The sequence below is a fragment of the Delphinus delphis genome, chromosome 9, assembly GCF_949987515.2.
Source record: "Delphinus delphis chromosome 9, mDelDel1.2, whole genome shotgun sequence".
In the NCBI taxonomy this organism is placed as follows: Eukaryota; Metazoa; Chordata; class Mammalia; order Artiodactyla; family Delphinidae; genus Delphinus; species Delphinus delphis.
Genome location: NC_082691.1, coordinates 32,604,673 through 32,743,690, shown reverse-complemented (window position 1 = coordinate 32,743,690; position 139,018 = coordinate 32,604,673). Strand labels below are relative to the sequence as shown.

Sequence of the window (139,018 nt, the reverse complement as noted above, 5' to 3'; positions counted from 1 at the left end):
TTATTTTGGGTGTTGTTATTTAAGCCACAGTACATCCAAATAAGTGTAGTTTAGAAGAAAACATGATTATAAGGGGCTTCTACACTTTGTAAGGAGTATATTTTAATAGAGTCCTCTGTAATAGCTTCCTTTATCTTGGCTATCAACTCTCATGAACGTTTTCTAGCCAAGAGTACCAACTGCACAAATATAGGGTAAGACAAGATCTCCTGCTTTAGTTTGGCAATTTGAATATCTCACAATGAAAATGATCCAAGTTTTATAAATGGAAGAAAAAATAAAAAGATGCCAGATTCTTCCATTTAGCTCCATTATTGAAAAAAATGATTCTACCTCTCATTACTAGTGATTAGGTGATAATCAAGTCACACTTGGGGATGAATTTTCTGGGGAAAGTAGAAGCTTATCACAGACAAAAATTAAGAAATCTTTTAATTCACTTATTTTTCAAATCTAAAATGACCAAAGAACCTCTGTAATATATTCAGAGGGATTTCTCTCCCGAAAGTATGGTCTATATATTCTTCTGATAATAACAGTCTCATCCATTTCTTACATGCTTCCCATGTGCAGATATAGTGCTAAGTGCTTTACAAATCCTGTATGTCACATAATCCTTCCCAAAAGTGAGCTGGCGGCAAGGTGGGGGGTTGTCATAATTTCTCTCATTCTACAGATGAGGAAAGTAAAGTCTAGAGAAGTTAAGTAACTTGCAGCTGGTAAGAGCCATAGCTGGTTTTAGCTGCATTCAAATGCAGGTCTCTTTGACTCCAAATACCTTCTATTAAATGCTACTTTCCTGCCTTTCTCGGAGCGCTAATTGTCTCATCAACTCTGTTCACTAAATCAGGCCTACTTCTCAGCAGATTAGAGAACATGTGATGCCCTGTTATATCCACAGCTCACCAGCCAGCTGGCCTCTGTTGTCACCTGTGAGGCTTACAATCCAGTCCTTCTGAATGGTGTTGGTCAGTGCTGTGCTGGCCAGGTTCGCCAGGGTGCTGTGCTGGCCAGGTTCGCCAGCTGTGAAGCAGACCACTGAAGGAAGGAGGGTAAACGGAGTTTGGAACCCAGGGATAGACTTTCTCAGCCCATTGTAATACACACAGTTACTTATCTGACAGTTTGAAGAGCATCTAAATGAACCCAAAGACTTTTGAGAGAAAGAGGTTCAATGCAGGTTTGAAGCCAAATGTTGTTGTATTTATTCTCAGCGTTTTCTTCTTCCCACCCCAGTAGCACCAGATCCGGTGCTAATCTGTACCTTGCAAACAGAGACTCTGCTGTTCTATTGCCTTCATGACTGTGAGATTTAGACTCTGACTAACAAATTAGGGGTAAGGAGAACACTGGTGAAAGATTAGCCAGATCCCAGATCAGTGAGCAGGGCCATCCAGAGATGACTCACTGAAGGGCATTCTGGTCTTGCCTGTGACATTCACTCTCACAGCACAGGGGGGAGATGGCAGACACTCACAGTGAACCAGCCTTGCCATACTTGCTCCAGCTCCCTTCTGTATGAGAACACAAGCATCAGGACCGCACAGCCGGTGGTGATAGAGGCATTCTGAGTGAAGAGCAAGACATGGCCAACTGCAAAGGGAAACAATATTTATTCTTGGTTTTAAGAGACAGGTTACAATTACATCATCGTTTAATGCAGAGTGACTGCAGTTGACCAAACCCCTGTGCCAACCAGGGTTATCATTCCCATCAGCAATCATAGGCTGAGTAGGAAGCAAAGAGCAGGCCTGTGTGCTCACTAAAGGCAAAGCCTTTACAACCAGAAGAAGAAGAAGAAAAAAAAGCTGGGTTTTGCAAGCAAATGAAAACATGCTTTGAGAGTAAGATGATATGAAAAGCAGGATATTAGATAAATCAAAGCACTTACATTTTTCTACTGATATATCACACTCTTCTTTAATTTGTGACTGAAGTTATCAACATGGCCTAAGGACCAACAGTCCAGATTTTAAATAAGTTAGCCTTTTCAGTGCTGTGCTTTCAGAGAATGCCTTGTCAAACCTCCTAGGTGAAATGAAAACAATCAGGCTGACTGGTAATCAAAAGACTTGGAAAAACTTGGGAAATCCTACATTCTGCTTGGGTAAAGGAAGGTTAAAGAGATATTAGAGGGAAAAGCTAAAAATGGATTGACATTTGAACAAATAAGTCTCCAGATAGTAATTCCCAGTTTAGACAGATTACTTGGTATAAAAGTTATCTTTTACACATAGAAATTGTCTTTAATAGAAATTACATGAGTATATTATACATAGGTAATACCAGAGTATTAAAATGAAACATGTTTTTAGGAATTTAATATTAAAAATCTGTGATGGATAAATATCTAAAAACTACAATAAAATATTTTAAATATAGTACCAGAGAATGACAGAAAGCTGGATACCGCTTTTTCTAGTTTTTAAAACTTATGCCCTGTCATTATTAAGTTCATATCTGTATTTTATTTCACTAAGTAAACCAAAAAAGCTAGTGAGGTCATAATTTACCATATCATTATATATGTATTACCTTTTTTTCTTGGTTTCCTGTTGATCCAATCACCAATTAATACCCTAAATATTAATACAGATCCAGCTACCACTAAGCCAAACACTGCTGTTAGTAGAAGATTGTATCCATATAATTTTATCAGGACCACAGATATGGCAAAGTGCCACATTCAGTCTCCCTGCAAGGCAGTAGAAGCAAAGCATGTTTTAATCATTGACCTAAAAGATGGAACAAAGTTAAAATCCAGAAAGATGCATTTCTCTCAAATGACATGTAATATGCAGAATTTAAAACCAGAATGTCCACAGTTACACTTTTATGTAGTACAAGTATAACTTTTTTTTTTTTTTTTTTTTTTTTTGCGGTAGGCGGGCCTCTCACTGTTGTGGCCTCTCCCGTTGCGGAGCACAGGCCCCGGACGCGCAGGCTCGGCGGCCATGGCTCACGGGCCCAGCCACTCCGCGGCATGTGGGATCTTCCTGGACCGGGGCACGAACCCGTGTCCCCTGCAACGGCAGGCGGACTCTCAACCACTGCGCCACCAGGGAAGCCCATAATTTTTAATGCAATACAATTATACTTTAAAAAACTGAACAGAATGTTATTTTAAAATCTTAAAACACCAAAAAGTCAAGAAGCCCAGGAGAGAATGTCAGATGAACACTTGGAGAACATGAGAAGCCCAAGAATTAAGCCTAGGCTACCCTGAAGTATCTGCTGATTCAGAAGAAACAACTGTGAAACAGAACTGCAGTTTTAGCAGCCTCAGAAAGTCAGAAGATGGAAGTCTATGCTCACCAAAGACAAAGATAAAAATAGTTCTTACTTTAGGCTGAGCTATAACTCCACCCTTAGGGTAAGTCAGAGTAAACTACAAGTAAGCTAACCATTGCATGGACTTGTAGTCCAGCTTTACCTCATCTGATGACCCAGAAAACCTCAAGCCTTGAGCTTGAATTAAAATGGCTACTGCTCACTATGCATCTGGGAGAAGCATTAAAATCCTCTCTAAAAGAAAATACTATCATCTTAGGCTTCAAAATACTTCTACAATAATTTTATTTTTATTTATTTATTTTTGGGTATGTTTAATATTTATTATAATAATTTTAAAACACAATGCCCAGCACACAGTCAAAGATAACCAGTCATATAAGGAAATGAAACACTATGAGCAAAATCTACAATAAATAACATACAATAGAAACAGACCTATTGAGACTTCAGATATTTAAATTACCAGACACAGGCTGTAAAATAATAATGCTTACTCTATTTAAAGAAATAAATGCCAATTCTGACAATCTGAGCAGGGAATTGGAAACTGTAAAAAATGATGTGGTCAGTTTGAAAAAGAACTAAAGAGAAATTCTAGGACTGAAAAATATAGCAATAGAAATTAAAATTCAATTGATTGTTTCAATAGGAGGTTATAATTAAAGAAAAATTAGTTAACTGTAGATATGTATGAAGAAAAACCCACAATAAAACACAGAAAGACAAACTGAGGGAAACATGGTAGGAACAAAAATGAAAAAGGAGAAAAAGAAACATATAACAGGCCAGACAAATAGAAAACACAAAATAACATGGTAGATTTAGCGTAAATATATCATAAGCTACCAATAAGTATAAATAAACTAAATGTTCAAATTAGAGGATAAAGAGTGACAAATTGGATTCAAAAATACAGCTAGATGCTATTTACAAGAGACACATTAAAACAAAAGACTAAGAAAGATTGAAGAAAATGACAGATAATTAACCGAAAAGAATCCATGTCACTGAATTGATACAAAAGTAGGCTTTAAGGCAAAAAAAGATTACTGGAAATAAAGAGAATCATTTCATAATGATAAAGGCTTAATTGATCAGGAAGATATAAAAATTCCAATTTTGTATGTACCTAATAACAAGGGCTCAAAATATATGACTCAAAAATCTGTAGAGTTAAAAGAAGAAATAGATAATCATTGTGGGAGATTTTAACTCACCATCTCCCTCTTGGTAATTGATAGAATAAACAAAAAATATAAATATATAGTAAGAATATACACTTATATATATCTTATATGTTATATATGTGTGTGTGTTCTACGTAAAGGTTACATAAAAAACAGTGTACTTGACAACTTTAGAATACACTTGCTTTTTAAGCACATGAAACATCTGTACAAATCAACAAAATGACCAGATAATGGATCTTAGAGCAAATCTTATTTTCAAAATACTGAACCATACAGAGAATGTTCTCTGACCTCAAGGCAATTAAGCTAAAATCAATAAGAAAGAAAATCAGAAATTCCTCATATGTTTGTAAATTAAGAAATTCGTTTCTAAATAATCCACAGGTCAAGCTGGCAATCAGAAAGGACATTATAAAATATTTCAAACAGAGTATATCAACTTGTCAGATGCTATTGATATACTGTTTAAAGAGAAATTTGTAGTTTAAAATGCATATATTAGAAAAGAAAGGCTGAGTTTAATGAGCTAAGTATCTATATTAAAAAGTTAGAAAAGGAACAGCAAATCAAACCCAAAGAAAATAGAAGAAAAGCAATAATAAAGGTAAGAGAAGAAATCAATGAACTAGGAAAATGAACATACAATAGAAAAGCTTAATAAAGCCAAAATCTGGCTCTTTGGAAAACTAATAAAATAAACTGTGGTTTATTATGCAATGAAATACTACACAGCAATAAAAAGTAGCAACCCAGGGCTGTTTGCAAAAACATGGGATTACATACATAATGTTGAGCAAAAGAAGCAAGATAAAATAGAATATATACGGTAGAACTTCATTTATGGAAAGTTCAAACTAAACTTGAAATTAACTCAACTATATCATTTAGGGATGCCTACATCAGTGGTGAAACTATAAACAAAAGCAAGGAAGTAGGGCTTCCCTGGTGGCGCAGTGGTTGAGAATCTGCCTGCCAATGCAGGGAATATGGGTTCGAGCCCTGGTCTGGGAAGATCCCACATACCGCGGAGCAACTGCGCCCGTGAGCCACAACTACTGAGCCTGCGCGTCTGGAGTTTGTGCTCCGCAACAGAGAGGCCGCGATAGTGAGAGGCCCGCGCACCGTGATGAAGAGTGGCCCCCACTCGCCACAACTAGAGAAAGCCCTCGCACAGAAATGAAGACCCAACACAGCCAAAAATAAAAATAAATTAATTAATTAAAAAAAAAAATAACAAAAGCAAGGAAGTAAATGCCAGAAAAGTGGGGCTCCTGGCTACTTCCCTTTGTGAGGAAGGGGTATAATTGAGAAGGACCCTATGAGGGACTTCTTGGGTGCTGGCTACATCCTAGCTTTTGACTTGAGTGGTGGTTTCATGTATTCACTTTGTGTTTGTTATAATTGTTCCATATATATATGGATATATATACATGATGCACTTTCCTCTATTTGTGCTAGAGTTTGTAATTCAAAACATTTTTTAACAAAAATATACACACATTTTGCATCAGTTATTTCGAGACATTCTAATTGTCTATTACAGTTCTCCTAACCATTCAAAATATATTAATTTCATTTTGATTCATCTTACCTGTATTGATAAGGCACAGCTTACATAAATCAAAAATCTTGGACTGATGAGGTAGGTCAAAGTTGCTCCTAAAACACATATTTCCAAATGATAAACATTATGAAATAGTAAAAAAAAAAATTATATATATGTATATTTTTTTACTATTTCGTAATGTTTATCATTTGGAAATATGTGTTTATATTTCTTTAAAGCAAATTTTGCCTGTTAACTCAGAGAAAGTGAAATCCTGTTTGGCATGGGTTTGCTTTCAGACACTAGCCTGGTGCGAAATAAAAACACAGGCAACAGAAAAGCACATGGTTTTGTTCAACAAGTGAGAGGATTCTCAGGGCTTCTGCTTTGTTTTCCTTTGATTTATTTGCCATTGAGTGACCACTAGGGAAATATTTAACCATATCCCTTTTCTCGCATCTAGAGATGGAGTCAGAGAAGTAAGCAAGCCATTGCACTGAGATATGTGCTTTAAAGGAAGTAGCCCAGAGCGTGATGAAGAACATAGAAATGGCAGCCACTCAACCTGGGAAGGCAGAGCAGGGACTTCAAGGGGACGTTACCCCTCAGCAAAATCTGAGGGCCAAGAGGGAGTCACTAGGAAGGAGGTTTGAGGGTGGAGCTAGCTTTCTAGGTCAGGAGAACCATGGGTTCGAAGGTCTGGAGAAAAGAGAAAGCAAACTGCAAACAAGAAAATCCAGAGGCTGGGGTGTAAAGTACCAAGTCAGAGAGAGTAGGAAGTGGGGAGGATGAAGCAAGTGCAGGGGAGATCCCTTCTTTCCAGAAAGAATAGGAAAGAGAGGCCGATCATTAAAGCCACTGGGCTCCTCTGTGGATGCCCAGCTGCAGGGGCCTCATCTCTGCAGGGGCCTTTCAAACACACCTACTACACCTGCTGAGCTGTGGGTCTGTCTCAGCTCTTCACCCAGGAACCCTCTCCTGCTTCCCTCCTGCCCATCTTGACCATCATTCTTTATTCTCACCTTTCTGACACCCTCACCAAAATAGCACCTGATCCCCATCTGTGCCAGCTACTGATGTCCCAGTCTTTCTGGTCTCTCGCTGCAACCTCCAGTGTGTCTTCCTCATTTTAGAGAGCCCTGTTAAAGCCCTTTTCATCAGCTCCCACCACCCTCCACCTACCTGCATTGCTATAACTTCTATACAGGCTACCACCAATTTAAACAACCCTCCGCCAGAATAGCCCTGATATAGTAACAAGAATTCCTTGCTTCCTTCCTTCCGTCCTTCCTTCCTTCCTCCCTTCCTCCCTCCCTCCGTTCCATCCCTCCTTCCTGCCAGCCCTCTTTTATGTATTCACACATTCAAAACTTAATGAGCATCTACTATCTTTCAGGTATTCTGCCAGGCACTAGAGATAAAGTGGTAAAAAAATGTTAGGGTTCTCACTCTTCTGTTATCCAGGGATAACAAACAACAGACAATGACTTATAACCTAGTGTGATGAGTTTCCTGTTAGACGGGGGTGGGTATCACCCAGTCACTCCACAAGCCAGTCATGGAGGAACTATGGCAGGTCACTTAGGAGGCTTTCTGGAACCCAAAGGGCAACAGAAGGCACTGAGGAAGGCTGTCAAAGTTGGACATACCATCTCCTGACACAGGAGCACCACCCAGCCACGCAGCTCAGTGCTGGAAAACTAGTGCCTTGGGTCCTTCACATGCGCAGATATCACCAACCCTGTGGCCTTTCCCCAGGTGCACCTCCACTCTTCACCACCTCAGCAATGCCTGAGGCATCAGCACTTTGCTATCCACATCACAGCCCAGCAATGGACAAATCTTCCAGTGACGGTTACTGCACTGAAGAGCAGGGTCTTTGGCTGGTAGCCCAGTCTGCTCTAGGCCGGCCCTGCTGGCCCCCAGCTACTAGCAAGAATTTGTTGCGAGCTGGCCCCTCACATCAGGAATTCTCTGGATTGTTATTCGATCTTCCATCTGGCCCAGTGAGAGGAGAGGTTCTGGCCGGGGGTACATTACTCGCCATTGGCTGATCTCCCTTCAAATACGTTATCACTAAACATAAGCGGGGCCTTAGGCTGCCCACCCTCACACTGTGTTTTTCTCGTCCATTTACTTTCCTACTTTCCTGATTTCTCTTCTCTCTTGGAACATTTCCCACCCTCACTCTGCGCTGATAGCCTGTTTGCTAAGCCACTAAAGATATAAAAGCAGTAGAAGAGGACTTCCTTCACTTCCCACCATTACACCTTCCCACCTGCCCACACCTGTGGCTCCACCTTTACCTCCTGTTTCTATGGGCGCCCAGCAAAGCCACTCCTCACCACACCTCTCTCTCCCATCCTCCAGGACATTGATCCTTTTTTTTTTTTAAGTGATGTGCCCTTACTATATTTAAGTTAAAGAGAAATGTTTCAGACTTCCCTGGTGGCACGGTGGTTAAGAATCCGCCTGCCAATTTAGGGGACCCAGGTTCAATCGCTGGTCCAGGAAGATCCCACATGCCACGGAGCAGCTAAGCCCGTGTGCCACAACTACTAAGCCTACGCTCTAGAGCCCGCGAGCCACAATTACTGAGCCCGCATGCTGCAACTACTGAAGCCTGTGCACTTAGAGCTCCACAAGAGAAGCCACTGCAGTGAGAAGCTCGCGCACCACAACCAAGAGTAGCCCCCGCTCGCCACAACTAGAGAAAGCCTGTGCACAGCAATGAAGACGCAGTGCAGCCAAAAATAAATAAATAAGAATGCAAAAAAAGAGAGAAATGTTTCATATAAAACACTGGAGAGAATCACTGAAATATTTATCCTAAGCGTTAAATCTAAGTTTGGAGGTAGAATAGTCACGTGGCTTCTATCAGCAATGGGACGTCTCCCAGGGGTCACCGCAGGGAGACAGGCAAGCCATAGGCTACAGTGCAGCCCCAATAAGATACTTGAGTCAGGGACCCTGGGTGGGGGGGATGGGGTTGGTGCTGGTTGACATAGTAGAGAAAAGGGGGCTCTTGGGCCTGCTCCAGGCCAGCCATGTCACAGAGCCCTGGTGTAGCAGTCAGTGTCACAGTCAGCCACATCCAGAAGGTACCCAGAAACAGGGGACAGCCAGCCATGATATACCTGAGCACAATGCCAGCCATTAACACCAAATGCTAAATCATCAGACAAATGTGCCATTGTGGTCTTGAGGGACATCCGGACACGCAAAGACCTTCTGGCCCAGGCCAGGCAAGGCTACGTCTGCCTCCCAAGGACACATGACTACAGCTCCCAGTGATGGTTAGGTGGCTATTATTGGTCTGGGGATTCATTTTAATCCATCTACAATGAGTGTGCAGCATTCTTTCTAAAAGAAAGCCTACTTTGGGGCCAAGGGCTAGGGAAGAGGACAGGAGGGAACTCTAGTTAGGACTATTACTTGCTCTGATCAGGACTTCCATTTAAACAGCCCAGATGTCGAGATTATCTTATATTGGCCTCACACAGGTTGGGGAGAAAGTAGAAGTTAGAACAGTTGCTGAAAGCTTCTGGTTTTCTCTTTATTAAGTCTGATGACTCAGACTGAATTGGGGCTTTTTGCAATAGGCAAGCACATCCTTCTTACACAAATGAGAGAACATGTAACTCACCTATCACAAATCCTTGCAAAGAGAGGACACTAGATCAACTGTGGCTAAAAATAGGATGAGCGGTAGTATATATTCTATCCTGCTGCCTCATGTCCATCACAATGAGGACAAGCTTTAAAAGCAAACTGTATATTGAAATGTATTATAAAACTTGAAAGTGAAACAAAAGATAGATTTCAAGGCTGGTTAGAGTTTCTATTTCACTGGACTAAAGAGACCCTGTCCAGGATGACAAGAAAGCTAAAGTCTCTTTTGGGCACCATTTACTTTCCTGTTAAACAGCAACAGGATATAGTGAAGAATGAATTTTGGTTCTACTTTCATTTAAAATCATTTCTGTTACCTAGTAAAGCAGAACCATATCCTCTCTAGAGAAAAAGAGCATATGTTTAACAAATGGGAAATAGCTGCCATTTCCCCTTTTTCTGTTAACAGAACGTCAATCTTGCTCTGGGAGACAGTGCATCCCTAGCCCCAGGGGATAAATCACAACTGATGTAAGTCACTTATTGTGATGGCATTTCCCAGACCCCCTGTAGCTAGGATTGGCCTCTGACTGTTCTAGCCACTGAGGTGGAAGGAGAAGTCTCCTAGGGGCTTCTGGGAAAGAGTTTGCTTTTTTTTCTTTTTTTGCCAACATCTTTTTTTTTTTTTTAAATTATACACATACTAACAGGCGTGAGATGATATCTCTTTGTGGGTTTTTTTTTTTTGAAGTATAGTTGATTTACAATATTTCAGGTATACAGCAAACTGATTCAGCTACATATATATATATGTATGTATATATATATTCTTTTTCAGATTCTTTTCCATTATAGCTTATTATAAGATACTGAATATAGTTCCCTGTGCTACTCAGTAGGTCCTTGCTGTTTATCTACCTTCTATTTAGTAGTGTGTATCTGTTTATTTCAAATTCCAAATTTATCCCTCCCCCCAGCCCCAAGATTTTGCTTTCTGATAAAAGAATCAAGTGCAAGAGGAGAGCTTGCTTTTGCTCTTCCTCACCCACCGCTTTGCCTTTGACTGTGGCTGTGATGCCTAGAGCTGTAGCAGCAGTCTCGCAGTCATAAACTGACACTGTCAGAAGCCAGTGGGCTGAGGGCGACAAGGCAGATGGGAAGAACAGCCGGGGCCTTGAAGGCATCACTCAATTGCTAAAACAACCCTGACTGGATAACTTGTACACTTCTTGTTTAGTAAGTAATGAAGGTTCTTTGAGATTCAGACCTTGCCAGTTGAGTTTTCTTTTGCTTGCAGCCAGAAACATTTCCAACTGATACACAGACCTCTAATGACTGGTTCAATGACTGCCCATATACCCAGTATCGAAATTTCACTATTGCTAATATGTACCATATTTGTTTTATCTCTGTGTGTATGTGTATTTTCAACATATGTTGAAATTAAGTTGTCGATATCATAACTTACCCCTTCAGCACCTATCTCCTAAAAGTAAGCACATTTCCCTTCATGACTACAAGGCCATTCTCTCTCCTAAAAATATTACTAATTCTCTGATAGTATCTGAGAGCTAGTCCATATTCAGTTTCCTTTATTATCCCTCAAACATCTTTTTGTAGTTGGCAAAAATTTCCATTTAAATGGTACAAATGGGACTTGGGGTTTTGTTTTACTTTTTCTTCTTCTTTGAATCAAAAAGAAGATCGGGCCTTCCCTCGTGGCGCAGTGGTTAACAATCTGCCTGCCAATGCAGGGGACCCACATTCAAGCCCTGGTCCAGGAAGATACCACATGCCGCAGAGCAACTAAGCCCATGTGCCACAACTACTGAAGCCTGTGCACCTAGAGTCTGTGCTCTGCAACAAGAAACAATGAGAAGCCCGCGCACCGCAACGAAGCATAGCCCCTGCTCATCTCAACTAGAGAAAGCCCGCGTGCAGCAACGAAGACCCAACGCAGCCAAAAATAAATAATTAATTTTTTAAAAAGATTAATTTAAAAAATATATATAAAAAATAAATTAAAAAAAAGAAAAAGAAAGATTCATCACCCCCTCCTCCTGCCACGACAGTTTCATTCTTCAGCCCATGATGGCTTCTGAGCTCAGGAGAGCCTGGCAAGACTTGAATAAAGCTTTGGAATTAAGACTGTAACAAATCACCTCAGCCATACATCCTTCAAAAGCGTTGTAAGAATTCCCATTTGGAAGCTTATTTGGGCTTGGGTTCCTGGTTCCTAATGTTCTTATCGATCAGACTTTGAGGCAAAGGACTATGGACACGAGTGTGGAGTCAAGCTCTCTGTGCGGCAGGCTGCTCTGATTTGGGGACCTAACTTTATTCCCCCTCCCCAAAGGACCCTCCACATCCCACTCCACAATTTACATGTTAACGGTGGGACAAAATGAACAGGGGATGGCATTTTTTACCCCCAGTTGTAGTAATTACAATACTAATTGTGTATTTGAACTACTCAACACCCTTTATAGTCGACACTCCTTATAAACATAATTAGGAAAAAATTCAGATGCACCCACACTCTGAGAGAGATGGGTAAACAAAGCTAATTGTTTTGTGACATGTAAATTAATGAAATCAACAGTGGTTTTTGCAGAACATTGTTGCGTAAAGGACAAATGTTGCTTGATTATCTTTGTTTATTTTTTTTAACCTCCAATTTTACTTAATTAAAACCATTATGGGAGATTGGTTCAAGATGGCAGAGTAGAAGGACGTGCACTCACTCCCTCTTGCGAGAGCACCGGAATCACAACTAATTGCTGAACAATCATCAACAGGAAGACACTGGAACTCACCAAATAAGGTACCCTACATCCAAAGACAAAAGAGAAGCCACAATGAGATGGTAAGAGGGGCACAATCACAATAAAATCAAATCCCATAATTGTTGGGTGGGTGATTCACAAACTGGAGAACACTTATACCACAGTAGTCCACCCACTAGAGTGAAGGTTCTGAGTCCCACATCAGGCTTCCTGGGGGAGCCTGGGGGTCCGGCAATGGGAGGAGGAATTCCTAGAGAATCAGACTTTGAAGGCTAGTGGGATTTGATTGCAGAACTTCGACAGGACTGGGGGAAACAGAGACTCCACTCTTGGAGGGCACACGCAAAGTAGTGTGTGCATCGGGACCCAGGGGAAGAAACAGTGACTCCATAGGACACTGAACTAGACCTACCTGCTAGTGTTGGAGGGTCCCCTGCAGAGGTGGGGGGTGGCTGTGGCTCACTGTGAGGAAAAGGACACTGGCAGCAAAAGTTCTGGGAAGTACTCCTTGTTGTGAGTAACTCCCAAGTCTGCCATTAGCCTCACCAAAGAGCCCAGGTAGGCTCCAGTGCTGGGTAGTCTCAGGTCAAACAACCAACAGGGAGGGAACCCAGCCCCACCCATAAGCAGTCAAGCAGATTAAAGTTTTACTGAGCTCTGCCCACCAGAGCAACACCCAGCTCTACCTAGCACCAGTCCCTTGCATCAGGAAACTTGCACAAGCCTCTTAGATAGCCTCATCCACCAGAGGGCAGACAGCAGAAGCAAGAAGAACTACAGTCCTGCAGCCTGTGGAACAAAAACCACATTCACAGAAAGATAGACAAGATGAAAAGGCAGAGGGCTATGTACCAGATAAAGGAACAAGGTAAAACCAGAAAAACAACTAAATGAAGCGGAGAGAAGCAACCTTCCAGAAAAAGAATTCAGAATAATGATAGTGAAGATGATCCAGGACCTCAGAAAAAGAATGGAGGCAAAGATCGAGAAGATGCAAAAAATGTTTAACAAAGACCTAGAAGAATTAAGGAACAAACAAACAGAGATGAACAATACAATAAATGAAATGAAAAATACAATAGAAGGAATCAATAGCACAATAACTGGGGCAGAAGAACAGATAAGTGACCTGGAAGGCAGAATGGTGGAATTCACAGCCATGGAATAGAATAAAGAAAAAAGAATGAAAAGAAATGTAGACAGCTTAAGAGACCTCTGGAACAACATTAAACACAACAACATTCGCATTATAGGGGTCCCAGAAGGAGAAGAGAGAGAGAAAGGACCCTAGAAAATATTTGAAGAGATTAGAGTCGAAAACTTCCCTAACATGGGAAAGGAAATAGCCACCCAAGCCCAGGAAGCGCAGAGAGTCCCAGGCAGGATAAACCCAAGGAGAAACACACTGAGACACATAGTAATCAAATTGACAAAAATTAAAGACAAAGAAAAACTATTGAAAGCAACAAGGGAAAAACGACAAATAACATACAAGGGAACTCCCATAAGGTTAACAGCTGATTTCTCAGCTGAAACTCTACAAGCCAGAAGGGAGTGGCATGATATATTTAAAGTGATGAAAGGGAAGAACCCACAACCAAGATTACTCTACCGGCAAGGATTTCGTTCAGATTCGACGGAGAAATCAAAAGCTTTACAGAGAAGCAAAAGCTAAGAGAATTCAGCACCACCGAACCAGCTCTACAACAAATGCTAAAGGAACTTCTCTAAGTGGGAAACACAAGAGAAGAAAAGCACATACCAAAAGAAACCCATAACAATTAAGAAAATGGTCATAGGAACATACATATCGATAATTACCTTAAACGTGAATGGATTAAATGCTCCAACCAAAAGATACAGGTTCGCTGAATGGATACAAAAACAAGACCCATATATATGCTGTCTACAAGACACCCACTTCAGACCTAGGGACACATACAGACTGAAAGTGAGGGGATGGAAAAAGATATTCCATGCAAATGGAAGTCAAAAAGAAAGCTGGAGTAGCAATACTCATATCAGATAAAATAGACTTTAAAATAAAGAATGTTACAAGAGACAAGTAAGGTCACTACATAATGGTCAAGCGATCAATCCAAAAAGAAGATATAACAATTATAAATATATATACACCCAACATAGGAGCACCTCAATACATAAGGCAACTGCTAACAGCTATAAAAGAGGAAATCGACAGTAACACAATAATAGTGGGGGACTTTAACACCTTACTTACACCAATGGACAAATTATCCAAAATGAAAATTAATAAGGAAACACAAGCTTTAAATGACACAATAGACCAGCTAGATTTAATTGATATTTATAGGACATTCCATCCAAAAACAGCAGATTACACTTTCTTCTCAAGTGCACATAGAATGTTCTCCAGGGTAGATCACATCTTGGGTCACAAATCAAACTTCAGTAAATTTAAGAAAATTGAAATCATATCAAGCATCTTTTCTGACCACAATGCTATAAGATTATAAATGAATTACAGGGAAAAAAACATCACAAACACATGGAGGCTAAACAATACGTTACTAAATAACCAAGAGATCACTGAAGAAATCAAAGAGGAAATGAAAAACTACCTAGAGACAAATTACAATGAAAACACGAAGATCCAAAACCTATGGGAGGCAGCAAAAGCAGTTCTAAGAGGGAAGTTCATAGCAACACAAGCCTACCTCAAGAAACAAGAAAAATCTCAAATAAACAATCTAAACTTACACCTAAAGGAACCAGAGAAAGAAGAACAAACAAAACCCAAAGTTAGCAGAAGGAAAGAAATCATAAAGATCAGAGCAGAAATAAATGAAATACAAACAAAGAAAACAATAAAACTAAAAGCTGGTTCTCTGAGAAGATAAACAAAATTGATAAACCATTAGCCAGACTCATTAAGAAAAAGAGGGAGAGGACTCAAATCAATAAAATTAGAAACGAAAAAGGAGAAGTTGCAACAGACACCACAGAGTACAAACCATCCTGAGAGACTACTACAAGCAACTCTATGCCAATAAATTGGACAGCCTGGAAGAAACGGACAAATTCTTAGAAAGGTATAACCTTCCGAGACTGAGCCAGGAAGAAATAGAAAATATGAACAGACAAATCACAAGTAATGAAATTACAACTGTGATTAAAAATCTTCCAACAAAAAAAAGTCCAGGACCAAATGGCTTCACAGGTGAATTCTATCAAACATTTAGAGAAAACCTAACACTGATCCTTCTCAAATTCTTCCAAAAGATTGCAGAGGAAGGAACACTCCCAGACTCATTCTATGAGGCCACCATCACCTGATACCAAAATCAGACAAAGATACTACAAAAACGGAAAATTACAGACCAGTATCACTGATGAATATAGATGCAAAAATCCTCAAAACTACTAACAAACAGAATCCAACAACACATTAAAAGGATCATACACCATGATCAAGTGGGATTTATCCCAGGGATGCAAGGATTCTTCAATATACGCAAATCAATCAATGTGATACACCATATTAACAAATTGAAGAAGAAAAACCATACGATCATCTCAATAGATGCAGAAAAAGCTTTTGACAAAATTCAACACCCATTTATGATAAAAACTCTCCAGAAAGTGGGCATAGAGGGAACCAGCCTCAACATAATAAAGGCCATATATGACAAACCCACAGCAAACATCATTCTCAATGGTGAAAAACTGAAAGCATTTCCTCTAAGATCAGGAACAAGACAAGGATATCCACTCTCGCCACTATTATTCAACATAGTTTTGGAAGTCCTAGCCATGGCAATCAGAGAAGTAAAAGAAATAAAAAGAATACAAATTGGAAAAAAAAGTAAAACTGTCACTGTTTGCAGATGACATGATATTATACATGGAGAAAGACACCACCAGAAAACTACTAGAGCTAATCAATGGATTTGGTAAAGTTGCAGGATACAAAATCAATGCCCAGAAACCTCTTGCATTCCTATACACTAATGATGAAAAATCTGAAAGAGAAATTAAGGAAACACTCCCATTTACCATTGCAACAAAAAGAATAAAATACCTAGGAATAAACCTACTTAGGGAGACAAAAGACCTGTATGCAGAAAACTATAAGACACTGATGAAAGAAATTAAAGATGATACCAAGAGATGGAGAGATATACCATGTTCTTGGATTGGAAGAATCAACATTGTGAAAATGACTATACTATCCAAAGCAATCTACAGATTCAATGCAATCCCTATCAAATTACCAATGGCATTTTTTACAGAACTAGAACAAAAAAATCTTAAAATTTGTATGGAGACATAAAAGACCCCAAATAGCCAAAGCAGTCTTGAAGGAAAAAAAAAGGAGCTGGAGGAATCAGACTCCCTGACTTCAGACTATACTACAAAGCTACAGTAATCAAGACAATATGGTACTGGCACAAAAACAGAAATATAGATCAATGGAACAGGATAGGAAACCCAGAGATAAACCCACACACCTATGGTCAACTAATCTATGACAAAGGAGGCAAGGATATACAGTGGAGAAAAGACAGTCTCTTCAGTAAGTGGTGCTGGGAGAACTGGACAGCTACATGTAAAAGAACGAAATTAGAACACTCCCTAACACCACACACAAAAAGAAACTCAAAATGGATTCGAGACCTAAATGTAAGACCGGACACTATAAAACTCTTAGAGGAAAACATAGGAAGAACACTCTTTGACATAAATCACAGCAAGATCTTTTTTGATCCACCTCCTAGAGTAATGGAAATAAAAATAAACAAATGGGACCTAACGATACTTAAAAGCTTTTGCGCAGCAAAGGAAACCATAAACAAGACGAAAAGACAACCCTCAGAATGGGAGAAAATATTTGCAAATGAATCAACGGACAAAGGATGAATCTCCAAAATATATAAACAGCTCATGCTGCTCAATATTAAAAAGATAAACAACCCAGTCAAAAAATGGGCAGAAGACCTAAATAGACATTTCTCCAAAGAATACATACAGTTGGCCAAGAAGCACATGAAAAAGCTGCTCAACATCACTAATTTTTAGAGAAATGCAAGTGAGAACTACAGTGACGTATCACTTCACACCAGTTAGAATGGTCATCATGAGAAAATCTACAAACAACAAATGCTGGAGAAGGTGTGGAGAAAAGGGAACCCTCTTGCACTGTTGGTGGGAATGTAAATTGATACAACCACTACGGAGAACAGTATGGAGGTTTGTTAAAAAACTAAAAATAGAATTATCATATGACCCAGCAATCCCACTACTGGGCATATACCCAGAGGAAACTGTAATTCAAATACACACATGCACCCCGATGTTCATTGCAGCACTATTTACAATAGCCAGGTCATGGAAGCAACCTAAATGCCCATCGACAGACAAATGGATAAAGAAGATGTGGTACATATATACAATGGACTATTACTCAGCCATAAAAAGGAATGAAATTGGGTCTTTTGTAGAGATGTGGATGGATCTAGAGACTGTCATACAGAGTGAAGTAAGCCAGAAAGAGAAAAACAAATATCATATACTAACGCATATATATGGAACCTAGAAAAATGGTACAGATGAACCGGTTTGCAGGGCAGAAATAGAGACACAGATGTAGAGAACAAACATATGGACACCAAGGGGGGAAAGTGGTCAGTGGAGGCATGGTGGTGGTGGTGGTGTGATGAATTGGGAGACTGGAATTGACATATATACACTAATATGTATAAAATGGATAACTAATAAGAACCTGCTGTATATATATTTTTAAAAAGCCATTATGCTCAGAAGAACTTGACAGCTTCATATCGCTGATGTCAATGCGGCAGTATTGCCTCCGCAGGGGCAATGTGCCCCCTTTCTCAAGTAGAGCTTAGTAGAATATGTGTAACTGGAGACTTACCTAAACGACTCTTCTCTCTCTTCATCTGCCTGGTGCTTGCGGTTCTAGTCCCTTTCTCCTCATTTCCAGAATTTTCGGTGTCATTTAATTCTCCCAGATTACTACATGTTGGGAGAAAACGATTTCAAATAATGAAAAATATATTTTAACTGGTCATAAAGTGGTAGAAGTCAATGTGTTTTAACTTAATTCCATTGGATTCCTCAAAAACCATTAATATTTCATTCATTTTAACTGCAGAAAGTTAATTGTATAATCTGTTAGAAGGGCCTTATTGCATATGAATAAAGTCATAGCAATTGCTTGTGAAAGTTAGAGGTTTATTATTAATGCTCAAAACCCATTATTCTGGGGGAAACATTCAGCCAGCTCTAATCAGAGACTCACAAACTTATCGCACCCAAAAAATGGTTAAAGATATGTTTTGACTAAATTATCTGTGTCACCATTCAACCCAGGAACAATGGTGTAAGTAATTTCTCCCTCTTTAACATGTTATTTTTCCAACTTTTTCAAAAGGGCACATTTCTTAAGCTTGAAATAACTAATGCAAGTCATAAATAAAAAGTTTTGTTATGTTTTCACAAACATATCCCCAAGAAACAAACGCTTGCTTCTGCTAATTACTATTTTACCTCTAAAAGGAGTGAAAGCAAGGAATTTCTAAAATTTTAACATTCTGCTTACCGAACATAGGCAACAGGAAGGTTTGGATGCCCCCACTGGACTCCCAGAGACCGTGTAGAAAGGATGAATCACAAAGCAGTGCCGTGAACAGCTTGGGAACCACATCTGGGCTTTGCTACCATGGGCCGCTTTGTGCAGAAAGTGTCAGACATGCAAATGTTTCCTGTGGGCTGTGGAAAGAGAGGCCAGCAGTTTCTGCCACCTGTGACCTCCCAGCACAGTGTGCTCTGACAAAGCCCTTCTGGGGCTGTAGGGTGCTGCACCTTGCCTCTCCTGCCTCAGCCTGGGCAAGGACAAGAGATGTCCAAAACATCCCTGTCGTAGAAAAACCTAGGACACACGCAGGAACATTCGTTAAGATTCTTTTTTGTTTGGATTTCTTTTGTTTTGTTTTGATTTTGGGTTTTTTTTTGGGGGGGGGGGTTGGCCACACCACATGTCTTACGGGATCTTAGTTCCCTGACCAGAGACGGAACCTGTGCCGCTGCAGTGGAAGTGTGGAGTCCTAACCACTGGACCGCCAAGGAATTCCATCGTTAAGATTCTTAAAGAAGAAAGTTTGATTTTGTGCTTGGAAATATATCAGAAATCACTTAGAGGCAAACAAGAGCTGGCCCTCTGCAGAGTTGAGCAGCCACCCGTCTCCAGATGCCTCCATGCTTAAAGTGCTCTCTTGGGGCTGGGGCTTTCCAGACCTTTCCAGGCAAGGCTGCCCAGCATCTTTCTCTTTCTCCCTCCAGGTTTTGAACCAGTGATGCTCACCTGTGGTGTCTCATTCTCTCGGCAAACCGTGCTGGCTGGGCCCTGCACACATGAATCCTAGGAAAGGTTAATGGCAAGCCCAAGTTTGGGGATGGTCCTCTTGGATTGACTGACCCTCTTTCCAAGAGCGATGCCAACTTAACCAAAAAGATTCCATTTATAATGGGAATTTCAGGACTCAGTATTTTTTCTTGGGTTGAGGAGGGTGGGATCAGGGATGCTTCTTGTTCTTTGGTTCAGAATGGGTAACATTTAGTAGCAGCTGTGGCCCAGCAAAACCTCTTTTTTGTTATTTCTGTCCCAAGAACTTAGAGCAGGGTTCCCCAACCCCTGGACCATGGACCCGTACCTGTGCGCAGCCTTTTAGGAACCGGGCGGCACAGCAGGAGGTGAGCGGCGGGCCAGCGAGCGAAGCTTCACCTGCCGCTCCCCATCGCTCCCCATCGCTCGCATCACCACCTGAACCATCCCCCACCCCCCCACCCCCATCCATGGAAAACCTGTCTTCCACGAAACCGGTCCCTGGTGCCAAAAAGGTTGGGGACCTCTACCTTAGAGCACTGAGTACAAAATCCTTCAGATCCTCCTGATTCACTTCAGTAATGACCTGTAATACTTCTCTCAGACAGGCTCAGATTCTTGGGACCATCTCCCTGTTTAGTCCATACATCTTGTTTGCAGTGACTGGCAGAGAGTTAGTTGAGAAATCTATGATAACAAAGCTTTTACTGTATAAATGTTCTACCAAAGAAAACCAAAAAGATATCATAAAGCATTCAATCTGACACATTCCAGATAAATTATTCAAATTTTGCTGCAAATGCTTCAGCCTAAAATAAATGGCTTTGTGTGCAGAACTGTGTATCATACCGCACATTTGTCAGAACTCCTTCCCCTTCCAAAAGTGCTGTTGCCCTGGTAACTGGGGAGCTTGGCAGAGCTAAGAGATCCTACTGGCGGCAGTGGTAACATAAACCCCATGAGGGCAGGGTTCACGTCCGTTATATTCACCGCCCCCTCTCAGGTCCCAGATACAGGGCCAGGCACAGAGAGGGCACTCGAGACATGAGCCCACTTGCTGTATTTACAAGTGTAAGAATATGGCAATAGCATCAGGCCCTGAGCTTGTAGGGCAAAGAATAAAAAGGACAGGTCACCACTTCATCTTTCGTGTATGCATGTGTGACATCACATGGATGAAAAACGAGCAGGAGGAGTTGTTCTTTTCAAAAGGAAAATATTCACAAAATATATGGAAATAGTAACAGAACTTTGAGACCATAGGTGGCTTCCCTGAGCAAGATTTGGCAGGAATCAAAAAAGCCAATTTAGCGCTCTAGGCAGAAACTTGATGGTACTTGGGAATGCGAGGAGAATTTTACGGTACCTCATCAAGTGGCATAAACACACACACACACACACACACACATTACAGATGTATATATACACATGAATAAACATACATAGTATATACATAAGTATATGTTTGTGTATTTCTATCAAAGATCCCTGTGCTCTACCTCAAACTTTCCATGATGAAATGAGATACTTTGGTCATCAACAGAGAAATAATAAAATAATTCCCAAAGTTTGGGGAGAAGGGGAGGCTGGGGAGAAAACTGTTCCATATTTAGCATAAGACGACCAGCTTCCTAAAAAGTATCTTTCTCTACATAAACTACAAAAATCATTTCAAAATTTACCACTTTATGCTTTCCACACCTTTAACAAAACTGACATATCCAACGTCAATATTGGAAGAGAAAAGGGATTATTTACTCACCCCCAGAGGAGCAGACTTTCTCTCTTTTAAAAGATGTTTCTACTTGGTGGTGGTTTAAGTAAGAGGAACGGGTAAGTGGGAATCATAGGGAGATGGGGTTTTACTCTCCAAAGGAGAATATTTTCCCCTCACCGTACATTGCCAGTAGAATGACGCACTTGATTTAGTGGCCCAGCGGCAACTGAACCCTTAAAGGCTCAAAGGAGTTCAAGGAAGAAGCGATGGGGAACCAGATTAGACAGAAGGTCTCTCCAAAAACATACACATTCCATTTAGACCAGTTGTATTTTCCAACCCGAAGCACTCTTCCTACAGACTCTGGCGGTCAGCGTCCTTCCAAGCACAGGAAATGCTGACATCTGTGCGCAAGCACATCTGCAGGAGTCACACTGCCTGGGCTCAGACCCAGGCTCCACCCACCAGCCATGTGGCTGCAGTCAGGGTCACTGATTTCTTCAAGCCTCCGTTTCTCAGCTCTAACACGGGCATAACAATAGTATTTACCTCACAAAGTGGTTAGGAAGATGAAACAAGGATGACAATGCATGAAGGGTCTTAGGAGAGGGTCTGGGATGAAGTTAGTGCTCAAAAAACACAGCTATTGTCATTCTGATTGGCAGTATTGCATATCCAGTTATTATTATTATCAGGAACAGCAACATTGTTATACTCAAGGAGTTTGGTCTCACTGAAGGTGAAAGTGTGAAATGGTGATCAATATGAGGGAGAAGGTGTAACAGAACCAAAACCTGGGTCAGCTGGCCCACGCATGCAGTAAAGTCAATCTACTGACACCAGGTTGTGGTGAAGGAAAGGGCAGTGTTTATCACAGGGCGCCAAGCAAGGAGTCCAGGTAGCAAGTGCTCAAAAAGCCCGAACTCCACCCGAAGGCTTTCAGGGAAAGGTTTTTAAAGACAGGGAGAGGGAGAGGGTTGCAGGGTGCGTGATCAGCTCATGGACATTCTTCTGATTGGTTGGTGGTGAGGTAATGGGGAGTCAACACCATCAACCTTCTGGTTCCAACCAGTCTTGGCTCTTTGTGCTTGTGGGCAGCGTGCAGTTAATTTCTTCCACCTGGTGGGGGTTTCAGTATCTGCAAAACAGCTCAAAGGATTTGGCTCAGAATATCATCTATAGTCTTTGAGGAGGAACTAAAGGTCCTCGACTTTGTTTAATGGCTAAATTATTATTTTGTCTTGAGTGTTTTCCTTTGCTTCTGCATTTTCTCACTTCTTTAATTAAATATATTCTTTGGAACTCTGGGAAGGCCTAGGAGGCTAAAGTTTTTCTACAAACAAGAGGCAGGTAGAGGACATGTGCCGGGGCGGGGGCGGGGGTGGGGTGGGGGTGGTGTCTGGCTGTCCCAAGGAGGCCCCATAGGGTTCTGCTGAGTTATAAAGGCAACAAGTAATTTGGGGGAAGATAAAAATTAAACCCACAAACACACTCTCACTCCTTTCCCTCTGTGCCAGACTGTCAGCCCCTACAGCTTTGAGATTAATCTAGGTATTGCCCTGAGATTAAGGTAACAAGCTGAGTTCCTCCATGCATGATCCATAGTGACAGAAACAAAGCCATCAGAGTGACACAGAGCACAACAAAAAGGTAGTTTTACTCTTTTAAACTAATTCTTAAATAATTAATGCATAAGTAGATTCTCCTCATAAAAATACAAACAATACAGATAAGGACAAACTCTCCCTTGACCACTATCCCCAATTCTAGAGCCCTCCCCAGAGGTAAGCACTGTTATCAGGGTGGAATGCATCCTCAGACTTTGTCCATAGAAAATGTACACTATTCATTTTGGTTCACATAAATGGACTCTCTGTACTATTGATATTTGGCAACTGCTGTTTTAATTCATGAGTGTCTGGAATGTTGCCATATTTGTATATATAAACAGTTCTACCTTATTCATCCTTTTCAATGTGTGTCTATTCCCAGTAACTGAGTGGATAGCTTTCACAGGGCTGACGAGATTCCATCCCTTGCCCCCTTCTGTCTTTTGCAGAAGCAGTTACCTCGTGGGAGGAAATGTCACTGGCTTGAGAGTTTGGAGATGTGTTCTTCGGTTCTACCACTTCTGACTAGAAGTAGACCTAGAGAACTCAGTTCCCTTATCTATTAAACAAGAGAACTGGATCACACAGTTCTGATACAGCTACAATAATCCATGTTTTGGGTATTGAAACAGAAAAGCTGTTCCTCAGAATGAGGAACGTTGTGGGAGTGGGCAAAAGCTGATGATTTCTAAAGACGTTCTTCCTGCAAAGAGGTGAATGCTTTCCACAAAGTTCAGCCCACTTACAAACTAGAGTCTGGTTTACCTCATTCTTTTAATGTTCGCAAACTATTCAATAGTATGTGGGCTTTATTTGAAAATCACGAGAGTCGAGATATTTTTGAGTAGCCACAGACACAGAAATCCTTCTGGTGGAATTTAGTTGAAAATATTTGCATCTGGGCTGTTTACTGGGTAGGGAATTAGGATGTTATAGGGCAGATTTGGATGAAAGCTAAAAGGGAGAGATTTCAGTGCCCTAAAAAGGTTCATTCAATTGAATGAACACCCACTGTGTCCAGTGGTGAGGACACTAAAATAAAAACCAAGACCGTTAGATTTTGTACTTCCAAAATCTTCGCCATTGTCTGTTCTCTACCCAAAAGATGTCTGTATACTGGAGTAGTTCTCTTGTTCCCAGTCCATTACCCAGGTACTTTGCTACTGGAGATTTCAGTCCATTACCCAGGTACTTTGCTACTGGAGATTTCAGACGAAACCTTGAAGAACTATTTGTCAGCATGGCTTTTTAACAAGCTTCCCTTCAACCCCACCATTAATGTTTTAATCAGTAAAAGAGAGAGAGGGGGTTGACAGTAACATTTTCATGGCTCTTATTTATTACTCTTTATTATCTTATCAGGAATATATTTAAAATTACCATTACTGACACCAAAAAGAAATATTCTTTCACCAGAAAACAGGGAACTATTATGCTGTGGATGAGCAGTGATAAAATTTGGAGTGTGTGGGGAGGTTGAATGTGAAGTTTGCCATATGGGATGAGGGGGAGGGGAAGACCCCAGCAAACCATCACCTACCTTCTTTCCTTTACAAACCATCACCTACTTTCTTTCCTTTACCCTCTGAACTGCAGTAGGTGGCAAAGACTTGGGGAGTCCATAGCATGACTGCCCACACCCCCTGTTGCTGAGCCCTCAGGAAAGCTAGGTTCTGCCCCTTTGTCCCACACCACCACATTCTGTCGGACCAGTTCACACCCCCAACCACATTCCCACTCCCTAAATGTAGTCCCAGGGCTCCAAGGTTGAGGGGCTCCAGAACTGATTTCTTATTTCCCTCCCAGGATCAGCCTTGTCTATGGAGTTAGAGATACAAGCTCAGAACATCTCAACCCCAGCTGGCTCTCCAGTTGACTAAAGAGGTCAATTCTTAGCCTCCAGTGCTTAGACTCCCTGCCTGCCTGCGTCCAACACAGTTATGGTAAAGTGGGTATTGGAAAACCCTAGTTTTCTTTCATAGAGTGTTGAACATAAATCCATGAAAGGCTAAGCAAGTCTTCCCCTTCCCCTTCCTCCAGCCTTTCTACATGAATCACAACATTTTAGACCCTACAGAAATCAGGACTAGTGGTCCTAAGAACAAATGTAAGGTAGTCCCGTTGGCTTTTTTGCAGCCCCCTTTTCCCTTGTGGTGACTTTCCTCTGTGCCTTCCCACTGCCCCTGATGCCAAGGGTCCTGATTCTAGGGCTCCCCACAGCAGGAGAACCTTCTCAGTTTCACCACTTATCACAGTGCCCCTTGCCGGGGTCCTTGTTCATGGTCTAGACCACAAAGAAAAGGATGGGGTAAACACATGCAACCTCATCTCTGAGCCCTGGAACCAGATGCCTGCCCTATACCTCCCAAGGAAGTGACTCTGTTTAAGAGGGTCCCTGGAGGCAACTATGTTTTTAAAATTTTGTTTTTAATGATAGATCTCAAGTACTATCAGGTCAAAGGAGGTTGGAGTTTTTCAAGTGATAAGTTTTTTCTGAAGCACCCCAAATCTCCCCACATTACCCTGCTAATACCATTATTCTATGAGTTTCTTTAATATCTCTTTTCATTCTCAACATTTGAGGGCTGAAATCAGGGAATGAAATTGCCATATGCCTCCAATTCAGTAAAATAGAACAGACTACAAGCTATAAGTTATCTTATATGTAAACTGAACACAAGTTAAATTATCAGTAAATTAAAATTGGATTATATGGGCACTTTGGCAAAAACACTTGGGACTTTAAAAAAGCAGACATTAAAACTACTATATCTGTGTTAGGCTGAAATTCTCAAAAATATCCCATGGAGATTGTTTATGTACACATACACTCCTTTTCTTTGTTTCTTTTTCTTTTTCTTTCTTTTTTTCATTCAACAAACTTTTATTGAATGCTTACCCTAATCTAGGACCATTCCAGGCACTGGGGATACAGCCTTGAACAAGAAAGCCCACTTCCTGCTCTCAGGTTGCTGGCATTATCTTTGAAGAGAGAGAAAGAATAGGTGATCAAGTAAACAAGATGATTTCATATGGTGATGAGTGTCTCCAGACAAATAAAGCAGGTTACTATGATGGAGTGCCTGGGCAAGGGGCCTTTTTTGTTTTTGTTTTTTGGTTTTTTAGGGATATAAAAGATTTTAATAAATGGAGAGTTATACTATTTTTGGATTATAAAATTCAATTTGTAAGCATGCCAGTTCTCCTCACATTTATAATTTTAATGGTTTGCATCCGGGACCCCTCCTTTGTACACACTCTCCACCCCTCCACTTGGGCCTAGGCAGCCGGTGCAGGACCACACTCCACAAGGAGGCATCATCTGGCAGCTCGGCCTCTGCCACTCTGCTGTGGAGGCGCCCTCCTCCCATCCCACTGGTTCCCACAGTCCCTGTCAGGCTGCTGCTCTGAGGGTCATCCTCTTTTCCAGGTGGCCCATGCATTCCTTTTCTGATGAATCATGCCATATATACTAATTTGATGTCAGAAAAAGCTTGGACTAGAATCTTGAAACTTCCCTTTTAAGTGAAAATATTTGAATTCTCAAAAACTTTGTTCTCAATTTCATTTTAGATAAAGAGATTAAAATGCACATGTATATTGTATATGGGTGCGAATTTAATAAAGTAATTTCCTTAGAATTATAATTCGTTTCCATTGTGACTAAGAGCCTTCTAGGTGTGGTGGAAAGATGAATATGTGAAATTGAACAGAAGGTCTAACATTCTTTCTTCCTCATTTTCATTCATTTGCAACCCTTTCCGGGAGCAGGCTCTGGAAAGGGTAGCTCTATTAGAGGCGTTTACATGTAAATGCTAGCTTGCCAAGATGTCTCCAGAGGTACTGGGACCAGCAAGTCAACAACAACAAGTGCTGAAACTCACCAGCTCATTCCTCTGGGAGCCCAGACCCCTGAATCCCGCAGGCACGACGGCCATCTCAAGTTAACGGCCTTTCTTCCATCCTTATCCCTACCTGTGAACTGCTTCCCCTTCCTTTTTGTCTTAATCACTATGTGAATTTCAGGCATTCTTACCATTTTCTTTGTTCTCACATAAGCCTTATTTTGCCCCCAACATTGAGGCAAACAACCCTGAAAAGTTCTGGAAGCATCATTTCCACATTGTAAGTTATCATATCATCATATTTCATCTGCTGAAATCCATTGATCACTACTTAGCTAGTCATTATGATTTAATTTTCCACCCTGCAGAGCTCTTTTGCACACTGCTATTTCTCTAAACAATAACACACAGGATATGGTGTAGGGCAAAGGTAGAACCAAACACCGGCAAGACAGAGAGGCTGTTTTTATTATTGTGATTTCCTTACGTTGAACACACTGTGATATCCAGCTAGCCGAGCTCTGCGGTTAATATTATATTCGAAATGAGAAAAGATTCCAAGTTCTTCCAAATTTGCATTCTCAAAGCCTGTCTTCTTGAATTTCTACATTTTAAAAACAATCTTCTGACAACTAAGATCGTACTTAAATCGGCTTTGCAAATTCCAGCAAGAAACTGAGTCCACATCACCTGAGGATCTATTCTGTCGACTTCCCTTGCTTCCCCCTAGCCAAAAAGATAAACCATTAAAAATTTTTATATAATTACTTTCAAACTATTTTAAGGATTCAACATACAGCTAGCTAGGCTCCCTGGGAGTTATGGTACAGAAGGAGAAAGTGACAAAAGGATACAATACCAAGAGCTGGAAGAGGAAAATTTCTCAGTTGAATATTATGCCTGTAAAGCAAAGGAACATAGCAAGCATTAGCGGGCAGACTGCAGTTCTGGTTCAGCGGTATGGTTCATGTGGCAGCACTCCTTTATAGAAGATGGTTGTCCAGAGAGTCCTGAACAAGTGTGTATTCATTTGACTAGATTATGAACAAAAGTCAAACATAAAATTTAAAATGTGATCAAAGAAAGCTTGCAGCCACTCCCCCAAGAATATGGTCATGAAAGTAGCCAAATTTGAGAAACACTGTGCTAAATGATTTTCTTTCTCCTTTCTTTTTCTCTACTCTATGAAAACTTGACCCTTATTTGGAAGTTTGTTCTAGAATTGCAAGATGAAGTTCATTTCCTTCTGCAGTCTCTAGTGTGAATGGATAATTTATTTCCTAATTAAGAAGTACCCATAGATGACACAGTGATTTTCTCAAGATCTTAAGGAATGATATTAAATGCAAAATACACCAATTTATTCGTTTGTTCCCTGCCATTATAAATGAACAAACTAACCCTGAATTAATTTGTTCAAAATGACCCCTACAGAGCTATTTTAAGGTCCCATAGTTCAAGGTTGTATGAATTCCTTTCATATGAAAATTAAGTAGCAAGGTGAAAGCAAGTAACCATCTGGCATAACTCTGTAGCCCAGGAAGAGAAGTGGGCTTTGGAGCCAGTTTACCTGCATACTCCTGACTTGAAGTCTCTGAACATGTCTGTACCTTAGCTCTGCCTTTTGAACAATTCTCTTCGGTTATTGCATAGATTAAAAAAAAAAAAAAAAATTCTACTGAGCATTTCCTGGCAGAAAGGAGAAGAAAGGCCTTTCTCATTCCCATCTCCCATCCTAAGCTTCTCTGCCATCTGTATTTTTTTTTCCTTCCCAAAGCAGAGTCTACTCTTACAGTCTGGGAGTTCAAAGTACAAATCTACCATTTGTTAGCTCGGAACATTAGGCAAATGACTTAACTTCTCGACACCACATGTATTCAACAAATATTGAGTCAGTATGTGCCAAGCCATTTCCAAAGGGGTGAGGAAGACAAAGCCCTAACTCACTAAGCTCCCATTATTATCAAAGGAGAAATAATAAACAGATGGATAAAGAGGCATTTGATAATGTCAGGTGGCACTAAGTGCTGTGTAGAAAAGTAAGGCATGGTGAAGGGAAGAGGGAGGAAGGGAAGTTATTTTAGATAGAGCCATCCGGAAGGGCTGTCTGGGGTGTGAGGTTGGATCAGAGACTAAGGGAAACCATAAATAAAACCATAATAAGATACCATTTCACACGTACTAGAATGGCTGGAAGAACAAAAACAGACAATAACAAGTATTGGTAAGGAGGTAAAGAAATTGCAACCCTCATGGACTACTGGAGGGTGTATAAAAGTGCAGCCACTATGGAAAAGAGTTTGGTGATTTCTCAAAAGATTAAACATAGAGTTACCATACAACCCAAAAATACCACTCTGCTATGGTCTGAATGTTTGTGTCCTCTCCTTCCCCAATTCACATGTTGAAACTTTAATGCCCATTGTGATGGTATTAGAAGGGGGAGCCTTTGGGAGGTTATTAGGTCATGAGGGTGGAGCCCTCGTGAATGAGATTAATGTTCTTATAAAAGAGAGCCCACAGAGCTCCCCAGCCCCTTCCATCATGTGAGGACACAAAGGGAAGTCTGAGACCCTGAAGAGGGTCCTCACCTGACCATGCCAGTGCACTGACCTCAGACTTTCAGCCTCCAGTACGGTAGGAAATAAACTTCTGTTTTTTACAAATTACCCAATCTGTAGTATTTTGTTATAGCAACGCAAACAGACTGACACACTCCAAGGCGTATACTCAAGAGAAATGAAAACATATGTCCACATAAAAATTTGTACACAGATGTTCATATCAGCTTTATTTGTAATATCCCCAATCTGGAAACAACCCAAATGTCTATCAACAGGTGAATGGATAAACACATTGTGGTATATCCATGCACTGGAATACTATTTAGCTATCTTAACTACAAAAAGGACAAACTATTGATTCACACCATAACATGGATAAATCTCAAAGTAATTATGCTGAATGAAAGATGCCAGGCCAAAAAAAAAAAGTATTACTTTATGATCCCATTTATATAATACTAGAAAACGGAAAAACTAATATTTAGTGACAGAAAGCAGATCATTGATTGCCTAAGAATGCAATTGGAGGGAAGAATAGGTTCTAAAGAGGCACAAGAAAATTTTAGTTTTCTTTTAAGGAAAAGAAAAAGTATGACATCATAGCAACAATATTTAAGCTTATATACGGATGGAATAATGTGAATGCAGAGGAATTGATTAAAATACGAAATATGATTTGGCTAAACCTCCTTTTTTTTTTTTGCGGTACGCAGGCCTCTCACTGCTGTGGCCTCTCCCGTTGCGGAGCCTAGGCTCCGGACGCACAGGCTCAGCCGCCATGGCTCACGGGCCCAGCCGCTCCACGGCATGTGGGATCTTCCCAGACCGGGGCACGAACCCATGTCCCCTGCATCAGCAGGCGGACTCCCAATCACGGCGTCACCAGGGAAGCCCCATAAACCTTTTAAAAAAGATAAATATCTGGACTGAAAAAAAATCCAACGAATCTGATGCTTTCAAGGAGCATCTTAAACACCAAAATACATAGAAGAGCCAAAAAAAAAAAAAAAAAGGCAGAAAATTTTATTGTTCCAGAGGTTTCTAGTACTAAGAAATAAAAAGAAACATCAACTGGGTTCCCACTTTAGTTTGAGAAAAAACTAACTAGCAAGCCAAGAGAAAGTAAGGAAAGGGAAATAATAAAATTAAGAGTAAACATACGCTAAGGAGAAGAAAAAATAAAATTAATAACACCAATAGTTGATTCTGCAAAACAAAATTTTTAAATGAAAAAGCTATTAGCACAAATAATGGAATGGGAAAAAGAAAATACAAATTACTAGAATTAACTGATGCATAACAGATATTTGTTGAAGAACAAATGAAAAAAGAATAGAGAAAACAAATATAAAAGAGTTCAAAACAGAACTATAATTTAGATGTGTAATATACATAAAGTGAACATGGCAAAATATTAACAATTGTTAATTCTGCAAATCAACATTTCTGTTATATTTGAAATTTTTTAGTTTAAAAGCTTGGAAGAAAAATTAGGGGAGTATGATTTTCTTCTATTCTAACAAATTTTATTACGACCTAGAAGGAGACAGCTATAACAATACTAAAAATATAATATTAAAACTGATAAAACAAAAGCAAGAAAATAAATATTGATAATATAGTAAGACCAATAAGATATAAATGTAAAAATTATAGAATCCTAGAGAAAACTTAGTAATTGAAACTTTAAAAGAATTTGTCTTTGGGACCCCATAGCGCTTATTGCTGGACTGCAGAGTAAAATAGGGCATATTCATCATGCTTTCAAGAGGAAAAGGGAATAATCCACATCTTAAAAGAAAATCTTTTGTATAAGTCACCATCTTTAATTTCTTCTCAAAAGAATTAAACAATACCTTTGAAGAAAATTTGCCAAAAAGGAAAAAAGTAATATAATCTCATGTCTTTATTTTATATAATTCTTTCTAATCTTTTCCCAGATGTAGATATATATTTTACATGGCATTATATATTCTGATTTTTCACACAGGATATCAAATATGTTTCATTTCTACATGTTACTTAATAAAAATTAGTTGTGGAGAATTTCTTTAACATGACTAATAATTTCACCGCCTAATAGAAGAAATTTATTCATGGGGAAATTAAACTCTAATAGAGTTTAATATACATTTATGAAGTATATATACAAATATACATTTGTACATATGTACAAATATATGTACAAATATATGTACAAATATACATTTATACATTTATGAAGACATATACCTTGTTTCTGCCTGAGAAGACTTAAGTAAAATATTAACATGGTCACTAAGTTAGATGAAATTAAATACTAGTTAACAGTCTCCAGCCCACTCTCTTGATAAATTAATAGCAATATTTGGAAAGGTTAGTGAACAAGACTCTCATACAGTGCCTTTGTTATTATTTGATTTTGATGATGATGACGATTAATAGTAGTAGTAGCAATAGCAATATCATCATCATAATCTTAATGCTGCCACTGCTTTTTCCAGAATGACATTGATACTCACTGACTCAGATCAATTAGTATTCCCATCTCCACTGACTCCTTATTCAGGAAGAGGAAGTTCACATACCAGTATAAACAAAGAAGCAGCATGGGGCAGGAATAAATCAAGAGGAGGGATGGGAGATTTTTTAATACATCAGAATCTGATACATTAACTCTGAAAGTGCAGTTGACCCTTGAACAACGTGTAGGTTGAGGCGCTAACCCCTGCTAAGTTGAAAATCCAAGTATAATTTTACAGTCCACCTCATGTATCTGTGGTTCCACATCCACAGGTTCAACCAACTTCAGATCATGTAGTACTGTAGTAGATATTTATTGAAAAAAATCTTCATGTAAGTGGACCCATGTTGTTCAAGGGTCAACTGTAATTCCAAATAAACATTGAACACTATTTTAAAATCTAGAAAAAAATGTACTGGCATATTTATCTCAGCTACAGAATGATATATGACAAGATGGAGGCCATTTTCAGATACATATAAAATACAAAACTTTTGTAACTATATAAAATATTAAAAGAAAAGCAACCAAAGTGAGAAATATGTAATAAGCTATAAAAGTTTACTACCCAAATTATCAAACAATTTTAAAGGTATAAGATTAGTGCCTTATTCTACTTGATTTATAGTTAACATCGACAAACTATTTACACATGGAGACGTGCAGACATCAAATTACCAAAATGAAAAATGCACAGCCTTGCTGGCCTTATTTAATAAGATAATGGACATTCTGGGGCACTATTAAAATTTTTAAATAAAACTCAAGATTGGAAGCACTGGTTGGTGGAAGTTGGTTGGAGGGCAGGGAGAGTAATGCATAGATGTAATGCATAACTTAACAGCAGTGCAAATTTTTTTCATTGTTCAGAAAATCTGCTTAGCAATGAGCCATAAAAGAATTAATGTCTTTAAAATGGTAATTCCACTTAGGGGACTATACAAGAAATAATTTGAACCAGTATGTTCAAAGTATTGATACTACCCCAGACAAATCATTTAACTGGTCGTGGTTTTGTTGCTCTAACTATGTGTGATGGTTGCGCTAAAGCAATGGTTCTCACATTCTGCGTGCAAGTAAATCACCTGACAAAGGCTGGTTCAAGCTCCCAACAAAGAAGAAGATGTTTGGACTTCCCTGGTGGCACAGTGGTTAAGAATCCGCCTGTCAATGCAGGCGACACAGGATCAAGCCCTGGTCCCGGAAGATCCCACGTGCTGTGGAGCAACTAAGCCCGTGCACCACAACTACTAAGCCTGCCCTCTAGAGCATGCAAGCCACAACTACTGAGCCTGCATGCTGCAACTACTGAAGCCGGCGCGCCTAGAGCCTATGCTCCGCAATGAGTAGCTCACGCACCAGAGTGAAGAGTAGCCCCCGCTGCGGCAACTAGAGAAAGCCCATGCACAGCCATGATGACCCAACGCAGCCAAAAATGAATAAATAAATAAATAGAAAAAGATGTTTAGGCGAGGTGAGGAAATTTTCCTTTTCTCCTTACTCAGTTCAGGTAAGATATGTCAGGATTTTTTAAAAGTAATTTTTATTAGAGTATAGTTGCTTTACAATGTTGTGTTAGTTTCTACTGTACAGCAAAATGAATCAGCTATGCATATACATATATCCCCTCTTTTTTGGATTTCCTTCCCATTTAGGTCACCACAGTGCATTAAGTACGGTTCCTTGTTCTACACAGTTGGATTTTAAAAAATAAACTTTTATTATGAAACACATGTTAAAAGTAACAAAAACGTATCATCACCTAGTGACATAGTCAGTGACTGGCTGAGACTGGCACATTACCTTAGTCCCTCCAGGTATCCTCAGTACAGAATCCCTCAGCCCTTCCATCTCAACCCTTGAATCTAGGAGATCTGTTGGAACAGGAAATTCCAAAACTATTTGAAAAACATTTATTGAGGGCTTTCTAGGTGTCAGACACTTCACTGAAACAAATGTTTTCCTGGAGCTACTCTAAACAGATCATCATAAGGAAATAATTGTGTGTAAAACATTCTGAAAGACATGAGGTAGATCCAGATGGACATGCCTGTTAAAATGCAGCTTTCTGTGCTCCACATGCCTTACCTAATGAACCAGAATCTCTGTTGATGAGGCTGATATATCTGCCCAGAAAATTCTCATGCAGGCAGTCTGAGGGCTACCATTAAGATAAAAAGTGGACTTAATGGAGTTTTAAGATCTTTCTTGCTCCCAAAGTTTCTGAGTTTATAATTCTGTTTTTAATAATTTAAAACTCTAAAAATTGTAAACTTTAATAATTTAAAATAGCCTAAATGATGAAAAATAGGGAAATGAGTAAGGCATTAGTAGTGTACAATGGAGTAGCAGAAAGGTCCATTTGACAAATTTCTTTTGGAGGATTTGGTTTTCTTAACTTTATTAGATAACAAGACCCTTGACAACCATGGTTTCCTTTTTGCTGTGACTTCCATCGTGTGCTCAATTTAAGTAGCTTTTCTTGGTTAGATATTCTGGTGAGGCACTGTTGTGAAATACATACTCCAATGCTCCAGCACACAGACAAAACTTGGCTCTTCTTTTTCTTATGATTTTGGTTTTATCACAGCCTATTGTGGTCCTCCTGGCAGGATGTGGAAGGAAGTAATGATAAAAACCACATTCCCTAAATATGCTGGTTAATTCCATGCATGTCCTTGATGTATGTCTTCTGTTAATGATTTTTATTCCTTCTTCATCTGTCACCCTATCAGTGATTCTCTATCCTGCCACTAGCCACCTTTCCAGCCTCTAAATCATTTTGTACTCCAGCCAGAATGGAATCTTCATGCCTTGGGTAGTAAAGAATTGACCTTACCCAAAGAGAGGTCTGGTTTTTGCCCTAAGCTCTTGGGAGGTGATCTCTAAGCTGTTGGAATGCCGCGCCTGATAGGAGTGTCTTTGTTTACCTGGGGGCCTTGGACCACACTGTATAGTCTAACAATGTGATTTTTGGTGGGAGCTTCAGGCAATGCATTATGAGGTTGATTTCCAGAGGGACTAGAGACTAGAAGTTAGCCGTGCAAGTGGTCAAACATATCTACAGGACTGAGCCCTAGTAAAATCACCATATACCAAGGCCAAAGTGAGCTTCCCTGGTTGGCAATACTCCATGCGTGTTGTCCCACATCATCACTGGGAGAATTTAGTGCTATCCAGGACTCCACTGGGAGAGGACAACTGAAAATTCCACACATGGAATTCTCCTGGACTCTGCCCCATGCAATTCTTCTACTGTCTGAAGTTAATCCGTTTCCTCTTGCTGTAATAAACTATAACCACGAGTTGAACAGCTTCTAGTGAGTTCTGTAAGTCTCTCTAATGAATCACTGAACCTATGAGTGGTCTGGAAACTCCTTAACTTTGCATGCCTGTACCGCTCTGAACACACTGAGGTCTCTAATTCTTCCCAGCCTTTCCTCCCACACTTCCCTCTATCTAATATTCCCTTCCCCATTACCCTCATCTTCCCTACTTATCTGGCAAAATCTTGTTCTTATATTCAGAATAATTAAATGGCATCTCTTTTGTTGAGTCCTCACCACATCAATCTTTCCCACAAAATTAGTCATCCCCCACCCCATGCTCATCGTGCTCCCATAGATCGACCAGGACCCCAAGCACAAATAACCATGTCTTTCTCATCTCTGCATTACCAGTACACAGCAGAGTGCCTGGTACATAGCAGGTCTTTAGTACATGTGTATGGATTGAATGAGCTACATATGGACATAAGTATTTGAAACAGGGGGAAAAAAACAGACTAGAAAATATGCACAAATAAAGTACAACTCAGTGAAAAATACGTAAGGCCATTAATAAGCATAAGTGAGAAATGTCAAATAAAGTCTATTTAACATTTACTATTGAGGGACTTCCCTGGTAGCATAGTGGTTAAAAATCTGCTGGCCAATGCAAGGGACACAGGTTCGAGCCCTGGTCCGGGAAGATCCCACATGCCACGGAGCAACTAAGCCTGTGCATCACAACTACTGAGCCTGTGTGCCACAACTACTGAAGCCTGCGTGCTTAGAGCCCGTGCTCTGCAACAAGAGAAGCCACCACAATGAGAAGCCCGTGCACTGCAACGAAGAGTAGCCCCCGCTCTCTGCAACTAGAGAAAGCTTTCGCATAGCAATGAAGACCCAACACAGCCAAAAATTAATTAACTAATTTTAAAAATTTTACTATTATCTTCATCGCCCTGAAAAGGCTAGTTTTCTTTTAGTATGCAAAATGAGGGTGGGACTGCTATGATAAAAATTATTTAACAAAGAAGCACATATATAATTGCAGGCTTAGGAGCTCTAAAATATGAAGTGTAAAATGTTACAAAAATGGATACATTTTCATATTTTAAATTCATAAGCAGATTTGTTTTAGCAATCAAATTACTTTGGGAAATAAAATATATCATTACATTTTCCTGTTGCTTTCCTGGCCAACTAATTTTAGCTAACTTCTAGTGAGTTACTATAACAAAATATTTCGGGAATATGCTTATTCTCTCTAAAGTATGTTCACTCAGAAAATATCTGCAAAAATCCACAGAAATTATGTTGCTCTCATTATTTCACGTTAGTGTTTATGTTTTATTATGTTAAAGTAGCTACTCAGGGCTTACCTGTTTAGACGTCTACATTTTGAGTACTTGGGTTTTAGTTTAACCAAAGCCTACACCTGATAAAATTTCATAGAAAGGCTAAAATAGTAACCATGTAAAGTGCTCATTTAAATGGGTTTGGGCTTCAGGAACAGAGAGGAAGAATTTCATGACCTTTTGGCTTTTTAGGATAGCATCAGGGGACAATTACTGGAACTGGATCCTAGTGGTTGCCATCAATTTGGTGGCTGCTTAGAGACTCTTAACCCTAGAAGGTATCAGGTGAACAGGGTCCTTGTAAATGAGAGCAGCAGTATGTAGATTGGTTTGTTTTGTTTTTGTTTTTGTTTTCCTCCTTGGCTCACTTGTTAATTTTTAATCACAACCAATTGCCCTGGTACTAGAGCTCTGACTGGTTTTGTTTTTACACCAGATAATCTTTGATAATCAGTCTTGATGTTTGGAAAGAACACTTCAGCAATGTCTTTGGCAGCAAGATAATTTGCCCCTAAAATAGGCCCTAGAGAGAAATTATGTACTGTTTTCATATCTACATTGAAGTTCAACATTTTTGAAATGTTTCTAATCCTAGTATTATATCTTTGAAGTGTATTCTAACTAAATAGCCCCAACTTAGCAAAGCAAGATATCCATCCTTTTTTCAAAAGAAAAAAACAGTGGCATAAGAAAAGACAAATGTATTTAAACATTGGGTGGTGATTTTATCATAAAAGTATAGGGACTGGCTTCATAGGAGAGTACAGAACATTTATAAGTTGATGGCAATGTTGCTGGCATTTTGCCATCTAAACTTAAGCGAAGGTTCCACTTCTGGGATGGTAGCATGAGGAGTTCTGAGGACCTACTCCCCAGTATACAAGCATAGCTGGTAAAAACTATTTAAACAAACAACCAGTTAAAGTCTCTGGAAATTGCCCTAAGTGCCTAGAGCAAGTGAAGAAATATTTGTTTAAGAAAATCTACTAAAACTCAGAAAAAACAGAGAAAGTACATAGAACTTGAGTTAGGACACTCTCCCTCCCTTACACCTCCCAGATTAGCTTAACGGAAGCTCCATTCTAAGTGGATATGGCCAAGAATATGGGGGCTCCTCTTTCCTAAGTTCCCAGTCAAAGGTTAACTTATCTTACCGGGAGGACAGACCTCTAGCATTTCTCATCTCCTCCAACTCCAAGTCCAAGAGGAAAACTTCCTGGAGAGTGCAGCCAAGAGGCTGGGGCCTCCATTCCACCACTCAGCACACATCTATAGCAGAGAGACTCTACCCCAGATATGGCAAGCCAAGAACACTGGGACGCCAATTACCCTTGTTCCAGCTCACTCAAAAGGCAGTGATTCCATGCCAGGACAGGCAAGTCAAGATCACAGGTCACTGCCCCACTCAGCACTCAGAGTAATGCTTCAGAGATTTTCTTCTAGGGAGAGAAGTAATTCATATGGAAAGAGAGCTCCAAAGTTTTCCCCAAAGTAACTGACTTTATTTGAAAAAAGTGTGCAGGAAAGTTCAAGCCTAGGTGCTCTAGGAAACAACAGCTCTCTTAATTAAGAGCAATAGTTAAACCACTGGCCAGCTAGTTCATCAGAGAGAATTAAGGAAAATGATGGCTAAGAAGGGTAGCCCTGGGGTCAGGAAAAAAAATCTGGCCTCAAAAACTGCTCCTGCCTGAATTTAAGTGGATCAGACTGAAGAACGATTGATACCCAGGGCATTGTTGAAAACAATAGAGGAATTATGCAGTAACTCATGGAGCCTAACAGTTGGATGTGATATCAAGTAAGGCTGACAGCTTAACAGAGACCAGGGAAAAGACAGTCAAAGAAAGCCCTGTTAAAACCACTGTCATCCCAACGTGACCGTGTGCACGTCGAGGCAGTGCCTTCCAAGAATTGATACCACACAGTGGGAGAAAACAGACTTCACTAAAGTAATTTAGCCAAGTTTCACACACACACCCAAATAACAACAAAAATAAGCCCCAGAGGAAGGGGAAGAGAATCGGTATTCATAGTACAACGTTCAAAATTCTTCAGGATAAAAGCAAATAAACCCAGATGAAACTTTGCATGCACATGAGAAAAACAAAGAGTGTATTGCAGTAAAAATGCATGTTTCTTCTTCTTTTTTCTCTGATTTGCAAAGCAATTATATAAAACAGTATGCAGGTATGTAATTGTGTTTGGCTTATCACATACAGAAATGTAATATATTTTGCAATAACAGTACAAAGGAGGTGGGTTGGGTCATAGTATTGGAGTAAAGAAATGACACCAGATGGTAAATCAAACCAACAGGAACTAATGAAGAATACCAAAATGGTAAACAAAAAGTTAAAAGTAACAAATGCTACACATAGATACTTTCTCTCCTTCCTTTTCTCAGCTTCTTTAATAGACATACAATTATAAATAATTATAACAATGTATTCTTGGGTTTGTAGCATATAAAGATTTAGTATGTATAACAATAATAGTACAAAAGAAGGGGGAAGGAGGAATGAAGTCACATTTCTATATCTCAATGGAATTAAGTTGGTATAAATCTGAAACTGATTTTGATATGTTAATATGTACACAGTGAGTTCTGGAGCAACCACTCAGAAAAACTCAAAGCCTATAGTGAAAAAAATAAGTAAGTAAGTTAAAATATTATGCTGGAAATGTTCACTTAATGGAAAAGAAAGCAGCAAAGGAGGAACAGAGAAATAAAAAAAGTCATGAGACATGGAAAACAAAAAATAAAATGACAAATCCAACTATATCACTAATAACATTAATGTGAATGATTAAACAACCTAGTCAAAAGGCAGAGATTGTCAGACTGGATAAAGTACAAGATTCAACTATATATCACCTACAGGATACACACTTTAGATTCAAAGACACGAGTAGGTTAAAGGTAAAAGTATGAGAAAATGTGTATCTTGTAGATAGCAACCATAAGAAAGCTGAAGTGGCTACATTAATATCAGATAAAACAGACTTTAAAACAAACAAAAAATACTAGAGAGACTTCCGGGAAGATGGCGGAAGTGTAAGACGCGGAGATCACCTTCCTCCCCACAGATACACCAGAAATACATCTACAGGTGGAACAACTCCTACAGAACACCTACTGAACGCTGGCAGAAGACCTCAGACCTCCCAAAAGGCAAGAAACCCCCCACGTACCTGGTTAGGGCAAAAGAAAAAAAATAAACAGAGACAACAGGATAGGGACGGGTCCTGCACCAGCGGGAGGGAGCTGTGAAGGAGGAAAAGTGTCCACACATTAGGAAGCCCCTCCGCGGGCGGAGACTGCGGGTGGAGGAGGGGGGAAGCTTCGGAGCCCCGGAGGGGAGCACAGCAACAGGGGTGCGGAGGGCAAAGTGGAGAGATTCCAGCACAGAGGATCAGGGCCGACCGGCACTCACCAGCCGAGAGGCTTGTCTGCTCACCCGCCGGGGCGGGCGGGACTGGGAGCTGAGGCTCCGGCTTCAGTCGGAGCGCCGGGAGAGGACTGGGGTTGGCTGTGTGAACACAGCCTGCAGCGCGTTAGTGCACCGCGGCTAGCCGGGAGGGAGTCCGGGGAAAAGTCTGGACCTGCCAAAGAGGCAAGAGACTTTTTCTTCCCTCTTTATTTCCTGGTGCGCGAGGAGAGGGGATTAAGAACGCCGCTTAAAGGAGCTCCAGAGACGGGCGCGAGCCGCGGCTAAAAGTGCGGACCCCAGAGACAGACATGAGACGCTAAGGCCGCTGCTGCCGCCACCAAGAAGCCTGTGTGCGAACACAGGTCACTATCCACACCCCCCTTCCGGGGAGCCTGTGCAGCCCGCCACTGCCAGGGTCCCGGGATCCAGGGACAACCCCCCCAGGAGAACTCACGGCGCGCCTCAAGCTGGTGCAACGTCACGCTGGCCTCTGCCGCTGCAGGCTCGCCCTGCACTCCATGTCCCTCCCTCCCTCCTCCCGGGCTGAGTGAGCCAGAGCCTCCGAATCAGCGGCTCCTTTAACCCCGTCCTGTCTGAGCAAAGAACAGACGCCCTCCAGCGACCTACACGCACAGGCGGGGCCAAATCCAAAGCTGAGCCCCTGGGAGCTGTGAGAACAAAGAAGAGAAAGGGGAATCTCTCCCAGCAGCCTCAGAAGCAGCGGATTAAAGCTCCACAATCAACTTGATGAACATGCATCTGTGGAATACATGAATAGACAATGAATCATCCCAAATTAAGGAGCCGTATGGATGAAAGGCTCTTGGTGCTGCAGCCAGGAGTTAGTGCTGTGCCTCTGAGGTGCGAGAGCCAACTTCAGGACACTGGTCCACAAGAGGCCTCCCAGTTGCACATAATATCAAATGGCTAAAATCTCCCAGAGATCTCCATCTCAACGCCAGCACCCAGCTTCACTCAACGACCAGCAAGCTACAGTGCTGGACATCCTATGCCAAACAACTAGCAAGACAGGAACACAACTCCACCCATTAGCAGAGAGGCTGCCCAAAATCATAATAAGTCGACAGACACCCCAAAACACACCACCAGACGTGGACCTGCCCACCAGAAAGACAAGATCCAGCCTCATCCACCAGAACACAGGCACTAGTCCCCTCCACCAGGAAGCCTACACAACCCACTGAACCAAACTTAGCCACTGGGGACAGACACTAAAAGCGACAGGAACTACGAACCTTCAGCCTGCAAAAAGGAGACCCCAAACACAGTAAGATAAGCAAAATGAAAAGACAGAAAAACACACAGCAGATGAAGGAGCAAGATAAAAACCCACCAGACCTAACAAATGAAGAGGAAATAGGCAGTCTACCTGAAAAAGAATTCAGAATAATGATAGTAAAGATGATCCAAAATTGTGGAAATAGAATAGACAAAATGCAAGAAACATTTAACAAGGACCTAGAAGAACTAAAGATGAAACAAACAATGATGAACAACACAATAAATGAAATGAAAAATACTCTAGATGGGATCAATAGCAGAATAACTGAGGCAGAAGAACGGATAAGTGACCTGGAAGATAAAATAGTGGAAATAACTAATGCAGAGCAGAATAAAGAAAAAAGAATGAAAAGAACTGAGAACAGTCTCAGAGACCTCTGGGACAACATTAAACGCACCAACATTTGAATTATAGGGGTTCCAGAAGAAGAAGAGAAAAAGAAAGGGACTGAGAAAATATTTGAAGAGATTATAGTTGAAAACTTCCCTAATATGGGAAATGAAATAGTTAATCAAGTCCAGGAAGCACAGAGAGTCCCATACAGGATAAATCCAAGGAGAAATACGCCAAGACACATATTAATCAAACTGTCAAATACAAAGAAAGCATATTAAAAGCAGCAAGGGAAAAACAACAAATAACACACAAGGGAATCCCCATAAGGTTAACAGCTGATCTTTCAGCAGAAACTCTGCAAGCCAGAAGGGAGTGGCAGGACATATTTCAAGTGATGAAGGAGAAAAACCTGCAACCAAGATTACTTTACCCAGCAAGGATCTCATTCAGATTTGATGGAGAAATTAAAACCTTTACAGACAAGCAAAAGCTGAGAGAGTTCAGCACCACCAAACCAGCTCTACAACAACTGCTAAAGGAACTTCTCTAGGCAAGAAACACAAAAGAAGGAAAAGACCTACAATAACGAACCCAAAACAATTAAGAAAATGGGAATGGGAACATACATATCGATAATTACCTTAAATGTAAATGGACTAAATGCTCCCACCAAAAGACACAGATTGGCTGAATGGATACAAAAACAAGACACATATATTTGCTGTCTACAAGAGACTCACTTCAGACCTAGAGACACATACAGACTGAAAGTAAGGGGATGGAAAAAGGTATTTCATGCAAATGGAAACCAAAACAAAGCTGGAGTAGCAATTCTTGTATCAGACAAAATAGACTTTAAAATAAAGACTATTAGAAGAGACAAAGAAGGACACTACATCATGATCAAGGGATCGATCCAAGAAGAGATATAACAATTGTAAATATTTATGCACCCAACATAGGAGCATCTCAATACATAAGGCAAATACTAACAGCCATAAAAGGGGAAATCGACAGTAACATATTCATAGTAGGGGACTTTAACACCCCACTTTCACCAATGGACAGATCATCCAAAATGAAAATAAATAAGGAAACACAAGCTTTAAATGATACATTAAACAAGATGGACTTAATTGATATTTATAGGACATTCCATCCAAAAACAACAGAATACACATTTTTCTCAAGTGCTCATGGAACATTCTCCAGGATAGATCATATCTTGGGTCACAAATCAAGCCTTGGTAAATTTAAGAAAATTGAAATTGTATCAAGTATCTTTTCCGACCACAACGCTATGAGACTAGATAGCAATTACAGGAAAAGATCTGTAAAAAATACAAACACATGGAGGCTAAACAATACACTACTTAATAAGTAAGTGATCACTGAAGAAATCAAAGAGGAAATCAAAAAATACCTAGAAACAAATGACAATGGAGACACGACGACTCAAAATCTATGGGATGCAGCAAAAGCAGTTCTAAGAGGGAAGTTTATAGCAAAACAATCCTACCTTAAGAAACAGGAAACATCTCGAATAAACAACCTAACCTTGCACCTAAAGCAATTAGAGAAAGAAGAACAAAAGAACCCCAAAGCTAGCAGAAGGAAAGAAATCATAAAAATCAGATCAGAAATAAATGAAAAAGAAATGAAGGAAACAATAGCAAAGATCAATAAAACTAAAAGCTGGTTCTTTGAAAGGATAAACAAAATTGATAAACCATTAGCCAGACTCATCAAGAAAAAAAGGGAGAAAACTGAAATCAATAGAATTAGAAATGAAAAAGGAGAAGTAACAACTGACACTGCAGAAATACAAAAGATCATGAGAGATTACTACAAGCAACTCTATGCCAGTAAAATGGACAACCTGGAAGAAATGGACAAATTCTTAGAAAGGCACAACCTGCCAAGACTGAATCAGGAAGAAATAGAAAATATGAACAGACCAATCACAAGCACTGAAATTGAAACTGTGATTAAAAATCTTCCAACAAGCAAAAGCCCAGGACCAGATGGCTTCACAGGCGAATTCTATCAAACATTTAGAGAAGAGCTAACACCTATATTTCTCAAACTCTTCCAAAATATAGCAGAGGGAGGAACATTCCCCAGCTCATTCTACGAGGCCACCATCAACCTGATACCAAAACCAGACAAGGATGTCACAAAGAAAGAAATCTACAGGCCAATATCACTGATGAACATAGATGCAAAAATCCTCAACAAAATACTAGCAAACAGAATCCAACAACACATTAAACGGATCATACACCATGATCAAGTGGGGTTTATTCCAGGAATGCAAGGATTCTTCAATATACGCAAATCAATCAACGTGATACACCATATTAACAAATTGAAGGAGAAAAACCATATGATCATCTCAATAGATGCAGAGAAAGCTTTTGACAAAATTCAACACCCATTTATGATAAAAACCCTGCAGAAAGTAGGCATAGAGGGAACTTTCCTAAACATAATAAAGGCCATATATGACAAACCCACAGCCAACATCGTCCTCAATGGTGAAAAACTGAAAGCATTTCCACTAAGATCAGGAACAAGACAAGGTTGCCCACTCTCACCACTCTTATTCAACATAGTTTTGGAAGTTTTAGCCACAGCAATCAGAGAAGAAAAGGAAATAAAAGGAATCCAAATCAGAAAAGAAGAAGTAAAGCTGTCACTCTTTGCAGATGACGTGATACTATACATAGAGAATCCTGAAGATGCTACCAGAAAACTACTAGAGCTAATCAATGAATTTGGTAAAGTAGCAGGATACAAAATTAATGCACAGAAATCTCTGGCATTCCTATACACTAAGGATGAAAAATCTGAAAGTGAAATCAAGAAAACACTCCCATTTACCATTGCAACAAAAAGAATAAAATATCTAGGAATCAACCTACCTAAGGAGACAAAAGACCTGTATGCAGAAAATTATAAGACACTGATGAAAGAAATTAAAGATGATAGAAATAGATGGAGAGATATACCATGTTCTTGGATTGGAAGAATCAACATTGTGAAAATGACTCTACTACCCAAAGCAATCTACAGATTCAATGCAATCCCTATCAAACTACCACTGGCATTTTTCACAGAACTAGAACAAAAAATTTCACAATTTGTATGGAAACACAAAAGACCCCGAATAGCCAAAGCAATCTTGAGAACGAAAAACAGAGCTGGAGGAATCAGGTTTCCTGACTTCAGACTATACTACAAAGCTACAGTAATCAAGACAGCATGGTACTGGCACAAAAACAGAAATATAGATCAATGGAACAGGATATAAAGCCCAGAGATAAACCCACGCACATATGGTCACCTTATCTTTGATAAAGGAGGCAGGAATGTACAGTGGAGAAAGGACAGCCTCTTCCATAAGTGGTGCTGGGAAAACTGGACAGTTACATGTAAAAGTATGAGATTAGATCACTCCCTAACACCATACACAAAAATAAGCTCAAAATGGATTAAAGACCTAAATGTAAGGCCAGAAACTATCAAACTCTTAGAGGAAAACATAGGCAGGACACTCTATGATATAAATCACAGCAAGGTCCTTTTTGACCCACCTCCTAGAGAAATGGAAATAAAAACAAAAATAAACAAATGGGACCTAATGAAACTTAAAAGCTTTTGCGCAGCAAAGGAAACCATAAACAAGACCAAAAGACAACCTTCAGAATGGGAGAAAATATTTGCAAATGAAGCAACTGACAAAGGATTAACCTCCAAAATTTATAAGTAGCTCATGCAGCTTAATAACAAAAAAACAAACAACCCAATCCAAAAATGGGCAGAAGACCTAAATAGACATTTCTCCAAAGAAGATATACAGACTGCCAACAATCACATGAAAGAATGCTCAACATCACTAATCATTAGAGAAATGCAAATCAGAACTACAATGAGATGTCATCTCACACCGCTCAGAATGGCCATCATCAAAAAAATCTAGAAACAATAAATGCTGGAGAGGGTGTGGAGAAAAGGGAACCCTCTTACACTGTTGGTGGGAATGTAAATTGATACAGCCACTGTGGAGAACAGTATGGAGGTTCCTTAAAAAACTACAAACAGAACTACCATATGACCCAGCAATCCCACTACTGGGCATATACCCTGAGAAAACCATAATTCAAAAAGAGTCATGTACCAAAATGTTCATTGCAGCTCTGTTTACAATAGCCCGGAGATGGAAACAACCTAAGTGTCCATCATCAGATGAATGGATAAAGAATATGTGGCACATATATACAATGGAATATTACTCAGCCATAAAAAGAAATGAAATTGAGCTATTTGTAATGAGGTGGATAGACCTAGAGTCTGTCATACAGAGTGAAGTAAGTCAGAAAGAGAGAGACAAATACCGTATGCTAACACATATATATGGAATTTAAGAAAAAAAATGTCATGAAAAACCTAGGGGTGAAACAGGAATAAAGACACAGACTTACTAGAGAATGGACTTGAGGCTATGGGGAGGGGGAAGGGTAAACTGTGACAAAGCGAGAGAGAGGCATGGACATATATACACTACCAAACGTAAGGTAGATAGCTAGTGGGAAGCAGCCGCATAGCACAGGAAGATCAGCTCAGTGCTTTGTGACCGCCTGGAGGGGTAGGATAGGGAGGGTAGGAGGGAGGGAGACGCAAGCGGGAAGAGATATGGGAACATATGTATATATATAACTGATTCATTTTGTTGTGAAGCTGAAACTAACATACCATTGTAAAGCAATTATACTCCAATAAAGATGTAAAAAAAAAATACTAGAGATAAACAGGGACACTTTATAATAATAAGAGGATCAACCCATCAGGAAGCTATAACAATTATAAACATATATGCACATGATAACAGAACTCCCAAAATAGGTGAAGCAAAAACTAACAGAATTGAAAGAAGAAATATACAGTTCAACAATAATAGTTGAAGACTTCAACATCCCACTTTCAATAATGGATGGAACAGCTGGCAGCAGATCAACAAAAAAATAGAAGACTTACACAATACTACACTTAAATTTGACTTAACACATATCTGTAAAATACTTCACCCAACAACAGTAGAAAATGCTTTCTTCTCAGGTGCACATGGAATAATCTCAAGGATAGGTCTTATGTTAGTGCATAAAACAAGCATAACATATTTGTTAATAACATAACAAATCCTATAGAAAGAATACTAGAGCTTTAACAAGTGGGCTTTACTCCAGGAACGCAATGTTGTTTTAACATTCAAAAATAAATTAATGTAATACACCATATTAATAGAATAAAGGACAAAAACTACATAATCATCTCATTAAATGTAGAAAAAGCATTTGACAGGGTGAAGGGGAATGGAGGAGATGTTGGTCGAAACACACATAATTTCACTTAAGCAAGATAAACAAGTCCTCAAGATCTACTGTACAGCATTGTGCATACAGTTGACAGTATTGTATACTTAAAAATTCATTAATAGGGTTGATCTTATGTGAAACATTCTTATATTTTAGAAAAAGACGGAGGAAGGAAACTTTTAGAAGTGATGGTTACGTTTTTGGCATTGTATATGGTGTCAGTTTCATGAGTATACATTTAACTTCAAAATCATCAAGATGTATACATTAAATATGTACAGGAGTTTTGTATGTTAATCATACCTCAGTAAATAAATAAGAAAGAATGTCCATGTCCCCCTCAGAAAAAGATAGAAAAAGCATTCGATAAAACCCAGTACATTTTCATGATAAAAAACACTCAACAAACTATGAATATTCTCAATCTGATAAAGAGTATGTATTAAAATCCCACAACTAGCATCAAAATAATGAAATACTGAAATTCAGAATGTGACCTTATTTACAAATAGGGTCTTTGCAGATGTAGTTAGTTAAGATGTCATATTGGATCAGGGTGGGCCCTAAATCTAATGTCCTTAAAAGAAGGTCATATGGGACTTCCCTGGTGGCGCAGTGGTTGGGAATCCGCCTGCCAATGCAGGGGACACGGGTTCGAGCCCTGGTCCGGGAAGATCCTACATGCCGCAGAGCAGCTAGGCCCGTGCGCCACAACTACTGAAGCCCCCCGCACGCCTAGAGCCCGTGCTCCGCAGCAAGAGAGGCCACCGCGGTGAGAAGCCCGCATACCCCGACAAAGAGCAGCCCCTGCTCGCCGCAGCTAGAGAAAGCCCGCGTGCCGCGATGAAGACCCAACGCAGCCAAAAATAAATAAATTAATTTTAAAAAAAGGTCATATGAAGATACACAGGGAAGAAGACTATATGATGACAGAGCCAGAGATTGAAGTAATGCAGCTAGAAGACAAGAAATGCCAAGGACTGCTTAGAGCCACCAGAAGTTTGGTGGAAGCAAGGAATGAGTCTCCTCTAGAGCATTCAAAGAGAGCATGGCCCTCCCAACATCTTAATTTCAGAACTTCATCCTCCAGAACTGTGAAAGAATAAACTTCTGCTGTTTTAAGCCACGCAATTTGTGATAATTTGTTAGAGTAGCCCTGAGGAACTAAAACAGATTTTGGTACCAGAAAGTGGGGTGCTGTCACAACAAATATCTAAAATTGTGGAAATGGCTTTGGAATTAAGTAATAGGTAGAGGCTGGAACAGTCTTGATGTACATGATTTTAAAAAAGCCTAGACTACCCAATCAAAAAGTGGGCAGAAGACCTAAATAGACATTTCTACAAAGAAGACATACAGATGGCCAATAGGAACATGAAAAGATGCTCAACACTGCTAATTATTAGAGAAATGCATATCAAAACTACAATGAAGTATCACTTCACACCAGTCAGAATGGCCATCATCAAAAAGTCTATAAATAATAAATGCTGGAGAGGGTGTAAAGAAAAGGGAACCCTCCTACGCTGTTGGTGGGGACGTAAATTGGGGCAGCCCCTATGGAGAACAGTATGGCGGTTCCTTAAAAAATTAAAAATAGAATTACCACATGACCAGCAATCCCACTCCTGGGCATATATCCGGAAAAGTCGAAAACTCTAATTCGAAAAGATACATGCATCCCAATGTTCATAGCAGCACTATTTACAATAGCCATGACAGGGAAGTGATCGAAGTGTCCATCAACAGAGGAATGGATAAAGAAGATGTGGTATACATATACACTGGAAATTACTCAGCCATAAAAAAGAGTGAAATAATGCCATCTGCGGCAACACGGATGGACCTAGAGATTATCATACTAAGTGAAGTAAGTCAGACAAAGACAAGTATCATATGATATCACTTATATGTGGAATCCAAAAAGTGATACAAATGAACTTATTTACAAAACAGAAAGAGATTCACAGAAATAGAAAACAAATTTATATTTACCAAAGGGGAAAGCGGGGGGAGGGATAAATTAGTAATTTGGGATTAACACACTACGATATATAAAATAGATAAACAACAAGGACCTACTCTGTAGCACAGGGAACTATATTCAATATCTTGTAATAACCTATAATAGAAAAGAATCTGAAAAAGAATATATATGTGTGTGTATATATATATACACATATATATAAAACTGAATCACTTTGCTGTACACCTGAAACATTGTAAATCAACTATACTTCAATTTTAAAAATTATTTTTTAAAAAAGAAAAGCCTAGATTGCCATCAGAGGGAATGCAATCCTGCTGACACGTTCATTTTGAACTCCAGAACTGTAAGACAATAAATTTCTATTGTTGTAAACCATATAATTGTGGTAAATTGTTACAGCAGCTCTATGAAATTAATACAACCTTGAATTGCTAGGATAAATTCTTGTTGATCTGCCTCATGGCTATATCCATTATCAAAAATGGGGTATTGAAGGCTCCAAGTATTATTGAGCTATCCATTTCTCCCTTCGATTCTGACAATTTTTGCTTCATATATTTTGGGGCTCTGTTGTTAGTGTGTGTTTATAATTGTTATATCTTCATGATGGATTGACCCTTCTATCATTATAAAATGCCTCTCTTTATCTCTAGTTACATTTTTTGTTTGTTTTAAAGTCTAATGATTTGATATTAGTATAACCATTCTGGCTGTCTTATGGTTGCTCTTTGCATAGTGCATCTTGGATCCTTTTATTTTTGATGTATGTGTGTCTGAATCTAAAGCATTTCTGATCTTTTTAACAAATCCAGTCTAACAATCTCTTTTTGATTGTTTAATCCATTCTCTAATCTGCTTAAATATATATACTGAGTTCTTAATTTCAGGTTTTGCATTTTTCAGTTCTAGAATTTTGAATAAAAAAGATTCTAGTTCTTATTAAATTCTCAACCTCGATTCATTAATCAGAGCTTTTTTTTTTTTTTTTTTTTTTGCGGTACGCGGGCCTCTCACTGTTGTGGCCTTTCCCGTTGCAGAGCACAGGCTCCGGACGCGCAGGCTCAGCGGCCATGGCTCATGGGCCTAGCCACTCCGCGGCATGTGGGATCTTCCCGGACCGGGGCACGAACCCGTGTTCCCTGCATCGGCAGGCGGACTCTCAACCACTGTGCCACCAGGGAAGCCCAATCAGGGCTGTTTTTAAATCCATATCAGATAACACTAATAACTGGGTCATCTGTGGATCTGCTTTTAATGTCTTTTTCCTCATGGTTCTACTCTTTGGTATTCTTCATAATTTTTGACTTAATGCTAGATATTGTATATGATACACCGTGCTGTCTCTGGAATGTTATTTTCATACAGGGAGGGATCACCCCATTCCCTGGTAGGAAGATAAGAGTGGTGGCAAGCAGATCACATTAATCCAATCTATAATTCAGTGGATGTGAAACTAGGTTATAATTTTTATAAGCTTTACTTTCTCCTGTTCCAATTTTTGTTTCTTACCTACAATGATGACATAGATAGATAGATAGATAGATAGATAGATAGATAGATAGATAGATAGATAGAAAAGACAGACAAATAGATATCTTTGCTTTGGCTTTCAGGTTTCTGCCTTTTTTTTTTTTTTTTAATCTTTCAGTTCTGATCAGTCCCAGAATTCAGCAAATACTCAAGGGGAAAAGCAGCAGAGTATCAGGCTCACTTCTCTGAAACTTTCTGCCTTATTGAAAACCTTAGGTCTTTCAAGTGTTGGATGGCTTGATGAACCTAAGCTTTTTGTCTTTCTAGTTCCTTGGAGTTGCTATAATTTGTTTGCTTCTCTGATTCTTAGCAGAAATTCTCTTCCTGGGCCTTCTACCCAGATTTGTGTCCCAAACTGGCAAATTCTATAAAGGAAAAAGTAGCTGCACAAGATTTGCTCACAAGTTCTCTGGTTACCTTCTGTGTTGAGAGCCCACAAGAAAACCCTCAAATTCAGTGATTTAGTAGAACGACTCACAGGACTCAGCATACAGTCATACTCATGGCTATGATGTATTACAGCAAAACAACGCAAAGCAATATCAACCAAGGGAAAAAGTGCATGGGGTGAAATCCATAGGAAACCAGGCACAAGCTTCCAAAAATTTTCCCCTGTGGAATCACACAAGATGTGCTTAATTCCACCAGTATTGAATTGTGACAACTTATGTGATATGTTATCTGCCAGGGACACTCTTTAGAGATCTACTGCCCAGGGTTTGTATTAGAAGCTGTTCATATAGGCACCTTCTGCCTAGCATGTATCATAATTACAGACGCCCAGAGGAAAGCAGATGTTCAGCATAAACCATGTTGTTTGTATAATCAGTTTATATATAGTAAACTACCTTATCAATTGGGAAATGGTGGGAACATTCCTGTAATCCAAATTCCCAGGTGCCAGCCAAAGGCCAACATTGCAAGCAGGGCTTTCTAAGGATAGTATGTCAGGCCTGCTCTGTAAACTCTTCTCTGCACACCTTCTTTCTGGGATTTTGGCTCTTGGAGTCCTGTTTGCTTAAAAGTTCTTCAATGGTTCCAAACAGAGGTTTTAAATTATTTTATCCAATGTCACTAGTTGTCCTCAGTGAGGGCTGCTCTGCTGTAGTAGTGTCTGGTTATTTCTTCTTCTCTGCTGAACATTTAATTTGAAAAATTATGGAACGTGAAACTTGAGATGTTTTTTCTTTCCTCAACAGAGTATTTGTTTGTTTGTTACCAGGCACCTAAGGGATTACTTCAATTCAATTTCAGGAATTGAGATGATTTGATGCTGCACTAAATTCCCCATGAATTTGGAGGGTGGGGGAGTGTACGTTCAACTCACTTTTCCTTCACTGGTGGAGCTTTTTGGGACCCCAAACGAAAGCATGGGAGTTTTCTAAGTCCCTCCCCATGAGATGGCATGCACTAGTATCCAATTTTTGTCCTCCTAGCCTTCTGGGGGTAGTAAAAGCACTGCTCATCCCCTTAAGCACTTCTTCTAGAATCAGCCGATACCTCCAGGTAAGAAGTGGCCGCAATGCTGGGCTTGCCTCTCTAGATTTTCGTATTTTAAAAAGAATTCGTTCAGATTATCTAGATGTCCATGGAAATCTTGATGTTATTACCCAGTCTGCCATTAATGGAAGTGGAATTCCCCCTCTACCTTGCTTCTTACACTATAAAGCAAGTTCCTTAGATGCAATATTTTGAGGAAAATCATGATGGTCAATAGGGCACTTAGTGTTGCACACAGAAGCATGACAGACAGGGAAGGCAAATCTAAATCCAGATTAACAGTGTCTACTCTATGAACAAATAGCTGCTTCTCCATGACAAAAGAGATTTGATATAATTGGTCTGCCACTAGGCAACTATTTGGTTGCCCTAGGGCATGAAATCTTAGGGTTTGTCACTCCTGCCGGCAGACTGAGCTCTTAGCAGTGGCAGTAATAAGGGTAGCCTTGACAAAAGGAGGGCCATATTGTTTGTCTGTTATTTTATACGTTTTAAAAAAAATAAATTTTTTCATTTTTGGCTGCACTGGGTCTTCGTTGCTGCGCACAGGCTTTCTCTAGTTACAGCGAGTGAGGGGTACTCTTTGTTGCGGTGTGCGGGCTTCTCATTGCGGTGGCTTCTCTTGTTGCGGAGCACAGGTTCTCAGCATGTGGGTTTCAGTAGTTGTGGCACGTGGGCTCAGTAGTTGCGGCTCACGGGCTTAGTTGCTCCGCGGCATGTGGGATCTTACCAGACCAGGGATTGAACCCGTGTCCCCTGCATTGGCAGGTGGATTCTTTTTTTTTTTTAACATCTTTATTGAAGTGTAATTGCTTTACAATTGTGTGTTAGTTTCTGCTTTATAACAAAGTGAATCAGCTATACATATATCTCCATATCTCCTCTCTCTTGCGTCTCCCTCCCACCCTCCCTATCCCACCCCTCTAGGTGGCCACAAAACACTAAGCTGATCTCCCTGTGCTATATGGCTGGCAGGCGGGTTCTTAACCACTGCGCCACCAGGGAAGTCCCAGGAGCGCCACATTGTTGAAGTCCATGTATAGCCCTTCTGCTTCCAGTATTGCCACTTTGTTCATTAGCTGATTGAACAAGGACTGGGATATGAAAGAAAGATCTACTGACATCCTCAGAATCACCCTGACCATTTGAGTACTTAGCATCTCCTTCAAATGGGGTCTTTATTTAGTATTTATGTAGAGAACAATTATTCTTACAATCTGAGCCCATTTTGAGAAGTCCAACCATATATTTAGTGCCTGAATTTTATCACTCATCCTCCAACCTTGTTACTTCCATGTCCTCTACCACCTGGCCAACTATGACTCATAAAATGGGGCAGATCTGTACCTTGGGATATCTTTACCTTCTGTGCAGAGCAGACAAGAAATACTGCTCAGATTTATTCTCACTGTAAAGAGTTCCTCTCCTAAGTGTCCTCCACCACCACTGCTGAGTGGGGTTGTAGTGCTACAGTTTACCTCTAACCACTTGCTTGTATAACACAGCTCAATTTTTTCCTGCTTGGCAAACTGTAATATTCTCTCCTATTATAAGTATAGTTCATGGGTTTGCTTGCTTGCTTGTTTTCTCCTTTCAAACATACCTTGCCTCATTAAATTCAACTTGGTGGATGTAAATGAATATTGAAATGAGATTCCACACTAGAGTAGAATTAGAATAGAAGAGGAAGTGGTGACATGTTGTTCCAGAGGGTTATATTTCAAGCAATTTGGAGAAGAAAATGTTAGTAAAAATTATATAGCACAGGGGGCAAGACAGAAGTAGAAGCATCTTGGCTAAGTGAAGAGAACACAAGTTTTAAGATAAATGCACTATAGGCCTTCACTAGGTAGTAATGGACCTGGGATACAAAAGTTAAACATACTTGTAGCTTCTATAAAAGGAAACAAGTGAAGCAAGAAGTGAAAATTTGTAGTGTTTAAGTCTTTCCTACTTTATTTGCTAAAGAGTCTAGATATCACTTATGTGCGCCACAGAAATATTGAAGAGAATATGATAGAAAAAGAAAGTCAAACATAAGCCCAGAAAAATCTTCATGTTATTCATTAAAGTAAAAAGAAACATGATGTATCATAATTTACTTCTCAAAAAACTTTTATGTTGATACTCGTTAAAGAACCAAAGTGGTAAAGTTTTACAACCTTCACCTTCATCTCTGTACTGATGTACATTAGAGAATCAAATGAGTTTCACAGATATCTTTTGAATGGAAGAGGAGCAACACAGTGTTCCTAGTTGCCACTCATTTCCTGGATTGGATTTACATTCTATCTAGTAAAACAAATCTTTATTCACTATCATGTATTAGGTATTATACTAAACTCCCACAGGGCAATGGTCTAGTGCGGGAGACAGACATGTGAAAAGATAATCACAGTACAATGTGATGAGGATTATTATATTACAGCACTTTACAAGTATAAATCCAGTGTGATAAGGGTCAAGAAGCTTCAGAAGAAATCTCTGAGACCTTCTGTAGAACCCTAAGAAGTCATTAATGATGTATCAATATGCTGTATTTATAGTATTGACTTACAATCTTTGAATGCGGAGAGATAAACAGACTTGAAACTATCAAGTTTCAAACTATCAAGTTTGAAACTATCAAACTATGGCTTAGATAAAACTGTAGGCCCTCTATGTCAATATGAGATAGTTGTTCATTCCAGTAAACCTTTGCCCAGGAAAGATAAGATGGTAAACAAAACAAAACAAAACAAAAGACAAACAGGAACAATCTCTAATTTTTTGTTTGCATAAGGAAGTTCCTATAGGATGGAAACAATGACCTGCTGACCTGGGCAAACAGCTAGCTTATCAAACAACAGTTTACTTATCAAGATTCTTCAAGGTCCTTATTTGCTGTGTCCACCAATCCTAAACCATTTCTTAACTTTGCCAAATCCAATCAGTTCCCTGTCTTGACAGACATGTCTTAAACCATTTGGGCACAGGTCTCAAAACTCAACAAATAGCTAATTTTCTAGTTCTGAGAGACAGGTAAGCATATCAAGGTGGTGCACTGTCTTACTGTAGTTAACTTTTAGTACTTAATTTTGCTTTATTAGCAGGTCATCAGATGATATTTGAGAGAGTTAAACAACAGCAAAGGTTTTTTTTTAAGGATTGCTTATTTAATTGGCATGTACTATAGAGTAGAATCATTTTTGTGTGTCAGGTCAATTTACCTTTCACCAACAGGTCTATGTTGATGATGTTAGTCAATGTTAATTGGCTTTATCTTAGGGAGAGCCTCATTTAGAACACAAGATCTGGTCAAGAAATTTGTCCTTTCTGAAACAATGTTAAGTGTCCATCAATAGATGAATGGATAAAGAAAATGTGGTACCACACACACACGAATATTATACAGCCATAAAAAAGAAGAAAATCTTGCCGTTTGTGATAACATGGATGGACGTTGGGGGGCATTATGCTAAGTGAAATAAGTCAGAGGCAGGGGTGGAAAGGTGAGCAAAATAGGTGAAGGGAGTCAAAAGGTACAAACTTTCAGTCATAAAATACGTAAGTCATGAGGATGTAATGTACAGCATGATCACTACAGTTAATAATACTGTATTGCTTATCTGAAAATGGCTAAGAGAGTAAATCTTAAAAGTTCTCATCACAAAAGAAAAAACATTTTGTAACTCTGTATGGTGATGGATATTAACTAGACTTACTGTGGTGATCATTTTGCAATATATGCAAATATTGAACCATTATGTTGTACATCTGAAACTAATATAACGTTATGTGTCAACTATACCTCAATTTAACAATTAATTTTAAAACACATTTGTCTTTCCTAACTACAAACCACTACCAGAGACATAAAGATAACCAATTCATTGCTGTCAGCTACTAAACCAAATGTTAAGTTTGTATAAGAATCAAATGAGAAACTTGTTAGAAATAAAGGTTTCCATGCTTCACTCAGTGATTCTGATTTAGAGGGATCAGCACAAGGCCTAGGAATCTCTATTTTAAAAAGCACCATTTTTTCCCTAATGCAGGCTGTCTTTAGATCATACTTAGAGAAATAATGCTTTCCTCCCCGCATACCAGCAAATATACATGTGCTGAACATATGTACATATATGAATATGTAAACATATATAAACACATATACACTCGTATTAAATGTTCTACCCAAGTCTTATAAAAATGGGATTGCTCTATGACATGTTTTTTTCAGGGAACATTCTATTAAATAATCTCTCTGAATCACCACATACACATCTGCGTTGTTTTCCACAGCTACATCATATTCCACTATATGTGTGCACCATAACTTATCCAGTCCTCTATTAACGGTCATTTAGATTGTTGCTTTTTTTTTTTTTTTTTTTTTGCTATTGCAAGCAATGCTGCAATGAATACCTTTATACCTTATGCTAAAATTTCTGTAAAATATAGAGAGTGGAATAAACATGGAAGAGCAGGATTCTGCTAGGTCACAAGGTGTATGCACTTTAAAGTTTGATAGATCCTGCTGAACTGCTCATCAATTTAGTTGTACCAATTTAAGTCCTGCCAATGGCCTCTTAAACTAATGATTTCCCCACACCTGTACTAATACTAGTATCAATCTTTTTAATCCTTATCTATCTGACAGGTAAAAAAATAAACAAAATCTTAATTATATTTTACTATGCTTTTAATATCAGAATAACTAGCATTCAGTTTACCACTGAAACACAATTACCTAAAGCTCTACAAAACGTATCATAATTTATTTTTGGAAAAATTTTATTTTGACCTTAAAACTTAACTCTGTCACCTATAAGACAGATGGAATGAGTGAATATCAAACACATGTCTGTTATGTAGTATTCACTTAGTATCTTCTTTTACCAAGTGATAGAAAAGTGAGAGTCACAGGACCTATGTTTAAGCTCTAGCTTTCCACCCAGCAGCTAAGTGACCTTGGGCAAGTCACCTGCCCTTTTGAGAGCTTCAGTTTCCTCTTTTGTAAAATGGAAATTCTAATCATTTTATAGGACTCTTTTGAAGATTAAATGAGATCATAATTTTAACTACAAATATTAGCTATCTACCACCACAATAACAATGCAAGGGAAATTACCAAGTGACTAGAATTATTTGTAAAAGCCTTTCTTAATAATTATAAAATAATTATATGCTGGTATTACAGATTCTATGAACTGAATCAACTATTTATTGGGATTGCTAAAGTCACTAGAAGAGTTTGTATTCCATAGGGCTAACATACTGCCTACAAAATCGCTTCTCTTGTTTTCTATGATTGCTCCTCTAATAGCAGTCAGAAAATATTTCCTAAATTACTTACTTCCTTAGATGAAATGGAATTATCCAAATATATAATCAACTATACAACAGGATTTTTTTTCAAGCTTCTAAGAGGGTTTTGTTTCTAAGCACACACAGTAATCCTATTCAAGTAATGTCATGGAAATTTCCTAGAGTCAGTAAATGAAATTTTAAAATTTTACCGTAATACAATATGTTGGAGACCTTATCCTTGATTCTTTCCCCAAACTAACGTCAACCTAACTCACACATTCATTGAATGTCTCAATATCTACCATGTACAAAATCCTATGCTAGGAACTAGGGGCATATAGTCTCTGCACTCAAGAGATAAAGACCCATATGAAAGATAAAAGGGCAAAGCACTGTTATCTAAATTTGCCTGTACTTCTGGTATGACAAATAATCAGTCACTGGTACATGACCCATGGAGCTCATCTTCTTTTGGATGGATACTAATGAACTTGTCACACTTCTCATCCATAGCCATGTAAAATGTAAAGCCAGGAATGAGATGTCACTGTCCTATGGCTTACTCCCCAAAGCTCTCAATGGCTCAACTCACCTAAGTCTTCCTCCTTTAATTTCTTCCTTCACATCATGACTTTTGCAAAATTTTATGACGATTTTTTAATTAGTAAAGTGATCTGGAAAAAATATTTTTTCAGTTTTTATTTCATGAAAACAAGAGGCAACACTGCTCTATAAAGTATTGCATATGGAGAACATTTACACAAATATACAAAACTTCAAAAAACTAAACTCCAGTTTATTTCCATAGCCTTAAAAAGGTAGAGAGCACATAAAAATATCCGAAGTCGTAATTTATTCTTTAGGAATGTAAACTCTAGGAACACGATTAGAAACAAGTCAATTTACTATGAAAAGATTAGTATCACTACGTGATTAGAAATAAAGATAAGAGGTACACAATAAACTCCACATAAGAGAAAATAACAGTATGTGAAATAGGACCTTCAGTTTACTAGTAGAAACTTCATATCAAGACATAAGTACTCTAGAACTCTACTATTAAAAAACACAAAAGCATCTTCTAAAACGTTCACTGGTAATCTCTGTAGGTATGCACAAGTTACAAAATACAGAAGACAACATATTTCTGTTCTCTGATGAAGAATTTAACAATATTAAATATAAATGTGAATAACTCAAAGTATTGAGTATAATTTTACTAAGCAATTAATCTAAAAGTATAAATTCATGCTAATTAAAGGACTAGAGAGTTTATTTTTTATCCAAAGATTGGGAAGACACTATTATACATTAACTTCTATCTACAATGATTAATTTAAGTACCCATCAAATTATTCTTTTTTTAAATGGCTTTTTAAAAAATATTTTTTCAGGGGCTTCCCTAGTGGCTCAGTGGTTGAGAGTCCACCTGCCGATGCAGGGGACATGGGTTCGTGCCCCAGTCCGGGAGGATCCCACATGTCACGGAGCAGCTGGGCCCGTGAGCCATGGCCGCTGAGCCTGCGTGTCCGGAGCCTGTGCTCCACAACAGGAGAGGCCACAACAGTGAGAGGCCCGCATACCGCAAAAAAAAAAAAAAAATTTCAGTTACCTTATTTAACAGATATATTTCCTTGATGTGCTTCCCTTTAATAAAGTGTAGACTTATTGTGCCTATAGACTCAAACGTTAAATAGCCTTACTTTAATATCTGCTGAAAATTAGGTCTCAGGGTGTATTTTTCTTTACAATTTAAAGGTTTCAACACTTTAATTTTATTCTTCCAAAACAGACAAAATCCCTTAAAAATGGGATCATTTTTCATCCATTTTGGTTTAAAAATTTTATTTCCCTTTATTTTAACTTTTTATCTTTAAAAGTTAATAACTTTTATAATTATTATTGAATAATGTTTGCTAAGTAGTTACTTCATAATTGACAAGAGCAATGAAATATTGCTTTTTCTAAACACACTGAAATCATTTAAGGACTGAGAATTTCTACTCTTCAAATCTACAGAGCTGCCTTTAAAAGTTCCATGGTGGTATAATAAGGGATTCCAGGGTGCTCACCTGCCCTGGGACACTCCCCTGAAGTCTTTGTCTCTCTCTCCACTTGGATTCTAAAACGGAAAAGCTGGCACCCAGCTTCACTAGAATATCCCAGGTAGTCGGATATCTGAAGAGTGAGAGGTTGGGTAATTTCAAGAATCTTTTAGAGGTTTAAAATGTGGAATGGGACTACAATGTCTGCACAGATCCTCTGAGCTATGAGGTGCGAGGCCCCAGTTTTGTGCAGAATCCTTCTTGTGGTAAAAGGTATTACTCTGGATATACACAAGGTCTGTGACCAAATGGTCACATCAGCATCTTCATAAGAAAATGACCTACAAAAGCCACTCCAACTTTCAAATTTGGAAAAGTGAGTGGGACAAGAAGAGCAGCGATAATTATCATTGTTACCACAGTTAGCATTACCCAGTATTAATAACTGCTATAAAAATTTTCAAATGTATAATCTTTATTTGAAATAGTATCAAAGGTACTACTAAAGAATTTGACTGTTACCATAACTCCACATTCTAGAAAATCAACTGGGACAAATTACTTGGAGCAAAAATTCAGAATCACTCCTTTGAGTAAGCCTTCAGGGTTTTTAAAAGAAAAAACACATGCAGATTTGTTGTGCATTGTGTAAAAGGGTGGTACCCCTTTCATACTTAAAATTGTAGGCATCTACAGCTCTGATTCCATTTTCAAATAACAGAAGAATATAAAATGTTAACATTTTTATTGTAAAAATAAATGAGATTCATTAAAAATTTAGAATTAGGGGACTTAAGTCAGTTGACACTTAAAAAATTAATTAGCTTTAAAAACAATGAAGATTATAATGATCTAGTATCCAACATATTTGATCTAGGGTTGTGAGAACACTGAGAATTCTAAATATTAGATAAGTGATTTGTTTGCACTTTGATACTGTCTTCTCAAACTTTAATGTACATAATAATCACCTGAGATCTTATTAAAAGGCAGATTATGATTCAGTAGATCTAAGGTGGCTCTGAAATTCTGCATTTTTAACAAGATGGCAGGTAATGCCAATGTTCCTTACTGGTCCTCAGACCACAATGATTTATAATAGCAATGATCTAGAATAGTAACAAAATGAGGTTCCATTACAACAGCTGAACATTAAAATCTGATCTCTTATTTGTGCCAGCTAATGTTTCCTCAAACTTATTCTATAATGTTTCCTAAGCACCTTAACTTGCCTCCAATGCCAATCTTTTAAATTAGTTCTTAAGACTATTATTAATATTGTTAGTAGCTATGCCTAGGGGAAATTCTTTGTTAAAGAATTACAAAAAGACAATAGGAAATTCACAGTAATTGTACACAGGATTTAAATTGTAGACAGGATTTCTATTAAATTAATACTTTATCAACTTTCACTGTCTGGTTGCTTTGCTTTTTTTTGTTTTTTCCTACAATGTATGCCAATAGATCTTATTCCATTTCTATCAGTGGCACTAAAAAAATCAAATTCACTTACATTAAAAACCATATTTTATTCAGGGTTACTGAATAAAAACTAGTTCATGCTTTTTGAAGAATTGGATTTAAAACGATAGCCAAAGCAGTTATGGTCAAAACTGCATTCATAGTGAAAATGCTTTAGCAGTCTTCAAGACATAACAAATTTTTCACATATTTGAGCTCTGCATAAGCAGGTACAAGAGGAAAACTAGCATTTTCTCTGTGTGACCACAGCTAAAGACTGTGAATAAGGAAACTACTGTGTACTAACCATTAACAAGGGGACAGCTCCCTACATCTTCCTCCCCAGTCAACTTAGTCTCTCATCCTCAACCCTGCTTTCTCTCTCTTACCCTAGATTATTACTTAAGTATACTTGATTTATAAGGAACCTCAACCATAGCTGAAATGACCACCACTAGCAAACATTAAATTTTTACATCCATCTGGATGTCACCTGACTCTCTATAGCTACATACAAGTTTGTTTAGCTTCTGCCATATTGCCTTTTTATTTTTATTTTTTGGTTGGGAGCAACAACATTCATTATTCTATCATAACAAGAACATTTCAAATAGGCCTGTTCACAAAACAAGAAACACATTTAATATTTTCCATACTTAAAATTTTAAATTTAAGAACACAAACATATATAACCCTAAATTAGTTAATATATAAATGTCCTTTGTCCATATTTCACTATTTTTATTTTCTTTCAATGATATTTTATAGATGAAAAATTTACCTAATTTCCTTCATTTGTAGACAAACAATTCAATATGGTAAACACTGGTATCTTGAGAGATGGGTTGCAAAATTCAGTCATTTCCAGGAAGTCTTCAATGATGTGTGCTCTGAATTGTGGGAATCCAAGCTAAGTAGGTTTTCCGAAGTCCAGCAGCAGGGTAAGTCAGTTTTATGGCCTATTACATCTTAGGAACTGAAAGGGATCTTCACCTGCTAAATCCAGATCAAACACTTCAAAGCAACACATCTACTAGCAATCTGATTTCTGATATAAAAATGTTCCAAAGATAACAATGGAAACCCCTCTTCCCATCCCCTGGAATCATATCATATTTTAGGTTACGGAGTTACCAGGCATTTTCCAGTGCTTTATATAAACTGTTCTACTAATCTTAAAGACGATCTGGTTACAAACATTTTTAGCAGGCACTTTTCATACACGTCATTTTTGTTTTTCACATGCCTGTTTTTCAGACTGGCTCGCTAAACAGCCAGCTGTAGAATTCCTGGAGTTGTACAGCAGCCTCATCCTTGAAAACACTGTTCTCATGCAAGGAGATTCCCTTTTACACTGAAGGCCAAACACACAGCTACCAAAATAGGAGTTATTAAAGAAAAAGACTCATAACCTCTCATGAGCTGTGACCAATCTGATCAGACAACCTGCCAAAATGTATTGTCACACTGACAATCTTACGGCAACAGAAACAAATAAGAAGGTAAGAAAAGAAAAAAAAGACTCAAGCCAAGGGGAAAACACACAACCAAGAAATAACAAAACCATATTTCAACTTACTGCAACCTAGACATTATTCCCTTCATAAAGTCAAGGTAGCCTTCAGAATTTAAGATATCAGGGCTCCTGTCAGGAACAGGGATGAAAGACGACCCTGGGAACCTTCATGAAGAAGCAAAGTCGTATTTTCTGATTCACTGGTTACGTGAGAAAACTCTTACAAATTAATCTGTGGACAAAGTAATGCTAATACTAGGAGGTCTCTGCTGACCTGTTTGATGCTTCATTGGAAGTTCAGTCCTTTCAGAAACGTAAATAAGCGTTTCTTCTTGCAGACTACAAGCAGAAAACCTATTGGTATCTGTCCCAGTCCCACAGCCAACAGCAGATGATGGGTTATATGGGACTGTGACACCACTAACTTGTTCAAAGGATTTACTGAATACGGTCGCAGCGGTCTTAGCCAAACCATGACTATTAGGTTTAGGCAGAGATTGGCTGGTTGTTAATGTAAGTCTCTTCAAGGAGAGAAGCTCGAGATTCTCACTTTGGGCTCTCTGGGTTTGTTTTCGAGCAAAGTGATCTTTGCAAGACTCCCCTGCAGTTTCTTTTTCTTTTCCTCCAGTTTTGTTTCCTCCTGACCGTCTCTGAGTCTTTCCTACACTTCCCTTGTTACTACAATTTTGACTATTGTTTGATAAACCCAACTGGCTAGTACTAGACGCAGCCCTGGAATAAAATCCCTCGTCAACTTCAGATATCTCCATCAGTTCTTCTTGACCTGTTAATTCTGTATTTCCTAAACAAAGAAATAACAAATATTAATTAACATTAAGCATTTTACGTAATTGTTTTTTCATGATTCATACCAAATCAAGTATACTTTAAATACATTAAATTTTAGCAAAATATGTAAAGCAACAGATTATAGACCAAAATCAAAGGATAATCAAAACATTCTATAAAATGTCAACAATAGTTCATTATAATTAAATAAGAGTAATTTAGAGTGTATTAAACGAAAAGCATGCCATAAACCACACCCCACTGTGTTTTTAGAAAAAGTTCTCTTACTATTCATGCAAAAGATCAGAAACAATTAGGAAAAATACCACACAGTAAAACTAGAGGTAAACTCTCCCCCAGTAGCAAAGCAGTGTAAAATCAAAGACCATACCAAGGAACTTTTTAAAAAATAGTATTAAAATATTTCAAAGATTTTTTTTAAAGGTTGCACTACACATTCTAGATTATTTTACTAAGAGAAAAATATACAGACCATAAGTATCACAAGCTCAAACTTGTTAAAATTCTTTATACATTCTCCTTCATATCAAAGATGGCAAAAATACAAAGATAAAAAAGTAATTTTAGATCTCAAAACATAAGCAGAAAATTATTTTGGAAGCAATTTTCTGCCTCATTTTCATAACTGTTTACTCAGAGAGCAGAGCTACGACCATTCCAAAGAGCATTAAGAGTCATTGAGAAACTGTGGTACATAATTCATGCATTTTGATTAGGTGACATGCAAAATTTTTGTGACTGTGCAACTGTTGCTTAAAACATGCAGCAGTGACCCTTTGCCATGAGATACCTTGGAGTGCAGCTATAAAGTGCTCTGCTAAAACTGCACTCTGCCAGGTGAGTTTATTCCATCCTCCATCATTTTTCTTACAGATTTTTGCCTCCTGATCTCTGGCAAGCCTTTGCTCTCAGTTCTAGGATCTGTGGTTGTTTCCTGTACACCCTGTATATGCTGAGCATCAATCTCTCCTAGTGTTCTGCCTTTTTCCCCATTCCCGGTCCTCTCTCCGGCCACATTTGTGACACTAATCTCAGGAATGACAAGGATGCCCAATTCAGTAGTATCATTATTGTTGTCAGGTTGCTCTAGAATTGAAGATGATAAGACAAAATGATGGCTGAAAACAAAACAAAATAAAAATGCGAAACAAGAAAAGCGAAAAGATCCAAAACAAAAATTGAACGAGTGAATGTTAGGTGTTAAGCCAAATATTTGCACTGTAGAAATTACCATAATTCACCATACTCTGACAGCACTGGAGACAATGGGGTCATGTTCTTTAATTTCAAATGACAATGACAAAACTCAGAGCATCAATTAATGTTCTGTATTTTTTCACACACATATTTGATGTGGACTATGAAACAGAAATTTTTTTATAGTTTAAAATAGAATTTCTATTATTTTTAAGATAATATTGTGACCACTTGAACTTATGTCAAGCTTTAGGCAAATTTTCAAGGATTTATAGCCAAAACTTTAGCTCTTCTTAACATGAGGAACCAAGCCACTTAGGAATTCCCCTTGCACAATTTTTTTATTAGATTACACTGAGACTGCCTTAATAAACCATGATACTGGAAAAATGCTTATGCACTTATATCATGATTAGTAATGTTACAGGTATAGTTTTTGTTTCACACACCAATCATCTTGTATATTAGTAAATATTAATGTGGCTGTGACATAATTAAACAGTCTATTCCTTCAGACTCATACTAATTCCATAAATTTAGGCTAATTTGTAACCGTTCATTACTAAACTGGAGAAAAATAAAAATGGATTTGGAAAAACAAATTGGCTATTGGTCCTTTATTCTGAAAATGGTCATTTGGAATCGAAACAAAGGAATGAAACTCCTAACGAGTTAATACTTGTAGACATTTTATTGTGTCTCAAATCACAAAGCCATGGTTTATTTAAAGTTGTCAAGGAAATATCCATAACAGATGGGAAAAAATAACATGAATATGTCTACCATGGACCAGTAATGAAAGTGAAAGTTCAAAACACCATAAGACTATGTAAAACAGTATATACTCTTTTAAAATGTAGAACACAAATCTGTGTGAGGGACATTACCCACTATTTTCAAATATTTTTCATTTCAAGGTCTCCTGAATGGTGCTACAACATGTGAACAGGCAAAACACTGGCGGCCAGAACCATATATTCCTGTGGGCGCCCACTTTGCTGTGCATCTTTAAGTACTACGAATGCCTGGCTCTCACCCTAGACATTCTGATTTAAATAGTATGAGGTATGACCTGGGCACTGGGATTTTTAAAACTTCCCACATGACCAATGTGCAGCAAAGTTTAGAACCACTGCTCTATTCTGATTCTTTCAAATTTTGAAAACTGAAAATGAAAGTTATTATGGATGCCCTGGGTACTCCACACCCAGCAGCAATATGCACCTCCAAAGGTCCTCAAAGCTTCATATTGCCCTGCGCTGGTAGGCCAATGCGCTGGTTAATTAATTTCCCAATTAGCTAGCGCTTCATAAACTTTTTTTTTTTTAATTGGGGTATAGTTGCTTTACAATGTTGTGTTAGTTTCTGCTGTACAACAAAGTGAATCAGCTCTATGTATACATATATTCCTTCTCTCTTGTACCTCCCCCCCACCACACACCCCCCATCCCACCCACCTAGGTCAAAACAGAGCACTGAGCGGAGCTCCCTGCACTATACATCAGGTTCCCAGTAGCTATCTGTTTTACACATGGCAGTGTGTATATGTCAATCTCAATCCCCCAGTTCATCCCATACCCTCTCCCCCACCGCATGTCCACACGTCCATTCTCTACATCTGTGTCTCTATTCCTGCCTTGCAAATAGGTTCATCTGTACCATTTTTCTAGATTCCACATATATGCATTAATATACAATATTTGTTTTTCTCTGACTTACTTCACTCTGTACGACAGACTCTAGGTCCATCCACGTCTTTTGACTGAATACACTCTAAATGAAATTTTTATTTCCTAGACAGACCAAAGCACGTTGGTGAGGTAGTATGACATTGCTACTTCTGCTTCCCTAATAGACGTTTAATGAGACTAAGAAGTTCCAAACAAGCCCATTCCCCATTGCTAATAGTTGTCTTCAATGTGAGGGCAAGTGACACAACATTGTAAAGCAACTATACTCCAACAAAAATTAATTTAAAAAAAACAAAATCAAAGTAAGGGCAAGTAAAATCTAACTGAGGTAAATGCCAGAGGCCACTGCAACTGAGAGTAAAATCAGCATGTCACTGTTGGTGACAACCAAGAATTGTCCATTTACGCTGTAGAAGCAGTTTCACAAAAGATCTATTAATGGGATCATTAGTGCAAAATCATTATAAACTGTTGAAATTATCCAGACATAACAAAGCCAATGATTACTAAAATTTAACAAAATTTTAAAAGATAAGCATAAGTAGCCTAACAGAATAGAAAACAATCTACTACATTGATTGGCACTAAATAGTTTTCTTGAGAGTGTTCACATATATTATTCAATTATATTCTTAGAATAATGTGTTGGTGCACCTCTGAAGCAGGCAATTTGACTCCCATTTACAGACAAGGAAACTGAAGTTCAGAAAGAGTTAAAACAACTCTTGTATGGGGGATCTAAACAGTATAACATACTATAAATTCTAACTCTTCAATTCATTAAAGTCAATTTGAGTTAAATATTCTCTGATAGAGATTTTTCCATTACATTTAACTTACTTGCTTAGATTCCTGGCCATTTTCATAGAAAGCAAATAAATTACTTGGCTGAACACAGAGCAAGAGCAAATAAATCTCTAAGAAAACCTAAGTAAGTCATAACTCTCAAGGTTAATTTATTTTTTTAATTGGGTTTATTTTTTAAAAGATGTCAATGAAAATTAAAATGGTGCTGCAACGTGAAAATTTAGAATTTTGCAGGAAAAACTAGAAAATGACAAGAATATTATATAAAATAGCAATAGGCAATTGGATTGCTAATCACATTCACTGGGATAATGGTAAAGATCTGCAACCCAAGAAAAAATAACATTAATTTTTTTTAATCATGAAATTAACTGGCATGTGGAAAAACAAGATATGTTTTCCACAAGCAAAAATCTTTAATTCATTTATGTATGTTATCACTCAAAAATGGTAAAAATCACAAAACTTTTAAACTGCTTATTAAAGTAAATTCATAGAAAGAAAAACATGTAATTCTGCACAGAGCTAGAAAGAAAAGAAATATAATTCTCAGGAAAATTACAGGATAAAGAAAGATAATTACATAGCAAACATCTGTTATGTTATCTTGCTCCCTATTATTTCTCCAACTTCTTCCCCTATATAATTCTGTGACCCAATCCCCCTACACACAACTTCTTATTGGTCTTACTATTCTCTAGGCCTGGAATGCCCTTCCCCACATAGCTACGTGGCTCACCTCCTTACTTCCTTCAGGTCTTTTCTCAAAACCTTCTCAGTGAAGTCTTCCCTGATCATCCCATCAAGTTTCAATATTCCCCATATTTCATATGCCCTCTTCCCTACTTTGTTTCTTTTTCTATTCCATTATGTCACTCATGAAACTCTTTATCCTAGCTTTAGCTTCTATTTTTTCACAGCTGCCCTACTTACTAAAAGTGACAATTTAAATAAAGGAGCAATTTATTATTCACAGAATTTACACAACTCTGTACTCAGACTGATTCATAAGTCTAAAGGAATCTGGAAAAAAAAAAAAAGACAATCAAGGTGAATCCAAAAAAACAACAAAAAAAGAAAGGAACCTGGTTATGACCTAAGACACTTGCAAATTCATTTGCAAAATCAATAAAATAAGCTGACATTAAAAAAAATTAATCTGTATCATACAATTTTGACATTAATTATGAAAAGTATTTTAGAGTAGACCCCAGAAGAAAGTCATACGTATTCCTTTACAATTTATAAGATATATTTTAAATGTCATAAAATACCTGAACAATTTCATATTACCCAGTTTGATGTTTACAATTCATTCTATTCAACGGAAGACAAATGTTTTCTATATTCATTAAGCTATTCATTGCAGTGTTATCCATAATAGCAAAAAGTTAGAAACAAATTATTTAGCATATTAAGGAAATGGTTAAGTAAATGCTGGAATATAAACTCAAGGTGGTGTTATGTAGCCATTAAAATAATGGGACTTACTAGAAGAACTTGGGAAAATGTTTGACAGTGTTAACTCAACAAAAGCACAGTATGTAAAAAAAAATTAATTAGAGCGTAACTATGAAAAATACATATACGTATGGAAAAAAAACTGTAAAATGGTAATTGTTTAAGTACCGGGATTATAAGTGAATATTCCTCTACCCAGTTTACTACCATGTTGTTGCACTGTTTTTCAATAAAATAAGGAAAAAAGAAGCAAATTGCTCAGTCTATATTATAAATTTATCATTTATTCACTTATTCATGCATTCAACTATTTCTTGAGCACCTATTACGTGCTAGACATTGTTTTAGACTCTGGGGATACAATGGCCAACCAGACAGACAAAGACACTGCCCTCACAGAACTTACATTGTAGTATGGGAATTAAGTAAACAAGGGAATTTTAGATAGTGGAAAATGCAATGAAGAAAAGAATAATGGGAAAGAGTAAGCAGGGTAGTGGGGAGAAAGTCTACTTTCGATGGGTGGTCTGGGAAGACCTCTTTGAGGAAAGGATATTTGAACTGAGATCTGAATGATGAAAAAGCACTGGCTACACAACAATGTGGAGGAAGAGAGTTCAAGCTGGCACTTATTAATAATTCAAATCTCAGCTCAAATATCCCCAATTCCTAGTACAAAGACCCTAAGGCAGAAATGGCTTAGAACGTTGAAGGGTTAGAAGGAAAGATGAGAGTGGTCTTCAAATGAGGTCACAGTGGTAGGTAAGACATCACCAGGGCCACCTATGCCATAGTACAGAGCTCAGACTTTGTTCTGATTGCAATGGGCAGCCATTGACAAGTACACAGATAAATTATTTGGGTACTTTATTAGCATTCTTTATCAACAGAAGTCATATCTGTATAACACAAGATATTGAGCACGAAGTATGTCCTGGGTTAGAAAGAACAGCACTGTAACAGTCCACAGCCTGGGCCAGTAATTTGCAAGGCAGATTAGAGTGAAGTAAAGCTGCCATAGAAACACAGAATAAGGTCCTGGCAGTTAAGGGGCTGCACTCTGAGCAAGAACATGAATTACTAAGATTTAGTAATATTAATCCTGAAGCCAGAAGCAGAATTTCCAGGTAAGAAAAGAGCAGCCTGGGTCACAAAGAAAAAACACAGTCTGGACAAGAACAATTTATTTACGGACACACTGGTTAGGAAATATTACCAGATTCCTTAAGTAAGAACAGGCAAGTCTTTAACTTGTGTATATACTAAATGACACAATGCCCCTTATCGAGGTAAATTCAATTACTTGCAATAACTTTTCATCTTTATTAATCTCAAGTATAAAAAAAAATCTCTTTGAGAACTGCCAACACTGCTGCTGGATCAGGTGAATCCTCCATGATTAAAGATCCTCATGACCAGAGAGTCCAAAAACTGGTAAGCAACATCTACTAAAAAACTATCTATAAAAGCTTATTTCTTCCTCCGTGTGCATTGTACAACAAATGCTCCTTAAAAGGTTGGGGGAAGGGTAAAGCTCAATAATAAATAACAATAAATAATAAGTTCCTTAACTACAGCCAGAATTATATAAGGCATCCTTAGTAAAAAAAAAAAAAAAAATGTAGAACACAGTCATTTACAAACAACCGTTTTTGCCTCATAAAACAAATAATTTTAACTATCTTGCTTCTCTGTAAAGAAAATTACTTTATTTTATCTAGAAATAAACTAAGATTTTTTGTTTGCTTCTAAAGTTGGCCAGAATTCTTAAGACTACTGTCTTCCTCTTTAAGCCTTATGTTCACATGTGTCAATTGTATTTTAGCTCTCTGGTCAATATGTCCTTTTTCTTTGTGTCACCCAATATTTTCTAATATATTATTTTGTCTTCCATGAGTAAAAGGTCAATATCAAAAATGTCAGTTAAAATTCATGCAATGCTAAGTTTGGTCAGAAGGAAATGCTTATTTTTGGTTCTAATGTTTTTTTATCATCTATATTGGGAAAAGAAAATTTGTTCCTCTAACAGCATTTTAGAATCTAAAAATAATGGAGCTTCTCAAAATGATTTTTTCTAAATTTCTTTAAAAAGTTTAAACAACTTTTAAAATAAAAACATAAGCATTATAAATTTCTAATTGTACATGTAGAATTCCAATAGCCAATTCTTTAAAGTTTGCTACTTTTGAGTTTAAAATTACCATTTCTTCATTTTTCAAAATGCTTTTATAACTATCAGCAATTTTGTTTTTCCTCAAATGCTTTACTTATAAAGTCATAAAATCTGATTAACAAAATAAATGTTCCGTGTCAAGATTTATGGCATTTACCTTCTGCAGTATCTAGAAAGACTAGCTTAAATGTTTTGAAATTTTTACAAATAATCTTTTTTTAATATTTAACTAAAATATACCTCTTATAATTATTCCAATTTGCTCAACAGTTAGAAAGTTATTAATGTTCTATTTATCAATATATTATATGATAGAAATTATTAACATTTTCTAAATCAATATCCATTTTTTTAAATAATCAGTTTTAAATAAACTATTTTCCAACATGAATTGCATCTTTTTATTGTTCCATTTCTTATCTCATCTAATAAGTTAGTCCTAGATCACTGGGCAAACTGAAACAAGTCACATTTTTTGTCATTTTTTAAAAATATAATCACAGGTATCTTTGAATTTTATTATAATCGTTTAAATTTATTTAACTACCTTGGCATCCTTTAAATAGGAACTTAATGCTGAAAATGCAACAAACAGCTGTAACAACATGAAACTTCACTTTCTTTAGATTCACTCTATGTAAACTATATTTTGTTTCATTTTTCACTTAAACATTCCATATAATTAATTAAATACTCTAAAATTCTCAGGGTACTGATTTGGTAGTACTAAGTTAGAAGACTTAACAATATATATAGTACTTATTTTCCATTCTTTTTCACTGCTTAAAACTCTGTACTCTTGGATCTCCTAAGTCAAAATAATGATATGCAATATTATAAAAATAAACCATTTAACATATTCCAGGACCAAAAGCAGGGCAAAATTCAAAGAATCTAGATTACAAATATTGCTTTTATTGTTACACCTACCTGTTGCAAACAGTTGTAACCGTACATAAATGAGAATATAAGTTCAATCTATTCTATTTACCTGTCAATTTGGGATTGAGACAACAAGTATTAAAACAACTTTCTAAAAAATCCTGACTGTAATGGTGTTATACATGTCAGATAATAAGGTACTATACCTCAGGGCTTTAGAAATTACAAAAAAATCATTAAACTGATCATTACTATTATATCACATATGTATACTTTTTTGTTTGATATAACACTCCAACTAAACATGTTTGTCTCAAATTGAGGAAAGCCAATGAAAGGGTTGATCAATCACAGGATGATCTGAATAGCAAGCTGGCTAAAAAAAGCTTATCAAGAATACAATTATTGAGCAGTTAATAAAACAAAGTAAATAGTTTTAAATTAATAAAAGTCAGCCTTTACAGAGTGCTTTAAAGCATACCAAAATGCTTTTCACTGACTTGTCTCATTATCTCACAAATACACAAGTGGAAAAAAGGTGGGCAGTAATAAAGAATTAGGATTTCACTAGATAAGACTTTTATCAGATAACTAGTTGGCAAAAATTATAAGCACTCATTATTTGCAACAATAACTTAATTAGAGGACTTTCATGGAATGGGTATTTCAACAACCATTTTAAAAGAAAGGAGGAAAGTTGTTACATTGTTCCAAGTATAGATAATTTTTTAAAAAGTGGAAGAGTGAGTCATAATGGTGGCGGTGGTGAGGAAAGAGACAAAGAAAAAAAATAGCAATTAAATTTGCTCTGGGAGAGGAGAAGGAATGGAAAACTACAAGGAAATAAATAAGTATAGATTGTATAATAGAATCTTGTAGAGAATCATTCAGGGATTTAAGAAAAAGGGCTCTCATAGCTGAAATGGTAGATAATGAAAATAGCTTTAGAAGCAACATTTAAGAATAACTATAGAACAGAAGCATAATTATAAAGAAATACCTTCTGTTTTCCTTTTAGTTCTGTTTATTTTTTAAACGTAATAAATATTTAAGAAAATAAAACTGCATTTTTATTATTAATTTAAAAAATTGATTATTTCACGTTTTATCTTATTTTTCTTATTGGAATTTTCATTTTGATTCTTGTGACGGTCATAATCTACTCACATTCTTCTCTTACCTTACTTAATGATTTTTAAAATCTTTATTCAATTATTATCTTTCTCTAATTGCATTTTACTTTCAAATTATGACTTCTAAATAGCCCTCAATCTGTAGGTGGCTCAAAAATCTAGATTTAAAAAATACACACTAAGTGAAACACAATATGCTTAAAATAATTAACAAATCTATATAAACAAATCTATATAAATATATATAAAGCTATTAATTCTGAAAATATGACCCTTGAAAGTCAAAAGCAGCAACTCTACATTGTAATTTTACTTTCCAAACATATGTATTGACATGGAATTATGAATTCATTAAACCTTTCTCAAAAATTTATACACAAAGTTTAAAAAGTCTGAAAACACAACATTAAGTTAAGCCATGCCAGTACAATATTAAAATAATTAAGTGAAAAGTGGGGAAAATCAGGCAAACACACTAGTTCTCAAACATGTCTCTCCAAAACAATACTTCAGCTGAAACCAGCCTTTCTTTAAAAATCACCCTATTTAGTCACTGTCTGATCAGAATTAAAATTACAGGGCCTTGCGACATCTCCCTGGCTTGGGATGTTGATAGTCAGGGCGGATAAAGCATGCTGACAGAGGGCAGTGGTCAGAGGGTATATGGGAACTCTGTACTTTCCACTCAATTTTGTTGTGAGCCTAAAACTGCTCTTAAAAATAAAGTCTATTAATAATAATAATTTAAAAATTGAACAGTCCAAAATATAATTCTAGAAATTTGGGTTGTTATTTAACAATAATAAGATGATGGCAAGGGATATATGTTCTGAAATGTGTGGAAATGCTAAAGCTAAAGTAATTTTTTACCTTCCAAAAGGACATTTTCCATTAAAATATAAACTATAGATAAATTCTTAACTTTAAGAAAAGAATGGCAGATCTGTGAAGCTTCAGAGAATCCTGAAATATTGATACATTCTAAAAGAGCTCAGAAAAAAATTTTTGAATGCAAATGATTAAAATTGTTCCAAATTAATTTTCGAAAGACTAAACCATGAATTGGTTTTGGCTGTAAAGACAAAGAGATTTTTTCTGTTACAAATAATAAAAAGAATACATGTGATTAACTGCTCCAATTTAATGTATTTGTTTGCGTGTGCAATTTCTGGTGACTCAGATGTGCAAACACACTAATGGCTTAATTATCTACATTCCTTAATGAAAAAGGGAGATGGAAAGAAAAAAAGAAAGTTCTGCTTGGCTGCTTCTGTGGGACAACCTCATTTACTCCTGCCCCTCTTCTCCCCAGCTAGGATGGAAAATGGAGAAAAAAGGAGAGAGGCAATAAATAAAGACATAAATATGGAAGCAACCTAAATGTCCATCGACGAATGAACAAGGAAAATGTGGTATATATACAATGGAATATTATTTATCCATAAAAGAAGGAACTCCTGTCACTTGTAGCAACATGGATGGACCTTGAGGGCATTATGCTAAGAAATAAGTCAGACAGAGAAAGACAAATACCATATGAGATTCCTTATATGTGGAATCTAAAAAAACTCCTAGATACAGAGATCAGAGGTGGGAAGTGGGAGTGGGTGAAATGGGTGAAAGTGATTAACAGGTACAAACTTCCAGTTATAAAAACATAAGTCTTGGGGATGTAATGTACAGCATGGTGACTATAGTTAATAATAAGACTGTATGGTGTATTTGAAAGTTGCTTAGAGAGAAGATCTTACAAGTTTTCATCATGAGGGGAAAAAAGGGTAACTATGTGTGGAAATGCATGTTAACTAGACTTATTGTGATCACATTTCACAATATATCCATATATTGAATCATTATGTTGTAGACCTGAAACTAACGTTATATGTCAATTATATCTCAATTTTTTAAAAAGACACAAATAAAAGAAAAAGAGAAGAAAAAGGGAAGAGATCCAAGAAAAGAAAAAAAAAAAGGGCCAATTGCTTTCTTCTTTCCCAGCACTAGCAATAACAAGGAAAAAGACAAGGAGTAGAAAAAAAAAGAGTATTCCTTAAAGTTCATGTTTCTTGTCCCTTCTCCTTCCCCAACCCTCATCATCACTGCCTTAAAGTTGCATATTCCATATTCCTACCGTATGATACAGTTCAGGGTCTGGGAAGAAATCCCTCCTCCTGGGAGGGTTGGTGTGGAAAGGGAATGGTAGGGATAGAGGTGGAACACGAAACACATTTAGCATTCCATGAAACAAAGAAACTCTAAATGTGTTTTCACACAGTCATAAACTAAGCTTACATGCTACAGTGCTGTGCTTCAGAAACATTATAAGATGATAAGGTTTTTGTGGATCACCCTGGAATCCACATGCCCTTTAACATAGTTTCTGCAAAAATTAGTGTATAAATAAAATTGTTATAATATATATATATAATTCACATGTGAATGTAATATAATAAACATAATTTATATAAACAAATATAATTTAAAAATCCATTTACAACTTGAGAATGATCTATATATTTAAAAACTATAGTAAAGCTACCTATCTTCCCCACAAGAAGCCAGTGTCAGCTAGAGCCCAGGACAATGATAAGGTGTTCAAATAGGAATCAGGACCATGGAGATGAAAAACAGAAAAGCTTTCAATTCAGCAACACAGGGTAACAATGAAAAATACTGCTCTAGGAAGGAAAGCCAAGACTACTCTAAAAAGGGAGAATGCAACCTACCTGTAGAGATAAATAAGGACCCTGGACTAGGAATATTTTAGAGTCCACTGGATAAAGAGAATTCACACTGCAGAAGAGTGGTAAACAAGACTTAGCTACATTCTACATGCGCCTGACTTGCTTTTCACAGTTCATTCTCTTTAAATCCTCATCCTTGACTTTTTTTTTATCATAAACAGGAGTTGCCCAAGTGTTAAGAGTTGTTAAGATTGAATAAGTGTAGGGAGACAGGTGACAAGTAAGGTTAAGGCTGTAGTCTTAAGACACGGTGCCAACCCTTCAAGTGGTAGCCAATATAAAATCTGGAAGATATGTAAGAATCTAGTATATACAATATATTGAAGTAGTCTTTTCTTGTTTTGGTAATTTACTGCTATACAATATTTCTGGAAAATTATTTCTATTTTATTGCACAGTACACATCTTATTCCATTAAATGCACTTATGGACACATACACAAATCTTCTTTCACACATACATATGTGCAAATACAATTAAACTTCAATATTTCACATTTTTAACTGCAGGACCTATATTTTTCCCCTAGTTCCCAATATGTCCACCTAAATAGAAAGAAGGGTAAGTGAAAAAGGAATTAAAATTCATTCTTGCATTTCCTGTAGTGGTAATTTTGGAGCAATTATGGCCACAACAGATGCATACGATCTGGGTCATTGCCTCTGTGTATATTTTCACTTGCTAATGCTTAAACAGAAAACGGATCTCTAGGGGAACATGGTGATATCTAATTAAATGACTTTCTACCTGTAATCTAGTCCCAAACTGTAGCATAATTTTCACTGAAGAAACTGATGTATGTTTAGACGCTGACTATATGTCTTAAACAGTAGCATAATTTGCCTTGATAATGGCAAATATTTACCACCTCTTTTGTGCCTTCCTAAAGGACTTTCGAGAATTGGTCACATTACTTTAAAAAAGGAAAAGATTGAAAATGATCATTGGTTAAGCTGGAAAATTTCATCATCATTTTTTTTTGGACATACTGTCTCCTAGATTCCCTGAGTAGAAACAATGGCAGCTGTTCTCATCATCAACTTTCTATTTTGTAGTGAATAATCTCACTCTTCTCACTTTTGCATTTTCACTATAGATATCATAGAGACAACTGGAACTATCAAATATACCAAAAGGAGCTACCATTTTCATTGCAGTTTGTAGCAAGGAGAAAACAGACAATCGATTTTGTTTTACTCCAATATATATGTTTGCTTGGAGCAAAGAAATGGCTTTTTGCTTCCCATTCTATGGTTAACGTCTAGGAAAGTGATAGTAATCTCCTTACACTGATTCTTGCCCACTACAACAACTTCTAGGTAGGAGGCGAGTTATAAAAAGAATAAGAAATTAAATAAAAAATAATAAGTTATAAGAGAACGGAGAGAGATGGAAAGCATTAAGAAGGCCATGGTAAATAAAATTCACTTCCAGTAGAATTTTTAAATAATAAAATGAAGCAGTCAAAAAGGGATACTAAAACAAACAATCTTACAAGAAAATTAACTTCTAGAAAATAGAAATGCCTAGAGTTGTATCAATACCATGGGATTCTTTACCAAGATGTCCAGAAGAAAATGTTAAAGTCCCTATTGGTTGTTCCATTTCAATATGCAAGTTTACCTGCTAAAAAGTTGAAAAATCAGAAACATTAAGGAATATTTGCAAATAGTTGTGAATAGAAACCCAAAATGTATTAATAATTGAAAAATGCATTTCCTACTCTCCTACTGTGTTGAAATAAAATTTAAGAGCCAATACAATGTTTAAATAAATTTTCATCCGTATATGTAACACAAGGGGCTCTGTGTTCTTATTGCCTGCCATCATTCATGGATAAGAAATGAAAAGTTAAAGGTGATCCAACAGCTCTTTATTCCATGCCACTATGATATTATTTACCAAATTTAGAAGTTACAGCACCTTAAGTACAGAGAAGAAGGGGACAGCAATAACAATCCTCTAATTTGAGGAGTGTTTTATTTCTTACCATGTCTTTTCCACCTATGACCTCTTATTGACATGCTGGTTACTGCATTTCTCGATATTCTAGAGGAAGTTGGTGTGATTTCAACTTGAATACACCTTGTACCCTCCTTACTAGATTTCATGGCACCATGAGGCAATGAAGCCTGTATTGCATTGGCAACCTAAAAAGGAAAAATATAGTTCAAGATTGGCATTAAACAGATGTATTATTATACCCTTAGATAAAACAAGATGTTAAATTCTTTTTTCAATTTGTTTATTGAAGTAGAGCTGATTGACAATGTTGTGTCAACCTCTGCTGTGCAGCAAACTCGCTCAGTTATCCACAGACAGATACATTCTTTATTTATAGTCTCTTCCATTATGGTTTATCCCAGGATATTGAGTATAGTTCCCTGTGTAAGACATTAGGACCATGTTGTTTATCCCAAGATGCTAAATTTTAACAGATTTTTAAAAAGAATAATTCCTTCAAGATCTTTCATAAGATCCTCTAAAATGAGGAGTAAGAACGCAGAAGGAAACATGGTTAAAAATATATGTGATGAAATTTAAAATTCCAAAATACTAAACTATATTTCCAAATGCCTAATGCTAATTAATAAATGCAGCTTGAGCATGTTAATGAGAATATTCTTAGAAGTGAAAATGACTATTCATATCAGGCTAAGACGTTAGCCTAATGAAATTTTCAAATTATATATACCTTTTTCGAGTAACAAATTTTTCCACTATAACAGGAACATGAATCACTGAGTACTGATAATGTATTAATGCACTACAAATGGCTACTTCTCAATTTATAGTTCTAAATTGAGAAATTTTAAATTACAAAATTTACATAAATAAGTGAGACACCTACCAGCAATGGCTCTGGATATAATTCTAGCTGGGCTCTGTATATAATATCATCCAATGCTTTTTGAGCTAGATCCCATTCTCCATTATAACTATAAAATTAAATGAAGTATAATTACTTTAAATTAATTCTATATAACTGAACAAGATATAATGAGAAATTGTTTATCTTTAATAAAGAAAATAATAGATCGTATTAGCACATTGCTTAGCATTCCACCCTCATTAAATATATATTTCTAAATCTTTGAATTCCTTTCAACTGTATCTGAAAGCCTATTAATAGCAAAGAAAATTTTACAGATGTAATTTCTTCTCTAAAGAACATGTCTATTTATAGAACAGATAGCCAAAAAGCTAGGCAATCTCAAAGCACTTTACGCTTTCAAAACAAGTCAGAGCATAATAAATTATATACCTTAGAATAATGTTCAGAACACTGTATGGTCAAACTACTCTGTAACTCCCATGGTTTTTAACGAAAATCTACAACTACTGTGGCTTGCAGCATCCTAAGTAGTTACTTCTTTGCATTCACATAGTCATTTAGAAGTGTACGTGACATATGCTGCAAATATCACAGAGATATTGGGAAAAAAGTGCATGTGTATATTAGTTTTCAAAGATATGGCCAAACTCTTCCTAAAAATTGGCTAAATGATGGAACGGACAGAGAAATAACCACTTGCTCATCTGACAACAAAATAAAGAAGTGTGAATTACATCAAGCATGCAAGTGAGGCCTAAAAAATGGAAGCAGCATTGCTCTCACCCTAAAAACAAGATAAAGCCAGGTAATCTACAAAATCATAACTTCTCATGAATCCAACAAGGAGCTAAGGTCACAGGGCAACCAAGTAGCCCGAAACCCAATGGCAGCCAGGTGCCCCTGAAGAGAGTGAGGCCACAATGCAGGTGGGTAAAAAGAATTCAGCTAAACTTTTCAACAAATTTCTAAAAGCCAGGTGTGGGCCAGTACAAAAACTCTGGAAGCAGATACAAGGGGACGTCACACCCACTCATAAGCTCTTCTCCACAAACCACCTTTAGGCACTCATAAGAAAAACTAAGCACAGGGCGGGGGACCAGAGAAAGCTGCTCTTGGTAGTGCAGGCCTGAAGGAGAAGAGTGGCCACCAGAGCAGGAAAGACACCAGACAGATCCAGCCAGACACTTTCAGTGGAACAAAAGTTTAAAGCCTTTGGGGAAAGAGCAGAAAAACCCTTTCACCCCGAGGGCGGAGGTGAAGACCAACTCACTCTCGCTGTGAGGGAGAGAAAAAGAAAAAAAGCCTCTGCATGTAGGGGAGGATCAGGAAATCATCCTATGCTGAGAAGAAGGAAGGCCAGAGGTCTCCTACCACTGGAGGAGGGGCAGGACCACTGAGGAACTCCCACCCAGATAAGCAGGGACATAGGGCCTGCTTAGAACTGAGGCTAGACCTAGACGAGGACAACAGAAAACACCACTTCTCCTCCCTCCCACCCCCAACCAGGCTAGTACACATCTAGAAACATGGAGCAGCACTCTACTGCTGGAGGAGGGGCAAGAACATGGAGAGAGACCCTCTCTGAGGTACAGACACACTCGGAAAGCTAAAAGCTGAGGACGGAGCAAGAGTATTGAGGAAAAACCCTCCAGCAATAAGTAGCAGGTAACATAAAAGGAATTTGGAGTAGGTGGTGCAATATAGGTAATCATAGCAGCAACGAATCCAGTCCCAGCTCACTCCTGCCTACAAAAACTCTACTAGCATCCTAGAAAAGAGGCATATCCATTTCCAGGCATAAATAATATTTATCTCAATCTTTACTGTCCTACCCATGAACAAAATAATGATCAATCAAATATTACAAAGCACACAAAAAGCAAGAAGAAAACAACCCACTATCAAGAGACAAAAACCAACCAAACCAAATTCAGAGATGACTCAGATGTTGTACTTACCTGGGAAATTAAAATAACTGAGATTAATATATTAAATGCTCTAGTGGAAAAGAGGGACAACATGTATGAACTGACGGGTAGTTTAGCAGAGAGATAGAAACTATAAGAAAAAGCCAAATGAAAAGGCTAGAAATAAACACAGTAACAGAGATGAAGAACCCCCTCAGTGGGCTCATTATTAGACTCAACATAGTCAAGGAAAGAATCAATGAACATGAAGATAGATCAACAGAACTTAAACAGAAACACAAAGCAAAAAGGAGAGAAAATAAAATAGATCAGAGCATCTGACAGCTGTGGGACAATACTAATGGTCTAACACAGGGGTCAAGAAACTTTTTTTTAAAGAGCCAGATAGTAAATATTTTGGGCTCGTGGGCCATACAGTCTCCTCTGCAACTAGTCAACTCTGTCACTGTAGCACAAAAGCAACCATAGACAATACATAAACAAACAGATATCACTGCTTTTCAATAAAACTTTTTAAAAACCAGGGAGCATGCCAGATTTGGCCCAAAGATCATAAATTCTGCCTTCAGTTATGAAGCTTATAATCTACCGGGGAAAATTAAGGTTATCAAGTGAATATAATATAACGTATAGTAAGATATGTGTAGTAAGAGAAGTACAAAGTAGTAAAAGAGTGCAAAGAAAAATACTAATATCTCAAGTATCAAGTAAGACTGAGCATCAATATTAGAAATTAATAGCAAATTCATAATAAACTTTGATGAAAGAGGCTCTAAGATGTTTCTCAAGAATTAAAATTTCTGGGGCTTCCCTGGTGGCGCAGTGGTTGGGAGTCCGCCTGCCGACGCAGGGGACGCGGGTTCGTGCCCCGGTCCGGGAAGATCCCACATGCCGCGGAGCGGCTGGGCCCGTAAGGCATAGCCGCTGAGCCTGTGCGTCTGGATGACTGTGCTCTGCAACTGGAGAGGCCACAACAGTGAAAGGCCCGCATACCGCAAAAAAAAAAAAAAAAAGAATTAAAATTTCTGGAAATGGAAAAGAGAAATTCATTAGGGAAAAAATGCTACTTGGAAATTACAGCAAAAAAAAAATTGAGTAATGAAGAAAGAAACTGTAAGTGTATTTAGGTGTCACTAATTTTCATTCTGTCCCTGAATTAAAGAAAGACGATGAAGTGTTTTAGTTGGTTACAAATTCTTTGGAATATTAAAAGATATGTTTTAAATAATAAAACTATTATCAAGATATTGATTCATATTTTTTTCACAAAAATATGCTGATTGTTTATTGAGATTATAATATAGCAACAATAAAATAACAGACTATAATTTTCCAAAGAGATCAAAGATTAACTTTGTATATGAAATAAACTTACAAGGCAAAATAAATTCCTGTTAACATTTGCACCATGAATCCTGAAGAAACCGGTACCCTGCTACTTATACCTTTGTATTTTCTTACATGTTGTCGAGGATATCCACAAACACAGATTCTAGAAAGACCAAAATAAATATATTTGTAAAATTAGTAAAAATTAAGGTAATTTATTTTTTAACATTTATAAGCCAACAATGTACGAGGTATGCTCTCATAACAAACCAAACAGCAATGAAACAAAGAATCTTTCAAAACAGAACGTTTGTCTGTAACATTTTACTGAGTAAGTTAGACTGGGAAAAAATGTAGAAAGCTGGGGGTATGTTAATATAAAGTAAGTGAACCAGATTATCAGAGTTGGTTCACTAATTTTGATCAATCATTATTACTGACCAAATTATTAATGATTTTTGGTTACCATAAAACCATAAAACATGAAGCTCAGCACTATTCATCATGAATAGATCAGTGGTATGATCCTCTATTCCCGATAAAGTTCTTGACACAAACTGCAGGCTCCAAAAAAGTATTCTAAAATTAGACTCAAACTTCATACAGTATATCTTAATAAATTTCAGATAGATTGAAAATTTTTATGTTAAAATACCATAAGAGGGGACTTCCCTGGTGGCGCAGTGGTTAAGAATCCGCCTGCCAATGCAGGGGATGTGGGTTCGATCCCTCGTCCAGGAAGATCCCACATGCTGCGGAGCAACTAAGCCCATGCGCCACAACTACTCAGCCTGCGCTCTAGAGCGCATGATCCACAACTACTGAGCCCGCGTGCCACAACCACTGAAGCCCGCGCGCCTGGAGCCCGTACTCTGCAATGAGAAGCCCACGCGCTGCAACAAAGTGTAGCCCCCGCTCACCACAACTAGAGAAAGCCCACGTGCAGCAATGAAGACCCAATGCAGCCAAAAAAAAAAAAAAAAGTAACATACTATCATTAGGGAGTGAAAAGGAAAGAATAAGAGGAATGTATAATTATCCCCACATTTATTGGGGGGTTTGGATAGCTGGCTGGCTGGTAGTGCCACTAAATCAATTAGGACAAGTAACACATACTGTTTTGGAAGGTGCTAAGTTTCAGATATGTTTATTTTTAGGTATACAATATAGGTATCAGTTTTGTCTGTCATGTCCTCTCTCCCACCCCCAACGTCTTCCATTAATAGTACCTCTATCCCTCTTACCTTTAGGAAGTAGTCACCCCCTATAAAATTAAGTATAACCATGTGATTATGGTGAGGCTGACAATAAAACTGCCTGTGACAAGAGATCGCTACTCTGAGATCTATTTTTCCCTTCTTCCTTTTAATAACATATATAAAGGCACACTCCCCTCCACACTCCCCAACCAATTTTAACTAGAACTATGGCCACCTGCTAGAGACCATATTTCCTAGGCTTCCTTGCATCTAAGTGTGACCATGTGACTAGTTCTAGACAGTGGTCTGTTAACTGAAGTCGTATGACTTCTAGGCTGTACCCTTAAAAGGCAGCTGCTTGCCTTCCACTCTCTCTTTCTCCCTGCTTTCAGGATACAAGGCAGATGTAATAGTAGTGATCCATCACCATACAGACAAGAGTAACACCAGGAATGGTAGAATCCCAAGAAAGAAGGAGCCTGAATACTTTAGAAACAGAGCCAATCTGCCCTCAGACCATCTATCAGCTTGGACTTTTATGTGAAAGAAAAATAACCACTTTATTTAAGTTACCATTATTTCTGTTAAAACAGCCAAACCAAAATTTAACCTGATACAGTACTCTTCCAATAATGCTACTATGCAACTTGGCCCTATAGGGGTTTGTATAAGCTTCAGACGGCACAATCGAAACTTTTGCTGGATTGTTTTTCATAGTGAACCTGGGAGAGATGTTCTTTTTCCTGCGTTCACTAAAGGAAGACAATGTAAGCTTTTAGCTGCCTGTGGTCACTGCTCTTACCACATAGAAGAAGCCTATCTTCAGTAAAAAAAAAAAGTACAATGCCAACAGATGAAAATGAGGTAAGAGAGAGAGAGGAGAGAATAGCCTGATAACAGTTGAGCCTCTGCATCTAGTTGACCCTAAGGCCAGTTCCATTCCTACTCTTCCCAAGTACTAACAGCCAAAAACTTTCCCTTTGATATTAGGTAGTTTTACATAGGTATCAGTCAGTTGCAAGAGAAAGAGTTCTAACTCTTACAAGGTATCTATGGGACATCTTGATGAAGATGTTTACTGAACTGGATACACAGGTTTAGAAATCAGGAAAGAAGTATAGGGTTTAAGAAAGAGAATATGGTCAGAAAAATAAGTTATTGCTGTTATTACACAACTTTTAAAAAACAACATTGCCATAGCTCTAGGATGGTCAATCAACTTTTAAATTTACTTTAGGTAAGAACTAGAGAGATAGTTCTCTCAATTCACAAAAGAAATAGGATTCCAGGTTCTCTTGTTTTCTCTGCTAACTACCTATAAGGAAATAAGCAGTTATCTGTTAGAGGCTGTATTTACTTCTTTATTCAGAAGTGCAAAGGGTTAGTGTCTTAGTCCGTCTGGGCTGTTATAACAAAATACAACAGAGGGAGTAGTTTATAAACAACAAAAATTTATTTCTCATAGTTCTAGAGGCTGGAATCACAAGATCAGGGTATCAGCATGGTCGGGCGAGGGCCCTCTTCAAGGTTGGAGAGTTCTTGTTATATCTTCACATGGCAGAAGGGAAGAGGGAGATCTGGCTAAGAACACTAATCCCATTCTCAAAGGCCCCACCTCCTAATACCATCACATTGCGCATTAAGATTTCAACATAAGAATCTGGGGATGAGGGGAACACAAACATTCAGATCATAGCAGTTAGGGGGTTTTGTTTGTTTGTTTTTTTAGCAGTTAGTTTTTAATAACTACTAAAACTTTACCCAAACTGTAGCAAGTGACTTCAGGAATTTTTCATTTATCAATGAAAACTTTTTAAAAAATAAAAACTGAATTATTTCCTTTAATCATAATTTTACTTAATGGATCACAAATCTGAAGTGGAAGAGATCATCTATCATTCGTTCATTGAACAAATAGTTACTAAGTTTTTACTGTATGCCAGGCATTTCTCTTGAACTCTAAGGAGACAGCAGTGAAAAAAACACCAAAGTTCCTGACCTCATGATATTCCAGCAGTTGACAGGCTATACCAAGTGAACAAACAAGGTAATAACAGTGTTATAAGTGCTAAAAGGAAATAAACTCCACTGCTATATTAAACTTACTCTGCAGTCACATATAGGTATCTCCCAAATTCACAAACCATGATAAAATAAAATTCCTTTTAGAAGGCATATTTGTCAATACATTTCTGGAAGAAGTTCTAAGTATCAATTTGTAAGTGAGGGAAACTACTGCCATGATTCTCATTCTCTGTTGAGAGATACTATCTCTTTCTTAGACTGAGAGAAAACCTGTGAGATTGTTCTCAATATACTGAATTACAAACCACAAAATGATTAGAAAGCCCAATTCCAGTGGGGCTGACTTGAGGGAGTATTTATTTAGAACTTAAAGTAGAAAAGTAAATAGATTAACTACTATCATTAGATCATCAGACCAGTGAGTAGAAACTAGCTAGAAAAAAAGGGAAACAATGATTTTTCTATTTTTTAACTTGAGAAATATTTAAAATTTGGTCCAGTTCTATTTCGTATCCGTCTGGATAAAATACATAGACTATGAAATAAAACTAACCAATTTCAAAACCTCTTCCTTTTCTGCTCTGCTTTTTAAATAGTGAGGAGAGGGGAGGTGAGGAGAAGGCCAGGAGAGCAGAAAAAGTGGGGGAGTAAGGGAGAAAAGAGAAAATGGAAGAAATTCCTACACAGTAATGAGCACTTTTCTGTTCTCATGCTGCTGCTCTTTGAAATTAGGAGCCTAATAAAGGCTGCATCTTCTATCACTTTCCTCAAGAGAATACCATATACAAAAATAGTGCTCAAGTTGCTGGAGAAGAGATTATTTCAGATGAGTTGTAAAGGAAGGATGGAGAAGATTTACAATGGTGGAAAGGTGTACAAAGTAAATAATAAGCAATGAAAAGTCAACTGTAGGTTCTTTCAACAAGGAATTTCCTAGTATAAGATATGCTCTAGAACAGCTGGCAACTGCAAACAGGTGGGAAAAAAGAAAGAGCGGCTCTGTATCTAGAGTGAACATGTGTGTTCATCATTGGGGTGCTAGCTGTCATTTATTGAATGATAACAAAGTGACATACACTGTGCTAAGAGCTTGTTCTCTCTCTCTCTCTCTCTCTCTCTCTCTCTCATTTTATCAGGCAGGAAAATTAATCCACAAGATGGTTTATTTGCACAAAGCTGTCCCTAATAGACAGAAAACAAGAAGAAATCTGTTCAGTGGTCAGGAAGGCTGATTTAGGAATCAAGAGTGGGTCAGTGTTTCATTACAGGTTCACAGGAACAAATACACTGATCAAGAATCCCTAGCAGTACATATTCAAGTCAGTCACTGAGGTGACTCACCAAGTGAACAAAATCAGGACAGTCCCTTAGACAATGGGGGAAAATTTAATTTACAGCTTAGTACAGTTTCATCTTTAATATTTATATTCTACATCAAAAGGCAAGATAAGCCATTTCTTAAACACAATTGTATTAAAAGAGATGCTCAAAAAAGAAAAAAAAAAAAAAACTATTTCCCCAAATTTAGAGGACTTAGGAATATACTAATAAAACTTATTTGTAGTATTGTTGGGTATGTTGCTTTTAGGAGGGCCATATGTAATATTTAGTACTAGCAGAAAATAAAAACTTGTTGACTAAAACTCAGTCTACCTCTTGCCTCCTTTCAGATCTCTCTTCTAGTGGTCCATGCACATATGCAGGAGGAAAACACAGGCTATCAAGCTGGCCATCAGTCTGCTTACAGTTAACTGAAGCAAAGCTTATAGTTAACTGAACAGATTTTTGACCAGCAGAATAGATTTGTATGTATGCGTGGAGGGTGGGAAGTGTCCAGGATTGTTTTAATTCCACGATTCATTACAATCAGAAGGTTAAAAAAAGAACAGAACACATTTGTCACTGAACCTAGCTCAGGTATTCCACGAAATTTTTCTGGTTGTATTTATGTGTCCTTCCTCCTAGATAACCCAGTCTATCATTTTGGTATAATTATCATCAACAACCAAACTAATCAGCAATCTGAAACAACTGCCACATGGCCAAAACAACTTGATTAGCCATAACACAGTGTGATCACTTTATTTTATTCTTCAGGAAAACCTGCACCAGGACTAAGATCATGAGGAATCTCTTGTACTTTAACTATCATAATCATTTATAACTTACTTATCACCATAGTTCTATAACTAATTTTCCTTCCATAGCTCTGGACTAGGCTTTGCTTGATTAGATACTAGTGCTTTCTAGTTCTTTGCCATACATCTTTAAAGTGTATACCTTAATTAGAATATTTGATAAATGATTAAGGGAATCCAGAGTTAAGAGAAATAAATAACTAGATTTTAAACTATTGAGAATACAGTAATAGGGAATCTAAAACAAAAACAAAAGCAAACTAAAAAAGATGGAAACAATGAATTTGATGGAGTTCCTATTACATCATGGTTCTGTGGCTTAAGAGTTAGCATTATTAAATAGTTTAAGTCTTTTGAATTACATAGATCTCTTTCCTCCCTCATTTTCTTATAGCTAGTGAGTATACAAGAGTTTTTCTTGTGGCATAGAATTAATGTAATATGTTTCTACTAAAACCTTCCTCGGCCAAAATCCTATAGCTAGTTTTCAAGTAATCGGTGTTTCTATTTGTTTTCAAAACCAGCTCTTACTTGTGTTCTTAAAGGATAATCTAAGTCCCTGGTTAGTTAAATTGATATATTAGCAATTTTCTACCCAGAACATAAAAGTAATTATACTAAGATAGTGCATTCGAGTTACACAGGACAGAAACCAGTGACACATGTTCTTTCCTAACTTTGCCATCAGTCATTTCAGGAAAACATCAACAGTGGTCCTTATTTAGGAAGTTGTGTTAGAACATTTGTATGTATTAGAACGTTAGAGCTTCAAGCATATTAGAATATTCCTGGGTCCTACCATCTAAAATACTGCTTTAAAGTAGTGTGTTTTAAGCTCTACAGGTGAAAAGTTCCTGCATCTAACTACTCCTTAAGCCAATGTTTCTGAAGTGTTGGTTCTTACACTCATTTGAGTGCATAACAACATTTTCACTGGACCATAATGAAATGAGAAACAAGGAATGCTAAACATCTCACTTTTGGCTTATAAACTGTTGTCCTTCCCTTCCATTCTACCCCTTTTGGGTGTTAAAATACTCTCCCCTTTCATTAAATAATGTTGATGGTAGATATTTATAATACAATGACTTGACAGAAGACAAAGTCGGCAACACCATGTAAATACCCACTTCAGCTTTCTTGAAATTTTACAGATCTGTGAAATTCAAAAACTCTGGGCACCTCTAAATTTAAAATATTTAAAACAAGAAACATATTAGAAAGAGTAAGTGAGAGAGATGGCACACTGGTACCATCTTCTAAGGTGCAGCAAATGTAGTTGTGCTCCAATTCAGGAAATATCTGAATGACTCTCCACTTCTCTATCTTCTCTAATAAGCCCCCTGCCTTGTTACCTCCCTCTCCCTCTCCCTGGTCCTATGTGGTTTTCTATCTTATTCAATAGAATCAATTTAGGTTTTTTGTTTGTTTTGTTTTGACTTCATTTCTAAGTATTGCTCTATGCACCCTCCCTCTTACTAACTTTCCAAAGCTACATTTTCTAAATAAGTTTCCCAAATCTAAATTATTTTACAAGTTCCTTAATTCTATATTTTCCCTTATTTACTTGAATTACCAAAGGCATTTTCTCTGCCTTGTTTTTTTTGTTTTCTTTTGTTTTTGTTTTTTTAAAAAAAGGTAACAGGGACTTCCCTGGTGGTCCAGAGGTTAGGACTCCTTGTTTTCACTGCTGAGGGTGCAGGTTCAGTCCCTGGTTGGGGAACTAAGATCCCGCAAGCCATGCAGTGCGGACAAAAAAAAAAAAGTAACATCTTCAACACAGAAAATGTAGAGAATGACAGAAAAATCACACAGGAAAAAAATTAAAATAAACTATAATTCCACCAAGTAGATATAACTATTGTTAATATTCTGGTCATCTTCAGTCAACGCTGGAATCACACCATATATACTATCATTAAGTACTCTTTTAAATCAGAATTCTTAAATATTTGCATAGTATACACAAGGATTACCATAATTTACTTAACCAAGCTCTTGGCTAAATTTTTTTTAACACGAAAAGTTTAAAAACCAGTATCTCTTACTTCCTTCTTGGTACCAAATTAGAGCACAAAGAAAATAACTAGATAGATAGATAGATAGATAGATAGATAGATAGATAGATAGATAGATAAACAGACAGATAAAAAAGCAAACAAAACAGAAGCCAACCACATGCCAAAAACTGAAAGGTCATAATAGTTCCATTCTTTTAATTATACAGTATGATCCTTTTCTAATTAAATATTCTATTGAAATGTTATTCAGCTTTACCCGCTTCACTGTGTTTTTTGTGACTTCATTGTGTTTTTAGGGAGCTTTCTGTATGTCAACTACGTGGAGCTTTATATTAACCTATTTAGTGTTTCAAGCAAATGATTAAACAAAACAAAAATAACTTAGATATGTAACAAACTAGCAATCCTAGATTCACATATTTCAATACTAAAAACATTTGAATTTTAATTTACCTTGAACAAATTTGACACAGTGATTGAAGAGAAACACTGGGCATATAAGTTAGGGCAGCATTGTAACACAACAAAAGGAATGTCAACACTTCAAACCTAAAGATAAACCAAAAGAATATTTACAAATCTTGAGAATTCTTAGAAGTCAACTGTAATTAAACAAGCATTGGGGAGGGATATTATGTTACAAAACAGACCTGTACAATATAATCACACCAATAAGAATACAAAACTGAAAGAAAAAAGTAACAGTCATATGAAAATTATCTTAAAAATTCAATGTTCCAGATGACATCTGAAGCAAAGTGTAAGTGACAAATCGGGAAGATGTGTTTTTCTCTTGTATAAAATGACTCAACATTTTAAAAATTGTTACATACAACTTATTAAACATTATTTATAAATCTACTGAAATAATTTCTTAAAAAATTAGCATGGTACAATAGCAGGTTATGTCTCCACAGTATACCTATTCTGTGCTGTCAGCATCTCCCTTTGGGGGTGAGGTCCGCTGTACACAACTTTTGACAAGCCATGCTGGGATAGGGCGCTCTCGGTCAGAGCCATGGACCCAATGCTGGAAGGCTAAAGAAAAGACATGTGAATAAAGAAAAAACCATTCTGTTGAAGATGTGGTATTTAGAATATATACACCAGTAAGAATGACTGCCATGAACATCATACATCTTGGAAATATTCAGACTGCCTACTAAGTATTCTGCTCAAAGATTTAACAAATAATTAAAAACAAACTACAAATAGAAATACAAAATAGTTTAACTTTAAAAATTCTACCCCAGAAATACATAATTGCCACACATAAAAAATCTAATCTTATCTGTCAGGAGAAGGGGAGAACATTTCAAAATGAACACTTTTAATAGATCTTTTAAAATCAGGTTTTAGTTTAATGATTTTGATTGCCCATTTTTACTTTGGGAATAGCCAATACTTTGTGTGGTGTTTTATACTTTTTAAGGCACTAATAAACTGATAAAATTTTTTGTCTCAATAACCAGACCCTAATTTATAGCAACTTCAAATCTTAGGACCAATAAACTTACTTTGATAAAAATGTCACTTACCTCATGATATACAGATGGTTTGGATAAAGATGGAATCGTAAAACTCAATACTTTGCTATGTCCCTGTTTGTCAACTATTTCCTACAAAAATGAAAGAAAATATCTTACAATATTTATTTTTTACACATAAATTTAAAAGCTGAATTTAAACTGTTAGTCTAAAAAAAAAAAAGACCTGAGAAGAAAGGAATTTTAAATTCAGCTAAAATTTTAAACTATGATAATCGATTATTCACAAATACTAGGAGTTAACCTTCTCCTTAAAATGTAAGTAACATAGTTTTAAGGATGAAATACAGACGCAGTGTGGTAATAATCATTGATTTTTTTCTCATGTAAGAAGTTCTACTTTCTAAATCAATTAACATACTTATGAAATACATTATGAAATGACCCTTAAATTTTTTTTTCCACTTTAAAAAGTACAAACCTTAAGTATGTATCTAGAATATTGTACTATTTAATATACAAACACTATTAGTAATGCAAACTATATATTTTAAATGAATGGTGTGAAGTCTGGAGACAGTCCAGATTTTACAGAATTATTATTGGTAGATATTAGACTAGATCTTTTCTCCCAAACTGTCTGTGAAGGTCACAATAGACAATTTATAGACAGTGGATTTTAAGTTTAAAAAATTTAAAACTCAACACTGGTATTTTCAGATACCTCCATAAAATCATTTAAATGGACTGATTCTTAGTCTCCAATCAATCAAAAAATGTATATTTACATAATTGTATATATGCCCATATAGTCTTCAACCTCCAGAAAGTTATTTTTGGGAGAATGAGCTACGAGTCATTTGATGTATTAAAAATAAATATTAGCTTTACTAAAATGAAAAATAGTTGCCATTATGCATTCATTTTTGTTGAAAGGGTTATATGCTTGGCTTTTGTCAGAAAACATTTTAACTATATTAAATACAAACCAAATTGTAAACCCCTAGGAGAAGAGCTTCAATGCATCCACTGCTATGCACATTTCTGCTGGCTGAGACGGCAAGGTAGCACCAAATCAGTTCTGGAAGAAACTGCAGTGTAAATCGAAGCAACTGCTCCTCTCCGCTGCGATAGAATTCAAAGAGCTGGTGACAGACAGGTTCTAGCAACTGCAAGAAAGACAAAATATTCATTCACGGACTGGACTGTATTTGAATGACACTGATGTATTAAATATAAAAGGTTTTCCCTGATTGGTAATTACTGAAATATACAAATGTTTCCATTTTTTGGAAACACAAAACTATTCACAGCTAAGTTATTTAGTAATGAACTCTAGTGGAAGGCCAAACTGCAAACTAAGTGTATACTGAAGCACTTTATAAACTCTAAAACATTCTGTAACTCGAAGGTAGTATTGTTATTAAAACCGTATCTTTTAAAATTCCTAAAATAGATAGGTTGTGAGAAGTTCCTTCCTGAATGTCCTTGCTTCCAGATAAAACATGTCAATATAAATGATTGGCTACAGGGTTGGAGAAATTGAAATGGGAGTCCTAGGGAGTTACTGTCTCATTGCCCTCCTGAGTTATAACTAGGCAGCATGGGACAGCAATGACCAGTATGTGGAGGGAGAAGCTGAATAATATAAAGCCCCTAGGTCTAGTTTCTTACTGTAACCATGGTTAATTCCCCTGGATGATCTAAACGTTGCTATCATTTTATTTTAAACTTGATTTGGACTTACTGATAGCCTTTTTTTCCCCCCACCACACTCCCCCAGCTACCCAGTTAACAGAGCTGACTGTATCTTTATAACAGACATTTTTTTAAAAAATCAGAAAGTCAAGATAAGAGACTCTTATAGGTAAGTATTATCTTAAAGCATATATAATCACACACGTCATTAACGAATATGTCAGGGCTACTTTTCAAACAAGCAGGCTACTATTATATTTTAAGCGAATGGGAGTTCATTCACTTCACTAACTTAGGCAATAGATTGACGTCAATTTACGAAACAGATTTTCTACTGCCAATAACTGGAATGAACAGGAACTAAAGTGGATGTTTTGATTTCAAAAAAGTTCAATATGTAAAGCAAACCGGGTATAATTAAAGTCAGTATTACAGAAAAAGTTATACTTTAATAAATATTGACTAAATCAAACTGGTCTTTCCTATTGAAAAACTATCTTCTGACAGTTAAGGAACATTTTTCCACTCAGAATGGTCATCAGAGTGCAACAGGTGTCCACTGTGGCATGGCAAAGGCAAAAGGAAACTGCAGGGTCAGAGGCAAAGTAACCCCATTCACAGATAGCAAGGAAAGTTTTTAGGGTAGGAATTTGGAAGAATGGAGAGGGGGATGGTGGAAGAAAGACTGGTAGGGGAATGTTTAGCTTTCAGGATGGAGTTTTAAAATTTCTTTGTGGACCAGGGTCGATAATCTTGTACTGTGGTGTAATATCGGTCTTCTCTAAATACCACGGAAAGCTTTGATTAAATCAATTAATATAGTCTAAAAATTATCTGCAAGCTTGTGAAACTTTATGCTGAAAATTTATTCAATAGGCTGCATGAACACATAATCAATTTTAATCAAAACACTCCAAAAGGCCTTTTAAACTGGTTTAAAATCTAAAATTAAATGGAGTTTTGGTTTATGAAAGCAGAACCAAATGAAGACAGATTCAAAAGGGAGGCAGAAGTTATATATTGCAATGAGATTAGATGAAATTATGCATATCAAAACACTAGAGGTAAATACCAGTATCTGTGCAGGATTTTACGGCTTGCAAAGTACGTTCACATATATGAACCCATTTAATTCCCACAATATTATATGGTACAATGTCATTACCCTCATGTATACTTTCTACATAAGGAAATTGAGACAAAGAAGCTATCAACTGAAATCAAAAACATCACACAGCCCATGTCTGACTGAAGGCAAGGCTTTCTAACTCCTTTATAAACATACCTGAAAAATGTCGGAAAAGAATAAAACAATATACAATGTGGGAAACACAAGCAGTGTCTGACTTATCTAACCTGAATATATATATATATATATATATATATATATATATTTTTTTTTTTTTTTTTTTTTTTTCCGATATGCGGCCTCTCACTGTTGCGGCCTCTCCCACTGCAAAGCACAGGCTGCGGACGTGCAGGCTCAGCGGCCATGGCTCACGGGCCCAGCCGCTCCGCGGCACGTGGGATCCTCCCGGACTGGGGCACGAACCCGCGTCCCCTGCATTGGCAGGCGGACTCTCAACCACTGCGCCACCAGGGAAGCCCTAACCTGAATATATTTGAGACAAGCAATGGAGCATTAGAACATGCTGTATTCCTAGTGTCTTGCTTGAACTTTTGAATTATTTTCTGATGAAAACATTGTTATACTCGGTGGGTAGGTTTCATAATACTGTTAAGAGAGAACTGCACCTCAAGTATATTTTGATGTGCTAAATGGCCTTTTTATGGTCTAAACATCATGTACCTTCTTTCCATTCTAAAATACATTCTGAATTCTGAAACAACTGAGTTACAAATGAACTTTTACAACAATCTATTCATAAGTAAGAAGCTGTATCTTAAGAGAGAATTTTAATGGTAACAGAAATGTATCATAAAAATGCCTTTAAATGACTAAAGCAGGGATAGAAGATGGAAAAGAGCTAAGTTTGGGTAAATTCACAAGAGAATCTTCCAAACTTTTTTTGAATTGAACAGTTACTGAGAATACAGGTAGGAAACAGATACAGAAAAGTTGGAGGGCACTACTCTTCATGTGCCAGTAGCCAATGAACTGACCTCCTCTCACTCTGGGATTGCTATGCCTAGAAGATTTTATGCGGTTTTTTCAAAAAAAACAGCTGGTTTCATAACAGACTTGAGCATTGTTAGCCTCTAATCCTATGCCTATCTTAGTCAATTAAAAGCACTGGTTAAGGAAATTTCATTGTATCCATAAACTGCCTCTTTACAGTTTCTTGAGCCTGCCACACATACCTGCCTCAGGGCCTTTGCACTTACTATTCCCTCTCTGGAAAGCTCTTGCCCCAGTTTAGTTTTCTTCCTCTAATTCATTCAGACCTTAATTCAACCATCACCTCCTCAGTCCCAACACATACTTCCCCTACTCTGCTTTATTTATCTTCACAGTTTTATCACTGACATTTTATTATACATTTAGGTATTTGTTTAATGTTTCTTTCACCTACCAGAATACAAGTTCTAATCTATAAGAAAAAGAATTTGTTCTGTTTTGTTCACTGCTACATTTCTAAGTGATTTCTGGCACACTATATGTCTTCAATAAATATTTATCAAATGAATTTAACTGAATAATGAAAAAGTACTACTTGTAAAATCCAAATACCAAATTTCCCAGACTTCAAATAACCGCAGAATCAACGTTCCAAATTTCAAAAATGCCAAAAGACAATGACGGCAACTTTTTGGGAATATCTCCACTTTAAGACACAAAATGTTCTAAAGAGCAAAAGGAAGGTTATGATGTTAAAGTAGACACTGCTATATTTTAGAAGCACTTCTAAGTACATTTTTAAAGACTGAGTTGTCTTTTTAAGAATACAGAATACACACTGTCTTTACCACATTCATCAGGCTAAAAACATAAAACAAACTTACATGCAAAACCTCCTAAACCAGTGCTTCTGAAAGTGTGGTCCATGGACTGAAGACCATCTACAAACTGTTACCAGTCCTCAACAATATAAATACAGAAATTGAGAGGAAATATTTAAAAACTTTTATAGCAACTTGATATGGCTGCAATAACCAAGAGGGTGATCAGCAGACTTATTGAACAGAGTATGGATCAGTTAGGGGTTATCAAATTTATGTGGCACCTCGCATGTGATGTGAGTTGCATACTTGTCATACACATTAGGTACACATATTGGTCTGTGAGAGACTGGAAAAAAAATATTAAACTGGTACTTCACCACAAATAGTTTGAGATATACTGCTCTGAGCCATCAGAGCTCACTGTCATCTGAATGAAAGAAATGTTATGAACCAAACTAGCCTACCAGAAATTTACCTCTATCCAAAGCAGCCTGGTTAAAACACACTTCATTAGAGAAATAATTTTTAAGTCTTTCAAAATACTGATCAGTAAATGATAAATAAGACTTAATTTGTTAAAAAAATAATAATAAAGCACACAGCTATACTTGATCCATTTGGTAAAATAATTCTCAAATAAACATGGAAAACTGTAAGACAGCTTCTACCCAAATACTTCAAAAACTAAAACCCTTCAAGAAAACAAGCTACTATACAAATTAAGTAGCTTTGGGAAGGAGGAAGGTTGCTCTATTTAGTTATTCCAGTTAAAGTTTTTGTCTTGTCAATATAAACCCTAGTCTTTTTTTCAGCACCTAAAATTCATAATCTTTATAATCTTCTTTATGGAATAATCAGTAGAAGCTGGGTTATTCTAGACACCCTCCAAAAGAGGTTACCTACTCAAATAACAAAAGACTCTAGTTTTGATAGTTTCATCCCAAAGGCATATAGGTCCACACAGGACTAGACGCCAGGGTGTAAGTTGTTTTACCCCTAGATAATAGGACTAGTGGTCTTAGAGCCTATCGTTTCACCTACCAAACTCAAGTATAAAAAGAAGGCATACCTCATACTCCTCCTCTCTACTCCACCTCTTTCCATTCCCACTGACACTGCCCTAGTTCAGGTTCTCAACAGCCCTCCTACACTGTTGTCATAGCCTCCTAGTCTTCTTGCTTTCATTTTTTCCATTCTCCAATCTGTCCTCCACATAGCCACCTTCCTAAAACAATCAACTGGTCAAGTCATCAGCACAAAAAAAGTCTAACCTGCTTATGATGGAATTCTAGGCCCGCCATGGTTACAACCTAAACCTACCTTTCCAGCTTCAGTTCCCAACAGTCTTTCATCTCTTGTTAACTACTGCATTAGCCTATTTGCTTTTATCTGAATGCCAAGCCTTTTGATTTTCCTCACTATTTCCAATCCTTACCTATTATATTTCTACTATGAATGGTGGGATTTATAAGCACCAGAATCTGGAGTATAGATCATTTTGTCACCTTCAAAGTAAACTTGCTATCTAAAAAAGAAAAGGAAATGCGGGGTGGGGTGGAGGGGCACGCAGAGAAAAGAAGAAAGGACTGGGAAAAACACCAGCAGGTCCAAACTACTTGCTACTCTTCAAATTCCGCATATTTTCTCAGGCCTCCATATACTATCCCTACAGCTTGGAATGTCCTTTTACTTTCCACACCTGGAAAACATGTGCAAATCCATCTAGACTCAGTTAGGCATTGCCTTGAAAGCATGTATTTACACATTTCCTCCCTTTCCTCTTACGGGATAAAGACCATGTGCTACTCATCTTTGATTTTCTGTTGCCTAGCACTGCAGCTGGCTCATAATGGGCACACAAATATTTGCTGAATGAATAAATGAATGCAGTGACCCAGACTTTCCAAGGCTATCTCCAGCAAGATAGATATATAGATAGATAGACAGACAGATACCTACATACATAATGCATAGGTAGATGAGCAGGAACATGTTCAGAGGTGGCTTTGGAATATGGTAATAATTCTATTTCTTGGTCTGGGTGATGGTACACTGGAGCTCATTTTATTATAATTTTTTTTATTCTGCCATTTTTCTGCACATAAAGTATTCTTCTCTTATCCCTCTATCCACTTCTCAAAAGTAATCAGCTAAACACTCCAGAATATATATTACAATTCTTTAAACTATACTTTTCTTACCCTTTTTAATATATGTGTTATTTTTCACAGTAACAAATTAAAAAATCAATCAAATGAATACTACTAGCACAATAAACTGTTAGAGTACTTACCTCACTTTGTGGCTCCTGGATAACTTTATAGAGAGATGAAACTAAAGAACTCTTGTCTTTCAAATTTGTAGCATAATTTGGTAAAGATGTTTCTGGTAGTGTCTAAACAAATTTTAAAAAATACATTTTATTTTTATGAAATGTCCAGAACAGACAAATCCAAATACAGAAAGCAGACTAGTTGTTGCTAGAGATTGGGGGACAGGGAATTGGGAGAAGGAAGAATTCTTTTGGAGGTGATGGAAATGTCCTAGGATTAGATGCTTGTGTTATTGGCACAACATTGTAAAACCACTAAAAACCACTGTATTTTCATCTTAAAATAGTGAATTTTTCATTATGTGAATTATATCTCAACAAAAAAGTTGTAAAAATAAAATAAAAGATATATTTAATCCTCAACATCAACAGGGACATAAGTTAACATTCAGCACTTCATCTTTGATCACAGTTTGGGGTTAGAAATAAGAATACAAATCATTTGTAAAGCCAGAGATACATTTTTTGTAGCATTATACAGGTTATCAATCTTATTAGCAGTATTTTATCCTGTTTCTTAATAAACATGTTATATAAGGATCTAATGTTTCAAACCTTAAAGCCACAGCTCATCTATCAAAGTAACTCCTGAGTTACATGTTGTGACTGTTAAGTAAGACTGTTCTACTTTACAGAATTGGGGGGAAATTTTTTACTTCTCAGAACTGGAGAAAAAGATAGTCATACTACCAACAAACTAGTGTTCTTAATTCCATTTAAAATAGCAGCAACTAATCACAGAGCCACCCTTTCAGAAAGGACACTATGACCAGAGAGGAATGGGAAGAGATAAAACTCCAGTAGTAAGTCAGACGGTTTAGGATAAAAGTAGTAGGGAAATCTGAAGAAAAACAAAAAAACAAAAACCCACTTCATCATAACAAATGATAAAAACCTATCCTTCTAGAGTATACCCCTTCCTTAACAACTTCTGTCTCCCAAGTCATTATTTTTTCCCATGAAAATTATTTCTATCAATCAACCAATTAATCAACAATGTTAATCCTGCAGTAGATATAATGTCTCAAGATACTGCTAACAGTCATGCCAAGATATACACTATTTCTTACATGTCCCACATCCTAGTATTTCATGATTTAAAATGGGTTATGGTTAGTGTATATAGGTGGGTGTGTGCATAAATAGACACAGAAAATTAAACAGCATTAATTTTTATAATAAGGACATTTGGTTCATTTTTACCCTACTGTGAACTCCTTGAGGGCAAGAACTATCTTATCTCTCCATCTACAGCATACAGCACAAAGCCTCGTACTCAAATCTTTGCTGAAGACATTTATATAGATGAACAAAATAAGAAATAAATACTGTCACTGTTTACTCTTCAGTAGATTCTTTAAAAATAGGTCACATTTCACCTTAGGATATATGAGTGAATAGCTTCTTTTTTTAATTTATTAAGATAGTTTTGTTTACCAGAATGGTAAGTAAATGTGAACTATCTGGGAACCTTCCACAATTCTTCCAGGGTTGGGGGGGACGGAAGCTGGGAGTTTCACTGCAGCTGCTTACACAAAGAGGAGATTAGGGCTTTCTTCAGTATTTCAAAAGCATGTAGCAAAAGATCTCCAGGCAACATTCCATTTCTGTTATTTGATCAAGAGTAAACCTAATATTGATGGAATTTATATAAAAGGGAATAATAGTCAAATAAACAACAGATTTCCAATCACCTGAATGATAACAAACCTAAGTATACATGTAAAACACATTAATATATGTGTGTGTATGTGCACATGTGCACACGCGTGTCTAAACATAAAATTTTAAACCAAGTGAATTGAAAAATAAATCTTAAAAAATGATTAGTGAATTGAAACATTATTACATACACTATCTAGGCTAAAACTGGAAGAGTCATTAAAAATGTGAACTACAATTTTCAGTTTATGTACCAATTAACCCTCATGAGGTAAAATATCTTTTGTGAAACAGCCAAAAGCAAAAGGACAGCTCTTTTCTGAAAAGACAAGTTCTAGAAAATATCCTGGGCCTAGGCTACTACTGCTAAATGAGAGGAAGGATCTCCCAAAAATTAGGGAAGTGAACTATTATATTTTATCACAATTCTGTCATTATTTCATTTTGTGAATGTGGGAAAAGTTACTTTTGTCTATAGAAGGAGAGAAAATACAATTGCTGTGTTTATGAACAGTGCTTTGAAAACCTTAAGATCTAAAAGAGCCTATGGATTTAAATACTATGACAGCAAACCTTTAAACTTTCTTACACTGTACTAGTTCAAAGGTACTTGCCTTCTTAAATACCAGCTAAGCTTTCTCACTTTTCAGAAGGCAGAACTGGAGACAAAAGAAGTTATAATGGGACATTATGGTAGGAAATTAGTCTTGGCAAAATTTGAAGAAGACAGATGCTTCATACTAAAGTATCATTTGGCAGATGGCTTTTATAAAATATAAGGAAGTGATATGGGTTGGGTGGAAGAGAATTAATGAAGATGGACAGATGGGTGGAGAACCAATAAATAAAACAATTCTGACCAACAACATTACACATAAGACTAGATTTTGAGTCACATATTGCGATTCAGTGACTACCAGAAAATCAAAAATTTGGCGGATAAATCTATATATAACATTAAGAAAAACACAATACAATCTGAAAAAGATAATATTTTACAAATAAATATTTGTAAAGACAGAGATTGAACTAACTATTCATGAAACCTTAAAATAATGAAGTCTGAGTCTAATTCTCTTTGTTGGTATACTAAGAGAATATTAATGAGGGCCCATAGCTAGAGTAAATACTAGTTTTTCCAAAGGCAAAGAAGAAAAAAGAAATAAAAATTGCCCAAAGCAAACTGCATTGTCTTTGTGCATTTGAGAGAATGTTGAGTGACGTTATGAGGTTGGGAGTTCAGACTGTACCCATGGAACAGTGCACAGCTAAAATCATCTTCAAAGACCACCTATTTCAGGTTTTCTGGTGAGGATACTGAGACCCAAAGAAGTTATGTGATTTGTCCAACATCGTAAAACCACCTAGAGGAAAAATTATGATTAGACCAAAGGGTGTCTGACTTCTCAGCCCCATGTACTCTGTACCACTTACTTTATTAATCATGATGACCTTGGCCTTATTAGCATGACGGTTATTAGATTAAACAACCAAGCAGAGGCATAGATAGATGACAGATAGATAGATAGGTAGATAGATAGATGATCCCTAAACTTTATTTCTTAAATATTTTCACCAAAATACATAATTAACATCACAAATCATTTCAAAAGACAATATATTCAATTATAAAAGTATACTTGGGAGATTTGTTCTCATGCACTTTCCTATCTTCTATCGCTTTTACTATGCTGCTGATTTTGTCTGGTAATCTTAATCTCTTCATCAAATATAAACAGAGCTGAATTCAACACACATTAACACAATTCAAAATAATTTTCAGAAATGCCTACCAAATTAACCAAGGAATAGGAAATATCTTCCCTTATACTTGACAATAATTTAAATCATTTGTTATGTCAAATTGATTGAAAATTGGGTAAATTTAATTTTGGCGCGTTAGGGGAAAGTTAAATAACCTTTTATTTCATGGGGCCCAGGATCTTACTCCCCTCCTCTCAAGGAAAAGTTTCCTTCGCAGGAAGGGAAAGAAATAAACAAAAAGATGGGAAGGGAAGAGAATTAGTCATGATTTTCAGTTATTTGCCTTAATAGTTGATCCTCCCCTAAGCCTCACATCCTTTATCGAGCCCTCTTGACACAACTCCCATAGTAAAGAACGGCTAACTGGCTCTAATTGCTTTTGCAAATTTTACTTCATCATTAATATAAGGATGCCCTAGAAGTAGTATTCAACTGTTAAACTTGACAATTTTAATCAACTTGCCAAAAAAAAAAAATCATGGTAATGAACCATATTAAACACTCTTGAAGCAGGAAAAAAGCTTAAAAACACAAAGACAACATATGTAAGAAAAAAAGGCACACACCAGATTTAATCAAACTATTAAAATATGTATACTATATACAGTGCCCTTTTATAAGTGCATGTATAACTACATCACTTTATGATGAGTTACGGGATCCATAGAAAGATATTCAATTCATGACTATAAAAGCTGAGAAAATGAAAACCTTTGTCATTCATCAGGATGAGAAAATGACAGGTAAGGCCAGCTACAAAATTAACAGGAAACATTGCTTCTCTCAAGGACATACTGCAGCTAAAAAGTGTCATAACCTCCATTTTTGAATGACTACTGTATTCTTACTTAGTGAGAAGCCTTGTAATCTAAAACCATAGATATCAAGAACTTTGTCATTTAAACATATATCGGTTAAGAATGAAACATCCCACTCTTGGCAGGAGGATCTAAGTCACCTAGACACAGAGAAGCAGGCTTCAGATAAGGGGTTTCTGAACCGAACATTCCACACAGATGTTAACTTTGTAGTTCCCAAGACAACATGACCCTGGGTCCACTTCACAGTCCAGGTCAGATTTTAACCCCATTACACATAGCTCTGCTTTGTTTTGAGTCTATCAAAATACTGTTTCGTTTAAATTTCACCTTTTCTGAAAATCCTATAACAATTTTATTTTTTCCTTTGTTTGGTGAGATGCCTACAGGGTACCTATTGTATAGTCTGCCTCACTGAAACAAGCCAAAAAGTCTGACTTTTGTCCGAGGGCTTGGGCTAACTTGGCTGGACAAAAAATGACAATTTCAGCCCAAACCCTTCCTTCCTGTGGTTCATGATCAGGAAGCTCACATAATTATGTGTAACAACAAGACCCAGGGGACAAAAAGAAGTTACTTAACTGGTTAAAGGAACACTATTTTAACTATCATAAAGAAGAGTTCATGAGACAAGAAAACAGAGTTTTATTTTTCTTCATCAACTAACCAAGAGTTATATACCGCTTATATAGGCACTGGGTTAGCCAACTAGAGAAAGATGCACTGATAGAAAGTTGGGCAAATATCTTCCCATCTCCTCCTCATCGTTGATCTGCCCACTCCCAGTGCCCCCCAAATTGGGAGAAACATTTCAACAGTGAATCTTTCATGCTGGTTGGAGAGAATAACATCAACTTTCAGAGACTTTAACCATTCTTTGTGGTGTTGCCATAAAAGGGAGAAAACAAACTAAACTACTTGGTGAAAAAAGGAGTCAATTTCCTAGGAAAGATTACTATGTGTAAATAATCCCCTAATAAGATTTTTTGGAACACTGTTTTGCTTCCACAGATATTTAGCTTTTTAGCCATTAAAAAAAAAAAGTCACTGGAATTTAAACCACAGACACAACTTCTCTGGAATATAACTATTATATTAAAACAGTAAATATTACCTTAAACTCTGACAACCATTCCTCCACAACCCCTTTCTCTGAAGTGAACATCTTTCCACATCTGTTCTAAACCTTCAACCTGAAAATTAACATAGAAAAATGTTAAAATTTTGAATATATTTTCTTTATAGTCAGATTACCAAGAATAGAAGTAATCCTATAAAATTTAGCTACTTTGTTACTTGTGAAATTAAAGCAGTTTCAAACATAAATTACTGGGTTCATTTCAAAACCAATGTGCACAAACAAGCATTAAAATGCAACAATTTGGGCTTCCCTGGTGGCGCAGTGGTTGAGAGTCCACCTGCCGATGCAGGGGACACAGGTTCGTGCCCTGGTCCGGGAAGATCCCACATGCCGCGGAGCGGCTAGGCCCGTGAGCCTTGGCCGCTGAGCCTGCGCGTCCAGAGCTTGTGCTCCACAACGGGAGAGGCCACAACAGTGAGAGGCCCGCGTACCACCAAAAAAAAAAAAAAAAAGCAACAATTTTGACAAAAGTATAAATATCATAACATGATGAAATTGGCTCTGCAATTTTTCATTCAGCTTTTAGTAATACCAGCTGCAAAACATACTGGACATTTTCCCCTAGTTTCAATTAAATAATTCCAAGTAGATAATGCATCTTAAGAAAACTGTAGAGGGACTTCCCTCATGCTGCAGTGGTTAAGAATCTGCTTGCCAATGCAGGGGACACGGGTTCGATCCCTGACCCAGGAAGATCACACATACCGCGGAGCGACTAAGCCCTTGTGCCACAACTACTGCGTGCCCCAACTACTGAAGCCCCCGCGCCTAGAGCGCGTGCTCCGCAATGAGAGAAGCCACCGCAATGAGAAGCCCGCGCACCGCAAGGAAGAGTAGCCCCCACTCGCCGCAACCAGAGAAAGCCTGCACACAGCAGCGAAGACCCAACACAGCCAAAAATAAATAAGTTAATACATAAATTCATTAAAAAAAAGAAAACTGCGAAAAACATTTTAAAACTGAAAATATAAGAAGACGTGCATCCAAAACTAACTTTATAGAAAGCATTAATTTAATCTGCTTATATTTCAGTTCTTTACTACAGTAACAATCTATCTAGGCAAGCCACTTGGTTCCCTGAAAGCTTAATAGTCATAAAACAGAAGTAAAAGTGGTAATATCCAAGATAATGACCTTAGTCTTAACAATAGTTATTCATAAGATTGGAATTTACTTAAGTATACATAAGAAAAAAGGAAGCTAAAGGAAATGCAAAACAAATTTATCTCAAGCAAAACTTCTGTCAAAGTACAATGTAGTTTTCTTCACCCATCCATCTATAGGAGAATGAACTTAAAAACTGTTTCTTGAGGGGAAACTTTATTAGCTCTAGCTGAATTTCCTAACCTCCTAAGTCAGGCACAAACCCTGCATTAGCCTTCTTAATTTTAATCAGCATTATCATGTAGTAGAAACCGGGACAGAATTGACAGAAACTGAATCCTGATTCTATTCTTACTTATAGTATAACCTTGGGCAGGTTATTTGCCTTACTTTTTTCATTCACGAAATAGGGCTAACCACAGTACCTACTTTCAATGGATTATTGTGAGAATTAAATGAAAAAATGTAAATAAAAGCACTTATTACAGTACCTTGCAATAAAAGTGTTATTACTATGCAATATTATTATCAAAGAATATCAACTTGTATAGCCTCTACTCAGCTGTCTATCAAAGTATACAGATACTTCATAATGAACAACACAGGTTCTTGCAAAGAATACATTCTAATGTTTCTGTTGTCTAATTTCCATTTAAAAAAATGGTTAAGAAAAAAATATATATTCACTAATTCATTTATTCATACATGAAGAATTACTTGAGAGATATGCATTTTATTTTTTCAGGATAAAAAATAGCCCTTTTTGGGCTTCCCTGGTCACACAGTGGTTGAGAGTCCGCCTGCCGATGCAGGGGATACGGGTTCGAGCCCTGGTCCAGGAAGATCCCACATGCCAAGGAGCAATAAGCCCGTGCGCCACAACTACTGAGCCTGCAGTCTAAAGCCCGCGAGCCACAGCTACAGAGCCCACGTGCCACAACTACTGAAGCCTGTGAGCCTAGAGCCCATGCTCTGCAACAAAGAGAAGCCACTGCAATGAAAAGTAGCCCCCGCTTGCTGCAACTAGAGAAAACCCACGTGCAGCAACAAAGATCCAACACAGCCGAAAATAAATTAATTTTAAATATATATATATATCTTACAGAAATGTGAATATATGTCTCTGAAAGATATGTTCAGGAACATTCACAGCAGCAGTTTTTGTAAATAGTCAAAAACTAGAAAGAGACCAAGTGTACATCAAGAGTAGGATGGATAAATTATAGTATATCATACATGGAGTTCTACACAACGACAATAAGCAAACTATAACTACATCAATGTCACAATATTGGGAAAAGGAAGGCAAACAAGAGTACTGCTATACAATTGCATTTATATAAACTTCCAAAACAGGCAAAATTAATCAATTTTGTTAAAAATCAGAAGAGTGGTTGCTCTTGAGGCAGTTAATTCTTGGGTTCTGGTAATATTATGTTTCTTGATCGAAGTGCTGGTTACACAGGTGTGTTCATTTAGTGAAAATTCATCAAGCTGAACACTTATGTTTTGTGCAGTTTTCTGTGTATATACTATACATTAGTAACACCAGACAGCTCCAGGCCTCTTATCATTCACTTGATAGAGATCAAACGGAAGCCCTCAATTGCATAACTGAGTTCACATGAATACTCAGTAAAATTGTCCCTCTCCATACTTCTTTGCCTTCCTCTGCAGAGCTCAAAAGGGAGACCTCAAAACAGCACCCCCCAGAAACTTTCACAGCCTCACCACCACTACCTGCCTCCACCAGGACTAAAGTCATTTTCCCTTCCCCGCTGTTGATGTCAGGAACCACAAGAAACTACAGCTCCCAGGTTACACTCAGCCCTTGCACACTGATCTTCGTAACTCTTTGCAGGCCCTCTATTTTACCTTCATCTCCTATTCCACCCTAATACTGGAAGGAGGTTCTCTTTCACTGTGCCTTCTGGAATTGACAATCTGTTACCAGCAAAATCCTGTATATCTTCAACAGTTCTCTCACTATCACTTTCTTCTTGTTCTAACAAGAAGCCTGACTCTTCTCTGAAGACACTGCTTTCCCTGCAATCTTCTCAAAGAGGACTGCTTTTCCTCTCATAGCCCTGGAAGAAACCACTGGCCCTAGAGGTAATATTACCATTTCAGATCATTCTCCCTCTCTCCCCTCGAACCATCCACCCAACGCTGTTCCGAAACTCATGAAAGCTGTCATCTATCATTCAATTCCTCCCTTTCATTTCTAGATGATTTTAGCTCTGGCTCACTGTCATGTTTTGAAACTACTCTTCCTTCTCACTCCCTGAACTCTGAATTCCTAAAAATCACCTACAACAATACTGTCTTCTTCCCTGCCTCAGCAACTCAATCCTATTATCATGAACTAGACCAAACATTTACACTTTTAAATATTGAGCCAACCTGAAAGAACACCCAATGGTCAAAGTTGGAACAATTTGAGCAACAGAACAAATAACGTAGTAGTGAATTATTACCCAAAGTATAAAATAAATATACATGAGTCCATATTGATATAAATAAAATGACTAAACAAATAAATAAATGTTAGAGAATAAGAGACAAATCTTTTTTTCAGAAGAATTCCAAATAATATATATAGGTATTTCCCCCTCTAGGAGGAGTTTAGTCTCTGCCGCCTCCCCAGTGAGAATGGGCTGGACATAGTGATTTCCTTCCTAAGAAGAGAGTATGGAAAGAGGAAAACAGTAACTTTATAGTGGAGAAATCTGATAAACACTGCCTTGATCAAGGTTAACATCACCCATGATGTCATGTGAATATCATGTACCCTTGATATGATGAGAAGGGCACCTTACCTCTAAAAAGCCATAAACCCAGTATAATCATGATACAAACATTAGAAGAAACTCAATTTGAGGAATGTTTTACAAAATATCTGACCTATATTCCTCAAAACTAAAAGGTCATGAAAAATTTAAAATGCTGAGAGACTCGCAGACCAGAGAGACTAAGGTGACATAACAACTAAATGCAATATGGTCTCCTGGATTGGATCCTAGAAAAGAAAAGAGATAGTAATAAAAAAAAAAGTCTGAAATTTAGTTAATAGCAAAGTAATAGTAATGACAAATGTACAATGGTAATATAAGATGACATTAGGAGAAACTGAAACTGGGTTTGGGGTATACAGGAATTCTTTGTACTATCTTTGAAAATTTTCTATAAATCTAAAATTGTTTAAAACATTATTGAGGCTCTGATGTATTTCTGTTCTAGGATCTAATCCAATTGACATTTACTGTATTCAAAAACAAAACAAAATTTAAAAGCACAAGAACACATGAGCACATATTTCATTAGTCATCACTTATCATGTAGCCACAGTCTACTCATATTTTCATTATTATGAAAATAGTTTTGAGCTTGCAGACACCATGAAAGGGTCTTCAGGACCCCGAGAGGTCTCAAGATGATACTTGGAGAACCATTACCCTAGTCCTTGTCATTACCCACTCTGATTGTTCCTCTTATCTTTTCGGCACACACTTTTATGTACTCAGACCCCAAAACGTTTTGACCATACATGAATCTAATGTCACCTTCCAACCTTCTCCTTTCTCTCCTTACCCATTTCAAATTCTTTAGTCAATTATAATCACCATTTTAAATATGCTCCCTCAACTCCTTTGCTCTTACTAGTTTTACTCCTTTAGCAAAAATATAATTTTGGTAAAATCCAACTCTCCACCTAGTCCATGTGAGCACCCATGCAGCTGAACAAGGTGGAGAAAACAACTAAAACAACACCTAAAACTTATGACCAGGAACCTGACTTGAGCTCTTACTGCCGCCTGGTAATCATGCAGTGTCCTCCTCCCCATAGTCCATTCACTTTGCTACTGTCCTATTTAATTGTTTTGTGCATTCTACCTGATCCTCAAAACCCCAAAACCATCTCCCCATTCCTACTCTCAGCTGATGATTTTAATTCCTACTTCACCGACCAATCAGAAGAGAACTTCCACAAACTCCCAAATGTCTACCAATCTTAAAGCATCTGTATCTTTATACTCCATCTTCCCTTCTGTTAACTATAAATGAACTGTCCATGATCCTATCTGCGGTCAATCCTTTGAATTACACACCACAACCAACCTTTCTTGTCTACCTAAAGAAATTGCTCCAACAAGCCTCCTTCTCTCCCTAATTAAATTTCTCCCTCTCTACTAACTCACTCCCCCTAAAAAACTCTCAACCTTATTTCCTCTTCAGCTATTTCCACATTTCTCTGCTTTTGTTTTATACTCAAACTTCTCAAAAGAGTTGTATGCTTGTTTTTAATTCCTACCTCCCCTCACAACATTTTTTTTTTAGTTTTTAGAAATCAACTTTGAGGTATAATTTATACACAATAAAATGTACACATTTTAAGTGTACAGTTCTACACATACATCTATGCATATATCATTTTTTATGTTTTTTCCCTGTAATTCATTTCTAATCTCATAGCATTGTGGTCAGAAAAGATGCTTGATATGATTTCAGTTTTCTTAAATTTACTGAGGCTTGATTTGTGACCCAAGATGTGATCTATCCTGGAGAATGTTCCCTGCGCACTTGAGAAGAAAGTGTAATCTACTGTTTTTGGATGGAATGTCCTATAAATATCAATTAAATCTAGCTGGTCTATTGTGTCATTTAAAGCTTCTGTTTCCTTATTTATTTTCATTTTGGATGATCTGTCCATTGGTGTAAGTGAGGTGTTAAAGTCCCCCACTATTATTGTGTTACTGTCAATTTCCTCTTTTATAGCTGTTAGCAGTTGCCCTATGTATTGAGGTGCTCCTATGTTGGGTTCATATATATTTATAATTGTTATATCTTCTTCTTGGATTGATCCCTTGATCATTATGCAGTGTCCTTCCTTGTCTCTTGTAACATTCTTTATTTTAAAAACTATTTTATCTGATATGAGTATTGCTACTCCAGCTTTCTTTTGATTTCCATTTGCATGGAATATGTTTTTCCATCCCCTCACTTTCAGTCTGTATGTGTCCCTAGGTCTGAAGTGGGTCACTTGTAGACAGCATGTACATGGGTCTTGTTTTTGTATCCATTCAGCCAGCCTGTGTCTTTTGGTTGGAGCATTTAATCCATTCACGTTTAAGGTAATTATCAACATGTATGTTCCTATGACCATTTTCTTAATTGTTTTGGGTTTGTTTTTGTAGGTCCTTTTCTTCCCTTGTGCTTCCCACTAAGAGAAGTTCCTTTAGCATTTGTTGTAGAGCTGGTTTGGTAGTGCTGAATTCTCTTAGCTTTTGTCTGTAAAGCTTTTGATTTCTCCGCCTAATCTGAATGAGATCATTACCAGGTACAGTAATCTTGGTCGTAGGTTCTTCCCTTTCAACACTTTAAGTAGATCATGCCACTCCCTTCTGGTTTGTAGAGTTTCTGCTGAGAAATCAGCTGTTAACCTTATGGGAGTTCCCTTGTATGTTATTTGTCGTTTTTCCCTTGCTGCTTTCAATAGTTTTTCTTTGTCTTTAATTTTTGCCAATTTGATTACTATGTGTCTCAGCGTGTTTCTCCTTGGGTTTATCCTGTATGGGACTCTCTGCGCTTCCTGGACTTGGGTGGCTATTTCCTTTCCCATGTTAGGGAAGTTTTCGACTATAATCTCTTCAAATATTTTCTCTGGTCCTTTCTCTCTCTCTTCTCCTACTGGGACCCCTATAATGCAAATGTTCGTGTGTTTAATGTTGTCCCAGAGGTCTCTTAGGCTGTCTTCATTTCTTTTCATTCTTTTTCCTTTATTCTTTTCCACAGCAGTGAATTCCACCATTCTGTCTTCCAGGTCACTTATCCGTTCTTCTGCCTCAATTATTCTGCTATTGATTCCTTCTAGTGTAGTTTTCATTTCAGTTATCATATTGTTCACTTCTGTTTGTTTGTTCTTTAATTCTTCTAGGTCTTTGTTAAACATTTCTTGCATCTTCTCGATCTTTGCCTCCATTCTTTTTCCGAGGTCCTGGATCATCTTCATTATCATTATTCTGAATTCTTTTTCTGGAAGGTTGACTATCTCCACTTCATTTAGTTGTTTTTCTGGGGTTTTATCTTGTTCCTTCATCTGGTACATAGCCCTCTGCCTTTTCATCTTGTCTCTCTTTCTGTGGATGTGGTTTTTGTTCCACAGGCTGCAGGATTGTAGTTCTTCTTGCTTCTGCTGTCTGCCCTCTGGTGGATGAGGCTATCTAAGAGGCTTGTGCAAGTTTCCTGATGGGAGGAACTGGTGGTGGGTAGAGCTGGGTGTTGCTCTGGTGGGCAGAGCTCAGTGAAACTTTAATCCGCTTAACTGCTCATGGGTGGGGCTGGGTTCCCTCCCTGTTGTTTGTTTGGCCTGAGGCAACCGAACACTGGAGCCTACCTGGGCTCTTTGGTGAGCCTAATGGCGGACTCTGGGAGGGCTCACAGCAAGGAGTACTTCCCAGAACTTCGGCTGCCAGTGTCTTTGTCCCCACAGTTAGCCACAGCCACCTCCCACCTCTGCAGGAGACCCTCCAACACTAGCAGGTAGGTCTGGTTCAGTGTCCTATGGGGTCACTGCTCCTTCCCCTGGGTCCCAAGGTGCACACTACTTTGTGTGTGCCCTCCAAGAGTGGAATCTCTGTTTCCCCCAGTCCTGTCGACATCCTGCAATCAAATCCCACTAGGCTTCAAAGTCTGATTCTTTAGGAATTCCTCCTCCCGTTGCTGAACCCCCAGGTTGGGAAGCCTGACGTGGGTCTCAGAACCTTCACTCCAGTGGGTGGACTTCTGTGGTGTAAGTGTTCTCCACTCTGTGAGTCACCAACCCAGCAGTTATGGGATTTGATTTTACTGTGATTGCACCCCTCCTACCATCTCATTGTGGCTTCTCCTTTGTCTTTGGATGCGGGGTATCATTTCTGGTGAGTTCCAACGTCCTTCTGTCGATGACTGTCCAGCAGCTAGTTGTGATTCTGGTGTTCTCGCAAGAGGGAGTGAGAGCACATACTTCTACTTCACCATCTTGGTTCCTTAATGGTATTTTTTAAATAACAGAAGGGTTTAATTTTGATGAAGTCCAATTTACCATTTTTTCTTTCATGATTAGTATTTTCTGTGCCCCATTGAAGAAATGATTGCCTACCCAAAGAATTCAATTTCTCTAATAGATGTAGAGCTATTAAAATTCTTCTATTTCTTTTTATGTCAGCTTCAGTGAGTTGGTCAGCAATACTTTGCGTGTGTTGCTGCAGTTCACTTCAGGAGAAGAAGTGTGTCCCATGTGATCGCTATGAGGGAGGACTTTGAAAGCTTGTGCCTGGTTTCCTCCTGACTCTACCTGATGCATCTTTTTCCTTTACTGATTCAGCTTTACATGCTTTCAGTGTAATAAAGCATTGTGAGTGTTAACTGCCTGAATCCTGTGAGCTCTTCTAGTGAATCATCTAATGTATGCGTGCCATGAGGTATCTGAAATAAGCTTATATGAAGCCTAAATCTTCTTATATGAAGCTTTCTCTTCATTTTTGGTTTTCAGCAGCCTATGATAAATCTAGGTGTGTTTTTCTTTGAATTTATCCTGCTTAGGGTTAGTTGAGTTTCTTGTATCAGTAAATCAAGTCTCACAGAAAGAGCTCATATTACGCTTGGAGTCAGCTAAATCCAAAAACTTTTCTCATACAAATTGCTTCCAAACCAGGTTACTCCTATCTTGTACTTATTATCTAATCTATTCTTTAAAATCTAAGTTACAATTTCACCTTTTTAAATTGACTCACACTTAATAGATACATAAACATTTGCTCAGTGAATGAAAAAGTTAGCAAACCTTTGAACCTTTGCTAGCTTGGGCCCTGAATTACATTCTCTGTGTTTAATATAACATTTACCTTGTTAATTAGCCCTCCATGGTAGCTGACATCATAGCATGCAATAAAAGTGATCCTGAAAGCAAGGAATTTTGTACTAGAGAAAAAGTAAGGAATCAGAGCTAGAGATATGTTGTAAAACTATCCATGAATAAGCAATAATGTAGAAAGACACCAGCCACTGTGGAGAGCAGATCTGAAATGAAAATTAGTACATTTCTAATTTTTAAACGTAAATTTATTTTCCCATATATAAAGTAATGTAGTATATTATCTGCCACAAGTGTAATCTGAAAGCACCTTCCAACAGTGGGATTAAGATCACTTCAAAGATATTCATGTCTTTTGATAACATTCTATACCATTCTTCATTAAAGCTTCGATTTCAGTAACTTTCATAATACTTGATTACACAAGGGCTTCTTAACCCTAAGGGGCAAATTCTTTTCCATTATAACTTATTCTCTGCACTAAACTGAGGTGACAAAGAGACTAATTTATAAAGAGATTTCTTATCTAGTTGTTGTTGTAAGTTAAAAAAGGAAAATAATTACAGTACTGAATTATAAACATGAATGAAAATTCAAATCATTAGTTAATTTATCATTAGTTGTGTTTTCTTTAAGAACAGTAATATACTCAAGCATTTTAGTTGTCTTTACATGGAGTCAAAAATCTTCAGTACAATGTAGAAATATTTTTAATTACATGTGTAATTTCACAGAAATATTAAACTATACCATAAAATTACAAAAAGTGAAAATTTCAACTGGCATTCATGTAATTTTAAATTACCAAGTCAAGCCAGTTCAAAACAAATCTAAATATGGTAAAACTTAAAAATTCCCTCAGATGACAAGTTTTTATAAATTTCAAAAAAGGAAAAGTATCTTAAGAAAAATAGAAAATGTACAAAGATTAAAAATGGGACCTGAAATATTAATGCATTATATGAGGAAGAGGTTAATGGAATTTTATAAAATGTAGTATAAGTAGCTAGAGAAATAGAAGATGAAAAACCAATAGTGTGTGTCAGTTTACAAAAGTTTTTCTTTGTCCTTACCACACACTGTGACCCTGTAAAAAAATTTTCTTTCCATTAGACCTGGGTTCCATGGTGAATAAGTTATGACTATAGGTACCACTAAAGACTAGGGAGGACAAGAAGCAAAATGACCACAAAATTGAAACCGTGATTTAAAACCTTTTTCTCTCCACCAGCGCTCAGCAAGAGACTCTCTACAGTTGCTGTCCCACCCCCACATTTCATATCTAATATGTAATCTGTTAACATTTATGGCAAAGTCTTGATTACATAACTTTAAAGCTTTATAAACCTAATTAGATCTCTCAAGCAATATTCAACATATACTCTCACATTAAAAAAATCTTTATTCTTCTCATAGGCAAAAGGAACAAAATTAAAATAGGTATTTCCAGCTGTGTATCTAACTTCCTATTTTTCTCAAATATATCTTGGAACAGAGTACTTAAAATTATATTAGAAAGCTCTCTAGGATTCTATGCAGTATTTCACAAGCAAAGTTAGTAATGTGTGAAATTAATTTTTTATATTTTCAGTATGTCATAAAACCTTTCTAAATCTAATGTCTTTTTCTTCAGTCCCCCACATTATATTTTAATTTTAACCCTAATAATGATTCCTGAATTCCTCAAGCTTTCCAGAAAGCATATCATAAAAATGTTGTCACAAAAAACATATAACTTATAAATGTTTTACTCTTATCCAATTAAGGAAGAACATAAAAAGAAATAAATGTACTTATAACTTTCACTGTAAAACTCTAAAAAATATTTTCACTATTATTTCACATCATCCCTTGCATCATGAAGTATTAACTATAAATCACTTCTGAATCTTTTAAAACCATTTGCTTTATATGTCATGAAAATCAAGTTTCTATAAATCTAAAGAACAAACAAATTTCTATAAATGGATTGTGACACATCACAAAGTTTTAAACTTCTGTCCTACAAAATGGGGCCATTGCAGTAAATTAAGTGCCACCAGAAGATTACCAAGATTCCTAGCTGAATTTCAGGAAAACAGAGCAGAAGGAAATGTTCAGATTATGTTACAGAATAAAATTAATTTAATCTTAGTGATTTTACTGCTTAGAAAATGACCACTCAACTGGAGAGCCCTATGAAACAGGAGGGTACCTGTGCTGGTGCTTGAAAAGAAGTGCTACTGATTGCCTCATTGCCTACTTGAGTCCTCAAATGAATAAAGTTTCCTCTCAGGGCACAGGGAGAAGGAATATAATTTATAAGTCAGTAGAAGAGGTGTGAGAAATCTTTCCAAAGACCCATAACTTAGGCCTATTTTCCCCATAAGTCACAAACAAGTGTCTGGTTATTAAAAATAGAGCAGAGATTTTTACTATGTGAAATGTTTTTTGCATTCAATATCTTTTGCCTACCCCAAGGACAAATAAAATCATGTTGAGATACCAATGTATTACGGCAACCAGGCCAGTGTGTTCCTTTTGGAAAAGGGAGGACAATTAGAAGAAAGGTAGCAATCCCTCTTCTCATTTCTCATTTCTATCTTTCTATTCTTTTCAAATCCTCCAGGACTTCAAAAGAACCTTTTGTCCAGGGAAAGGATATCTGATTTGAATTTAAATAATACAAGTGAGGAAAAAAACACTTTGATATCTGGACTAGCCCCACGTGCTGCTTTCACCAAAAGAATGCAGTGAACACAATGCTGTGAAACTTCGGAGGCCAGGCCTTAGGAAATCTGCAGCTTCCACTTTCATGTGTTTAGAATCCTAACACCATACTGTAAGAAGCCCACACAATCATGAAAGGTTGCATGGAAAAGAACTGAGGGCCCTGCTGAGCTACCAGCTAAGAGTCAGTACCAAGTACCAGCCACAAGACTGAGCCATTTTGGATATTCCAACCAAGCCAAGCCTCCAGATGACTGTAGCTTCAGCTGACAACATGAAGTAGAAGATCTGCCATGCTAAATCTAGTCCGCCTCAGATTTGTGAGAGATCAAAAATATTTGCTGTTTGAAGCCACTAAGTTTGGGGATGGTTTGTTAGGCATCAACAGATAACCATAACACCTATCTTAATCAAACATGTAGGACATAACTTTTTAGTGCAAGGCAGTGTGCTAACTCCTATCAGAGAATATTAGATTTTTCAAGACATGATCCCTGCCATCAAGGAATTAGATTTTTCTCTGAAAACTTGTAGTTAAACCTATTATTAATAGGATATAATCTATGAATGTCTAATAAATGTGTTTACATTCTGCTGATATATATATTTTTTGCCTGATCCTACTGTTAATAATGGCAGACATTGTGATACGGTTGGCTACAATTCAAAGTTTGGAGAAGTCCATAGCCACAAAGCAAAACAAAACTCACTGACTAATAATCATCCTATCTTAAATGCTATGTTTAATCAACGGAGCCAACTTATCACAGTAACCTTCACAGTTCTTACTATATTATATAAAAGTTGCTTTTAATAGCACAGGGAGATCAGCTTGTGCTTTGTGACCACCTAGAGGGGTGGGATAGAGGGTGGGAGACGCAAGAGGGAGGGGATATGGGGATGTATGTATACATATAGCTGATTCACTTTGTTATATAGCAGCAACTAACACAACAATGTAAACAATTATACTCCAATAAAGATGTTTAAGAAAAAAAGTTGTTTTTATTCATTAGGTATAAACAATCTTAGTTTGTACATATCCTGAGGCCAGCACCTCAGAATTTTCCTGAGATGTCAAATGCTTTCATTTAAATTTTCAGTTTAAAAAAATGAAGTTTCACCTTGATATTCTTCTTTATAGTATAGATCTTTGCAATCTTGACACTAATAAAAAATTTCAATTTAAATGATACAATAAGGGATTCAGGTTTGATAAAATAATTAATAACCCTTATTATTGGAAACCTCAATATAAAATAGGCTACTGAGAGAAAACATACAATTTCCAAACTTCTTTAAGATTATGATAGATTTTTCATCTGTCCAGGATTTTATAAGTAATATCTCATGAAAATTGATAGATAATCTAGAAAACTCTTAAAATCCCTGCTCATCCTGCATCCATATATAAAAATTAATTATTCAAAAGAAAGTTTAGTAAACTGTTACAACAATGTACCATCTTAATGTTACAGAAAGGGATATATGCAAAAGACCACAAAAGCCATATGTCCAACTCCCACATCTCAAAGCATAGGATGAATATAGGTTGCTTTCATAGTGTTGATGTTCCATTCTTCATTTGCTGAATGCCTTTCTAACTTACTCATCCTGCCTATGTCCCATTATGGTTATTCTAGTCCTAATTATCACGACCTTTCTGCTCCAGACACACACTCTCCTCTGCACCAAATCTGCATTTCTCAATTTCCCAAATCTAAATTCTTCAAATAAATCTGATTGTACCAGTTCCTTATTTTGATCATGACAACAACTCAACTAGCCACCCTGGAAATTGGCCAGCCTGAAGACTACCCATTCTTTGGACAGATATCTCCCCTTGGTCCTACAGTTGAAATCAAAGATACAGACGAATATAGATGCAGGTTTATTTCAAAGGGGCTTTGCATGAGCAGGAATGGTAAACATATCTAGTATCTACTATAGATATAATATCCCAGGAGAAATCTAACAAGCTGAATACAAGGACACAACATTTCAATCAGGGAAACCTAAATTTTTTTTTTACTTTCCTTTGTAATCAAGTCTCACAGAAAGAGATATTATGCTTGCAGTCAGCTAAACCCCAAGACTTTTTTCATACAAACTGCTTCTAAACTAGGTCACTCCTATCTTATACTTATCCAATCAATTCTTAAAAATCTAAGTTACAATTTAGCCTTTTTAAACTGACTCACACTTAATAGATACATAAACATTTGCTCAGTGAATGAAAAAGTGAGCAAACCTTTGAATCTTTGCTAGCTTGGGCCCTGAATTACATTCTGTGTGTTTAATATAACATTTACCTTGTTAATTAGCCCTCCATGGTAGCTGACATCATAGCATGCAATAAAAGTGATCCTGAAAGCAAGAAATTTGGACTAGAGAAAAAGTAAGGAAACAAAGCTAGAGATGTGTCGTAAGCTATCCATGTATAAGCAATTATTAGTGCAATGACAATAAAAGACTTTCCCCAAAGTGGACACAGGTTAAGTACAGGAGGCCCCAAACTAAGTAAATATCCATGATAATAATCCATTTTCAATGTTTATTTTTTTAACATCTTTATTGGAGTATAACTGCTTTACAATGTTGTGTTAGTTTCTGCTGTATAACAAAGTGAATCAGCTATATGTATACATATATCCCCATATCTCCTCCCTCTTGTGTCTCCCTCCCACCCTCTCTATCCCACCCCTCTAGGTGGTCACAAAGCACTGAGCTGATCTCCCTGTGCTATGCAACTGCTTCCCACTAGCTATCTATTTTACATGTGGTAGTGTATATATGTCAGTGCCACTCTCTCACTTCGTCCCAGCTTACCCTTCCCCCTCCCTGTGTCCTCAAGCCCATTCTCTACGTCTGCGTCTTTATTCCTGTCCTGCCCCTAGGTTCTTCAGAACCATTTTTTTTTTAGATTCCATACATATGTGTTAGCATACGGTATTTGTTTTTCTCTTTCTGACTTACTTCACTCTGTATGACAGACTCCAGGTCCATCTACCTCACTAAAAATAACTCAATTTCGTTTCTTTTTATGGCTGAGTAATATTCCATTGTATATATGTGCCACATCTTCTTTATCCATTCATCTGTCAATGGACACTTATGTTGCTTCCATGTCCTGGCTATTGTAAATAGTGCTGCAATGCACATTGTGGTACACGTCTCTTTCTGAATTATGGTTTTCTCAGGGTATATGTCCAGTAATGGTATTGCTGGGCATTTTCAATGTTTAGAATGAAGAAAGAATAGGGGCCTATGCTGAGGAAGGTTCCAGATCAGCCAATGAAATAGAAATCTTGGAAATAGCTAACAGGAGAAATATAAAGGAAAAAATTAATAAAAGTATACAAGAATTACAACAATGAATCTTATGACTGTCCAGGAAGACAACACAGAAAGCAAAATATTAGTTCCAACAGAATGAAAGCATTAAAAGCCAGGGCTTTCATTGGGATCTAATAGGGGAAAAAAAAAAGCAATGCTATAGGCAGTATACTTACAGTTATGACAGTAAGAAGAAAAAATTACTTTGCTCGTTGTCAATGAAGACAATACCATTAAAATTGAAATTTTCCAGTCTTTCTCATCAACACACTAAGGTATAAATTATTTATAACATGAAGATTCACCTCCGTTGCCTCACTCTGCCCTCATACTTATATTCCAATATGCAAACTATTATGTGTTATCAACATAATTTAAGGAAAATCTTTATCTTATAAGAATGATTAATGTGGCTCTTCGAGTGGATTCATACCTACTTTTGTTATTGGCTTTAACCAGAGAAAATGACCTCAAAATCAAAGTACTTTTCAGTTTGTTTTAAACCAACAACCTATTTTAAGCATTGCTTGATGTAGAAATCATACTAACAAGATGCTAAAAGTGATAGCTGGCATTATAAGACTGCAATGAAAAGACTTTTTTATGCACTAGAACATTCTTTTTTTTTTTTTGGGTGGGGGGCGCACTGCTTGGCTTGTGGGATCTTAGTTCCCCGACCAGGAACTGAACCTCTTGAACCCGGGCCCTCAACAGTGAGAGCTCGGAGTCCTAACCACTGGACCACCAGGGAATTCCATGCACTAGAACATTCTTAATTGTTCACAAATATAAATGCAAGCTTTCTTAAAAAATAAAGCCCTCTGTTTAAGAACTTCCACTTGCTTGCCAGAGGATTTCTTATATGTATAATTAAGTAGCTGGTTTCAATTTGTTAATCAAATAAAGTACAAATTATTTTGGAAGATTAAGAAGTGTTTACTCTTCATTTTAGAAAGATCTAGATTAACTATTTTTAAAATTACAAATCACCAGAAAAGAGAATAGTAAGAACTTCACCACCAGTGTACATAATTTTAAAGCTTAAAATTGTATTGTAATTATAGGCCAAGTTCAGTCCAGATATTAGAAGCATAAATATATACAGTCAAGTATTTAATAAATATTTGTTGAGTAAAAGAATAAATTTCATTCTTCATAATGCCTGTCAAATTTGCCATCTGCTCTCCATCTCTATAGCTACACCCTCAGTCTGGGTCTTTATTGCCTCTGCAGGCTCAGTTCACACAGCCTTCCTGCTTCTGTTTCTTCTCCAGGACACCATATGCATTACTGCCAAACTAATCTTCCTGAAACACTGATTTTCTCCTGAAACATACTATGACACTTTTCCACATCATACATATCAGATCTTCTACCTCAAGCTCCCCTTATAATACAGCCATAATTTACCTATCTAAATTTTACTTACTGCTATTCTCCAAAATGCATCATGCCACTCCAACCTCCAAGTCTGTATGCTTTTCTTCTCTACTATATCTTCCTTTTACTCCTGTTTTTTACAACCTACCCAGGAAAAACTCAGAGCCTAGGCTGATGAAGTATATGGGTAGCAAGGAAAACTGTCAGGAGAGAACTATGGCACTGCATCTATAAGCCACAACAGCATCGCCTGATTGATTGGTTTAAAGATTGATTGATTGACCTTGACTTAGAAAATATTACTAGAATTTTACAAGAATTCTAAAGAGTCGACTAAGTTATGCATTTCTTTAAAAACAGAAGTATCAGAAATTGAGTTATTTCAAATTTAATATTGGGTATAAATCTACAAGAGCAATTATTGGCTGAAATAAGATTTTCCAAAATGTTTGTAGCGTCTTTTATAAAATATAATTACAGTATATACTGAATGATTCAAGTATTACTTCAGTAAATCAAAGTCCATGAAACCATGATGACTAAGACACAAATTGTAAAGTTTATGTTGACAGATTATAAAAGTTTCAAACTACAAAAATTACCTCAATACCATTCATTGACATGATTATTGTATAAGTAATAAGTAAGTAGTATAGTGATCAGTACTGCTTTTTACATATTCACTAGACCAGGAACTCAAGTTGATACAAATTAGTTACACATCCCCTGTCTAGTTCATACAATTTACCCAGACTGTAGGGCAGGCAGGGTCAGAGTCGGAACAAAAAAGAACAGGACTAGGCAAAAACAGACATAGGATGAGAATCGATCATGTGTATAACTCACTTAATATTTTTATACATGCAAAAAATCAATATTACTATATATTCAAATTGCAACGTTAATAATTCAACAAGCCCTTGAGTGCCTACTGAGTATAATACAAAGTGTTTCTATTACTTTGAAAAGAACAGTAAAATATGATCTGTGTTCACAGGAGGCTGTAATCCAGATGACAAAGGAAGGGAGAAGCATAGCTGAGGGGGAAAATGAATCAAGACAGCACCCTATATTTTCTACAGGAATAATTACAAGCACTAGAATCATGATAAAATTAGGCAAAATACACAAAATCAACAATGTAGAGTGTAAAACACAGTTCTGCTTATTACAAAACTATAAAAAAATTACAAGATTTCCTTTAAGAAAATAAACCAAAAAAGTATAAACACTTTCATAGAACATTAATCTCCCATCTCCACTAATATTTTTCTTTACTGGAGTTTTCTTTCATTGCTACACTTAAATCTTTTCCACATAATTAAAAGAAATGTTCATCCATCTCACTGTTGCTATCTCACTCTTCAAAGGAAAGCACTGTTGTACTATTTTGTATTATTTCAAATTTTTTTCTATGCATATACCATCAATATATAATCAGCAGTTCTCAAAACTCCTTATTCTTAAAAATTATTGAGAACCCCAAAGAGGTCTTGTTTATGGTGGATATATTTACTGACATTTCAATCATATTTGAAATTTTTAATGATAAAATTTTAAATTTTATTACAATAATAAACCTATTATATATCAACATATTCTTATTTTTAATAATCCCTAAACAAAAAAATTATTGAGAAGAGTGGTTCTGTTTCACATTTTTGCAAATTTCTTTAATGTCTTGGCTGAATAGAACATAATTGGATCTTTATAACTGCTTCTGCATTCCAACTGATATGATATGATGGTCAATTTGTGTTTTGATTTCCCCTCTCCCCCCTAAAATGCAATCACTCTACACAGAGACTTGATCTTTTTCCATCTACTATATCCTGGACATTTTTCTTCATGTGAGGTAGACTATTACTATTATATTTATGGCCTTCAACAAACAACCCTTCCTACCATTTACACCTTTGTGTAGTCCTCTCCCACACTGATGCTGGGCTCGGCAATGTGACGTGTTTTGACCAGTGGCCTTTACCAAACGTGATGCCAGCAGAGGCTTAATAGAAGTTTGCATCTCAGGCATGTCCTCTTGAAATACCCTTTTAGAAGGTAGCCACCATGCTGTAAAAGCTCAGGGATAGACATGTGAATGAGAAGCCATGTGAAGAAAGGCCTTGGAGGATGAGAGGCCATCTTGGGGATTTCAGACACAGCCAAGCTCCCACATGAATGCAGCTGCACAGTGATTTCAGCTAGACTGCTTTTAGCCATGCAAAGGCAAAACTGCCAGCTGAACCCAGTCAACCCATAAAATCATGAGAAAAATACATCTTTGTTATTTTTAAGCCACTTGGTTTTGGGGTAATTTGTTACACAGTAACAGATAACTAAAACACCATAGGACACATTCAGAGAAATCAGGTTTTTGTGGGGAAAAAAAACACTGACTATTACAATTTTAGCTAAATCTATTAAGTTACACGTATTTCCCTTTTTTGAAATTTTTCCAGCCCTTTAAAACGTTTTTTTCCAATTTTTCTATTTGAACAATGCTGTGACAAATTTTCTTGTATTTCTGCAAGTACTTCTATAGGACAGATTCAAGAAAGAACATTGCTGGGTCTAAGGTTACTTGTGCATTTTGTTATCTAATAGGGTTTAATTTATACTGCTATTATAAATGAGCTCTTTTTATTACACTTTACGTTTTTTTCTTTTTAATTGTAACTGCTTATTTCAAGTATTTAGGAAAGCCATTGTTTTCCTATGCATTTGGTTTATTTCATTTCTAATAATCCTACTGAAATATTTATCCAAAGTTCCAATAGTTCTTCAGTCTATTATCTGAAATACTCTAGACAGACAATCATATTAATTATAAATAACTGTCCCACATGACAGTTAATTTTTTTATTCTACCTCAACGTTAATTCCCAATTTAATTTTACCTATACGAATTTTGCCATTCAGTAGGCAAATCATATTTTACATTTCAAACATTTCAAACGTGCAAGTATTAAAGTTTGCTGCTATGGATACGATATGAAGAGATGTTGGCAATGCAGGTGAAATGAAAAAAGTTTCATAAAATGTTATTTTATGAAAAGATTATGAAATGCTATTTTATGAAAAGATTCCTTAAGGAGGAATCTTTTCATAAAATAAAATCTTTTCATAAAAGATTCCTTAAAATTCCTGTGCAATTTTAAAATGAATTTTTTTTAACTTTCCCTTTCTGATATTTCATTGTTAGTGTAAAGAAATGCAACAGATTTCTGTATGTTAAAAATGATCTCTATTTGAGGATAGATTTTATTATTTTTTATTTAAGTTAGGCTACAAACATCAGAATGTGACAAAGTAATCTAAATTAAGTATGTTAAAAAAAAAAAGAAACCCAAACCTCAACTTCTTAACCATGTACAGAATTTGAACTTGTCAAGGAATTATTTTTAACCAGATTTCTCAAAGCTTCTGTAGTTTTGTTAGTGACTATTTCTATAATGAATTTGATATCAGGGACTTGATCAGGAACATAGCTCCTATTCCTATAACTTATTTGCAAGGCTGGTTGTATGACAGTTGGTACTAAGGCTGAAACAAAGTCAAATCTAACAAGCAAGTTATTTCAATGACAAATCTTTCATATAACCAGCTGTTTAGAGTCATTTTCCTCATTTATTTTGTTACTTTTAAAAGGCACATATACAGGCTAAATACAAGATCACTCTCCTAGGTAGTTAACAGAAATTCTACTAGAATCCCAAACTCCTGGCTCCTTCCAACTATACATCATATTGTTATTGTAGAGTACAAATAACTGGGGAAAATAAAAAGATCACTATCCTTATTAATTCACTAAACCAGGTAAACACAGTATAAATAGTTTAGGCAGTGCTTCCTAAACTATTGTTAGAACTGGTCTACGACTTCCCTGGTGGTGCAGTGGTTAAGAATCCACCTGCCAATGCAGGGGACACAGGTTCGATCCCTGGTCCAGGAAGATCCCACATGCAGTGGAGCCACTAAGCCCGTGCACCACAACTACTGAAGCCCGTGCACCTAGAGCCCATGCTCTGCAACAAAAGGCACCACAATGAGAAGCCCACGCACCTCAATGATGAGTAGCCCCCGCTCGCCGCAACTAGAGAAAGCTGCGCGCAGCAACGAAGACCCAACACAGACAAAAAAAAAAAAAAACCAAACAAACAAAAACAAACCGTTCTAAAAGATATTAACAGTTGTACCAAAGAAGAAAAGGCTTTCCCTATTAAAATTTAACTATTCAAGAAAGTTAGAGTTTTCTTTCTTTTTAATCAAAAGACTCGTCAGAGCCTTTTTTTTTTTTTTTTTTTTGCGACACACGAACCTCTCACTGTTGTGGCCTCTCCCGTTGAGGAGCACAGGCTCCGGACGCGCAGGCTCAGTGGCCATGGCTCACAGGCCCAGCCGCTCCGCGGCATGTGGGATCTTCCCGGACCGGGGCACGAACCCGTGTCCCCTGCATCGGCAGGCGGACTCTCAACCACTGCGCCACCAGGGAAGCCCCTCGTCAAAGCCTTTTAATATGCTATATCTGTGTTAATGAGTCTCCAAGAAAGCTATCTAGAATGAGATATTTTCCCAAGTGTATTTGCCCATTAGATCCTTTATGGTCCAGACACAACTGGCATCACTGGGAATACAGTCTAGAAAACAGTGTGAGTCAAATGTGTCAACAATAGACGTCCAGGGATGATATTGTTATAACGATTAACATTTCTCAAGCACTTATGCGTCTGGCACTTCGTTAAGTGCTTTATGGGAATTTTCATTTAATCCTCACAGACTTCCTAAATGGTAAATTAATATAATCTCCATTTCACAAAAAAAAGGAAGTTGAAGCTTAAAGAAATAACTTGTCCAATGTCACACACTAGCAAGTAAGTGAGTTAGATTTAGAATCCAAGCAGCCCAACTCTAGAGTCCCCATTCTCAATCACTCTTCATGCTATCAGCAATCCCTACCCGCAGCACACAACAGTTCAAAGTTTATAGCATACTGTTTCATGAATAATTTACTCTTTTATTCTTTCCTTCTTAATATTTTCATTCTAAACAGAAAACTAGAATATTTTCATCTCAAAATAAATTGGTAGGGGAAAATAAATTACATGGGTGATTCTGTTTGGCAGCCAGGTTGAGAACTACAGGGCCGTAGTAAAACATGGTAGGGTAACAGCAAAAGTCTTCAATTTACAATGAGACCCAGCTCTGCCACTTGTTAGCAAGTGACTTTGAGAAAATTCTTGGTTTCAGTATTTTTCTCAACAACTGGAATGAAGGAAAAGAAAGGGGATGAGAAAGTGTATCACTGGTATTTACCACAGTAACTACAGGCTGTTAACAAGGGTGCTCTAGACTGTGTGGATGTGACTGAAGCTTAAATGCCAAAATTAGGTTAAAATTCTTACTTGCCCATAAATTGCAGGGTTTTGTTGTTTGTTTTGTTTTGCTTTATGGCAAACAATTTTTTTTTTTAACTCCAGGACTGAGAGCTTTATTCAGTTTGCTAGTTAATCTGGTTTACCCTATTCTCAGTACTCTGGTAAACTACTTCCAAATGATGATAGAGCAAGTGTTCTTGTTTTGTACACGTCCAAAATCTTCTCTTTCAACTAAGTGTCACAAAACACTATAAAAGACACAATGCTCTGCCCTGTTGATTATAACACAGGCAAAGTAATGTTGCTGAGATTATGCGCAAGCAATTAGTTCAAATTAACGTCACAATAACTATTTTATTCAGTCTTCCTCTTCCATCTCCATACTTTGAAAAAGCAACCAGGTTTCGCGGCAGCTCTTGAACACTTAAACACAAATAACTCATAAACACTTCCTCCGTGCCAAGCCAAACAAATTCAGTTGAACTAAAGAATAAGCTAGCTGCTTGCCATTGACTGTATGGGTAGGAAGGTGAAAGGAGACAAATAGTTATTGTTTATTTTTATTTATTTATTTATTTATTTGAGATGTATAGTTATTACTTTCTCCCTTAAGCCACACAAATGTCTCTTTCCCATGTCTTGCCTGGGGGAAGAGTAAAAAGTTCTAAGGTTTTGACATAGAGGGTAGCAAATTGTTCCTTGGAGATAGGCAAATTAAGGGTATCAAATTTTGCTACAGCCAAGCATACAAGCCAGCTGTATTAGTTTATTAGGGTTGCTGTAACAGAGTACCACAGAATGGGTGGCTTAAACAATAGACATTATTTTCTCACAGTTCCAGAGGTTAGAAGTCTAATAATCAAGGTGTCAGCAGGGTTGATTCCTGCTGAGAGCCGTTAAGGAAAGGTTCTGTTCCAGGCCTTTCTCCTTGGTTTGCAGCCATCTTCTCCTTGTGCCTTCACATTATCTTCCATCTGTAAAGTCATATCCAAATTTCCTCTTCTTAAAAGGACACCAGTCACGCTGGATTAGAAGCTACCCTAATTACTTCATTTTAACTTAATTTGTACCTCTATAAAGACCCTATCTCCAAATATGGTTACATTCTGAGGTACTGGGGATTACGAACGGGGTGGGGGAACAGACACAACTCAGTCCATGAACGCCATCAAAGCTGCATGCAATTAACTAGGATTGCAGCGATTAACCTCTCTTCTCTTGTACTAGAGGCGCTTAAATATCATCCATTTAGTTATGAACTATTAAATGTCTTCTATGTCCTAGGAGATAGATTTACAAAAATGAGTATGACATAGTCGCTGACTTGAGGGATTCACAGTCTATTAGGGGAAACAAGTAAACCTAAAACACAGCAGAAGTGAGTGTCCTTTAATCCCTTTTGAAACAAATCAAGGCAAATCAGTGTATAAGCAAATAAAAACAAATGCTATGAGGAAAATGAGGAGGAATGTTGAAGAAAGTCCAATGTAAATATTATCTTGCAATCATTTTGCTATCATTCACCTCTCTTTCCTCTCTCTTTCCCCAAAATGATAGCATATAGAAATACACTTTTTAAAGCACAGCTCTATTTTAATTCCTTTAAAGTTTTTTGCATTCTTAAGCGGCAGTTTTCCCTTCTCTAATGTTGGAGACAAAAGAAGAGAGAAATGTTAGGAGAACCAAATTCCAAGTGACTCATGGGTTGGGTTGATGTCTTAGGGTGACTCACTGCCCTTTCAAAACTTGGAATGAGATGCTCAACCATTAATGACATCTGCCAACAGAAGTTCAGATGTTCAATTAGAAAATGTGCAGACAAAGGGAGGGTACAATGAAAAAATGCAAGTAAACAGTTAATGGTGGTAATGTAATAAAGCCAAAATAATACAGCCATAATAATAAAAGAGCCATAATAACAAAAGCAACAAATCTTAACTACACTACAAAATTCTATTTGGTTTGTCTCAATCAGAAACTCAGTGGATCTTATTAACACAGTTGTTTTTCTTGGTTTAAAAAATTATAGTAACCAAAGATGAAATAAATAGTTCCATATGATCATGTTTTTTGTTTTGTTTTGTTTTTTTATTTATTTATTTTTGGCTGCACTGGGTCTTTGTTGCTGTGCGTGGGCTTGCGGAGAGCAGGGGCTACTCTCTGTTGTGGTGCGCAGGTTTCTCATTATGGTGGCTTCTCTTGCTGTGCAGCAAGGACTCTAGGCATGCGGGCTTCAGTAATTGCAGCACATGGGCTCAGTAGTTGTAGCTCATGGGCTGTGGAGAGCACGTTCAGTAGCTGTGGCGCATGGGCTTAGTTGCTCCGCGGCATGTGGGAATCTTCCCAGACCAGGAATCGAACCCACGTCCCCTGCATCGGCAGGCGGACTCTCAACCACTGTGCCACCAGGGAAGCCCTGGCAGGCAGATTCTTAACCACTGTGCCACCAGGGAGGTCCCAGTATGATCATGTTGATTCATACTAACTGGAGTCACAGTCAATTTGTTTTAGCAGAGGCTGAATTATAAAATTACTTTTTAAATAAAGTTTTGTTTTGTTTTTTTTGGCTGCGTTGGGTCTTCGTTGCTGTGCGCAGGCTTTCTCTAGTTGTGGCAAACAGGGGCTACTCTTCGTTGCGGTGCTTGGGCTTCTCATTGTGGTGGCTTCTCTTGCTGTGGAGCACAGGCTCTAGGCGCGCAGGCTTCAATAGTTGTGGCTTACAGGCTCTAGAGCTCAGGCTCAGTAGTTGTGGTGCATGGGCTTAGTTGCTCCACAGCATGTGGGATCTTCCCGGACCAGGGATCGAACCTGTGTCCCCTGCATTGGCAGGTGGATTCTTAACCACTGTGCCACCAGGGAAATCCTCTAAATAAAGTTTTTAATAATATTAAGTCTTATACTAGTATAGCAAAATGTAACTTAGATGTTGCTTTGCAGCTGAATGTGAAACTAAAATTAGTACAGCAAAAATTTCTATGTTGGTTCCTCTCAAAGTACTTGAAAGTCCTGTGAGGATGTTTAATACCTAAAGTAGTTTAAGTATTTCTTTTCAGTTATGCATTCCTTCCAAAGAAAGGGTTTATAACAGAAAATTAAACATCTGTTTGGACTCTGTCACCAATAACCTATTCCTGACTAATGGAATCCAAATTCAATAAATCACATTATACTACAATAAACTCTGAAGCTTTATAATCTGGTGTCATGAAAAATATCTGCCCTGATTACCATCTTGTGACAAGCTCAGTATGATTTCCATGAAGAAGCTAAACTTTCTGAGGTGCTACCGAAAATTGTATAACATATTTGTAGCTCTCACAGTGAAAAGAACAATTCATACACTGCCTTTTTTTTTTTCTTTCTCCCTTTGGCTGTGCCGCACAACTTGTGGGATCTTCGTTCCCCGACCAGAGACTGAACCTGCACCCTCGGCAGTGACAGAGTTGAGTCTTAACCTCTGGAATGCCAGGGAATTCCCATATCCTGACTTTTCTAGACATCATCTTTCTTGGATTGTACTTCCTTTCCCCTCAACCAATCATTATCATGGATAAAAAGAACATTTCATCTCTAGATAAAATTTAAGTATTATACATATGGTAGAGGAGCTTATTGAAAGGAATCCTTTTATAAAACATTTTAAATAGAAAATATAGTTAACACAAATTACAGCAAACATAACTAAAATTTCTCTTCCACTCCTTTCTATAAGGAGAGGAATCATACCTTATATTCCTTTTACAACCACTCCTTCCCCAAGTGTTTTTTTTAAATTAATTTTATAGGAATATAGTTGCTTTACAATGTTCCCAAGTGTTTTAACACAGCTCAATAAACAGAAGAAGAAGCATGGCATAATGAAGAGTCAAAAAAAACCATGCCCACTTTCCAGCAAATTACTTAAACTTTCTCACTTTCGTCCACTGTGAAAAGTAGGTGATAACATCTGTATTACAGGAATGTTCTAGGGATTAAAAATAATACAACTAAAGCACTGCCACACCACAGATGCTCAATGATAGTTCAAATTATCACTAACAAAATATTTTCAATTGGACAATTTGTACTTCATTCAGTTGGACAAAATGCTTTTCAGGATCTGTGGGGAGGGGGTGGGGGGAGGGATAGAACAGGGAGAGAAGCTTCATTAGCTTCTAATGCCCTCCAGTTACTTTCATCCTTATTTATTCTTCACTGATTAGCTTTCTGATTTAGTAGTCTTATCTACTGCCACTGCCTCCAATTATTTCACCACCAATTTATTCCTTAACCCCCTTTACAGTATACATTTGGTTCTCATCATATACTCTCCATGACCTCAAAAATGACAATTCTATTGGTTCTCTCTCAATACTCATTCCTTCTCTTTAACCTTGCCACAAGCATCTTCCTTTCTGAAACTCTACTGAGAAGACTTCACTGACTTCAATATTCTGCTTCTATCACCCATGTAACCCATTCTTCTGATTTTCCATACTTCTCTAACAGTCTATTCGATTTGCACATTTCTACCTTTCATACTTAGTTGATGCATCTCCCCCCACCCATTTCTAAAATACTTTCACCTTCCTCTACATTCCTTTATCCAGACCCACTCAAAGTTTCATAATTTCCCAAAACAGTCTCTCCCTCTTCTCAACTACTAAAGTGTGCACTGCTTTGAGGACTGTGTGGTCACTCCGTCCACCACAATAATATCTATGGATTAACAAATCAACAGGAACTTTGACATTTAGATCCAAAGAGCATGTTATGTGCCAGGTCAGACTGGCAGCTTCTTCTGCCCCCCATTAGGGGAGGTGGGGAGTACAGTCTGTGTATGTTGATTAGAACCAATACCCTAATTGAATTAATTAAATGTTACTTACATCTAAAGGGGGAAAAAAATAACAGAGGAGCTCAAAAAGATAGAAACAGAGTTTACAATTGCTTGCCCAGCTTAAGCACTTTTAAGGCTTACATTATTCTCTTTAATTTCCAAGCCTGTAAGTTCCTCTACAGAAGAGGATGTATATCTTCCAATACCTGAAACCTCAAATAATTTTCATTGCACAGTTTAAGAGCTCACATATAATGTTTTCACTAGGTCTAGTGCAAATAACTGAATGAATGCTTATGCATTTATATGAGAAAGCAACTAATGTTCATCCTCTAATCAAAAGACTCTTTGTTCCAGAAAGCACACACCAAACAAATATCATTTAACATTTACTACTAAAAGGCTACCCTGATGCAAGCTTCAACAGTGACAAATGTTTAAACTAGAATGGAAAAGTACTATTTCCAAAGCTCCTTGATGTGTTGCGCTTAATATTCCTTACAAGGTAAAACAGGATTCAGGAATGCAAGTTGATCTTGAACACCTGACAAATTAAAACATGAATTATATAAAGTGCATTAAATAACTATCATCCCATTCCCATTCCAGTATCTTCTGTCATAACCATACTGGGCTGTATTTGTTAAAACAGCTGAAGACGATTGCAAAACAGAACAAACCAGTAATAGTTAAGATAGGGTTACCAAAAACTGAAATTAATTGGACAAAGAGGAAAACACTTAATAAGACACTCAAATAAAATAATTAAGTTTACTTCTCAGTAAGAGAGAATAAGGAAAGAGTCCTGATTAGGAAAAAATTAGGGTACTGATTAAAAATCATGAATCATGGCATCAGATAGGAATTGAGTTTAAACTCTCTCTACCACTAACTAGCTGTTGCTCTTGTACAAGTATCTTAATCTCTCTGAGTCTCAGTTTCTTTATCTGTAGAATAAGGATAATAACACTTATCTTGCAAAGCTGTGCACAGTTAAATGAAATTAATTATGCAAAGTACTTAGAAAGTAGCAGGTATTAAAATCTCAACAAGTTGTATTTAATCCAAAAAGACCTAGACATTTTTATAGCTAAACTATTTCAGACCATCAAAGAAGAGATTGCCAGAGCTTATAAAAAGATGGAACACTTCTCTCTCTCTCTCTCTCTCTCTCTCTCTATTTTACAAAGCTAGCATATTCAGAAACCAAAACCTCAAAAAGGTAATACAAAAAGAACATTAGAGATCTTACAGAGCAACCAAATGTAGCTTTAAAGAGGTATGCTATTATCAAGTTGCCTTTATTCCAAAGAGACAAAATTGGTGAAATCCGCTAGGAAATCTTCTAATATAATTCATCAACCAATAGGTAAAAGAAGAAAACCCATATAGTTATCTCAATATACATTATGAGAGTATGTGATCAAATTTAATATATTTTTCCAATTTAACCTCAACTCCAAAAAAGGGGAATAGAAGACTATTTCCTTAACATACTAAAAAAAATTGTCAAAAAGAATACACAACTGTGAAACCGTAAAGGCAGTCATTCAAATGAGAAATGAGCCAAAGATGCTCACTATTCAATACTATAATTTAACAGTCTTCTAGACATTCTGATCAGTGTAATTTTTTTAAAAAGAAAGGGTTAAATACTGGCAAGAAAACAAAATTATCATCATTTACAAAGGCTATAACTGCCTTATTACAAAATCCAATAAAAAACTATTAGAATTAAGAATTTTGTAAAATAACCAGTTAGGAAACAGTATACACAAGTCACCAACTTTTCTATGTTCCACGAGAAAGATGCAATCCTCTTTAAAATACATTGAAAAACTACTCCACTCACAATAGCAACAACAAGCTTTAAAATACCAAAATCAACTTTAAAAATAGGCAGAACCACATGAAAACTACAAAACACTGAGTCATAAAAGATGACTTGAAGAAATGATGAAAATATTGTAAAGATATCACAGCTATCTCTAAAAAATTAGTTTAGAAATTCCAATTGGGTTCTTTCAGGGTCTTAATAAATTGAATTAGAGGCAATCTGAAAAAAATATATGAGAAACGCTGAAAATGTTTTGAAAAAGATAATAGGAATTCACACAACCTTATAGTAAGATACATTAAAAAGTTATTAATAATTAGAACTGTTTGGAGTTACTAGAGCAAAAAATATAGCCCAATGAAGCAGAATAGAAAACCTAGAAAAAAAATCATGAATTGGCATATTAAAAAGACAGCATTTAAAACCTCTGGGGAAAGATAATTATTCAGTAAATAGTATTAAAATAATTGACTTGCCACTCTACCTCAAAATACATTCCAAATAGATTAAAGATGTAAATGTTTCTTAAAACTCTGAAAGTAATATAAGGAAATAGAGGTAATTACTTATATAATTTGGGAATGCAAGAAGGCTTTCCTAAGCAGGCAGATGCCATAAAAGAAAAATTTGACAGATTTAACTACACTAAATGTTAAAAATCTGTTTAAAAAGAAAAAATTCACACCAAAAACAAAATTAGGATGCAAATGACAAACTGGAGAAATTATTTTCATTGTAATTTGACCAACGTCTAATAGTTTTATACACAAAGAGCTCTCATAACTCAGTTTTTAAAAGTCTCCATATCATATCTTTATATCATAATAAACAAAGTACAGTAATAGATAATTCACAAAAAATACAAATATTTTAAATAACTAATAACCAATGAAACAAAAAAATTTATAGAAGATACAACTCTTCATATCAAAATGGCAGATTTTTAATATGGAGAGGTTGCTGGCATTCTCAAGCACAATTAACAAAAATGAATATTAATTAAAACTTTCTGGAAGGCAGTCTATTAATATCAAAAATAATTAAAATATGATACCTTTTGATTTCAGAATTTGTCTTAAGTAAATAAAGATATGGGCAATGATTAATCCATCAAGAAGCTAACTGCTACATGATTCATTCAAAATTATTGGAAAGAGTTTAAATTTTTAACAATTGAAATGCTGGTTAAATAATAATGGTAAATCCATATGCTGGAATATTAGCCACACATTTAAAATGATGTTATGTTGTAAAAAAAATAATGTTTTGTTGACTCGGGTAAGTATTCATTCAATTATGTAAAAGTAAGCTAGAAACAGAACAGCATGAACAACAACAACAGAAAAAGAGTATTTACAACATGGGGGCGTTTTTTGTTAAAAAAAAAAAGAGTAAATCCCATTAAAAAGGACCTATAAGGATATTTACCAAAGTATTAATAATGATTATCAATGGGTGAAGGTATTATGTTATTTTTCATTTATGCTTTCCTAAATTTTCCAAATTTCCTACAATTATTATGTATTACATTAGTAATTAAGAAAATACAGAATGTTTACAATATTGCTTTGAATATAGTAACAATAGTATCCAAAATCATGTTAACATTGATAGTCCCACTCTTTTAGGCTGCACCAAAACTAGGGATGCCTACCCTCTCTAGGTCTAATCATACTTTTATACTTTAATCACAATGAAAGAAATTTTCAGAACTCTAGGAAATAATCAGACAAAAAATTTCACCCCACCTTTATTTATGCTCAAGTGCAATGTCAAATAATATTTAGATATTAACCATTTGCTTTCAGCCCCCTGCCAAAGGTAAGAAACAAGAGTGAAGAACAAACCCTGGACCTCAGAACCAGTGGGGCTCAGCTTTTGCCTACATCCAAAACCTGAGCCAGAAATTTAAAAAAAAAGAAAAAGAAAAAGTGGAATGGGAGAGTGGGATAGGATGGGGGGGTAGAATTACCTTTCTCAGGATACAAAGTGTGGGCCTTTTTTTTTTTTTTTTTTAATATTTATTTATTTGGTTGCACCAGGTCTTAGTTGTGGCGGGTAGGCTCCTTAGCTGAGGCTCACCAGCTCCTTAGTTGCAGCACGTGGGCTCCTTAGTTGTGGCATGAGAACTCTGAGTTGCGGCATGCATGTGGGATCTAGTTCCCTGACCAGGGATCAAACCCGGGCCCCCTGCATTGCGAGTGTGGAGTCTTACCCACTGTGCCACCAGGGAAGTCCCAAAGTGTGGGCCTTTGACAACTTCTAATCACAACTCTTCTCTGTCTCATTTGGGACGCAGAAGGATTTTCTTCTCCAATGTATTTAAAAGGCATATGTCCAAAGGGCAAGCAAGCAAGATTTCTTCTGAACAAAAATACTTTAAACAGGAGATTTGTAAATGTTAAATGTTCTCTTTCCACAGTGCAGATATGCAGCCTAACTCTGAGAGGGCCAAAAAGATTCTAGTAGTACTTGGCTCTTAACAATAAGCAATAGTCAAACTGTTAATTCCATCTGCTCCCCTCCAAAAAAATGACAAAGCATTACATGGTGGTGCCAGGGGTCTCAGGTTGCATTTAAGGGGTTTTTCTGAGGGGCATTCATTTTAATAATATTAAGATGCTAATTGTTTTTGAGTACGTCAGAGAACTAATCTTGATATTACGTGATGACAACTTTGATGCTGATAACAATAACAAAAAAAAATACTATCTTTAATATCATATTCTTTGTTAGAGATGTTGCTTCCAGAATTGTCTTCCTTTCTTACCAGTCAAAGCTCTAAATTCCATCGACTTCTATCTCCTCAGGGACTTAGTTCCAACAGATATCTTTCCTAATCTCTTCTCACTTTCCTTATGCATATAAAAAAATCAAGCATAATATCTCTTCAACCCATATCCCTCCGCAGCAGTTTCAACTATGGCTATAGAATTATCTAGGGAGCTTTAAAATATCTATGCAACTAATCTATAGTAACAAAAAGTGTATCAGTGGTTTCAGGGGATAAGAGAGAGAGATTACAAAGGGGCACTAGGAAACTTTTGGAGGTGATTTTGATTGTGGTGATGGTTTAATGAGTATAAACACATGTTAAACACTGAACTGCACACTTTAACTATGTGTAGTTTATTATTTGCCAATTATACTTCAATAAAGCTATTGAAATAAATACGGATGTCTGCGTCCTGTCCCACTCCCCAAATTGGTACAAGAGTTCCCCCTTGAAATCGGGATTCTTAAAAGCTCCCCCAGAAGATTGTAAATGTGTAGGTAAGATTGAGAACCACTGCTTTATAGCTGTCATTCTCTCCCTTCCTCAGTTTTTAAAAAATGCCTCAGGCAAGCATGTCTACTTTATCATCATCCATTCTTTCTCAATCTTCTGAAGACTAGTTTCTGAACCACCACTCAGCTACATCTGTACTTGTCAAAGTCACCTATGGACTCCTGACAAATTTACTGTTCCCTGAAGTCTCTCCTTATTTGACACCTCTTTAAAGAATTTGAAATTGTTGACCCATTCCCTCTCTATTTGAAAATTTCTCCTCCCTTGGCATCCCTCTTGACGTTCTTCCTACCTTTCTAACTACTACTCTTCTCTCTTTCACACTATGCTTCCACCTATCTGCTTTTTATTTGTCTGTTCACTGACTACTGCTTTCATTATGCTAAAGACTTCCAATGTGAGTCATTCCAACATACCCAAGTCAACGCAGCTTCTTCAATTCAACCTCCACTCTTCCCTCTATTCCTGATTTCCTTTACAAGTTTCACATCCTAGATCCAAACATCTATCTACAGCTTCACCTGAACATTCCACAGCTTTCTCAAATTCAAAAATATCCAAAATAGAATTTATCATCTTCCCTCCATCTATGTGTTCCTCATTTCCAATCAATGGAACCAAATCAAATCCTCAGTCTTGATTCCTCCTCCTTTCTTTCCCGAGGTGACAGCATCTATCAAATTCTACCTCACTCTGCCAGAGTGAGGATCCAAAACACAGATCCATTAAGCGGTTTCTTACCCATCATTTTCAACGCAACCCCCTTAGCCAAGGATACAAGGCCCTGGTCTGGCCCTCTACCACTCTCGCTGTTCTCATCTTCCACCATTTCCCCATCTCACCCCTGCATTCAAGTCACATCAACATTGCTGACTTCGTAATTGTCACTGACAATGACTTCTCTAAACTACCAGGGTTTCTCATGCCTCCTTGCTTTCTCACTGACTATATTTATATTCTCTTCTTGGAAAGTTATTCACTTACATCCTGCACTTGGCAAAATTATGTCACACTTTAAAACTCTACTGTGTGCCCCCGACTTTATATACATCCAAGCTGAGTTAGCCATCTCCTACTCTGTTCCCTTACTATACTAGGCATATCTCTATTCACACTTAACAGAGGGTATTATAATTGTTACTTTACTTATCTGTCTTGTATATTACACAGTAAATTCCTTGATGACAAGAGTTATGATATTCATTTCTGTATCCCTAGCACCTATTCAGCCTGGAATAGTGCAAATTTTATGTTTGACATAATTTCCATTATTTACAAAATGTAAACTTGATACCCCCCAAAATGGTCTTGATACTAATATTTTTTAAAGAGTTCTTAATATTCATTATAAAATAAATATCAGGCAACAGGATCCTGAGTAAAATAGTTGACTACGACATATATTTAAACTCTGACTGTCAAAACAACACCACTCTAAAAATGCAACCAAGAGCAGATTTCATAAAATAGGAATACAACAAAGAAAGGAAGAATAGCAGGGGTAACACACTGACCTAGCCAATGCCTCATCTGGCTATCCACATCCTGTTAATGCTGATAACTAAGAGGGTTTATAATCCCTCTATGGTTATAACTATAGTAAATCAAAAAAGGATAAATACACCAAATCCAGAGTTTATTTTCTAAAACAGGTGATGATTTTCTCCCTTGCCACTTTGTTGAAATGAATTATTAGAATAACTGACTGACTTTGAAGCTACTATTGGCCAACCAAGCATATCCTACAGATTTTTTTCTTCCTTTCTTGCCTGCACTTCAAAAATATGGTGCTTTGGACTTAAAATGTATTAACCTAAAGAAAAAAATGCTTAGAAATTGGGGTCCGGCGGCGGGGCGGTGATCTATGGATGTTAGGAGAATATTCTTATGGAAAACAAGCCTCCCAGGACTATCACATTGACTCAAGGTTAGACCAATATTTATGATTTTATGCAGATAAGATTTTAAAAGCTGAAAATTTCAAACTGTAAAATGATACACGAACCAAAGAGGTGTCATACCTGCCCCCCAAACTACTGGGTGACCCAAAGGACAAATAATTTGCCAAAGGACAGCCTGGCCCGACTGCCGGTAGTACGTCTCTGAGATAAGTAGAAGCTGCGAGCGGAATAAACTCCCCCTACCTGAAGAGCCGAGCGGCTGCCAGGCGTGTGATAGTGTATTTATCAGAGAACCGATTCTGCAGAGTACGAAAGCACCAGGGCAAAATTAAAAATTATCAGGACTGTCTAAACTCTGAGGGTACAACGCACACATGTGCACACCGAAGGGCGGATACCCAGTTTTGCCAAAGCATGCAAACTTCGACGGGTCTTTCAATGCAACAATTTTCAGACAAAACCCTGACGATTCTCGAGTATGTCAGAATCATCCTAAGGAGAGGGCTAACTCTTAGTAAGAAGAGGGCAAGGGCTGAAGAAGAGATCTCCGGTGTAAATAACCAAGGAAGGAATCGTGGCTGCTTTGTGAATCTGTCCGACCTGGGGCGGGGAGGGGGGAACCGAGGCGAATGCAGCTTTCAAAGACGAGGGGGGCGACAGTGACCGTTTTGGCCATTAGACTGAACGGATAGCGGCAGCCTCGCTGAAGTGGCAAGCCGGAGTAGGAGGGGTGGGAGGGGTAGGAGAGGTCAGGCCGGAGCATCTGCCGCGGCGGGGGTGGCGGGGTCCCACCCCAGGCCAACCCCGCCGAGGGGCGGCGGGTCGGGCCGAGGCGGCTACACCCCGGTCACGCCCGGAGGTCGGAGGGCTCCTGGCCGGGGAAGGAGAAAGACCCGAGTCCGCGCGCACAAAGCTGCCGCCGCCGCCCAGGCAGCAGGCGGGCTGCGCCCAACTTCTGGGCGAGAAGCCGCCGGCCGCAGCCCACCATCCGGTCCCGCTCCCCAGACCTCCGGACGCCCCAGGCGCCCAGCACCGTCTCGCGCCCAACCGCGGCGCCTCGCGCGGGAGCCGTTACCTCCAACGAAGCCGCCGCTCCGGGGACAAAGTCCCGGTGCCCTCCCCGCCGCCGCCTCGCCCCGGCTCCTCCCTGACAAAAAAGTTATCGGTCGCCGGCCGCCCTGGGGGCCCGGCGCGGTTCGCTCGGCCGGACTCACCAGAGCGGCTCTCCAAGCTCCACCTCCAGAATCTCGACTTGTCTGGCTCGCAGCGACAGCGACGGCGGCTGCTCTGCTTTCTCCCGAGTAAGTAGCACCACCTGCCCACCTTCTTCCTAGCAGAACGGGTCCCCGCGAGCCATCTTCCCCCTCCGCTCACTGACTGACAACCCACCCCCGAGAGCCGCCACTGCCGCCAGCTACCCTGACGGGCAACACCAGGGACCCGTCCCCAGGCAGCCAACCGCCACCGCCCCACGCCAGCTCGGCCTATCGCCGCCCGCCGGGCGGGACCAGAGCAACTTCTCCACCAGTGAGAATCTTCCTTTGCTAGGCCTGGGGCGGAGCCATGAGGTGGGAGGGAGGGCTACTTGGTGGGCGAGGTCTGAGCAATAGGCGTGGTCGGGGCACCCAAGGGGAGATGATTGACTGTTAAGATTGCGGCAACAACTAGGCGATAGTGATCAGAGAAGGTCTCTTGGACTCAGCCATTAGGATTTACAGCCCTCCCAGAAGAAAATAAGCCTTTCGGAATGCTGTTGACCGTAATCACAGAAGAGAAACTAATTGATATCTTAATTTCTTGGTCAGGAGGATTTACTTCCCAGTAATTCGAGTCACCAGAATTTATCAAAATTTTATCAAATCCTCGGAGGGGAGAAAAAAATGTACGTTTTGCAAAATGGTAATAAAAACTCTTCTCACCTTATATCATTGCTTTTGGCCTTAGTCGGGAAAAAGTCAAACAATTCCACAATATCCGTTCCATGAGCTGTTTCGTTTTGTTTTGTTTTTCTTCATCTTCCCTCCCTACTCTTCTCCCAAATACACACTAAATATTTTATGTAACGACTGGAACCTGAGCACATCTGAACTATTTCCTACATATAGTTCCTCTGTTTCGACCTTGTTGATTCCTCCTACCACATCCCTCGCAAGTCCAATCAGAATTGATTAGAAGAAAAATGAACCTTCAACCTGGAAGACAGGAAGCCACTTTAGTTTTATAAGAAAGGGGAAGGACTTCTCCTAAAGCCCCAAGATCTTTTCAAACATAGCACACACATAAAGAACAAGCAAAAAGTAACAAAATATATTACTTGATATTGAAAGGGAATCAAGCAAACAACTTCAGGTAATCATTAGGGTAGATCTATAGAACAATCAGGATCCCCCATCCAAGAGCATAGACTGATTTATAAGTAAATAATAACAAAATATGGTGATAAGGGCAACAGAGCTAGGTTCAATGAGCCAGAGGAACACAGAAGAAGAAATTATTGTGTTTAGGAGAGTCAGGGAACTTCACAAGGAAGGTGATATTTGAGTTGGATCTTAAAATGTAGATGGGAGTTTGCCAGAGAGGGAAGTCAAAGGGCATTTCAGGAAGCGGGAACAGCAAGTTCAAAGGCGTGAAGTGTGAAAGGGCACTGATTGGCTGCAGAACACTGAGAAAGTTGGTGGGGCTGAAAGGCATGTAGCAGCCAAAAATTAAGCTAGAGCAAAACACTGAGATGAGATTATAAAGGCCATATGAACTACACTAAGGTATGTAGATGACCACTGTCCAACAG

General features: G+C 37.3%; 1 protein-coding gene across 3 annotated transcripts; it reads right to left on the bottom strand.

Annotated features, from left to right (window-relative positions):
- Positions 1-56,559: 56,559 nt before the first annotated feature.
- On the bottom strand, positions 56,560-137,625 carry HYCC1 (hyccin PI4KA lipid kinase complex subunit 1). Of its 3 annotated transcripts, XM_060020393.1 has the most exons (12): positions 137,445-137,625; positions 102,602-102,680; positions 97,205-97,306; positions 91,299-91,478; positions 90,361-90,441; positions 89,745-89,860; positions 89,276-89,371; positions 81,486-81,602; positions 78,198-78,285; positions 77,337-77,496; positions 64,049-64,344; positions 63,138-63,250 (listed from the first exon to the last, which is right to left on the bottom strand). In XM_060020393.1, the coding sequence occupies exons 2-11, from the start codon at positions 102,650-102,652 to the stop codon at positions 64,076-64,078; spliced, it is 1,260 nt and encodes a 419-aa protein (XP_059876376.1). In that variant the 5' UTR covers positions 102,653-102,680; positions 137,445-137,625; the 3' UTR covers positions 63,138-63,250; positions 64,049-64,075. The 3 variants fall into 3 exon arrangements, with proteins under 3 accessions (XP_059876375.1, XP_059876376.1, XP_059876378.1); XM_060020392.1 differs by lacking the exon at positions 64,049-64,344 and having other exon boundaries at positions 56,560-63,250; XM_060020395.1 differs by lacking the exon at positions 63,138-63,250 and having other exon boundaries at positions 64,234-76,972.
- Positions 137,626-139,018: the final 1,393 nt, after the last annotated feature.

Bases quoted from the DNA above. Each gene is read 5' to 3' on its own strand.
- HYCC1 (XM_060020392.1), bottom strand. From the start codon at position 102,652: ATGTTCACTTCAGAGAAAGGGGTTGTGGAGGAATGGTTGTCAGAGTTT. The intron at 91,479-97,204 runs GTAAGTACTCTA...TCTTTCTTGCAG, and splicing joins TCCAGGAGCCACAAAGTGAG to TTGCTAGAACCTGTCTGTCA. The intron at 90,442-91,298 runs GTTTGTATTTAA...TCATTTTTGTAG, and splicing joins TCCTAGGGGTTTACAATTTG to GAAATAGTTGACAAACAGGG.